Source organism: Eretmochelys imbricata, chromosome 16, assembly GCF_965152235.1.
Source record: "Eretmochelys imbricata isolate rEreImb1 chromosome 16, rEreImb1.hap1, whole genome shotgun sequence".
NCBI classification, from domain to species: Eukaryota; Metazoa; Chordata; order Testudines; family Cheloniidae; genus Eretmochelys; species Eretmochelys imbricata.
In genome coordinates this window covers 23,592,543-23,704,523 of record NC_135587.1, presented here as the reverse complement: position 1 = coordinate 23,704,523, position 111,981 = coordinate 23,592,543, and the positions used below count along the sequence as shown (strand labels likewise).

The 111,981-nt window shown below is 50.1% G+C and overlaps 3 protein-coding genes across 6 annotated transcripts; 2 read left to right on the top strand and 1 right to left on the bottom strand.

Annotated features, from left to right (window-relative positions):
- Positions 1 to 748: 748 nt before the first annotated feature.
- Positions 749 to 9,709, top strand: PDCL (phosducin like). Of its 4 annotated transcripts, none has more exons than XM_077836032.1 (5): positions 749 to 832; positions 1,929 to 1,992; positions 6,532 to 6,703; positions 7,264 to 7,445; positions 8,934 to 9,709. In XM_077836032.1, the coding sequence occupies exons 1-5, from the start codon at positions 771 to 773 to the stop codon at positions 9,483 to 9,485; spliced, it is 1,032 nt and encodes a 343-aa protein (XP_077692158.1). In that variant the 5' UTR covers positions 749 to 770; the 3' UTR covers positions 9,486 to 9,709. The 4 variants fall into 4 exon arrangements, with proteins under 4 accessions (XP_077692158.1, XP_077692161.1, XP_077692162.1 ...); XM_077836035.1 differs by lacking the exon at positions 749 to 832 and adding an exon at positions 844 to 895; XM_077836036.1 differs by lacking the exon at positions 749 to 832 and adding an exon at positions 1,748 to 1,846 and having other exon boundaries at positions 6,532 to 6,627.
- Positions 9,710 to 17,677: 7,968 nt separating this feature from the next.
- On the top strand, positions 17,678 to 29,092 carry LOC144276114 (uncharacterized). The gene is made up of 11 exons (XM_077835978.1): positions 17,678 to 17,729; positions 20,950 to 21,080; positions 22,063 to 22,189; positions 23,215 to 23,282; positions 23,769 to 23,898; positions 24,435 to 24,726; positions 24,872 to 25,029; positions 26,087 to 26,156; positions 26,559 to 26,736; positions 27,248 to 27,797; positions 28,476 to 29,092. Exons 3-11 carry the CDS (start codon positions 22,105 to 22,107, stop codon positions 28,493 to 28,495), a joined length of 1,551 nt encoding a protein of 516 aa, XP_077692104.1. The 5' UTR covers positions 17,678 to 17,729; positions 20,950 to 21,080; positions 22,063 to 22,104; the 3' UTR covers positions 28,496 to 29,092.
- Positions 29,093 to 29,285: 193 nt separating this feature from the next.
- PTGS1 (prostaglandin-endoperoxide synthase 1) lies at positions 29,286 to 65,651 on the bottom strand. Its single transcript, XM_077835977.1, has 11 exons — positions 65,612 to 65,651; positions 65,458 to 65,526; positions 43,196 to 43,312; positions 42,728 to 42,868; positions 41,160 to 41,303; positions 39,286 to 39,467; positions 38,580 to 38,663; positions 37,565 to 37,811; positions 36,213 to 36,499; positions 32,454 to 32,601; positions 29,286 to 32,016 (listed from the first exon to the last, which is right to left on the bottom strand). Exons 1-11 carry the CDS (start codon positions 65,616 to 65,618, stop codon positions 31,652 to 31,654), a joined length of 1,791 nt encoding a protein of 596 aa, XP_077692103.1. The 5' UTR covers positions 65,619 to 65,651; the 3' UTR covers positions 29,286 to 31,651.
- Between the last annotated feature and the right edge of the window lie 46,330 nt (positions 65,652 to 111,981).

Below are 111,981 nucleotides of genomic sequence, written 5' to 3'. Positions count from 1 at the left end.
CTTATTACACACTATTACTAATTCTTTATAACGTCAGTATTTCTATTACATTATGAAAACGGCAGCACTGCCAAACTCTCGCTTTTGTAGCTTGTATCGCTTTGAATAAGCCTGTTTGTAGGACAAGGCTGCTGTGTCTCACCCAGGCGTATCAGCTGTGAAACAGCATGACAGCCCTTCAAGACGCCAACTCCAAGAGTGCCCCTACCCAAGCGTTCGGGTCCCGAGCAGTCCGGGCCCCCAACGCCCCTTCCAACAAAGCTGAAGCTTGTTCTTCATCCCGACGTTAAAAACAGCAAAAACGCGCCACCTCCCTTTTCCGTTTCTTAGAGGGCGGCTTGAGGTTTAAATCTCCTCCGGCCGGGTCCCCGGGGAGAGCGCTGTCCCCACGCGGGGCCTTTTCCCGGGGCCCGTTCACAGCGCCCCGCGGGCCCCGCGGCTGCAGCAGCAGGAGGGGCTCTGGCTGCGGGACGAGTTTAAACCCGGCCCCCGGGCGATCCCAACTCTCTCTAGTCCCGGGGGGAGGGGGGGTCAGGACGCCTGGGTTCTATTCCCGGCGGAAGGGGGGCCGGTGGGTCAGAGCAGAGCAGCTGCTGGAGCTCCGCGTGCCGCTGAGCGCAGGCTGCCTATCCCGATTAGCGAGGCGAAAACACCCCCCCCCCCCTTTTGGGAGGTGGTTGCGCTCCCGTCCGCTCAACGTGCATGGCCGCCGGGTTGTACCATTGCCAGCAAGGGACCGTCTCTCTCTCCCCTTCCCCACCCCTCGCTGAATGGGGCCGCCCTGCTTTCCCGGCCTCCTTTGCGCTGCTGGTCCTCGGGGGGCGCCGGAGCGGTGGGTGCGGGCGGCGGCGCCAGGAGGCCGCGCGCGGGGGGCGAGGCGGGGGCCGGCCGGGAGGTGACAGAGAGGCGGGGCTGGGTTCTGGATAGCGGGGGCAGGGGATCTGCCTGGTGGTCTGGGAGGGGTCGGGGAGGAGCGGGGGGGTCGGAGGGGTGCTCTGGGAGGGAGGGGGTGCTGGTGGGTCGCGGGGAGGGGTGGTCTGCGAGGGAGGGGGGTGCTGGTGGGTCGGGGGGAGGGGTCGGAGGGGTGGTCTGGGAGGGGCGTGCTGATGGGTCGGGGGAGGGGTGGTCTGGGAGGGAAGGGGGTGCTGGTGGGTCGGGGGGAGGGGGTGGTCTGCATGGGAGGGGGTGCGGGTGGGGAGGGAGAGGAGGGTGGTCTGGAAGGGAGGGGTGCTGGGGGGTCTGGGAGGGAGGGGAGTGCTGGGGGGTCGGGGGAGGGGTCGGAGGGGTGGTCTGCGAGGGAGGGGGGTGCTGGTGGGTCGGGGGGAGGGGTCGGAGGGGTGGTCTGCGTGGGAGGGGTCGGAGGGGTGGTCTGGGAGGGGGGTGCTGGTGGGTCCGGGGAGGGGTCGGAGGGGTGGTCTGGGAGGGAAGGGGGTGCTGGTGGGTCGGGCGGAGGGGGGCTCTGGGGGGGAGGGGGTGCTGGTGGGTGGGGGGGAGGGGTGGTCTGCATGGGAGGGGGTGCGGGTGGGGAGGGAGAGGAGGGTGGTCTGGAAGGGAGGGGTGCTGGGGGGTCTGGGAGGGAGGGGAGTGCTGGGGGGTCGGGGGAGGGGTCGGAGGGGTGGTCTGCGAGGGAGGGGGGTGCTGGTGGGTCGGGGGGAGGGGTCGGAGGGGTGGTCTGCGAGGGAGGGGGTGCGGGTGGGTCTGGGGAGGGGTCGGAGCGGTGGTCTGCGAGGGAGGGGGGTGCTGGTGGGGGGGGGGGGTGGCCCAGGATCCCTTCTGGAGCTGCTGCGCCTACAGCTCCGTAGCCAGGCCTGGCACTTTCCAGAGCTGATGGGGTTGGAGGCTGAAGGTAAAACATGGTGAGAAATATCGGTTACACAGAGAGCTCTTCTCGGTCCCGTTGTGACATGTTCCTACATCTGCATTTATAGTCAGCGAGACCAGCACTGGTGGAGAGGTGGCCCAGAGGTCAGCCCTGCAAACGAGCCAGGAACTGTGAGTCTCCTGATTTGTTTTTAGTTTATGGGCCCAGCCCGTTTTCTTTCTTTCTTTCTTTCTTTCTTTTCTTTTCTTTTTCTTTAAAATGTTTGTACAAAACAAGGAGGGAAAAAATACTACATGTGCATTTATTCCGTTCAGGTTTTCTTATAGGTACAGGCTGTGTATACTGGTTTCCTGTTCCCTTTGCTCAGGTAACATTAATAAATATGGAAATTTATTTGAGCATAAGCTTTCGTGAAGTGATACTGTAGCTCACGAAAGCTTATGCTCAAATAAATTTGTTAGTCTCTAAGGTGCCACAAGTCCTCCTTTTCTTTTTACGGATACAGAGTAACACGGCTCCTACTCTGAAACCTATTAATAAATATGGTAATGTAGGAGGACATTGTTTCCTTTCTATGTTTGTCTTCAGAGCCACCTTTGTTCTTCCCTGGTACACATGACCACCCTCATTCTAAGGCCCAGATGTAGGCCATATATGGGGCAAACAGCCAGAAACAGTGCAGGCATAAACTTGGTTTGATTAGAGATTCATTTTTAATAACATTAATCTGAGTTTAGTAATTCTGCAATAAATCCATTGCATTTGAACAGCACAGACCAGGAGACTGGCTTCATCTACATTCATATCTGCAAAGTGTCAAAACCATTGTATGGTTTCCTGCTGATGGCAAAAACTTTAGGTGTGCTAAAATATTCTGTCTTGAAATTAATTTTTAAACAAAAAGAAAGTAAAAAGGAACAACAGGCCAGTTTGAGATAGAGATACCAAATATAGAAGTTGAGCACAAATTAGATCTCTGTGAAACATTATAGCTAAGTTTGGCAGAATTTGATTTTTATTTTTATTTTTTATTATTTTGGTAGATGATGTCAATGTTTGTTTTTAAGCATTTTTTTAATTTTTATCAGTTTAAATTTTCACAGTTGTGGAAACTTATGGGTGTTAATCTTTTTTTTTCTTTCAATTTTCAGAGTTGCGGGAAGTTATGGGGAGGGTCAGACATTATTATGTAATGATATTAGACACCGATTCAAAAAGTTAAAGCATTATAACCATTAAAACACAAATTGTCAAAATATGCCAAGTAAATATCCTTTAATAAAAGTTTTCAAGCAGTATTTTTCTGGCTTTGCCTATCCGTACATTTTTATTTTTGGTGGGAATATGTTTTTCAATTTGTGTTTGTACAATGAAATCAACACTTGCCAGCATTTATTGATAAGTAGGTTAACTATTAAATGTTGTCTTATGGTAGCACAGGAGTGATCTTCTAAAGTTTTCCCCTATGTACACAACAAAAGCACCATACTAGAGAGGGACTTGAGATGCTTTTTGTTATCAACTCAAAGAGAAATGAACCACTTACAGAATCACCAAAATGACTTTTTGCAGAACTAGGGTTGTACCGTGGTGGTCTTGCATCTGAGAACTGGTCTTGCATCTGAGAACTGACCCAATCCAACACTATTTAGCCTGCAAGAACTGAAGTGATCAGTTTGAAGACATATAGTTGCAGACTTGCTTTATCATGTGTGTAACTATCTCTGAGTCAATTTGAAATAAGCAGAATATCTGTTTTGTACATAAATCTGTCTGTTAGATGGTGCACTATAACTAGAAAATACCTGTAAATTAATCGTTGTTAATTTGAGTTCCATTTGATACACAGGAAAGAATTGGAATTTTGTGTCAGGATACAGGCCTCAGGCATACATGGTACCCACTTTTTTTTTTTTTCCTGGTTTCTTTTGCTCTACCTTTTCTCTGTATTGGAAAATAGTTTGCTTGGTGTGCAAGCAGACGAGAAGGTAAAAAGAAATCAGAATTCTCCCACAACCAAGCCCTTAAGCAAAACTAATTACCTCTTGCAGAACAGGGAATCGCCTCCAATCCCAGGTCTCCTGAATGTAATGAACACTTTAATTTCTTGAGCAGACATAATGCTAAGGATCTCTAAACACTTTCCAGTAGTACATGGAAATAAAATAGAATACCTAAATTCAGCATGACAGAGCAACTTTCTGGCTCAGTTTAAAGCTGGCAGGGGGTTTTAAGGGCGTTAACTTCTTTAATTCCTTGGTTTCCGTTCTCCATGAGCCCTGTTTCATATATGGATGAACACTTAGAAAAATACAGCTGTCTTTTGACTGTGTGCTGTGTTGTGCTATTAGTCAAATTTGACAATGTACCTTATCCAAAATGCTAGCTGGTTACCTCTCTGTTTCTCTAGGGTAGATACAGGCCATATCTTCTGTGTAATTTTTCTCTACTCTGAAAAATAATCTCAGTAATCATCACCTTTTAGCCTGAATCATCTGGCTATCTACTCATTAATCTGCATAATCCTACTTTCAACAGTTTGCAGATACTGCTAGTGGTTGATAGAAAACCTAAAAACACTACTTTCTCCTTACACTATAGATTGTGCCCTTGTCATAGAAATAAAGACAATTAGGTCCACCTCATCAACATATGATATCGAGTCAGTCACACACACTCATAACCCCACCCCACCCCCCAAAAAAAAAATTGGAAATAGGTTACTCAGTTTTATAGCAGGCGCTTCCAATCGCAGTTCACACCAGTGAAGGGTTTGCTTTTATTCCATCAGCCCTGGAGAATTGTTGTGGAAGCTGTTAGTGGAGCACTGAACTCTCTTTACAGCCCGAGGCAGTAATTCAGTTTATGGTCTCTTATGTTTGACGCTGTTTGCTCTTACACCCATTTGGTTTTAGAGGGTGTATGTAAATTACTAATACCCCAGGTAGCTTTTTCAGGGAATATCCTCCTCCTGCTGTCATCGGCTAATCTCTAGCCAACAGAAAGGTATTTAGATGGAGAAATGGTGTAACTCAGGTCAATTGATGGATGTAAGGGCAATTGTGATTAGTACATATTGGCTTGGCAAATTCAATTTTTAACTTTTTTAGTTTTGACTGATAATATTGATTATTTTTAAGCATTTTTAAAATATATTTATCTATTTAAATGTTCATAGTTGTGGGAAACTACCAGAGGGTCAGACAATAATGGTTTAATGATAGAAGTTAAAGCTTTATAACCATTAAAACACAAATTATCAACCTCATATACAAAATAAATATCCTTAAATCAAACTAATAAGTTTTCAAGCAGTATTTTTCTTATTTTGCCTATCTGTATGTTTCGATTATTATCGATGTAAATATTTTTTGCTGGTTTGTGTCTGTGTGGTGATTCAATATTTACCAGTAAAAATCTAATTCTTTCAAGCCTTGTTGTAGCACTTCTGTTAGTATCTGAGGTGCCAGCATTATCAATTTGCGTAATATGCTACAACTGAGTTTTATTAAAGTGAAAATGAGCTTTGTGAAATGTTAACTGCTTGCGAGTCCTGCATAGGCAGATTAACAAAAACAACTTATTTGCCAAATATAATGATTTATTTGCACACTGGTACTATATAAATTATAAATATAATTATATTTTGTAAAAATTGCAGACTTGCAACTACACAGACTAATGCCAAAAGCAGAGTTCCCCTCTTGCTACAGAGCTTATCCTTATTGTGAAATGACCTGTGAAACTGACAGTTGTTAGTACACAAAGCACCATTGGTTAAAATATATATCTTTCTTTTTCCACGCTTGCATTACATAAATTTGAGAAAAGAGATTTGCTGGAGGTTTGCTGAGATTCTGTTTGATTCTGGAAAGAGACCAGGTGCCAACTTTGAGCCTACATAGAATTTTTCATGTTTAGTAATAATCTCCTAGAGATAAGCTTCTAAAAGAAACCCTGAAGGATATTTCTTGAGATACAAGTTGATACTGTGCACTGTCTCCTTTTCTTTGTAAGGGAGGGTGGGGGTAAGGAATAAGGGTTAGAATTTAACTTTTAATATTTTTAAAAACTGTATTGTAACATTCCTGTTTTTTCTGTATTTTCACTGCAAGCTTTTAATTGCGTTAGTGGCTTTGATACTTTATCAAGAGTGCATACAACTGTTAGTCTCATTGATCATGTTCCGATCATCATTCGCCATTGCTAAAACATTAGTAATTGTGCGCACAATACTAGAAGTTGAAACTTAATAAATGTAAAAAATCCAGAAGGAAATGTAATTGGCGCAGGTTTTACGGTTGGGTATGTAGTGATCTTGAACCATTGTTAATGAACAGAACTATCGTCTCTGAATAAATATTTTGAATGCCTCATACTTTATCTATTGAAGAAAAAACTGTAATAAAGGGCTTTTTGTTGTTTGTTTTTGGTTTACTCATCATTTCAGATGTGTTTATTATCAATTCATTCACAAAGACGTTGGCTAGTTGCAGCATAGTCTTGTTGGTAGTGGTTTATAAACTGTTCTCATTTGAATAGCCAACCTTCATGCTTTTCTCTGGAGGAGTATGGGGCTAATGCTATACATTTGAGGTGATACTTGATAGTGTTTGTGGGTGCGGTTGTATAAAGCAGAGAGGCATTGATGCTGACCTACCCCTCTCTCTCTTTAGAATTGATGCTGACCTACCCCTCTCTCTCTTTAGAATACCATGACTACTTTAGATGATAAACTGCTTGGTGAGAGGCTCCAGTACTACTACAGCAGCAGTGAAGATGAGGACAGTGAGAAGGAAGATAAGGTCAGAGAGAGCGCCGGTCCCGACACGATTGGTGGGGAGGTGGAGCTGAGGAGCGAGGGCACTGCAGTTAACACAGGTACTGTGACATAAAATATTTTATCCTCCTGTGCATGCCTGTCCAGGACTGGGAGAGAGGAATCCGTACCCACACAATTGGGACATACATAAATAGGACATTCAAGAGTAGCACTTTTCATTAGGGCCCAGCAACAGGATAATAGCAAGGTGAAATTGATGAGGACACATTTCCATACTAACTGCTGGAGGATATCTCTAAACCTGGATGGTGGTAATGTGTCAAAGCTCAGTACAGATATTAATCTTCACAACATCCTTTTGAAATTAATAGGAAAGTAATATAGGTAGGTAAGCTTTATGCCTATTATACAGATAAGAAAACAGACACAGCGAAGTTGAGTGACTTGTTCAAGGACATAAGAGTCAACTGCAGAAATGGGGAGTTACTTGCTACCATTCCTATGCTTTATTATAGCGTATTGAGCAGTATACAATAAGCCTAAAACATGGTCTGTCCTTTAACTGCTATTTGTAAAGGACTCTGAGATCCTGAATGGAAAGTGCAGTAGACAAAGATTGTTTCTGTCTAAGCAAAATACCTGCATGTTTTACCTTCAGGTCCAAAGGGTGTCATAAATGATTGGCGAAGATTCAAGCAACTGGAGACGGAGCAGCGAGAGGAGCAGTGCAGAGAGATGGAACGACTTATAAAAAAGTTATCCATGACTTGCAGATCTCACTTGGATGAAGAGGAGGATAAACAGAAGCAGAAAGAACTTCAGGAAAAAATCAATGGAAAGGTAACCTAGGAGCACAGTAAGAGACTTCTGTGTTAATAAATTTTAGCAGTTTCTGTTTTTCAGCTGCTTTGCAAAAAATCATGAATGGTAATTGCATGGTAGTTATTTATCATTGCTTTTAACAGGTGGAAAAATTGAGACCGAGCACAATGATTACCTACCTCCCAGAAGTAGTGTCAAGATGATTTAATGTTTGTGCAGTACTTTGAAAATGTTATACACTTAAGTGTTAAGTAATAAGTGACTGGCCCAAGACCACTGACGGAGTCTGTATCAGACACAGTGTATTTGCCTTGCATGCATTCATCAAATTTATTTCCAAGTTTGTGAAACAGTTTAAAAAAGGGGGGGGACGGACAATGCAGCAACTGTGCCTGAAAAATATCTTCATCTTGTAAGTTAATGAGAGTTGTGTAAGACTGTCTGCTTTCCAGGAGGCCTGATTGATTATAATGTACGGTAAATGAATGTTAAGAGATCAGTTTAGTCTTCAAACTGACAGGAAAGCATTAGACATCAAAGGCAGAAAATGGCAGAGGTGGTAAATTATTTAAAAGGTAAGTGGGATGTTTTGGTCAATTGACTTGTATTACCAGTTCCTATGAATCTGATTGAACAGGTTGCTAAAGTTGATATGTGGTGCTATTTGACAATAAACCAGTATTATGTTCATGAGTTATTAGTTACATTTGGTCACTCATGCCCAACAATTTAAGATCATAAAGTGATAATGGGGGGAAATTGCTTGAATTTTAGGTATCTGTTTGTTTTTAATTTACATGAACTTCACATTTCCAAAGAGATTTTCTCTCTGCCTGAAATAATCACTGTTTTTCACTGATCTTTTGTGTTCCCCTGCTGACTGCAACAGCACTAAACTAACAAACCCTACACCTAGAGCATGATGACTAATTCTTAATGAAGCAAGATGTTGAAAGATGATAACCACAAAACCCAAGTTAATTCCAATGCCAGAGAAAACATGGGAACATTTATTTTTGCCAAAGAAATAAATCTGGTATGGAAATAAATGTTCAGTTTCTAATATAGATTTACTCTATTTACTGAGGGAAAAAAGATGAAAAAACAAACTAGGAATCTGACAATATTCACTCAAATTGGAAATAATGTCCAAGCTGCCCATCTAAGAGCAGTATTGGCAGCTTACTTGGAGCATGTGGCCATAGCTAATTTGAATAAAATAGGAGCACATTATAGTCACTCACTTTTAATCCAGCCTATGGAGGCTAGAAGTCCCCATGTAGGAAACTCTGTCTTTATCAGATGTGCTTTCCGGATGGACCAAAATGGAGTATCTTATGGTGGGAACTCTAGCCTCCATGGTCTGTACCTGGGTATTAACGATGAAGAATGATGCAGGTCAAACTCTGTCCATCCTTGATTTAAATACTAACTGCATGTAACATGTATGGAGTTCTAGATTTCTCTCTCTGGTGCATTTATGACGTTTCTTTGTGCACCTTATAGATGACTTTACAAGAATATAACATGATTCATGATGGCGAAGATGATGAAGCCTTTTTACAGCAGTACAGGAAGCAGCGAATGGAGGAGATGAGGCAGCAGCTGCATAGCGGGCAGCAGTTTAAGCAGGTTTTTGAGATCAGCAGTGGGGAAGGGTTTTTGGACACTGTTGATAAAGAACACAAGAACACGCTGATCATGATCCACATCTATGAAGATGACATCCCTGGCTCTGAATCTGTGAATGGCTGCATGATCTGTCTTGCTGCTGAATACCCTACAGTCAAATTTTGTCGAGTAAAGAGTTCCCTGATTGGTGCCAGCACTCGCTTTACGAATAATGCTCTACCTGCTTTGCTCATCTATAAGGGAGGGGAACTCATTGGCAACTTCGTCCGAATCACCGACCAGCTTGGAGAAGATTTTTTTGCCGTGGACCTGGAGGCTTTTTTACAGGAGTGTGGTCTGCTCCCAGAGAAGGATCTGCTGCTCCTGACTTCCATTTGTAACCCATCTGCATGTTATAGTGAAGACAGTGATTTGGAGATAGACTGAAAAAAGTGAACAAAGGGTTCAGTAAGCTGGGGTTGCCCTGTGGGGTCTCTTGTTGCTGTAGATTGTTCATTTGTTCTTTTCCGTATTTTTTGTATATTTTTTCTCTCCTTCCCATGCACTTTGGCTTTTAGCCCATTAGTACTTTAAGAGCCTTTATTGTATGTAATGTAAAGAATTCTTAACGTTTGGTTAAATTGCTTCAATAAAATGGAAACTAAAAGTGTCTTGCACCTAGTAAAGTGTTTTTGAAGTGTATAAATGTGAAGGAAATCTTAAATTGATTGCCAGTGGTTATTCAGCAGCTCCTCTTACATAGTCAGTCCTGTTCTACATATAATCTCATCCTTTGAATTATATAGACCAGAAGGTTCCCAAACTTGTTCCACTGCTTGTGCAGGGAAAGCCCCTGGCGGGCCGGGCCGGTTTGTTTACCTGTCGTGTCTGCAGGTTCACTGCTCCAGACCAATGGGAGCTACTGGAAGCGTCGGCCAGTACATCCCTCGGCCTGTGCCACTTGCCACTTCCAGCAGCTCCCATTGGCCTGGAGCAGCAAACCGCGGCCACTGGGAGCTGCGATCGGCCGAACCTGTGGACGTGGCAGGTAAACAAACCAGCTCGGCCCGCCCGGGGCTTTCACTACACAAGCGGTGGAACAAGTTTGGGAACCGCTGATATAGACGGTTAATTGGTGCTGGTAGAAAGTCCTGGCTTGGTGGCCTGGGAACTGACGTCCTCTGTTTAGGGAAGAGATGTGGCACAGGAAGCGTTATGTGAACCCTGACATGGGGGAATCTAATCCCTGTTTGTTCATTCAATCAGGCTTTTGCTTGTTTGCTTAGAGTCGGCAGGGCTACCAATGGAGAAGGTGATTTATTTATTTTTTTATTATTATTATTATTTATTATTATTTTTTTAAGTGGACACCTACACAAAAGGAATAGGATTGAGACCATGAGCTTCTAAGACGGTCCATTACAAGAACAGCTTTAATCATTACTAACCTGAAGCTGGATTCACACCAGTGAACCAAAAGTGAAAGGCCCCATATCCCATTCCCTGTCTCTTACATGTTCCACTCTTCAAAAGTCTTGTAGTTTTGACAGTGTAGAGTATTTCCCCCTCTCACTTGATAACTAGCGCAATTCACCACTCCGTCCTAAAAGTTATTCTTTAGTGGGACAGTGGTCTTCATTATTTAACCCTATATTGGATCTAAATGTGAGAATCTTTCTTCGTTCAGAACTCTCTAAATGATGCTCCCTATAGCCTTTTAAAATATTGATCCATGGGTTTGCTAATGGTTACTTGAGCAGAGGGAGGCCAGCGTCAAAAGCAACCCATCACAAGTAGCGAAAAGTGGGAGTGTTGTATGACATCCCAGTGACAAAATACAGGGTGAAGGGAGTTTTGCCATTAACTTTGATGACGCCAGGATTTCACTCACCATCTGTATAATTCCCTCAGAAATGTATGTTAAATCAGTACTAAATTCTGTTCCCGTCCCAGTTTATTCATATTACACCTTTCAGCTAGGTGCTTTGGAATATTATGGTTGAGAACTATTCCTGAATTTAAAGGACATACACATAAATAGAGAGACAAAGTGAGGGAGGTAATATCTTTTATTGGACCAGCTTCTGTTGGTTAAAGAGACAACCTTTCCAGCTTACATGGAGTTCTCAGTACCTTTCCCAGACCTGAAGAAGAGTTCTGTGTAAGCTGGAAAGCTTGTCTGTTTCACCAACGGAAGCTGGTCCAACAAAAGATACCTCACACACCATGTCTCTCTGATATCCTGGGACCAATATGGACACAACAACGCTGTAAACATACACACAAAAGAGACTGGAAAGGAATCTTCTGCATCTGGATCTCTTAGTGTCCCAGTAGATGATGTCTCAGACTTGGGAGAAATAGAGAAGCCATTTCTGTGGCTTCCCCACTTTCTGCAAAGCCCTGATTCATGCTGCCCATGTGGGGGCTAGTGGGGCCTGGGCTAAAATTTCACACCATCCCCTGTTGGCTTCTTTAACACTGGGACTCAGCCGAACTCGGTTGTCTTTATGACCTTAGTTCTTTGTGAGCAACCAGAACTGATCCACTATTTCTTCTCAGTAGAAGTCACTTAAATTAAAATTGCTTCCTTTTACTGCCATGGCTATGTCAGAGCGTTCTGTTACAAGAGCTTAGGGTATAGAGACCACAGCAACTTGACTGTACAAGGAGACTACAGGAAATGAGGACTCTTTGATGTGCATTATTTATTGAGCACAGTGTATGAAGGGAAGACTCGGTCTCTGCCCCACAAAACTTACAACAGAACTTCACAACCAACCACATTCTGTGCTGCATTTACACCCATTGTGATTCGATGTAACCTAGAGACACAGGGGCCACCCATGGCAGAAGTTAGGGCTGAATTTGGCCTTACATATGACTGAACAGCTATGTTGTGGAAAATCTTCTTTAAGCCAATAAATAAACTAAACCAACTCACTTCATACAAATATTAATGTGAGGTTTCAGAGGAGCAGCCGCGTTAGTCTGTATCCTCGAAAAGAAAAGGAGGACTTGTGGCACCTTAGAGACTAACCAGTTTATTTGAGCAAAAGCTTTCGTGAGCTACAGCTCACTTCATTATGCAGTGGAAAATACAGTGGGGAGATTTTATACACACAGAGAACATGAAACAATGGGTGTTATCATACACACTGTAACGAGAGTGATTAGGTAAGGTGAGCTATTTCCAGCGGGAGAGGGGGACCTTTTGTAGTGATAACCAAGGTGGGCCATTTCCAGCAGTTGACAAGAACGTCTGAGGAACAGTGGGGGTGGGGGCGGGGGGAATAAACATAGGGAAATAGTTTCACTTTGTGTAATGACCCATCCACTCCCAGTCTTTATTCAAGCCTATGTTAATTGTATCCAGTTTGCAAATTAATTCCAATTCAGCAGTCTCTCGTTGGAGTCTGTTTTTGAAGTTTTTTTGTTGAAGAATTGCCACTTTTAGGTCTGTAATTGAGTGACCAAAGAGATTGAAGTGTTATCCTGACTGGTTTTTGAATGTTATAATTCTTGACGTCTGATTTGTGATCCATTTATTCTTTTACGTAGAGACTGTCCAGTTTGGCCAATGTACATGGCAGAGGGGCATTGCTGGCACATGATGGCATATATCACATTGGTGGATGTGCAGGTGAACGAGCCTCTGATAGTGTGGCTGATGTGATTCGGCCCTGTGATGGTGTCCCCCGAATAGATATGTGGGCACAGTTGGCAACGGGCTTTGTTGCAAGGATAGGTTCCTGGGTTAGTGGTTCTGTTGTGTGGTGTGTGGTAGCTGGTGAGTATTTGCTTCAGGTTGGGGGGCTGTCTGTAAGCAAGGACTGGCCTGTCTCCCAAGATCTGTGAGAGTGATGGGTCGTCCTTCAGGACAAGCTGTAGATCCTTGATGAGGCATTGTGGGTACCTTCCCACCAATTTGAAGTGTGTTGCCTGGTTTCTACACTGAAAGTTCAGATAAAACAGAAGCTGCCTTCTTATGTCAGTCATTTTGGTTTTACTCTTGTAGCAGCTGTTGGGAGCACATCTTTGTACTCAGCATCATTAGAATGCACTCAAGCAGCAAAAAAATATATATATGGCGGGGGGTGTGTGACAAAAAACCCTCCACGCAGGCTTCACAATCATTTTTTCCATCTTTTGTTAAAAATGACAAAAGCCTTTTAAAAAACATCCCTGTGGCTGCCTCGGTTGCCCAGCAACATGGGCCTGAACGTTCCCATCGTCCCTAAAAAACACAGATCGGGTCCCACTTCATGCTACAGGAGAGAAACCTCCAGAACTGGCTGGCACCATTTGTTCATTAGTGATCATTATTGTTACTGAATGCTGCTGCTTTATGTTATGGGAACTGGTTTCCTCCTGCAGCAGCTTTTGACTCTTGAGTTTCTTTTCAACTGTGTGTTATGATGGTTTAATTTTTGCTGATGACCTTTTCGTGTTTTGTCTGTGCTGTGCTGAGCGCGCTTTATAAATTAGATCGCAGCATTATGATTTACAGAAAGCTATTCCCTCTCTCTCTCTCGCTCCTACAGCCTTTGTGGCTGGATTCATGGAAGTAAGGCAGCCTGCATTGACTAGCATAGGGATACAAAGAATAGTACCAATGCATTTAAAAGTCTCTAAAATATTTCTAAAACAGTCTGTAAAATGTCGTGTAAACCAATTCATTAAAAAAATACAAGATGCAGAGTGATGCAAAGGTTTTATTGGCATGATTTCAGCATGACTGCAGTAATCACAAGTAATATAGCCAACCCAAATGGGTTATATAGGAGTGTGTACTTTCTTTATATACTAAATGTTCTAATTATTGAGTTAAATATACCCCTTATGTAATGAATCTTTTTATTACAACACTCTGCCATTTCCTCATTCATTCACTCCCTGACTTGTTTTTGATCTTTGGTTACCGTTTTGTGGAAAAAGTGGATTAATTTGTAATGATACCCTGTAATTTGAATTATAAACACTTGACCTAGTGTAGTATATTTTAAGGTGGCTTGATTTGTACCATGTGTCTGTGCGGCGACACTCAGCCCTCAGCAGTGCCTTTCTATATTTCTGTTATAGTAGTAATACGCTTGTGGACATAAGGGGATTTAATATTTCTAATTTAGTTATGTTTAAAAGAGAGTTATAAACAGAAAAAGAAATGCAATTAAAATATGAACATGCTTGAATTGCAGCTAACTTAAGGAAAATTTATAAGCACAAAAGAGGCATTTAAGAGCTCCAAGCTAAGATTTTCTCTATCTCAGAAATGCAAGCAGAGAACATGAACATTATGTGACATGAAGCCATTGAGCATTAGTAACAGCATTTTTAAGGAAAAAAATCGAAGTGATTATAATTTATGTTCAGGTTGATATACTATGAAGTCTGCAATGCAGACAGCATGCACATTAGCATCATAATAAAACCCGGCTTCGGAGAGGGGATTGGCACTATTTGAATATCTTTGAAATTTTGCACATTCAGAAAGTGCTCTTTTCCGTATCGCAGTGAAATTGTAATAGGATCAAAACAATCTCCTGCTGCCCCGGATGACCTCTCAGTTATTAATTTATAGTCCTCAAGTGTGTGCTAGGTGCTTTATGGTGCCAATAGCAAGACAAGGTCCCAGCCTTGAAGAGTTTATGGTCCAATGTATCGTAATATGAAGAAGGTAATACATAGTAGGGTGGCGATGGGGTGAGAGAGGATGAATGTTATGCCACAGTGTCTCTGCTGTCTGAAAGCCAGCCCCGTGCAAACAGAGGAATGAAGGGTCTGGCCTACTACTGACCCCATTAGAGAAGTTTTAAGAGAGATTCTGTAGTAGCAGAATTTGTGCTGTATTGAACTGGATTTTCCAGATTGGCCACCTAGGAAATGAACATGTTAACTAACTTGTTAAAATATTAGTATTTGGGCAATTTGTGTTTTAACGTGTTAGTAGGAGGGGTCACCTTGACCAGCTAACGCATGTTAGAACCAAACGTTGCTTTGTCTACCTTAATATTTTACCCTGTGTTCATGTGTTAACTAACCTGTTACAGCACATCTCTTTCTTAGGTAGACATGGCCAGAAACTGCAGATGCAAAATCAGTGTATGCAAACATACACAAGAACAGAATCAGCATTGCATGTGCAAAAAGCACTCATGCATAAAGCTGGCTTGCAAATGACCATTTCATTTCACAACTTTTCAGGTTTCAAAGTTTTTCATTCCACACTGGAATGAAAATGGAATTGTGACGAAATGTCTGTTTTCAGATTTAAACCCTCAGGTTTTCAATTTGGGTCTTTCTTTCTAGAGAGTTCACCCTGGCACTCAGGGACCTTACAGTCAGCTGAAATTGGCATATTTCCGCAAAATGTTTGGTTTTGATAAAACAGCATTTTTTTATTAAAAACTTTTGTTGAAAATGTTCTGATCAGCTATACTTATGTGCACAGTTATCTGCCTTGCACGTAGTAATGCGTCTTTATAGAAACCTCATCGAACTGTTGTGAGATTCAGTGTTTGTGAGCGGCTCTGAGATAGCAGATGCTAAAGAGGTACAAATTAATAGTTGCAATTGTTAAATGCAGGTGGGTTTCCCACGTGCACCTTATCCCTAGCACCAGGGCTTTGTGCCACTGAAAGCGTACATCCACTGGAGTAAGGAAAGAGTTAATCTTCCAGCCCAATCTCCCTGGTGGTTAAGCAACAGCTCACTGTGCATCTCCTGAAGGGTTTTCTGTTTGCTGGGTTAACAGTGTAGACTCAGATTGATGATGCAACTATCCAGCAGCCCATAGCCCACCCATCTTCCTCCTGCAGATCAATCCAGCAGCTCAGCAACATGGATCCCAGTCTGCGAACAGCAAGAGGGAGCACACACAGGCAGCATGGGCTGTGAAATGGGACAGGTATCAGCCCGCAGCTTTGCATCCCTGAGCCTTTCACAACTGCCTTTGCTTCCCTACCAAGGCAGCAGAAGGACCAGGGATTCTGTTGCTTCTCAAAAGGGATCCAACCAAAGTTTATCTCCTGTGCTGTAAACTCTTTGTTGAAAGTCAGTGGTTTTGTTAATGTCTGTAAAGTGTGGTGTAAGTGTGTGTATTATTCTGAGTTGGGGGCGGTTTGATCATTCTAAGAAAGGGATTAGACTCTTAGTTAATTGCTTTGCAAAAGATTGGTCTATCATGTTAGAAGTGGAGTACCTTACTTTGAATGAGAACAGAATTTTTCACCTCGGCAAACTTGCCAACATCTGAAAGCTACAAACAAAGACAGGCTTTAACTCCACTGAGAGACAATGTGAGTGCAAGAGCTTTTGCAATGGAGAGCTGGAAAAGGTGGGGACGGTCCTTGCAAAATAGAGGTGATGGCAGTTGGCGTGTAATAGTTTTAAATGTTTTGAAGTGTCTATGCTGCTTTGTTTATCTGAAATGCAAGAGTAAGGAGATGCAGAAGAGTGTGTGGTCATAAGGATGGTGTATGGCATGAGCTTCTTCCCTAGTGAGATGCTAGCTACCAGTAGGAAACAGCTGTAGGAATGTGAAAATGTTAAGAATTTCATTGCTTCTCTGAGTCCCTGTGATCACAGCTCCCCTTCCCTGTGTTGTGCTTGCTGCTGCTCTATCCCCGAACCAAATGGCAGAATAAACATTCAGCTACAGACCATATGTATCTGGCTTCTCTAGTAGGTCCATGTAGTACAGAAAGACCTCTGCTCAGGTTAGTCCTGTATCTACCTGTGGATTTGTGAGAAATGCCAGGGGAGGTTCAAATTTAAATGTATTTGATGCAGACATATGTTGTGCTTTTGAATTCTGCGGTTTTTGTCATGTTGCTGGAGATGAGAAGAATTTTCAGACAGCAGGTGGCCAGGTGCGGTGGAACAGATCTTTTTGATTATAGAGCTCATCCCTGTGAATCAGAGCCAGCTGATAAGAGGTGTCAGATACTGAACCCAATCTTGGCCAGTTGCTGAGAAGAATTTATGGCAAATCCCTCAGTGGTGCTTAAGAAAAGGTTAGTTAAGGAACAGCGGGTCCAGAATGGTTTGTGTGGGCTACCTGCCCCTAGGTGGTCTCTTGTGGAGCAATCTGGCTTGTTTCACATTCCCATTGCTTTAATCTTTTAAAAATATGACATATTTTTCACCTCATTCATCTGTTGTGTTTTCATCTCGCACTCATCCCAGTACATGTGTTGTCTATGTCTATCTCCGTCTTCCTCTTCCAGTTTCGCTTCCCTTTTAGAGTGTTAGCTTTTCTTTTTCAAAGAGACACCAAACAAATGAATGGTCCTAGAGGGACGATTTCCTGATGTTTCATTTGAAAGAGGCATTCAGAGGAGTAACATGACAGAGATATAACTTGATGGCCCCTTCCCCACGACTGCTCCACTTCCGCATGTGTGTATTATTAGGAAATCCTTATGCCATTCTGAATGGTCAGATATCTCTCCTTTCTTCCAGGTGATAAAGCTATCCACTCATTCTAGTTTGTGGCTTGTGTTGGCCCCAGCTCTGTCTGTTTTGCTTCATGCATATTTCAGCTCATGAAGGCGCTGGCATTAAACCCAAGCCCTCTACTTGCACCTGATCTTTCATCTTCGGAAAAAGGAGATTAACAGGACTTTGAGAGATGCAATCAGCAGGTTTACCCATTGTAAACGCTTTCTTTGAGAAAGCAAAATAAACCAGGTGAGAGCAGCCAGAATCTATAATTTTTTCTGAAGGCCTAGTTCTGAACTCAGTTACACCAGGGTAAATCTGGAATAACTTGGTTGATGTTAGTAGAGTTACTGTACTCTGGGTTTACTGTAGTCTTGCAGAGTGGCCTATAGAATCCAAACACACAACAAAACCCAAAATGTCTGCTCAGTGAAAGGAAGACAGTGAGATCGCTGAATGTTCCTAAGAAGGTCTAATTCAGACATCTGTAAGTGTCACCAAGCCCTGCTCCAGGCACTAGGAACAAGACTGAAAAAGAAAGGATTAAAGTATTGTTAGGCCCTCTGTGTAAGTTTTCCTGGGGGAGGAGGTGGAAATTGGGAGAGCTGTTTATAAAAATCTTATATGGATAAAAATGGGTTGTTATTTATTGGTTTGGCTTTTCTTTTTAAAACACTGAATTCAGATTTTTGTTAACCTTCCGCTGGTTTGTTGGAAATCCAAGCAAAAGGCCCTGAGCTGGAGCCTGGGAACAGGCACATGAATCATAGAATATCAGGGTTGGAAGGGACCTCAGGAGATCATCTAGTCCAACCCCCTGCTCAAAGCAGGACCAATCCCCAATTTTTGCCCCAGATCCCTAAATGCCCCCCTCAAGGATTGAACTCACAACCCTGGGTTTAGCAGGCCAATGCTCAAACCACTGAGCTATCCCTTCCCCCAAAAACTCCCTAGAACTAGAGTCAAACTCACCAGACTAGTTTCACTGCCCTAAGTTGACTGAAGTGCAAAACTTAAACTTCACAAAAGTCAAAAAGAAAATTAGATTTGCAAAACCCATTTTGTTTTCCTGATCTTCAGTCGTGTTGTCAGTAACACAGGAATGGCCTTACTGCCCCCAGCATGTGATGGGGCATGGGCTGCTTCTACTCCTGTGGGCTGCCCTTCCATATTAGAGACAGAGCATAAAAAGCAGCCGAGTGCAGCGCCTGAATTCATAAGTCACCATAAGTCACCATCGGTGAGACAACGTTTTGGTGCTCCTGCGGTTGGCGAAAGAGAACTGCAAAGCATGGATTTTCTGCAGTTTATCCCATGAGAACAGATGTTAGAAACAGGTGAAGTCCAACTTTATTAGCAGATGAATGCCCCTTCAGCTTAACCTGATGGTCATTTGCATGGCAATAAGCCTCAGTCAACTGATCTTGTTCTTGTAAACTCCTACTCTCTTCCTAGGAAATGGGGAGTAATTGATCATCCACTAAATAATCCTCCTCCATTAGCCCCGTGTGCAGTGAGTCATCGCTCAGGAGGTCATTCAGCGATAAGCTAATGCTGCCTCTTTGTGCTCTTCCGTATTCATCTTCTTTAAAGACCATTCTGCCACAGTAGATGGGCGTGTGAGTCCAACCCACACCATCCCTGCAGCAAAGCCAGGGCCTGAGAAGAAGGCCTGGGACTTACAAGGAACAGACTGTGAACTGCCCTGGTATTCCAGAGACACAATTTGTGATGTTCCCTGCCACAGAGCGGGGTGATGTGTTTCTTTTAACCTTTCCCATTTTTCCTTATTCTTTTTAAAATTAATTGTTGATTAAATAACTTGCATTTGCTTTAACTTGTATGTAACGCTCAGTGGGTCAGAGAAGTGCCCAGTGCAGAGAGAGTAACCTGGAGTGGGGATACCCTAGCCCCTGTCCTAGGTGACCACAGCAGGGTTGGGGGTCAAGCCCCCCAGGAATCCTGGGCCCAGCCTTGTTGGGGTTGCGAGGACTCTGCCAGACAGGAGAGTGGAAGGGGAGTCCTCAAGGGCAGGGAGGCCACCGGGTAAAGGAAGTGGGAGCGAGGACTCAGATCCTTTCGCTAGCCCACTTCACCGGGGTAGTGCAGAAGCCAGGAAAGTTCCCCACAATAGCGGGACTATTCCCCTGCTTACACTTGCTGTAAATGGCTGTGTTTCATGAACCAGGAGTTCAGTGAAGTGCGGGTACGTCTGATAAGGGTAATCTCTAAAGCACCGCAGTAATCTAAAGCAGGTATCCCTAGTTCCAGAGGCTCTGGGTGTATGGGTGACATCTCAGTGCACACTGTAGTGAAGGTAATATGCAGTGTCACTACTGCTGCCATATTCTACCCCAGAGGTGGCTGCATTATTGTGATGGGTAAATTGATTCCAATTTAAATGGTCTGTGCAAACAGTTGGCAACATTAGCTCCACCTGGGTGAAAGGGCCTGGTCGTGGGAGTCGCTCAGATACCATGGTGAGGAGGGCTCATAGATGGATAGATACTAGAGGCTCTCTCAAGGCTAAAGCTGGTTAGTTATTTCCAGTTTCACCATTGTTGGGCCCTCCCCGTCATTGCCGGAGATGAGCTGGGGTCAGACAGCTGAGCAGAGGGTCTGTGCATGCCTGTGTGCTGAGCAGTTGTCTCCATGCTGGCCTCTGTGGGGCCCTGTGTGGAAGGTCAGTTCTGGAGGCTATCCAGGGGAAGGACCATGACTCTGTGGATCCAGTGGCCCATGCACCCCAGCATGGAGTGTCTGTGACAACTGTTCTAGCCTCACCCCTGGGCTGGGAGGTGGCCCTTGGTTGGCTCAGCCTCTCTGCACCTCACCCACCTAGATCCCAAGTGCCCTGGGCTGGTGCAGGGGGAACTGCCTCCACCCAGGCTGGTGCTGGGGTCAGCATGTTCCATGGATCACGTTTGGCATGGACTGAAAGGCTAGCTCAGGGAGCGGAGTGCCGTGTATCCAGCTGGGGAGCACGGCACTGCATGCGTTGTGAGACTTGTGCGTTCTTGTCTCGGTTACTTGTTCGAGGTTCTGGGGGTGTCTGGAAGGGAGCGTTATGGGGTCACACACACAGAACACTTTCTGTCATGCCAAAATGTAGCTAAATGTTTGTAACTTCCACCTGGGAATAAATAGCAAATGTCAACCTTTTGCAAAGGCGCTAACTCCAGTCTCCTGCGCAGCAAGGACTGTGCTCTGGGGGGCTATGAGAGAGACTGTGTCTATGGAGTTGTGTATCCATGGGAGGATTTCTGTGGTTCTGTAGACTCTGAAGACAACTCCCTTTGTAAACCCTGTGATACAGCAGGGCCAGGGAGTAGTGGGAGAGTGGTCTAGCGGAGATGTATAATCCCTCGGCGTGGCTCCCTGTAGACTACGGAGGGTTGCTACAGGTTAATTGGAGCACCTGTAGCCAATTAAGGCCCTGTCAGGAACCTAATAAAAACCCCTCCTTCAGGCAGACATGGTGGAGCAAGGAAGGAGAGAGGACTGGAGTTTGGAAGTGTGTTGCTGAGAATTGAAAGACCAGAGAACCGGAGGAAGGGAGGCATCAAGGACCAAGGGGATCCCTACCCAAGGGGGAAGAGGGTAAGAAACCCCCAGGGGTTGAGAGGGGCTGGGGCTCAGAGTGAGGAGCAAACCCAGATCCCTCCCCCTTCCTCTACCACCTTCCTGGGCCACTAGCGGGGCTCTCGGTGCCCCACGAGCAGGGGCAAGGGGTGACATCCTAGCGCTTCCTCCCCCGCCCCCCGGCCAAGAAAAGCGTAGGACCCGCCATACCAACATCAGCCATTTTGTCACAACCCACATTACTAAATGAAGGTGGATTCCTGATGAAAGTGACACTAGCTTCAGGTCCCCAGCTCGTGGGATACAGGCGCCATCTAGTGCCGAGCCGAGGGAAAGGCCAACCCACAAGGAAAACGAGAAGTCATGGACTGCAGCTAATAAGAGTGCTTGGCCCTTCCCGTGTTCAGAGGACTCTACAGACTCCACTAATGAATCTGCGCAGCCCCCGTGAGGCGTGAGGACTCTGGTCTTGTCTTAGATTGTAAGGTCATTGTGGCAGGGCCATCTTTTTGTTACAAGTTTGTGCAGTGCTTGGTGCAGCGGGGCAGGGGTCTCTATACCAATAAAGCATTGCAGTAAATACTACTCCAGCTATGCAGCTGGACAAACAGAGGGAGTGAGGTTATGTGACCTGCCCAAGGCCACACAGCGAGTCAGTGACACAGCTGGGACTAGATCTTGGGGACCTAGATTTCGGTGCAGGTCATTACACTGGGTTGCCTCCATGAATGAGAAGTGTTTTCTGGCAGGGACAAAGAATAAACCTGGTCAAGTATCTGTAATGTGCTTATTTGCCTAAGAACTATTGTTAACCCATGACAAGCACTGGAAGGGTGCCTATCAGCATGGCGTCTGGGCACACCACAAGACATCAACTTCTGCAAAGGGCAAGTGGGCTAAGGCTGGAATTAGGTGTTAGAGAAGAAGAGGACTGGGCTGGGATTGGGGTGGGAGCTTGTCATGCTGCTGTGCTCACATCCAGTATTTCTGTGTCTCTTAGGCACTCATCAGAGCCTCGAGCAGGGAGCACCGAGCTGGAGCCATGGGGACTGTGGCACTCTATATGCTTGTTTCTAGTGTGATACAGAACTGCTGCGTGAGGAGCAGCCAGTGCAGTGCGGAACCGGGTAAGTGTGATGTGGAAGCCCCTATCCCTTGGAGCAGGCTTTGGCCCTCGCAATGCTGGGCATCTCAGTCACTCAGCCGGGCTGCAGCTTTTAACAGTGCCACAGCCATAATAAAGTCCCTGGAGTTGTTCTGATGGGTCCAGGGAGACAGACACATACTCAGGAATCTCTTTGGCGTCCTAAAGCATCCAAAGCCCCAGGGCTCTATGAGCTCCGTCAGCTGGGACACAGAGTTCTGGATGCCCAAGGGCAGCAGGCATTGGCAGCAAGGAGGCCCTTTGATGGAGCTAGATTCTGGAGGCTAGTGCTATTGTAGCCATGGTGGCTAGTGGCACTTGGCCTGTTCTGATCCATCCCACTAGCCCCAAACACGAGCTGCTGCTCTGAATGGCCTGGGTTGTTTCAGATCCGTCCTTTTGCACGGTGTGCGGTTCTGCTGCATCTCTGTCTGTGGAAGGGTTAGAGCTGATGCTGGACTGTCCCTTGCAGTGTTTACCTCCTGCCCAGGGGATATTGTAGCTCAGCTGAACCAGCCACTGACTCTTTCTTGTGCTGCTTATGATGCATCTCTTCAGATTCCTGCTGCAATAGGTTGAGAGGCATTGCTGACCTTAGCTCTCAGCAACGTTCCTGGGCTGAGGGGGCTCCCTTTCTTTCTCTGTGTTGCTGAGAACGCGGCAGGGAGGGACAGCAGGATGGCAACGCTGACCGTGAATGGTGGGAGAGAGAGCACAGCTTCCCATGGTCTGTTGGGGTCACATGTGAGTCTGCTAACAGCCATTGCTAACTAGGGCCTGTCTGTCTGGGGCCCCCACTTTCCTGAAGGAGACAGATGGGTTTTCTGGCTAATGGGTTCAAGATCATCCTGACTGTTTCTTGCGCTTCCTTTTGCTTGAGAGGATGGAGACACCAGGCAGCGCCTGGAGGCTGTCTGTGAAGGATGCAAAGGGTTTGGCTGTACACAGGAGATCGGGGGTGATGGGTCTCCAGCACTGCAGCAGTGACACACACCTGATCTTTTATAGATGGAGAAGTGAACACCTGGGATGAGGGAGTTGGAAATACCCCAGCCTCCGTCACCAGCCTCCTGCAGGTAAATCTGGCATGTAAACTTTGTGGTTGAGGTCCTGACCTCAGCGGGAATTTGGCTACTGGCTTCAGTGGGGTCAGGATTTCACTCCTGTTTCCAGTTCCCCTTTGTGGGATAAAGCTGAACCTCCCATGAGGTGTCAAGTGGGGTGTTGTGCTCTCAGTATCAGGATGGGAGCAGCAACGGACAACCATTTCCTCACCTGGCTGCCCATGGCCTGGGGATAACAGAGCCTCGCTCTGTGGGAGGCCACCTGGCAACAGGAGGAAACTTGGCTCACGCTTGCATTATACCAGGTCATGCTCTGCCCCAGAGACTGGAGCATGGTGATTGGCAGGGCCCCACGCGAGGAGATGGGGCCATGATGAGGCTAACACAGGGCGTGCTCCAGGTGCAGAGCCCCAGGCGGCACCCCCAGCCACGGATCCACTCCTGGGCCTGCCTCTCAGCCAGACTGACAGTGTATCCAATGCACTTTGTGTTTTGCAGCTCAGACAGGCTGATGCCAGAGGAGAGGGGCTCCCTGCCAAGGTCCCCCTGGTAAAAGCAAGTGAGGCAGCTCACACAAGGGGAACCAGCTTCCCCTCACGTCCTGGGCCCAGCCCGGATTCAGGAACCTGTGAGTGTCAGGTGTGATGCGTGTGTCAAGGGAGGTGCCACGAGTGTTCTCCTGCATGACACCCTCCAGGCCACGCGTGCTGTCTACCTTGCCCCCCTGAGCTGGACTCCCACTGGCTCTGCTGCAGGCATCATCCCTTGGCTTCCTCTAGGGCTTCATGGCATGTGAGCCTCCTGCTGGCAGTGGCCTGAGCATGGCTGGGCCTTGCTTGCCTCTTGCCCACATAAACGCTCTGTCAGGAGTATCATGCCTTTCCGGTGCCCATGTTACTTCCCAGGGATTCCCTCAGCCCTGGCTGGCTGACAGCTCTCATTCCTCTGTGCATGTTATCACCACCCAGACATGCTGACATCATAACCCCTGATGGCTCGCTGGCCATCATCCACCTGCCTGGAGACGTCACCCCCCAAGGGCTGCTCCAGAACAGGCCCCAACTCTTGCCTCGGTCCCCATGAGTAAAGGTTTCTGGCTGGTGTTTCCCTGACCATCTTGCAGGGCCCCTAGCGTTAGGGCAGCACTTCTCTCTTTGTCTCCAGCCTTTAGTTCCTCCACCTCGGGGAGGGCCCTGCCTGCAGGAGAGGTTTCTGCCCTGGCGTTGCCCTTGGAACAGGAAGGTGAAGGACGTGGCACTGCAGCCCCAGCAGGGAGCACTGCCCAGCGGCCACCTGGAGATATCGAGCATCCCTCAGGGATGTGGGGCAAGGAAATCCCCGCTCGCTACAGGAGCAAAGTGTATTCTCAGCCTGCTGGAAACACTACAGGGATGGTACGATTGTCCGCCCAAAGGAAACAGGACAATGCCACCTGGCCTCCTGTCACGACAGCAAGGTAACGCACAGAGGCCAGTTGCTTCCGTTCATTACATTAGCCTGCTGGTGCATGTCATTGTTCTGATCTGAGGCCCAGACCCACAATGTAAGTTAGGCTCCCAAGTACCTTTGTGGATCTGGGCCTGACTGCACTACCTTTGCAGGCAGAAATCTCCACCTGCTTCCAACTGGCTCCCCGTCCTGGAGAAGCATGACATCCCGGTGGTTGTGGGGGTCTCTGTGTCTCTGGCTTTGATATTCATTTCCATGGGGGTGTATTCATTCCGCCAGAAAATAGAGCACACCAAAGGCAACAGTACCTGTGAGTATTTCAGCCCTGGCTTCCGAAAGGCAGCATGTTCTCCAGGGGCATAACGACCCTTGCACTCCTCAGAAGGAGTTTGGAGCAGTGTTGAAAGCTCTGGGTTTGTATTTGGCAGGTATCCATGCTGTCCCGCTCTCATTGAGGCTGGCAATATAGGGGTGACACTTCGGGATTTGTTTCCTTGGCCACCTGGAAACAGCAGGCTCAGGGTCAGAAGTGACTAGAGAGGTGAGAGCTCACTCCATTTCTCTGCACTTCACTCCAAGTTGTGCGTAGGTTTGGGGTTAGACGGAGGTGAAGGTTTAGGGTTTGTGGTAGAGGAGGGTTGCTGGTCCCTGGATTTATCTAAAGTAGAGATGGGCCCATAGCAGAACCCCAGTTCTGAGCAGCCTCAGCTGCTGTGGAGGTTCAGATCTGGATCTGTACATCACAGCTGGCTCATCTCTTCAACGGGCCAGAATCAAACCCTGATCCTTGAGTACATTTGGATCCAGATTTCAGGCCCATCTCTGCTCCAAACCTGAACATGAATGTTGTTGATGAAAGATGTGTGTGTGCACAGCTGGTATGCAGCCTGCCCCTGCTCTCTGTCTACCAAGGGGGCAAAGCCACAGGAGGAGGGACACAAGACTAAAAGCCGTGCTGGAAGGGGAAGGTGCAGGGAGTGACTTTAAAGCTACTCACACCCTCCCTGACGCCAGGCCCCTGATTCAGCGTTTCCCGTGTCTGTGATTTACAGCAGACACGTGCAGGAATGTGGAGAGTCTGGGTCTCATGAGGGACTGTCCCGTCGATGAGATGAACTCTGCCAATGTCTGCCATTCAGACACCGCATCTTGCTAGCGCTCAGAGGTGCTGCTGCATGGGTGTTTTGGTGTGTTCGTTGCAGTCTCTGGACATTGCCCCAGGAGTACTTAGTTGCTGGACTGTCAGGACTGATGCGCTGTCCCTACCAGATGGCCAGCTGCTCTGGCATGCCTGCCCTGCATGATAGCTGACTCTGCCTGTGCACTCTGCCATGTGGCTGAATAAACACATCTGTTTTTTCCCGCAGCTTCTCAAAAATCCTCTAATTCTCGGAGAAGGAGAAATTACTTGGACGTGGATGAGGCATACGAGAACAGGTGAGTTTGTCCCACTGTATACACAATGGGATTGTGAAGTGGTGAGGCTGGTTGTGGTTTCAAATCCTATGTCCCAGCAGCAAAACTCTGGAACTCAGAGGTGCTCGGGCACTAAGGAACAGTCCGTACCAGCTGCTTCAGGGGTCACCTAGGGATGGGCTGCGGGGATGGGCTCACTCAGGAATGTGTACGAGAGACTTTAGTTTTACCCTGCAATCGAATCTGCAACGTATTTCAGTGGGGGCTGGGGGAGATGGGTTATGACTGGCAGATAGAGGAGCTCTGCTACCTGGATTGAAAGGCTGTGAACATGGTGAGTCGCTGATGAAATGACCAAGACGTGGCTTTCACTTAAAATACCAGCCCGCTGTTCCCCATCCCTGACACCTCTCCAATCCACAGGGCATTCGAAGTTGAATGCACTGTCGACGCTATTGAGCAGAATCCGTACGACAGCAGCACGTCCCCCCACCTGCTGCATTCCGACCCCACGCTCCCTGCAGAGGCGGCTGGGCACCAAGAGGAACCTCCGGGTGTTGCTGCTGGCAAGGCTCTGCAGACAGCACAGGCCAGGGCAGCGGTAAGGTGCACCTGGTTCTGTTCTGGTAGCTGTTCCCCCCTCATTAAAACTCTCTGAACCCACCTCACCCCCGTACCGCAGCACTGCACCGCGATCCCTGCCTCTGTCCCCCACCCTGTGTCTCACATCACTGCCTGCCAGTGTCGTGTGTCCCTGTGAACTAGCCTCTCTCCCAGCCTCAACACAATAGAGCGTCCCATTCCTGTCAGTGACTCCAGTTCCAGTCAGGTGACGTTGTATTCAATCCTTGTGACTAATCGGTGGGTCAGCCCCTCCGCAGGGGTAGATCAGTGTAGCTACTTTGACGTCCGTGAAGCTAGGCCGCTCTACAGTGGTGAGGGTCCGGTGCAGTATCTTTAATCTGCCGTATTTACTGGGTGGATTGTTTTGATTCCATCCAGTCTCTCTCGTTTGTATTTCAAGCTGTCTAATGTCTCCTGCCCCTCACTGTGCTATCTGGGTTCGGGGCTGCATCCTGTGTCACTCACAGAGCTGTTCTCACATTACTTAGGAATTGCTGGGCGGGAGCACGGCTCCAGTTGTGTTCTCTGCTCCTTGCGACGTGCATGTTGCGTCATACCAGGACTCCCCAGTGTCCCTGCAGCATGAGTCTGCTCATCAGGAGAAACACCCAAGCCCTCACAAAGCTCCACCCTCTTCTGTGTCTGCGGAGTTGAAGAGTGCCAGGCCCGGGGAGCCTGGTGCAAGGGCCCCTGGCATGTGCTCTGTAACCTCTCCGTCTCTCCAGCACATTGGCACCACGCTGTATTTCCACGGGCCTGAGCCACTGCTCCGGAGCATCGTACCGCTTGGGAGGAACGCCAGTGGGAATCATGGCCAAGTTACTGCAGCCCCTTTGGTGGGGATGATGGAGTGTTCCCCTCCCAGAGCTCAGTCCAGCTCTGAAACAGTCAGGATGTCTGTTACAGTGGAAATACACCTGTATCCTTGCAGCCCAGAGATGTCATCATCCCCGGCAACCACTCAGACTGTCTCCGATTCATCTCCTCCAGAGGCAGCAGGGGCAGCATCCCAGCAGCCAGCTTCGCTGGTAGGCCCTGGTATGTAAGCACCATTGCTGCTGTTGCTGTGGCTGTATTTCTGACTGCAGGGTGCTAGGCCAAGGGCAGGGGACCAGCTGGGTCAGACTTTCTGCTCTGGAAACCCTGACTGGGAATTGCAGCAGAGTATCAGGTCTCGGCCTGAAGTGGATCATTGGGTAGACAAATTACTTTCCCCTCTAAAATTAGGTGCTGGCTCTGTATGTACCAGTACATTGGGCCAGACGGTGGGTCGAGCCTGTCTCATGGGCACTGAGCACATATTGGCTGCCAGGCCAGAGAGGGCATTTGAGCCTTACTGCATGGGTATGATTGGTCATTAAAGATACAGAGCAAAGCCAAGCACAAATTCCATTCTAGGTAATTTTCTTCATTCCTAACTTCCCGCTTCACTTTCTGTTCCAAACTGTTGTGTGGGGTTGGTGTGTATTGTTAAGCTGTTGCATGTTCCATCTCAGAGGTGGCTGCATTTCAGTGGGGGACAGAAGCAATCCCTGTACAGTTTGTATAAATAGTTAATAGGGTTTGGGGTTCCTCCTGGATAAAAACTCTGCATATCGTGCTCTTTACTGCACAGCTTCTAAGCCTGCTGCTGCTAAGGAGAATTCCATTTCTTGAGTCTTTTGTGAATTCTCATGCACAGAGGGTCCTGCTCATACACTCTTCTGACTTTCACAGGGCCCAGGAGTTTTTTGTGACTGGATTAAAACTGACCCAGTGAAGTCTTGAAGAGAACAAAATAACTCTTCTCTGGCAGAGTGAGGCCAGGAGCAGCCGCGTGCCCTGATGATTGGTGCTCCTAAGTGGGTCAGAATATTCTACTATGTATATGAATGTTTGTTCTTTGGTCCTCCTCATCTGCTCCTGTCTCTAGCTTTTTGAGTCGCTCTCCTCTGTGCTACATCAGCCACAAACCCCCCAGCTGCAGAATGTCTAGCCATAAAAGCGACAAGAAGGCGCTCCAAGTCATCAAATCCCTTGGCACTGTGTGTCGGTAGAGTCACAATTAGGGCTTGGGGCACTCTTGGCTTGGAGAATGAATTGAGGACAGTTACAAGACCATTGTTTTACTGTGCAGATTGCAAAGCCCTGTGTCCTGGGAGCATCCAGGGAAGGATACAGTGAGATCATGGGCAAACATTGCAGCACCATGTGCCTGTAGCAGAAGAAGTCCCGTTCTGACAGAACGGAAGACGTGCAATGAACCCTACAGGAAGCATTTCGTCTGTCTGGCATGGAGATGTGTGACATTGTGACTGACTGGATATCTCACTCTGTGATGTGGACGCAGAACCCTGCTGGGGGAGATTAACATCGGGGTAGATGTTATGCTAGAGAGACGCTGTGAAAGAATGTAAGCGCTGTGTTGTCAGCATCTGGAGCTTTAAAATAAACCCATGGTGACATGGATGAAATGTCAGTATGCGGTCAGTTCATCATCAGCAACGAACACAACAGCAGCTGTGGTGTGAGCAGGCTGCACGGCAGAGAGGGGGCTGTATGCAACTGGGAGATCAGCACTTCATCTGGGGGGGTCCTGCACCGGGTGGGAGGGGTCTATTGACCACACCACAAGAGAAGGGCTGGGTGGCTGGAGCAGAGCTGGAAGGTGGTGCCGGGGAATAAAGGGTGCTAAGATATGGCAGATGGGAAGAGAGAGTGGGAGCAGACTCCCTGTGCACACACCCCAGGGCTTCTCTTAAAGCAAAGGATATTTGCATGTATACCTTCTGAGATGTTCATCTGGCTAAGCTGCTATAATGCTACAGAGCATCACCAGGACCCACTCCCACACTGCTGCATGCTGTACCCTGGCCAGAGCATCTCTGGCAATGGGACTCTTCACCCGAACGCCAGTGATTTGCCAGCTCCTCTGTACACCTCATGTTCTTTTTAGTACTTGAGTCTGGTGAGTGGATGCCTGAAACGCTTCTGGAAGAACTCAGCTGGCCATTATTATTCTCCATCTGCCTGGAGGTGAAATCACTTTCTCTTTTATTGGGATCACAACTGACCACTCTGTCACAAGTGAACATTGGGGAGCGTTCAGACTCTCCAAACAAACATATCACTCAGAGAGCTGCATGTCTGCAATGCTAATTTGGGGATTAGAATGTCTCTGCTCATCACCAGTCTGTATTTACTGAGGCACAGACCAGTGGCTGTTGGAAACGGGGGGGACGGGGGTATAAGGCAGGAAAACAATGCTCCTAGGTCTGTATTGAGCTTTGGAGTGTGGAACCTCAGGAGGCCTGAAGCAGGGCATATATATCTTCTCGGAAGAGAGTTTTCTGAGCTATTTACACCAGGAAAGTGTAAGACCCATAGACTCAATGGGCCAGATTTTGACATCCTTGCATGCACTGAGTAGTACCTTCCTCTATGGGACCAGTGGAACCGCTTGTGGAGTGGGGTACTTCTCAGAGTGCGTTAGGGTGACAGAATCCGGACCCAATCCAATTAGAGGCAGAAAAGGCCTATTAAGAGATTGCCTAGTTGACACCTAAGCACTGCTCCCTGTGGTACAACGGTGTGGTTATTTGGCTGGTCTAGGTTTGGAGTTTCCATGAGCTCTGACGGATTTTACCCCAGCCCTTCACTCCTCAGCAATATCTACTTCCCAGCAGTATTTTAAACTCCACGTGATGCTGCAGAATGGAGCTCCCATGCCTCTGAAGAAGCATGAAACTCAACAGCTTTCCTGCTCTCTCAGAAGCACTTTGCTTTCCACCTTGCGCTGGCAAAGACTGAATCAGGTTGAACTCTCGATTTATTGCCAGAGCCCACTCAGCACATTAACGGGACCTGGTTCCCAAAGCTGGACAGCGGGCTCTTCCAGGCCCAGTTATCTGACGGTGCCGAATTGTACATGCAGTTCAGGTGATCACTTTTGCTAGCTTGCCCAGAGTGTTTGAAAACTGGCTGAGCTGGGTGTATGAGAAGTGATTGAGCTCCGATTGGTTTGTATAAGGAATAACCTAGGACAGGCATGTACAGTACATGTATGCTCCAGCCATATCATGCAGAGTAATGCACTGGGGTCTGCTCTCACCCCCCGTCCCCTCCCAGACATTCTTAAAGCCATGGAAGGGTTACTGACCTTGAATCTGTGTAGGACAAGGGGAAAAGCCCTGAGGCATTGAGCAGGCTATGGATGATTTTCTTTCCCTCTCTGTCCAAACCAGAGACCCTCTGAGAAAATCCTCATTGTTGTGATTTCTAAGGATGCTGTCTGGGGTGGTCGGTCCACAATATAAACACACAAACCATTTGGCCACAGCAGGAAAATAAGAGCAGCCCGAGAGATGAGCAAGTGTGACGGCCAGCTGGGGTAGACAAGTGGCTGTGTACTGCTCCACCCCTACTCAGCTGGTGGGCGTAGGTTGCCTTGCAGTCCCGGTGCAGGAAAAGTATGTGTGATAGCTGCCTTGTGCAGTCAAGGTGCGGGGGGAGATACTGAGAGCAAAGGTTCTGACAGCAGCGAGAGGCAGAGAGTCCACTGGAAAACAGAACTGGCTTAGAGCAGAGAATTTGCTAGCAGAAGAAGCAGCTTGCGTGGAGATAGACCATTATGGTGTCTGTAGCATTTAGATGACTCAGGCTCTCCCTGAGTTAGTACCAGCCTCCCTCTCCTTTCCCCTCTCCCAGCCCTGGGTGTGGATAACGCCCAGAACCAGGGGGCCTCCTATTCTATTGGTACATGGTGCAAGAAGCATACTGTCCTCCTCCTTTGTGCCTGTCTCTCTCTGCAAGGGAGGACTTTGTACCCAAGGCCGTGGGGTACAACAGGAATCGTTAGGACAATAATGAAGGAGGAAACTCATTGGCCCAGCCTCAGAGGAGCCACAGTAACATTAGAGCTCAGTGGATGGTTTGCCATCTTGATGGTCACCAGTTGCTGTTTCTGTGCTAGGATCTGGCACGTGGAATGCCACATACGGACACCGCCTGACGTTGAGACACACGAGCTTCTGGAGCGAAGCTGTCTTCACAATCTCAAAGCCAGTCGAGCCGCCAAAAGTGCTGGGCTTCCAGTATTCTGGAGAGCAGATGGGGTTTCCGAAAAGCCCTTTCAGGGAAAACGGGGCTCCAATCTCCACCATACTCTCCCCAAAAATAGAGTTTGGCTGGCATTTCTCAAGCAACAAACCAGGATAAAACTCCAAGGCATTAATGTCTCCGTATAGCTTTTCCAGCTCCGCCGCTTTCTCCTCTTCTCCTGCATCAACAGAGAGACAGAATGTCTTAGTGAAACAGTCACTCAGAAGGGAGGTTCCAAATCCGTACAAGACACAGGACTTTTCAGCTGCTCTATCTCTGTAATCCAGAGCACCAACTGAACGGTCTGACTGACTCTCGGGGCCATGTCCCACCCACTCGACCACTCATCTGCCCTGCAGTAGGTAACAACTCTTTCAAGTAGGCAGTACCTGGCAGTTTTCAGAGTGGGGTGAGTAGTAGTAAGCTGTGGCGGGATGTTTATACATCAATCAGTTTGAAAGCCTACAGTAGGGCCACTGATTGGATGAGCTGTGTGTCTGTGCTCCCACACTGTACGTGAGGGGTCTGGCTTGAGCCGAGGGAACCCCCAGGGCAGTGCTAGCCCCTTACCGGACACACACTGCCAGCAGCAGCATGTAGGTCATGAAATCTGACCTGTTAACTCCTGGAAGGATTTGTAGGGCTTCATGGAAAACCTCTTCCGGTACTCATTAAAGGGCTGCAGCCTCAGCAGGCGTGATTCCTCAATAACCCCAACAGCCACTTTCAAGAGGTTGGTATTGATGGTTTGTCCCCCACCGATCTGAAACACAGGAAGGATAAAAGAAGAGCAAACTTCTGTTACAGTCAAGCATTGTCACTCCACTCGGAACTGCAGAAACCTGACAAGTATGCCAGATTACTCGTCTCATTAGGTCTTTCTAATGCATCCATCACATAGGTGCCACATGACTGAAGATAGTCAAAATCACAGGTCACAGCAGGAGAGCGAGAGAACCACCAGAAATGCTAACACAGCAGCCAGGCCGGATCAGACAAATGGCCCATCTGGTGTGGTGCCCAGTCCCCAACAGTTGTTAATGCCAGCTGCTTCAGAGGAAAATGCTAGAAAACTAGATTTGGCAGAATTCCATTTTTATTGTTTATAATGTTGATAGATAATATTGATGTTTATTTAAGTGTTTTTTTATTTCTGTCTATTTAAATTTTCACAGTTGCAGGGAATTATTGGCTGATTAGACAATGGGGGGAACATATCAGACAATAATGATTTAATGACAGTAGACATTGAGATTCAAAGGTTAAACCATTAAAACACAAATTGTCAACATCACATCAAAACAAACCAAGGAAATATCCTTAAACCAAACTCTCAAAAGTTCTCAAGCAGCATTTTTCTTTCTTTGCCTATCTGTAAATTTCGATGGAAATATTTTTTCACTGGTTTGTGTACAGTGAAATCACCAGTTTACCAACAAAAATCTGATCCTTCCAAGGCTACAGAAAACCCTGTACTGAACAATTATGCAGTAACCTGTCAATGGAAGGGTGGCAATTATTTCTTTCCATTAAGGAAGCAAGCTGGGCATTCGGATAGCAGCAGATGGGAATATCTGACTCCCCATGTTGAATAAAAGTTTCCCAAGAAGAGAGGAGAGAAAGAGACGCCTCAAACGCTATCAATGTGAATTAGTGAAGGAAAACAGAAAAGGAGGACTTGTGGCACCTTAGAGACTAACAAATTTATTTGAGCATAAGCTCACTTCATTGGATGCTCACGAAAGGTTATGCTCAAATAAATTTGTTAGTCTCTAAGGTGCCACAAGTCCTCCTTTTCTTTTTGCGAATATAGACTAACATGGCTGCTACTCTGAAACCTGAAAGAAAACAGAGACACAGTGGCAGCAGAGAACAAAGGATGAGGCCAGGCTGTTGTCCTTTACCATGAGCTCCTGGGAGAGCTGTTTGACTCAGAGCCACTGGCCTTTAAAGAGGATTTGGGGGAAGGGGTAATAGAAAGTAATAATTAGAAAGACCAAAAAAGAATTGGAAGAACAGCTAGCCAGAGACTTCAAAAGTAATAGCAAAATTTTTTTTAAATATATCAGAAGCAGGAAGCCGGCTAAACAACCAGTGGGGCCACTGAATGATCGAGATGCTAAAGGAGCACTCAAGGATGATACGGCCATTGCGGAGAAACTAAATGAATTCTTTGCATTGGTCTTCACTGTTGGGGATGTGAGGGAGATTCCCAAACCGGAGCCATTTTTTTGGGGTGACAGATCTGAGGAACTGTCCCGAATTGAGGTGTCATTAGAGGAGGTTTTGGAACAAATTGATAAACTAAACAGTAATAAGTCTCCAGGACCTGATGGTATTCACCCAAGAGTTCTGAAGGAACTCAAATGTGATATTGCAGGACTACTAACTGTCATCTGTAATCTATCATTTAAATCAGCTTCTGGACCAAATGACTGGAGGATAGCTAATGTGATGCCAATTTTTAAAAAGGGCTCAAGAGGTGACCCTGGCAACTACAGGCCAGTAAGCCTCACTTCAGTACCGGGCAAATTGGTTAAAACTATCGTAAAAAACAAAATTGTCAGACACCTAGATGAACATAATTTGTTGGGAAATAGTCAGCATGGTTTTTGTAAAGAGAAATCATGCCTCACCAATCTACTAGAATTCTTTGAGGGGGTAAACAAGCATGCGGACAAAGGAGATCCAGTGGATATAGTGTATTTAGATTTTCACAAAGCCTTTGACAAAGTCCCTCACCAAAGGCTCTTAAGCAAAGTAAGCAGTCATGGGATAAGAGGGAAGGTTCTCTCATGGATTGGTAACTGGTTAAAAGATAGGAAACAAAGGGTAGGAATAAATGGTCAGTTTTCAGAATGGAGAGAGGTAAATAGTGGTGTCCCCCAGGAATCAGTACTGGGCCCAGTCCTATTTAACATATTCATAAATGATCTGGAAAAAGGGGTAAACAGTGAGGTGGCAAAATTTGCAGATGATACAAAACTAAGTTAAGACCCAGGCAGACTGCGAAGAGCTACAAAAGGATCTCACAAAACTGGATGACTGGGCAACAAAATGGCAGATGAAATTTAATGTTGATAAATGCAAAGTGATGCACCTTGGAAAACATAATCCTAATTGTACATATACAATGATGGGGGGTCTAAATTAGCTGTTACCACTCAAGAAAGAGATCTTGGAGTCACTGGATAGTTCTCTGAAAACATCCACTCGATGTGCAGCGGCAGTCAAAAAAGTGAACAGAATGTTGGGAATCAAGAAAGGGAGAGAGAATAAGACAGAAAATATCATATTGCCGCTATATAAATCCCTGGTACGCCCACACCTTGAATACCGCGTACAGATGGGGTCGCCCCATCTCAAAAGAGATATATTAGAATTGGAAAAGGTTCAGAAAAGGGCAACAAAAATCATTAGGGGTATAGAACAACTTCCATATGAGGAGAGATTAATAAGACTGGGACTTTTCAGCTTGGAAAAGAGGCAACTAAGGGGGGGATATGATAGAGGTCTATAAAATCATGACTGGTGTAGAGAAAGTAAATAAGGAAGTGTTATTTATTCCTTCTCATAATACAATAAAAAGGGGCCACCAAATGAAATTAAGAGGTAGCAGGTTTAAAACAAACACAATAAAGTATTTTTTCACGCAACACACTGTCAACCTCTGGAACTCCTCGCCAGAGGGTGTTGTGAAGGCCAATAGTATAACGGGGTTCAAAAGGGAGCTAGATAGATTCATGGAAGATAGGTCCATCAATGGCTATTAGCCAGGATGGGCGGGAATGGTGTCCCTAGCCTCTGTTTGCCAGAAGCTGGGATTGGGTGACAGGGCATGGATCACTTGATGATAACCTGTCTGTTCATTCCCTTTGGGACACCTGCCATTGGCCACTGTCAGAGGACATGATACTGGGCTTGATGGACCTTTGGTTTGACCCAGTGTGGCCGTTTTTATGAGAACAGGTGGAACGTGCCGCAGACATGTTGATTATTGCCTGTGTTATGGCAGCCCCCACGATGTGCCAGGGGCTACCTGCACCTCTGGAGTGGATTGTGCCAATGAGGCATCCCCTGCTGGGAGAGGCAGGGGGCAGCTGCATTGCCTTGGAGATGGTGGGGGAGCACTAGGAGTCATCCTGCTCCTTACATCCTCCCCACACCAGAATCTGGCCCCACCAGGAGATGTGGCTCCTTCCCCGAGCCACTTCCCGTGCCCCTTTAAAATCATACAGCCTGCTAGCACCATCGCTCTGCAGAGCAAGATGCACACCCGTGGGGCTGTGTAAGTAGCCCGCCTCCCCCAGCAGATTGCGCACAGGGAGCTGTTCCCTGCCTCTGGCCGACAGGTGCCCGTGTCCAGTGCCATACCTGTCCTGCCATTTGCTTGGAGAAAGACTCCACCAGGGCCTCCACCCCATAGTCCAGAAGCATGGAAGTGTTGTAAATAAACTGCTCGTAGCTGTATTCATCCTCCTGGATGGTGAACGAGTCCGGCATCAGCGCATGCCAGTGGTAGAGCTGGTTGAACTCCACGGCAATCCGGTTCTGGTACTGGAACTGCATGCCAAACAGCAGCTCCGGGTCAAACTTCAGGTGCAGGAAGTACCCGCTGAGATGCTGCACGTAGTCCTCAATGACGATCTTGATGGTCTCTCCTAGGAGGGGGAGGAGAGACGCGCAGGGAAGCGGAATGTCAGCCAGCAGCAGAGGCAAGCGGCTGCGGGCCAGTTAGTTCCTGGGCAACAGCCACAGGTCCTGGCTGTAAATGAGCCAGCGTCCTAACACCTGGAGCTCGGACCGTTTAACAGAGATTACAGAGTCGGCGCTAGGCATAAGCAGCTCGAGGGGTCCCCCTATTTGCTCATAATCATGTTTGGGAGGGGGGAATATTCCTGCTTCGGGCCCAGAGTGGGCTAGCACCACCTCTGGGGAGAGAACATCACCATGGGTGCTCTGGTGATTGGCATGGAAAGAGGTGTGCTGGATTAAACATCCAGTGTGTTGTACTAGATCTGCCTTCATATGTCCCATAAAACAGTCCCCAGGAGGTTCTTCTATCACGTGTGACCTCTTGGCTCGTCTGGCTCTTATTTGTCTCCTAGGAAGGCAGGTGTAAGCCAGGAATGTGTCACGCTGCCGTCAGAGCAGCCGCAGTGTGCACCTGGAATCTGTTAGCGGAGAATCAGCCCTTCTGTGGGTAACTCTCAGCCTAGGATGCTGTCTTGGTACTGACGCTCCAAGGGCTCCCCCTTTGGACCAATTCGTCTCCTGAGCCAGCGTCTGCCCAGCACGGCTGCTGTGTTACAAGGGCCGATAACTAGCGCGAGAACAGCTGGGGCGAACGATCACTAGGGCGGGTGAGACAGGAAAACAGCCAAAGGGTGCACCCAGCAACCCAGGAGAAGAGCTGTTTAAGGTGCCTCAGGGATATAATTTGGATAATGGATTGAAATTAATTAAAGGAAAACATAGGCTGAAAAACAAGGCAGTGCCCCAATAGTGAGATCTGTAGGGATCTGGGATGGTCTCGGGGATCAGAGAAACTCATAGGGCACTTAAAATTGGACAGTACAAAGCCCTGGAGCCCAGGGAATAATCATGCATTGGAAAAAGGACTGGATGGCATTTAATACGTGCTGTGTTAAATCATACTCAGTCACCTCCCCCAGCCCCGCAATGCCCTGCTCTCCCCAGGGCCCATGTCCAACCCCTGCTCTCACCGATGAGGATGAGGCGGGTTGTCTGGAAGAGCTGCTCGTCGCTCCACGTTGGATGCTCCTGCTTCAGCACGTCGCAGACTCGGTTGTGCTCACGAAGCCAGAGGGTCGCATACATCATGAGCCCCGGCAGCAGGCCGAACACCTCCTGGCCCACAGCCAGCTGCTTCTCTTTGGGCGTGCCGGCAGGGTAGATCATGTGAACTGGAGCATCGAGGACCGTGGGTGGATACATCTCTCCATCCACTACCTTGGGGAGACAAGAGCAGGCTGGCAGCAAGGAAAGGAATGGAGAGAACTGCCCTGGCCAGCCACTGGGTAGCCAGTAGATCCCCGTGCTCCAGCACCGCCAGCCGCAGCTGGCTCCCAGTCAATGTTAGCGCCACCTCCCTGTGTAAGCCCCTGGGCCCGCGCTCTGGTCTAAGGGGGACTCGCTTTACAGCAGGGGCAGTCGCTGCCAAAACCTTGGAGCCTTGCTTCCCTGCCCAGAGCTGAAAGGGCCTGAAGGTGGTGTCTAAGGCTTAGCTGTGCTTTGGAGATGAGCAGGAGGAAGCTCCTAGGGTCCATGCACTGGTCACACTCCTGGGTGTGCTGTCCCTGCTGGCTCAGAGATGGTGCAGGCAGGCCTACAGCTCAGTGGATGCTGCTAGGAGAGTGTCTCCCAATGAGTGTCTTACCGCGGAGAGCTCTCCGGGGCATGCTGCAGTAGCAGACCAATGGGGCTTCTCACACAGTGCTCAGCAAGAGGCTGTGGATGGGTAAGGTTTCCAAAAGCTCCTGTGTGACTGAGGAGCCTTCAGCCCTCTGGTTTCCAATGAGCCATGGTCTTGACATGCCTGCATCCCTATGGAGGATGGGACCAAGGCTCCTCAGTCTCTCAGACATGGTAGCAGGTTTCCCCTGCAGTGGCTGTGGGAGGGAGCCAGATGTGGGCAGTGACACAGTCAGATGTGGAGAGAGGTGTTGGCTGAGCACACCACACGGGTGGCTGGGGGCCCTGGGCTGAGAGCCGCAATACCTGATATTTGAGCTTCCCGTCTCTGAAGAGCCGCAGCTGGTGCTGACGCTCCAGGTTGTCCCCATACAGGTGCCCAAGGTCCACCTGCAGAGAGAGGCCAGCGTTACCCTGCTGTGCACACAGCTCGTGCAGACAAACTGGGCCAGTCAGCTGACCCCGTGCCCCACCGGCAGCAGGGCTAGACAGCAGGCCCCAGCCTTCGACAGGGACCCAGGCAGCTGGGAGCCCCGGCTGAGGGGGCAAGCAATTCACTCTGTAGCCATGGTGCAGCCATGCCACAAGCACCGGCAATCCCTGCCCGTGGCTGTCTGATGTTCCAAGCAGCCTTGGGCGCTGGGGACTATTTGATGGGTTGGGGAGGGTGAGCGCCCTGCAGCCTGGAGGTCTCTGCTTCTTCCAGGACAGGCTTCCCCATGTGGCCCTGTCCTGGAAGGCACCTCTGCCTTTGGTCCCCTCTCCTGCTCTTCCCCTTCTCTGTCTGAATGTGCACTTGCACTCCCCCCTCCCTCCGAAGGCGTCCTCTTCCCAGGATGTGAACCCCGACTGCTCTGAGCCTTGGATACAGGAGCTGAGTTGTGGGTAGCGCTGGGGATAACATCACACAGCTGCAAGTGTCTTTCTCCCGTTCAGACTGCTGGAGCAGCCAGCTCCACGGTGAGCCCCCTGTGAGGCGTGGGCCAGCTTCACGGGAGGCCCATCTCCTTACCCCGTGGCCCAGGGCCTTGGTGAAGCCATGCCCCATCTTCCCAGATGTCTTGAAGAACTGGTGAGTGAAGTGCTGTGCGAAGAAGGCAAACATCAGGTTGGTCCCCTGGGGGTCCCTTTGGAACCGCTGCCGGAGCAGAAACCTCTCCGCAAAGAGCTGAGGGTCAGGGAGCTGCTTCTTCCCTGCAAAAGAAGGAAACAAACCCAAGTTGGGAGCTGTCAGCGCATCCAGCCGGGGGGCTCCAGATACCTTACGCTTCAGAGCAACTCAGCCATAGCCCCTGTCACAGGGAGAAGAGGGATGTCTCTGCCCTTCACTTGGGGGGCCGGGAAGCCACCAGCAGCTCTGCCATCCCGTTACTTATTTGCAGAAGTCAGTGCAGGTCAGGAACAACTATCAGGGTGTCTCATGGGGACTGCTTCAGCTGTCGCCCATTAAAGTCAGTGGGAGACACTTGTCTAAATAATAATCTATCTCAGCAACTCCAGAGCACTACTGTCCACCCTCTGCACGAGGGTTATTCGGCTTGGAGGTTTTCACGTGTACCTTGTCTATCTGGACAGGAATTAGCGGTATCAAGCAGCCCCCTCCCAGTGGCGACCCAAAGATGTAACCTACCCAGGCATTCGCTCTGACTGCAGCCCGGCATGGTCACTCATCCCGCTGGCTGTGCGGAACTTGCTGGGCCCTGCTGGTCCATTAGCAAAGTAAATGCTCCGAGCTCCAGGTGTTCAAAGGCTGGGGTAGGGCCTCTGCTTTCCTCTGAAGGTTTCAACCCTGTCTGGGGTCCTTGGAGAGGATGAGCTTAACAGGACGGGAGGGAGGCTGGGGGCGGGGAGGGATGCAGCTATTAGCAGCATGCTGTCAATTTAGCTGACCATGAATAAGAACAGCTCTTCCCTAAGGGGCTGCATTCCAGCCAGGCCGGTGCCAGTTTAAACCCCCAGAGTGGCTGCCGTCACCTAGTGCTTCTGCCATGGCTCCCACGCGGAGGACGATCCCCCAGGCTCTGCTCCCCTGAAAGATGGCCCATTGACAGCGCTGGAGACTTGAGGGCCTCTGGGAATCCACAGAGCAGGCACAGCACAAGCAGCGACAGGACAGGGCAGACCCACGCAGTACCTCAGCTCGTGCCGTTTGAGGAGGGCGTTGGTCCTCCAGAGCCTGTCGCTGAGCTCCCAGGGGATGGGTCAGCCCGCGCCCACGGGAATGGAGCCTTTGCGCTCATTGCCTCAGAACCTCTCCCTGAGGGGGGTCCGTTTTGGAGAGTACTAGCCTGGCTGGATTTGAACCAGGGATGAAGGACTCTGCCGTCCCCTCCCTAGGGTGGGAGCCCTCAGGCCCCCCGGAGGTGAATTCTAATCACTCCTCTGGTAATCAGAGGAGCATTGACCCTCGTCCTCTCTTGCGTTCTGGGGCTGGGAGTAGGGGTTCGGCGCCAGGTTCCAGACTGCAGGGGTCATGCTAGTCAACTCCCCTGGGCATGCAGTGTGAGACTATGCTCCGAGGGGCTGCAGGGGGCAGGGATGCTTGGGGTGCTGGATTGACTTGTCCTGGGGACAGCACTTCCCCCAGACGGATGCCAGGAGTGGCCTTGATTTTTAGTAGCTGTTCTTCCGTTGCAGTGAAACTCCTGGAAAGAGTGGGAGCTAATGACCCCTTGAGGGGCCGGGGCCAGCAGCCTGTGCAATATGCGTAGCCAGAGCTCTGCCTCTACCGGAGCAGCTGGCAGGGGTGACTGTGGATTGGGATTGAGGCGGCATCACACAGGGGTGTTACTACGAAGCTGCCCCTGCAAAACCGAGTGCAAGGAGACTCCAGCACCCAGGCTTGCGGACATCCTGAACATGGTCTTTGCTGAGACAGGCACTTACCGCTGGTTCCCATAGGAGTCGGACAGTCATCGGGTACCGGCGGAAGGACCCGGGTGAAATAGCTCACGTTGGAATGGGCTTCCCAGCTGATATATCCGTACACTGAGTTATACGTGGGGGGGCTTGGGATCAGATTGGCCCGGACTGAAAGGAGAGGGAAGAAAGTCACCTGCAGCTGGGCAGTCCTAACACAGATGTGTTCATTCTGCTCTGGGTGGTTCCCATGTGTACCTGTTCCTGGAACAGCACCAGTATGACAGGGCCTGGCTGGCCGTGGCACTGCATACACACACAACAGGATGGAGGGATGGGAAAAAGTGGAACGGGGCAGGAGGGGGAGACACCGCTGGGAATGCAGGGATATGCATGGGTTTGTTTTCTTGTGAAGCCTTTGCAGGGCGAATGCAGGTTCCTGAACTCGGATCCAAGCAGGTAAGTAAAAGGGGAACTGATCTGTAAACATCTTCCTTTGAAAACGTAAATATAGTTTCTGTCCCTGATCTGGAGTCAAGCAATCTTCATGAAAGTTTTGCTGTTCTCCTTTAACTAGTGACTCAACGATTCCCAGAGACCTGTCCTGCTGCAGAGCTCCAAGGACCTGAACTAAAATATTTACGCAAGATAATAAGCTTTGCGGCATGAGTGAGTAGAGAGTTTATGGTTTGCTGGGACCATTCTCCCAGTGCTAGCCCTCCCTGCTGCCAGAACACCACAGGCAGTTGGCCGTGCTGACATTTAGGTACCTGTCTGAACACTGGAGAGCTGCATATTTTAAATTTTTTAATGTTGCTGGTTTTTTTTCTATTAACTTTTTAAAGTGCATTTACAGAAACAACAAACATACTATACAAAACTTCTATTAGAACTTAAAATTTAAATCAATTATTTGTATTGTACAGGTTACCAAGAAACTAAACTGGTTTATAAAAATCCAACTAAAATAAAATTATTAAGATAAGATAAGATAAAGAACAGAAGCCAGGTTCAAAGGAGGGGGATAGAAATGGGGGGACTGGGAAATGAAAAGAGAGGAAGAGGAGGCAAGTGGGGGGGCCGATGGATTTAATAGGATTATCCACATACTTTCAGGAAAGCATCCTGCTAACTTCCAGTGCCGATATTTGTCTGACAATTAATTTGGCCGTGAAACTTACCCATAGCCCCCCTGCTAAGCCAGGCTTGGGTTCTAACCCACACAGCTCTGCTGATGTCACAGTGAGTCATTGGCAGACCAGGGAACAGAACCGAGGAGTCCTGAGTCCCAGTCCCGTCTCCAGCCACTAGACTTCACTCCTCCCTCAGCCAGAGCTGTGGATGGAGCCCAGGAGTTCTGCCTCAGTTCCTGCTACTCCAACCACTGGACACACTACCTCATTCTGCAAGTGCAAATGGATTACATCTGCTTTACGAAAACATGAAGATAACAGGAAAAGCAGCACGACTGGGGCAGCAGGTACACGGAGAGATCTCAGCAGTGCCCCGAGAGTGAAGACACACTTTGAACTCCAGTGGCCAGAGCTGAGGGTGGACTTTAATTTAAACATTCCCACCCAAGAGCCTAGCCTCACCTGTTAGCACCAGTCTCATCAGCATGTCCCTAATGAAGGTGTTATTGAGGATGTTCCAAAGCCACTTGAAGTGAGTCAGGATGAAGTGATAGAAGGCCGGGCTTGGTTTTATCATAATGTGGAGTCGTGTCCAAAACTCAGCTGGGAGGAAACAGCAAATTTATTACTAAGTAAAGTAAGGCGAACACTTTCCTCTGTAGTGACAGCTGCCGAAGTCCCGCTGACACCAGCATGCGGTCAGCCAGTAAGAGCACATGCTTATGAAACAATGCTCCTAACTTGCGTTCCATTGGCTGAGTGCCTTGCCACTCATTGTGCCTCTGGGAGAGTCCTAGGGGCAGTGTTCTGAGCTGGGATTAGCTCCAACTCCTACTCGTGTAGTTGAATGAAGCCTTTTGCAGAAGCTGCTATTTTTCTACCTTGCCCCCGGGCCTCCACCCCAAAGGCAGAGAGGGAGGGTGAACTTACGCCAAGTGCAGTTAGTGCCGAAGTAACCTGTCCGGGTGCAGTCGCATTCATAGCTTTCCCTGCCGACCCTCATGCACACCCCTTTGTTCTGACATGGGTAATAGCAACATGGATTCACTAAGGGAAGAAAGAGAGAGAGGTTTCATTGTTAACCCATGGACATTACTTGATTTGGCAGCTCCTCGGTCCCCATGGAGTGACATTTGCCCTTGAGCAGAGAGCCAGCATGAGGTACCACTTAAGTCCCACTTCAGCCCAGTGGTACCTAGGCCTTGTGAGATGAACTCTACCCTATGTGCTTAGCTGCGAATACCAGTCACTGCAAAGATTCCAACTAGGACATTCCTGGAAAGCATTTGTGGAGTGAGGAATCCAATCAAAGGCCACCAGGCTGCAGAGTGAGGTAAGCAGCATTTGTCCTACAATAGTCAGTGCATGATCATGCATTCTTAGAATGATATATGGGGCGGAGGAAGAGAAATATACGTTGGCTGGTGCTGGAGAGTTACTTGATGAGTCAAGCAAGGCAGAGAGAAAAGGGGTTCCCCCACTCCCTACATATAATGTCCAGTACTTTGCTTTCAGCTATTTTTGTTAAGCCCCCAGAGGCTTTCAAGTTTTGTGCCTGTAAAGCAGATTGTATTATTATTTACTGTAGTAGCATGGCAGAAATATGTACAGGGAGGAGCAAAGCCCTGCACTAGCTGATATCAGCACCACATCCTTACAGGGGCATGCTAAGTACGTGTGCCCAGATTCCCCCCGCCTGCTTGAAAGGGGCACTCTGGGTGCAATGGCGCCTCCTCTCCTTTGCTGTTTGCCATGGGAATCACTCACCACTTGAAATAGGAGGCATTTATTAAAGGAAATGGTTACAGCCACAAACAGGCTTCCACACAGCTTGGTCCCAGTTTGGTTTCCTTTGTTTACCAGGGACCACACCCTGTCTGAAGCTCTATCCAGCACACCATGACCTCTAGTGGTTGAGTGATCTAGCTGCAAGGCCACATATTATGCTCCCAGGGTCTGCTCTGCTATGAGATCAGGTCAGCACTCTAGGTTATCGTGCCAGGGGAATTAATTAACCTAAAATAGCGTGTTAGCAGAAACACCAGAAGCTGCAGCTCCCCAACACCCTTTCCTTATTATGAATGGATGGAAATGGCTGCTTCCTGGGTTGTTTCTCGCAGGGTCACTTCCTCTGAAACAGGAGGCTTAGTCACATGCCATGATGTCTGGAGGCTGGAGATAAGTGAGCCAGCACTCCCCAGAGTATCCCACATCCCATGCAGAATCCACAACGCCTAAAGGATGTTCATTGAAAATTTACCATCAGCAAGTCACTCCAGGGGTGATGGGGGCTCATGTGACATGGCAGGGAATGAGGCCAGGGGAGACCCTTACCCTGCTGCAGTCTCCTGTGGTCTGGCAGATGGCCCCATGTTAGACCAGGGGCCATTTTTACATTTCCTGTTTTCTTGTTCTCTTTCATTCTTCCTAGCAAGATCAGTGGCTCGAACCAACATTCTGCATCAATGAACTCTCAGGTTTCTGCCTGCAAAGCTCTGCCTGAGAGTACAGCTCGGAGCTGGGAAGGAGGCACGATAAGTTTCCCATGTCTTCGCTGAATGCTCCATACAAAGAGTTTTGACTTAATCTGCCTGTGTGCTAACGAGCTCCCAGGAAACCAGGCTAAAGGGAATCAGAGACACACTACAGGGCCTATGCTCTGCTCCCAAAGATAAGATCTCCTGTAGGTCCCAGCTGGTGCCTGGGAGGCATTTTGGGCACTGCAGTATTCTTCATGTAAAGCTGGGAGGTGGCAGAGAAGCAGGGACTTGCTGTGCGTGCATAGACTCGGGCATGGTCAGGACTCAGAGCTCTGGGTTATTAACCAGATTTGCCCCAGGCTGAAGTAATGCCCTCGCCGCCCTGTAAAAGCAGATCACAGGGTAAGCATGAAAAGAATGTGAAATGCAGCCAGAGAAGCTGCTGAACTGTGGATGCTGTTACCATCCCCCCTCTGGGGCCAGGCACACCCAAGAACTTCAGGAGGCTGTTGCTTTCAAAAAAAGAAAAGGAGTACTTGTAGCAGGTGCCACAAGTACTCCTTTTCTTTTTGCGAATACAAACTAACACGGCTGCTACTCTGAAACCTGTTGCTTTCCAGGCATCTTGCATCCCCCCCACCCATTGCTTCCCTGGGGAGGTTTTGTATCAATTCTGACATCGACACTGAGCACATGCCCAACGCTGGAGGCTATTAAGGGCCCGGCGCACTTCATCAGGGGCTATTAAACCCGTAGTAGTGATCGGAGTCTTCCCGCATTGACTAATGGATCCTTGTAGCATTATCTCATTTCACAGAGGGGGAAACCGAGGCAAAGAGCTGGGAGGTGACTTGTCTACGGCTGCACAGGGACTCGGGGTCTGAGCTGGGATTAGTGCCAGGAAGATTTTCAGTTGCTCAGCATGTCTCAGGATCGGACTGTCATGTCAAAGCTGCATTCTGAAGCCCAAGGGGCTAGCAGTTAATCCTCCTTGTGACCCTCAGCACCATGGCGTGGCCAGCTTCTGAGCTGGGATGGGTGCAAGGGTGCCTGGGAAGCTACAAGCAGAAACTGGTTCCAGCTAGAGAGAGAGACTCCCCTAGGGATAGAATTGTTGCATAAATGAAAAGCTTCCTCCCCTGGAGGCAGAAACCCTCTTTAAGACAACGTGCCACGTCTTGCAACAGCAGGACCCTGCTTTGCATGGTCTTGTCTTCAGCTGCATAAGCCGGGCAGGGGGCTGCATGGCTGTGAGGGCAGGACCCTTACACTGCGAGGACACCTTGAGTCCTAGGTGTGAAGCCAGCCCATCTGATGTCTGTTGGGGGACCTTGGTGGAAGAAGTTGGTAAATCCCGGTTCATCTGCCAATTCACAGGGCTCTGCATGACAAAGAAACAGCATCACAGCTGTGGCTGCAAGATCCTTTATCAATCACTTTTGTAGCACTGTAAATTTGCAAACATAGATAGGCCACATTCCCTGCAATTTACGCTAGACAAACAAGGACATGGAAAGGGATAAAGATTTGAGAGGAAGTAGCCAGGGAGTGGATGGGTGATGGGGGACGAGAGAGGGGAGTTGGAAGGAGTTCTGCCAGGGTTGCTTAATCCAGTTAGCTCCGACTGTTGCGTGCAAGTGTGCTCTGCTGCAGCCTCCTCCTGAATGTGTCAATGTGTGGGTGGAATTACTACGGAGTCCCGAGGTACTGGAGAGCTTGCAGAACAGGGGTACTATTGTCGAAGGGGCGTTTGAAATGCTGTATCTGTCGTCCCATTCCTGGAGACACTTTGGCAGGCGATGGTTGCTTAGACACTAATAATGGAGAGAGGTGAGAACAGCTCACGGAAATTTGGTTAAGGATTTTCAATGCAAATTAGCTCTGCAAGCTCCTTGTCCTGCGAGGAAAGGCTAAGTGCAGATGGTCTTTTCCAGGAGACGGTAGTGGAGACTGGAGAGGAAGCAATTTGTGGAAGGTTTCCCTTTTTTTGAGTCCTTCAGCTCTAGACAAACCTGCTTCAGTTATGACCTCAACAAACAGAGTTGTGACGTGATACAAACGGCCTTTGGAATCGCAGGCCTCTTGCAATCATCCCTTTCCTTGAGGACAGGCCGTGATTGCGGTGATACTGGTAGAGGATGCCATGTTGACAATTGCTAGGACTCTCCTTGGTTGCAAGCACAGATCAGGTTTTCCCTTTCCCCAGTAACATTGGGTCAAGTGTTAGAATTATCTGAAGCCCCAAAGAAGAACCAATCCAAATCTCAGCTGTCCCTCAGCAGAAGTTCATCTCATTCACACACTCAATGGTAACGCGACAGTTCTTGATTGCCAGACTCAACGAGAAAACCATTTGGGGAACAGAGATGTGAGACACTCGGCCCCTGGAGTGCTTGTTAGGAATCACTGTCTCTCAGCTGCTAAACCTCCCTGGGGGTCCATTGAAGCTAACAGAATTCTGCCAATCTACACTTGCTGAGCAAGTGGCCTGGAAAGATCAGGGCTGTGAATGTCCACAACAAAAGCATCTGCTTCTCCTTCCATCCCTCTCGCTGAGAGCAAGATCTCCAAAGGCACAGGGGGCAGGTAGGCGCCCGTCCCCTACTGAAAGGCAGTGGGAGCTGGGAGCCCAACCCTCCTTTTGAAAATGACCTCTAAAGCCTGGCAGCAGCCACCTGGATGACAGTGGTTCGTCACACGTTCCCTGTGGATAGTGGTGATAACGCTGCAGTACAGTTCTCCTCTCTGATTGAGCACCCCAGCCCAGAACTGAGTCACCTTTATCCTGGGCTTCTACCTCATCCCAAGCAAAGCTCCTGAGAAGCAATAAAGTTGGGGTAAAGTAAACTCCCAAGGGCCAGGAAGTGTAGTGGTTGGATCAGAATAAAAGCAGCCAGAAAGAAGGGCTGTTCCAACTCTCCCAAATCTGGGAGGATGTTTTAACTGCAGACGTGGTGGAGTGACTCCAAGCCTATGTAAACAGTCTTTGTTCATAAACACTGGATGCCTTAAAAGGGCTCTCCACGGCAAAGGCTGAATATTTCTGCTACTCTCTAGATTATTCCACATCTGGTGGTAGACAATGAACTGGAAACAAATGTGATCCCTGTTTAAACACTAACCCCGCAGCCAAACAGTGATGTCACTGTGGGGCCTTTTCACAGCCCTGCAGCAGCTTGCGTAGAGAGCATCCACCATCCACCATCCCAAGGCAGGGCAGCATCTAAAACCCAGGAACAGCACTGTCCTTAGCCACTGAGGTTTCTCAAACCTTTCCACACTGCATGGTCACAGAGCAGTGTCACAGTTCGTGGAGTCAACACAGATTCAACCCTGTCTGAGTTGGCAGCCAAAGAAAGAATAGCTTATCATTGCCATGGAGAGCAATATCTGAGGAAATGTGGACCCTGTTTCTAGACACATTTGGATAAAAAGTGTTGAGTTGGTTCAAAGAATGCCAGATCTCCATTCCACCCAAAACTCCTCTTTTCCTTTCCCCTCCAAGCCCCAAGCCTCTCTTTCCCTATTCATCTACTTCTTTTCCTATTTTATCACTGTTTCACCTACCCTAACATGTTATGTCTATGCCGGTGCAGCTGGCTTAGTGTTGCCTGCTCTTGCAGCTTAAACACGTTGTAAAGCTGCGTGATCGTATAATTGGATTGGAGGGCCCGTGAAGCGTCCAGTATTGGGAAATATATACACGCTGTAAGTCAGTCACCTTTTTGTGCTGTTCACTGTTTCTCTATGAAAATCAGTTTAGAAAATAGAGACAGCATCAGTGACACGTGACTGCGTCAAATTACTGCAGACAAAGAGGGCCTGATTCACGTTTGCCCCGAGGCCCCTTTCTGCTGCTTCAGTGCCATAAGGAAGCCTTAAACTGTGTGGCAACAGACCCTGGCGAATAAGCACCCTTTCAGCAGGTTCCTGGCCAGCAGAGAGCTGCTGGAACAGCTCTGTACCCACCACACTCCCAGTCCTGGCGTAGGAGACATGTCTGGGATGGGGATGGAGGAAGAGGGAGTAGCCAAAGCACCATGCTTTCCCACAAGTCTTTTTTGCCTCTGGTCCATAGCCACAGGCAGCTCAAGTGTCCCTTGGAGCAGACCTGAGGCAGGACATTCCCACGCAACCCTGGCTACTCCAAGAACACAGGCCAGGAACTGAGAACTGGGGCCAGAGAGCCCGTGGTCTCTGAAATCAGCCGAGGGGACACGTGTCAACGAACTGTGACGCAAACTCAAAAGGCTCTGACAGACTGTTCACCGCGATCCATTCACCAGGCGTGTCAGGAGGAAGAAGAGTACAGGCAAGCTGAGCTCTCCCCCTGGAAAACAGTCTGTTACGTTCACCCCCTGGCACAAGATGAACGAACAGCCCGTGACTCTCCGTTCTCTTGTAGGACAATGATGGTTCGTTGCCATTCTATCATGACACTTGTCCCAGGCTCTCTGAGTGCTCAACAAATGCTTATTAGTCCTCACGATGTCCCAGTGTTGGGGCATTAGTCATGTTTTGTATACGGGGAAACTGGCACAGAGAGGTTCAGTGACTTGAGCACAGTCACACAAGGGAGGGAGCTCGGAGAAGACCCCGCATCCTGAGTCCTCATGCTGAGCATTAGACACCATGCTTCATATTCCACCTATAGGCACACACAACTTCTGTCCCTTGCTGCCCGCTGACCTTTTTTCAGTTCTAGCTTTCATCCAGTTTGTCTTTACTGGCTCTCAGCTGCCTGGAATTACTGAAAGGCAAACTGCACAAGCGTTGGTGGTAGAACAGTACCCACTGCTGTCAGTGGATCCTGATGCCAGTGTTGCCAACTCTTGCACTGTTTAGTGTTTTACTCAAACCCCCCCAGCTCTTGGAGTCATGTGAGAAGCTGGATATGAGTCAACAGTGTGCCCTTGTTGCCAAGAAGGCCAATGGCATTTTGGGATGTATAAGTAGGGGCATTGCCAGCAGATCGAGGGACGTGATCGTTCCCCTCTATTTGACATTGGTGAGGCCTCATCTGGAGTACTGTGTCCGGTTTTGGGCCCCACACTACAAGAAGGATGTGGAAAAATTGGAAAGAGTCCAGCAGAGGGCAACAAAAATGATTAGGGGACTGGAACACATGACTTATGAGGAGAGGCTGAGGGAACTGGGATTGTTTAGTCTGCGGAAGAGAAGAATGAGGGGGGATTTGATAGCTGCTTTCAACTACCTGAAAGGGGGTTCCAAAGAGGATGGCTCTAGACTGTTCTCAGTGGTAGCTGATGACAGAACAAGGAGTAATGGTCTCAAGTTGCAGTGGGGGAGGTTCAGGTTGGATATTAGGAAAAACTTTTTCACTAGGAGGATGGTGAAACACTGGAATGCGTTACCTAGGGAGGTGGTGGAATCTCCTTCCTTAGAAGTTTTTAAGGTCAGGCTTGACAAAGCCCTGGCTGGGATGATTTAATTGGGGATCGGTCCTGCTTTGAGCAGGGGGTTGGACTAGATGACCTCCCAAGGTCCCTTCCAACCCTGATATTCTATGATTCTGATATTCTATGACTACGAGAGAAACTTAGCTTCCATTTACAAAAGTGCTAAGTTTCTAGCCCTGATGGTTGTGGAGAAAATCTTGAAAACGTGACACCCCGCCCCACCTGCAAGGCTCAAAAACAACAAAAGGTAAATAAAAAAATAATAATTTTTAAAACCTTGTAAGTTTTAAGCCAATATCATGATTTTGGGGGGGCTGTCTTGTGACTTTTGAATCTCGGGGGTTGGTGATACTGTAACAGTAAAGATAAATGCAAAGTACTTCATTTCAGAAGGAAAAATCAAATGCATGACTGTAAGATGGGGAATAATGGGTAGGCAGCAGTATAGATGAGAAGGATCTGGGGGTTAGAGTGGATCACAAACTGAATATGAGTCAACAATGTGATGACCTTGAAAAATAGCTAAGATTCTGGGATGTGTTAACAGAAATATCGTATGTACGACTCGGGAGGTAACTGTCCCGCTCTGCTTGGCGCTGGTGAGGTCTCAGCTGGAGCACTGTGTCCAATTCTAGGTGCCACATTTTAGGAAAGATGTGGCCAAATAGGAGAGAGTCCAGAGAGCAACAAAAATTATAAAAGGTTTAGAAAACCTGACTTGTGGGGAAAGGTTAAAAAACTGGACATGTTTAGTCTTGAGAGAAGAAGACTGCGTGGGGACCTGATAACAGTCTCCCGATATGTTAAGAGCTGTTAGAGAGAAGATTGTGATCAATTGTTGTCCATGTCCACTGAAGGGAGGACAAGAAGTAATGAGCTTAATCTGCAGCAATGGAAATTTAGGTTCAGTGTTAGGAAAAACTTTCTAAGGCTAGTTAAGCTCTGGAACAGGCTTCCAAGGGAGGTTGTGGAATCCGCATCACTGGAGGTTTGAAGAACAGGTTGGACAAACCTGTTAAGGAAGGTCTAGGGTTCCTTGGTATTGCATCACGTCAACGAAGGGGGCTGCACTTGATGATTTCTCAAGCTCCCTTCCAGCCCTACAGGTCTATGATTCAATGACTCTCTTGCCATGTGGCAGGGGTATAACCTTTGTAACCCTGACCCAGGTCATGTGGCTGGGGCCAGGTAAGAGTGGGGCTGGGAGGAGTGGGTGTCCCACCTTCCTACAAGCACTGGGACAGGAAGCAGTGCCCTTGGTGTCTTATTTCAGTCTATAGGATAAATCTCGGCCAGAGCATGAGCTGCTTTTTCTGCAATGTGGCAACTTCTGAAAACCTGATTTAGGTCTATGTCTGTTCCAACACCCTTTGGGATGCTCCTAGATCTGTATTTTTGCACTTTAGAAGTGTATCTGTCAGTACACTTAAAAAAAACCCCAAACCACACAAACACCCTATTTCCGCCAGCAACACAGAGCCAGCTTGGGAACAAAGCTCCCCCTGCTGACCAGCTAGGTCTGCCTGGAAGAAGAGCCACTGGAGGAAAAGAAACATCTCTCACAAGTAACCAGGAGAACAGAAGAGTCTGGGGAGACAACAACCTGTCCACTCATGAGTGCCACAACGGGGCACGGGAATACAGAGAGAAAGCTTTCCACAGCTTTGCCAGGGGCAGGTTCAGTGCACAGTTCACCGTTTGGCAAAGTCGGACCCAGTATGTGATGGGTAAAGCATTTCGGGCCATGTTCTGCTCTCATTCTGCTCTCGAGTGTAAATCCGGAGTCCTTTGAAGTTATACAAGAACAGCGTCTGGGCATGGGCCACTCCCAATTCAGCTGGCCAGCAAGGAGAGGCATGTCAGTGAGCTGCATAGCTGTGGAATTTTGATGCAAGCAGGCTTCCAAGCCAGGTCAAACAGGTGGATTCTGCAGCATGCTCTGAATGGGGCCAGGTGCTGGCTTGGGCTTATGTCCATGGATGGCTCATTGAGTTACCTGGGCTGGGAATTCTCACAGATCGGCGCAGTCCATGAGGAGGCAGAGAGCAGCGCATGCCAGTGGAGTCGGGGAGAGAGTCTCACATACAGACAGTTTCCGGCAAGCAGAGAGGATCTGTTGCAGGAGTTCCGTCACTGCCGCCTCCATCCCGTTCCTGAGATTCTCCATAACTGGGGTCACGCTCTCACTTACGCCCCAAGTCACTCCCTGTCTGTAAGCCTGCGTTTAGAACATCCTCATCTCCAGCCCGCAATGGCCTCTCTCCAAACTGCATTGCTGATGCCACGTAAACCATTTAGCTGCACTGAGCCGTATCAGCGCCTCGGTGGGAGGACAGCTGGGTGGATACACAGGGGTCACCATTCAAAATTTCCATAAGGGGACAATATCCTGCCTGAGAGCCATGGCCAAACCAACACGAGGGTGAGTCAGGGAGCACAGCATGTAGGGCCCGGAGCAGGTTGCTCAGTGGAACATTCCTGGTTTATACAGTGGTTTGATGGTAAATAGAGACACAAACCAGAGCGAGTTATAATTAGCATGGTTCAGAGACTTCCTTGGATGCATATTAAAGGCAGCTGGTGTGATGCAATGACTTTTTGCCGTATACACGTTCCAATGCACAGTGAGCCTTTGGTCTCGTAGCCGCTAAACTCAATGAGATTCCCGGTCTCCCAACTGTTCCGCAGATGTTGAGTATTATGTTTCTTCAATGCTGTGAAACTAGGGATGCTTGGCAGGTTTGGGGCTTGAGGCTGCAATTTATAAGCTTTTAAAAATAAGGATGAAAGGGTTGAATTAATGGGAACCAGTGTGTGACATCCAAACCCAAAAAGAAACAATGGAAACAGGCAGCGGCTCAGCCCAAGGGCTCTTAGAACGTAAGGTGCTGTAGTAACAGGAACCAGCCTGCCCCAGGTGCGTGATACTGCCAGCCAACACCCCTGATGAGGGACTGGCAATTTCACAGTCCTCTCAGTTTCCCGCTTGGAGATCCAGATTGGAGGATCTAGGAGGCCTACAGCCATGGTGCCTGAGAAACATCTTTGAGCACCAGATTTGGTGAGGACAGACAGGCCCTGAAGGCGGGATTTCTCTCCTCCTATTGCTGGAGATTGAGCCCTTTGCTTTCACTCCAGTCTTGCTGGAGTGAGAGTAATGACAGTGGAGAGGGAGTGGCCCTGGAAGGCTATGCAAGGGCTCAGGAGCCAGTGTGTCAGTCAGCGCTCCTGGCCTGCCACGGTCCCGCTGGGATGAGTGTCAGCCAGCACGACTGGGCTCAGGACCCACGGACCCACATGCTGCTCTCTGGGGCAGCTTGCCACTCAGCTGAACACCAGCCGAACGGGCCTGCCCTCAGACCCTGCGGGATGGGCACAGGAGCAAAGCCTGGCTAGCCTGCCCCAAAATGTGTCTCCTTGAGGACTGGCTGAAGCACCCCCAAATTGCCAATCCAGAGCACAGCAACAGCCGGGGCTTGTCTCCCCTCCCCAGGGCCTGATCTGAAGACCAGTGGAGTCTTCGCTCTCTGTCCAGTGACTTCAATGAGCTTTGGACCTGGCCCTTATTGCTCACCGCTGCTCTCTCAGGGTCTGTCTTCCCTGCAGTTACCGCAGGCTCTCAGCCAGCTGTTGTCCCAGCCACCTCCCCTCCACACACACAAGCATCTCACTCGAGTTTACTAGTGCTTTCAGGCCTGGCTGGGGGGTTGGAGCCCGCATGCTGCTTCCGCTCGGGCTGCCAACCAGCCCACTTTGCACTGACAATGTAGGCTAAGCCACTGAAGCGCTGGTCGACCTTCCACGCCTCCCACGATTCAATCCCTGCAGGTGCCCAGGACAGATGGGTTCTCCCTCAGTTCCCTGGAAAAGGATCATGGAGTGGCTCAGCTCACTGCCGCACGAAGGACCATGAGATATGCCCCCACAAGTCCTAGTGACGCACCCGAGTGAGGGCAGCAGCAGTGGGGATGCAGTAACTCAGGGAGGACTTTGCAGCCGGCGGCTCACGCCCAGGCTAGGCTAAACACCGGTGCTCAGACCCCACGGCCGAGCACCCAAGTTAACGGCAGTGAAGACACATGCTCTGAGCGCTCCTCTCTCTCGACCAATGGAGACCAGGAGAAACGCGACAGGAGGGCACCACTACCGCCCCCTGCGCGCCAACGTCACGTCTAGCCAGCCTGAGGGTATCTCTGGGCAAACGGCTGCTGGCTAGCGCCGAGTTCTGTGCGTGGAAGGCAGGGCAGGCAGACACCTAAGAGCAGAGACCAGCACTCAGTGTTCCCGCGGGCTGCACGCCACGAGGGAAGCCTTTGTAAATATTAGTCTTACAGGCAGGTCCTGCAGAAACCATACATGACGAAGGAATGTGCAGCCTCTTCTCAGGACTCCTTACTGTTGCTGTAAAAATAGACAGCCCAGGGGCCCAGCAGCTCGGCATGGTCATGGACATGAAGACCAGGACACGAAAAGGCAGGCAGACATGGGGCCGTCCAGGCTGTCAGCTCCTAACTGTAGCAGCAGCTGTTCACAGCCAGAGGACCTGTCTGTGGAGAGGCAGAGGCCCAAAGGGCAGCCCCTCCCCACTTGCACTAAGCACATCACACAGCAGTTGCTGCCCAGGGCAATGAAGTAAAGGAGCCAAGTAGGAGAACTCTGCGAGCTACGGACGGGTGGGCAGGAGACCATGAGCTCGGACAATGTGCGTATTCCAGCAGTACGGTAACAGCAGGCAGGTTTCTTCCTGACCCCGTTTAGTGGTCACCTCACATCACCTTGAGGTTGAGAATTGAAACTTGCCACGTGTATCCCCACTCATGTAACTGCAGTTGCTGTTTTTTATCAGACTGTTTTGTATACCCCGGGGGAAGGTATTTGCTTCAATAATATCTGGCAGCAGCAAACACCACAGTTACTTGTATTCTGCATTAAGCATTATTCTGCTGGGTAGAGCTCGCTCTGGGTCTGTCTGGGCTGGCAGCTCTCTCACCTCTTTGCCGGAGGGCCTGAGTTTACATCCCGCACCAGCACTTGGCCTGGTGGCCGGTGCTTGACAGTACCGTGGTGTAGGGTTAGGTTGTGTTGCACTGTTGGAAGTGCTACCCGGCAGCCCTTCAGATGTGGCCCTGAGGAAGAATCCGATTTGCTGTGCCTGCCTGCCTGCCTGCCTCCTGCAGAGCAGACATGACATGGTGCCACTCCCCTGCCTGCATGGTGCTTTCCTTCAAAGAATGCTCGGAGACGGCAGCCAGAACAGCCCAATAAGCAGGGGGGCGAATTATTTAATGGTGAAGAAGGGGAAACGATGATGCGTAGTGCCCAGAAACATGCACCTATCGTCGTCCTGATCTCAGCAGAGCTGTAACAAGATCCTCATATTCCCAGCTGCCTAAGTGAGTGCTGCAGGCCAGAACAGTGGAGCTGGGACCGACATGTAGCTCTGGGCTTCAAAGCCCCTGAGCATTACAGAGGAAGGTGAGGAAACTGAACAGGAATGAAATTCTTGGCAAGAAAAAATGGCTCGGACACATCACTCTCGCTGAATGATTCTCCCCCCTCTCTAACCCTGGGGCACGTGAATAAACTGCTGGGGCAGAGTACAATACAGGCCAGTGGCACTGGCCAGCCAGCACAGCTCAGCAGAGGGCATGAGACCCATTTTGGGTGCATGCAGGTTCCCAGGGTTCAGGAGCGTTGGCTTCTTATCTGGCCAGTGACCCTTTCTCCTCTTCTGTAGACCAGCTGCAGTTTGTGCCTCATTGTTCCCAGGCATTGCAAATGAACCAATCCCACTGACCCACAGGGAGGAGACCCTGCCTGAGGAGCTGCCCCGATGCTCCTCCCTGCCGCCGCCGAACCTGCCGTTCCCCCCATACCAGCCGCACAGTGCCGGTATTATTGAATCTTATTTACAGATGAGTAAACAGTCCCTTGGCTTTACAGGGCAAATGCTTCCCTCAGTATCAAATACGCTGCGGATCAGCTCTTGCTATTCCTTGCGCAGGCTCTGAGAAATGTCTGCCAGGAGAGTTTGGCTTCACTCATCTACCCAGCCCCCTGGGCTCAGCCCCAGCTTCTCCTCTCTCCCTGCTATTTATCTCCTTCCCCTGTTCCTTACTTGGTAGCTTCTGCCCCAGGCCACCTCCCTGCATGTCTCCTAGTTCGGTTCACCATGCACATAGATTCATAGGTATTAAGGTCAGAAGGGACCATTATGATCATCTAGTCTGACCTCCTGCACAATGCAGGCCACAGAATCTCACCCACCCACTCCTGAAGTAAACCTCTCATCTATGTCTGAGCTATTGAAGTCCTCAAACTGTGGTTTAAAGATCTCAAGGTGCAGAGAATCCTCCAGCAAGAGACTCGTGCCCCACGCTACAGAGGAAGGCAAAAAACCTCCAGGGCCTCTTCCAATCTGTCCTGGAGGAAAATTCCTTCTCGACCCCAAATATGGCGATCAGCTAAACCCTGAGCATATGGGCAAGATTCACCAGCCAGATACCCAGGAAAGAATTCTCTGTAGTAACTCAGATCCCACCCCATCTAACATCCCATCACAGGCCATTGGGCCTATTTACCATGAATATTTAAAGATCAATTAAATGCCAAAATCATGTTATCCCATCATACCAGCTCCTCCATAAACTTATCAAGTTTAATCTTAAAGCCAGATAGGTCTTTTGCCCCCACGGCTTCCCTTGGAAGGCTATTCCAAAACTTTCCTTACCTCTCTGGTGTAGCAGCAGCCGGTAAATCCCCTCCCTGGCATGCCAGCTGGTGTCATAGAATCATCGAAGATTAGGGTTGGAATCCCATCCTCGAGGCTCCTAGGCTGCACCCACCCTTGCGCTTGCACCGGGGCTAGCTTTCCTGCCGAAGCTCAGGGCAGAGACAGATCTTCAGATACCCTGCTACAGTCGGAGCCAGCGCACTCCCTCGCAGACCCTGCTCTCTCTCGGAGGACAGCGTGCCCCACTACTTCCTGCCAAGTTGGCTCCAGCTCCCTTAGGCTCCACTTCCCACCTCGGAGTGCTCTTGTTGCCTCCCTGAATGTCCCCACTGCAGCGCCCTCCTGCCAGAGAAGTGCTCCTGGGCACTCTTTTCCCGGCGGAGTGACACACCCAGCCATTCTGCAAAGCTCCTGCCTCCCTGCTGTACCCAGTGAGTGGTTGTCAGGAAGCTGGAGGCAGGAGGTTCCTGTCTCCCAGTATATCCAGCCCACGTCCTAGTTACCCAGCACCATACACCCAGCTGCTGCCACTGCAAATTCAGACTCCAGCCCACCTCTCTCCTCCCGGCCCCTCCTCAGACCTTACTAGTGCTTGTGAGAGATGCTGGCAGGCAGTGCCACAGCCCAACGGCCTGTGTGCACAGGGCAGGGACACTTGGGTTCCCCTCAGTGTGTCCCACCCTCTGAAATGGAGGGACCCGCTGCAGGAGGCAGATGGCAAGTTGCTCGTCAGCGCCCTTTCAGCCCCTGGCCTGTCTGTTGAAATGACCAGTTGGTGGTTTTGTGACGTGGGTGACTGTCCAGAGGGGAAATAAACAGACTGTTTCCCCGACCCCAGGTCACCCCCGCTCCCCCCCCCCCGAGGCACAGAGGCCACCAAACAAGAGGGGGGTCCCATCCTCCTCCTTCCTCTGCCAGCTCCCCAGCTCTAGACAGGGGCAGTGAGGGGGGGAGAAGAAATTACTCAAATGCATCTCAACTATTTTAAAACTTTCTTCTATCGACTTTTAGGAAGTAAAAAGCCCCAGCCAAGCTGTCGCTTTCCCATGGGCTTTGAGGAAGTCTCTCTAGGGGGCTGGCTGTGAGGATGGGCCCCCTTTGTCTTCCTGCCTTGCAGGTTTGCGGAAGCTGCACTGAGCTGCTCCTAGGGAGGACAGAAATGTGACAGCTTATGGCACTGTCCAGCCCAGCGTGGTCTCTCCTGGAGAGGGATTAGAACATAAGAACAGCCCTACTGGGTCAGACCAGAGGTCCATCCAGCCCAGTATCCTGTCTGCCAACAGTGGCCAGAGCCAGGTGCCCAGGAGGGAATGAACAGAACAGCTGTAACCTACCCCAGCTTTGAACTGGTCTCTGGAGAAGAAACCTACAGTTCTTCCCCATTGTCTGTGCCCTGGCCTACTGCAGAAGCCATCCCACCTCTCTGCAAGAGAGCAGGTTCGCAGTAGCCAAATGTAGCCTGGGCTGATTCCTGTTAGATTTCTCCAGCCCAGCCTTTGGACCTGTGTCCTGGCAATCTGCTGCATGGCTCTTTGCTCTGCTCTCCTTGTGTGGATGGTAAGAGTCACCCCTCACCCATCTCAGAGCTTGGGCCCATTTTCAACCTCACACACTGCGTGAAAGCAGTACAAAGACAAAAGCTCTGGGGTGAGGGAGGGAATTGGCCCCTTCCCTCCATCGCCCACTTTGCTACCTTCCTTCTTTTCTTTGTTCTCTTGGGTGAAAGGAAGCAGACTTAAAGTGAGTGTGGCTACACTGCAGTGTAAACCCAGATTTACAATGGCTGGACCCGGGTCTTGCAACCATGCCAACGTGTCCACACTGCACTATGCAGCCCTTCTGACTCAGGTGTGCAGCTTGAGCTGCATCCACACCAGTGATGAGCTGCCAAAATATTAACAACCAGTTCCCTCCTCACCCCACGAGGGGGTCATGGCCCACCCCCACCCCCCGGGACCCCTGCTCCATCCAACCCCCCGCGTTCCTTGATGCCCCTGCCCCGGGACCCCTGCCCCACCCACCCCCCTCCCTGTCCCCTGACTGCCCCCAGAACCGGGCAAGAGGGTCTCATGGGCCACCGTAGTGGGTGCCCACCCCGCCTCTAAGAGCCAGAGGGACCTGCCGGGGGGCGAGGTGGGGAATCCCAGTGGTGCTTACCTGGGGCAGCTCCCAGGAAGCATCCGGCAGGTCCCTCTGGCTCCTAGGGGCAGGGGAGTATAGCTAAGGGGGGAGCAGGGGGAGTGGCCGCTTCCCACACTGATCATATCACAACACCAGTTCTAAAAGGGCTTCTAAATTTAACAACTGGCGAAAAATGGCGCCTTCGGCACCAACTCCGTGGGTGCTCCGGGGCTGGAGCACCCACGGGGAAAATTTGGTGGGTGCAGAGCACCCACCGGCAGCTCCCCACCCCGCGCCCGGCCCCAGCTCACCTCCGCTCCGCTCCACCTCCACCCCTGAACGCACCGTCCCGCTCTGCTTCTCCACGTCCCGTCCCCCCCCACCCCCGGCTTCCCGTGAACCAGCTGTTCGCGTGGGAAGTCTGGGAGGGCTGAGAAGCAGGCAGCAGCTTCAAACTCAGGCCCAGGGTGGCAGAGGTGAGCTGGGGCGGGAAGCGGTTCCCCTGCGTGCCCCCCCTACCCCGGGTTACCTGCTGCAGCACGGGGGGGCCTCCTCGCTCACCTCCACCTCCCTGGGCCCGAGCGCGAAGCCACCGCCTGCTTCTCAGCCCTCCCAGACTTCCTGCCGAACAGCTGATTCATGGAAAGCCGGGGGGGTGGAGAAGCAGAGCGGGGCGGCGCGTTCAGAGGCGGAGCGGAGGTGAGCTGGGGCTGGGCACGGGGCAGGGAGCTGTCAGTGGGTGCTCTGCACCCACCAAATTTTCCCTGTGGGTGCTCCAGTCCCAGAACACCCATGGAACACCTAAGGTGCCACTTTTGTCTCTCACGGGACAACCGGTTCTAAAAGAGCTTCTAAATTTAACAACCGGTTCCAGCGAACCTGTGTGAACTGGTCCAGCTCACCACTGATCCACACTGCAAAATGACAGGGCTTGGATGCAAGTCAGAGTGAGACTCGGGGTCTGACACCCCCCACCCCCAGCAGAGTCCTAAGACCAGGGTCCTGAGTGCTTGCTAACCCTGATTTGTGTGTGGACGGAAGGAGGATTGGGCTCAGAGTCGAGTCAGAGCCCAGGCTTAGTATGCAGTGTAGACAGTGTGACATTCTGTACCTTGGAGGAGCACCCTATAGCCCCCATATTCCTCATTTATATATGACTGTGATCTTACATATAACGCTTGTAAGGTATCAGGGGAAAGGTTATGATCTGCTGAAAGTCATTTCTCTATCCAGATATGTATATCATTAATACATATGAAGTTATGAGAATTGTGTGTATGGTTGTCACTAAAACATACTGTAAATTGGGGAATCAGCCAGATATTAGCTCCCCAGAGGCAAGAGCAAGGAAAGTAACCAACACCCAGGCTGAGTATCAATCAACCCATCAACAACCATTATCGAGCCAGGGAACTATGATGTAATGACTCACCTACATGAGGCCACACCAGGGGAATTGCTCAACCTTGCCTGGATACTCAGCAATGCACCCAGACATGCCTGGACTTGTATTCTCCAAGCACATGGACTGAGGGTATAAAACATACACAGTGGCCACATGCTTGGCCTTTTCTCCTTCACCCACCTACGTTGCAAACAACAAGGACACTCTGAAGACTCCAACTGAGGGGAATGGCACAGATTTCAAGGATGAAATCTGTATATTAAGGACTGTGATATCCAGTGGGGTGAGAAAAACTACTTTGACTAGTTGTTGCCCAGTCTAATAGGGCTGAGAGTTTAGATTGCGTGCTTATATTTTATTTCTTTTGGTAACTAACTCTGACTTTTTGCCTATCACTTAAAATCTATTTTTATATTCAATAAATTTGTTTTACTGTTTATCTTTACCAGTGAGTTTGTATGAAATGTGTGGCAAATCTGCGCAGGTTTTGCAAAGACTGGTGTATGTCCACTCCCATTGATGAAGTGGCGAACCAATTAATAAATCTGCATAGCCCATCTTGAGCAGTGCAAGACGCTATATTCCTGAGGTGCAGTGCTGGGAACTGGGGGGATTTCACTGCTGCCTTTCTCTGTGTGATTCATGAGTGGCTCTGGGAGCATTCATGCAATCTAGCTGGGTGTGGGGCACTGTTCCCTCTAAGCTGTGCGCATGTGTGCACACACACAGACCCTAAGCCCCGCGCACACGGCAAAACACCGCACGCACAACAGTTTGCACAGAAGAAATTTTTTCACACACGGCCTGTCAAAAATTAGAGGGAACGTTGGTGTGGGGCTCCACATGCTGTTGTGCTGAGTGATCACAGCGTCTGGAGGGGTTTGCTGCTGATCACTAGCAAGGCATTGTGAGAGACAGCCCAGGCTGGAGAGAGTTAAGGGGGCACAGCAGTCCCACAGTCCCAGGCTGCACAGACAGACCCTGTCACACTTTGCCCATCCCTGAACAGTCACAGCAGTGCAGCAGCAACGTAATTTTCCATCCCTGGTACGCCACACCCCTGCCTGGCAGGGATCACCCCGAGGGAAGTGCCATCTGCATGGCCCATGCACTCCCTGGCTTCTCCAGCAAAGACCCCAGCAAATTCCACATGGGCAAACAGTCACTGCATGATCATGGGCCTCATGGCCTGGTCTCTCCTGTCCTGAAGGCCCACGAGAACCCAAGACCTGGATCCCTTTGAGTGAACCAGTCCCCGGCCACCTGTCTTCTTTCTAGCACACACGGTGCCAGGACATTCCCACTTTGGGGGCTATTGTTTGTCACGACGGAGGAACACACCTTCCACGAGAGAGCAAGTCCCCTTCGGCCTCCCCGACCCCAGCACACGCAGACCGGCGCAGACAGAACCAGAATGGGGTCCTAAGCTAAGAGCTCCGGTGAGTGCTCAGTGATGGCTGGAAAGGAAATCAACCCTGCCATGGGGCTCAGGAAGCAAATTTTTCTTCAGCTTTGGGCAAACCCAGTTTGCGACAACATGCTCCCAGCCCAAACCTTCTCTTCAGCTGAATCCCACAGTGCAGCAGGCTCTGGCCAGCTTACTTCACAGTTTGTCCTGTTTCCCTCCCCCGGACAAACATCCCTCCCCCCTGGACAAACACCCCACCCACACACACATGCTCTAACACTTCCTTTTTCTGGCTGGGACAGAAGACAGCAATGTCGAAATACTACAGGAGTGAGTGAGCCTGTCCTGGGGATGCGGAGAGTCCCTGACACAGAAGGTTTGCCTGCTTCAGACGGGCGTCTGGGTCATATCTACATTAGGACGCTTTGCTGGCACAGGCATCCTGGGATACCATACCAGCAAAGCACACCTAGTACAGACACAACTATACCAGCAAAGCTGTGCTCTACACCGCTATAGTAAAACCACCTCTCACACGTGAAACAAGCTCTCTGTAAGAGCGTAGCTTTACCGGTGTAACTGTGTCTGCACTAGGGACTTCTGCTGGTGGAGCCATGGCGGTCAAGGATCACACCTCTTCACCCCCCCTGAGCCACACAGCTATGCAAGCAGAAGCCTGTAGCATAGACCGTAGACACTAGGGTGATAGTAGATGGGCAGGACTTCCCAGACCACCTCCTCTCTTGAGCTTTGGATATCCCTGCTTATAGCAACACTAGATGGAAGAAGGGAGAAGCATCAGGGCTTCTCTTTCACCTTGGAGGCACTCAGATACTATGGTACAAAGCCCTTTGACAGAGAAATGAACAGAGTTCAGCAGATACAAACTGGGAGCTGAACTCCCCGATAGTTGATGGGTGGATAGATCTGGCAGGTCAGGTTAGGGCCCCTGGCTGGAGAATATGACAGGGTTTGTTTGTATAAAACACACCTGAGCCCATAGGTCATTGTAGGAAAGAAAAATAATCTAAAGAACTTGGGTTCTCTGAGGGTTTTTTCCCCTCATACCTTTTTAAATGTAAACCCCTGGGTTTGGTAAAGGCCATTGTTTTCCAGCAGAAAATCAGTGCGTTCTGAAACGTTCCATGGCCTAAGCATTCTGGAATGGTGGTTTTGTTTGAGGAAGGATGGAAAATTACCCCCTTAAAAACGTGCTTGAATTGATTGTTCCCACCGAGGGAGGACCCAGAGGAAATTCAACTCTGAGATTCGCTCCAGGCCGAGACGGCTGGTTAAAACAGGGCTCCACGGTCCATTCTGGAGCAGCGCTTGCTGCTGCCCATGCCACCTCTGGCCTTCCAGAAGTGTCAGCCCGGCGTGCGGGGGGCGTGGGAGCTGGTGCCGACGCGGTGGGAAGTGGCTGTCTCTGTCTGAGATGGGCTGTTGCAAAGCAGAACAACACAGAGACTTTAGTAAGGAAACAGCCTGAGGCAGCACCCAGGGTGTTATCTGGGGCCGGAAGCAGGTAGCAGCCCATGTTACAAGCTGGCTTCCTCGCCTAGTGGGGCTAGCATTCCCTCTGAAGAAGGAGAGTCAGTGTGCGCTGTTGTCAGCACTAGGCTGACAGCTCTGACCTCAAGACCGAGGCCAGGACTCTGTTCATTTCAATGGCAGCTTGGCCTGAATAAAAACCAGGTCAGAGCTCAGTGAGGACTGTGGCCTGTAGCTCTTTGTGGGGATTTTTCTTTTGTGTGTTTTGGTTCCTTACCCTCATTTCCCTCTGAACTTAGCTGCATGATGCCCCCACTCCTGTCCCCTGCAGGATGTTACAGCTCAGCCTCCCTGCCGGACCCGGAGCTGGGATGAAGGCTGGATATTCCCGTCATGTGAAGAAAGGGTGAATGGACAGCCATATTTGCATCTGGCTGGGACAGCCGCAAGGTGAGCCCTAGGTATTTGCCAGAGGGGTGCAAGGCAGCCTCGAGTCTGGAAGCACCGTGCACAGCGGCCAAGTCTGGTGGGAGCAGACTGGGAGAAAAGCCTGTGGAGAGGGAGCTAGGACACATGTTGCTGTCCAGTTAAAGCCCCTTCTGGCAGCACAAACCCCCTCATCTTCCCCGGTCCCTGACTGGTGCATGGCAGGCGGCGATAGATAGGCTCTTCAGACTGAGGATGGCACTGGCTACAATTTGGTCTAGTTTATGCCCATTAGGTGCAGCCTCTGCATAGCAACGGTACATACTGACGCTGCTGCCCTGACAGCCCCACAGAGCCTGCTTGGCAGATACACACCTCCGCTTTGTGTGCTTTCCCTCCCTCTCCTCTGGATGGCCCTGCCTTTCCCTCCAGCCGCTGGGTCCTGCTTGTTATTTTTCCTATTGCATTCGCCTTGCTGATTCCAGGACCTGGTGGGAAACGCTGCCAAGATCTGCCAAGAAGGGAGCCCTAATCCAGCCAGAGCCGCACAGGCTCCAAGGGGCGTTTAGTGGGAATATGAGACTGGGCTGGAGACCTAACTCTCTCCTCGCAACAAGGAGCACAGTGGTGCCACTTTCAGTGGAAACATGGGGGAGACGCTGTCCCCTGGACTCGTCTGTCCTGGAGCAGAGGGAGCCCGTTGCTGCAGGGATTGCAAACCAGCCTGGACAAAGCACTCAGGAACATACTGAAGGGGAAACATCATCACTGGGTCATGCCAGGGCAAAGGAAACGCAGGACGGATCTGGTCACTGCCCCCCTCCTCTAGCTTCTAGCACCTGGTCTCTGTCTGCAGCCCTGAACCACCCTAGTGTGGACAGTTGCTTACAGCACGAGCCCCTAGGGAGCTATTTTTTCTGGCTCCTTTACTTAGGGCAAAGGAGAGATTTCCCCCAGGGCCATGGCTGACCAGTGAGGCCCTGAAACCCACGTTTGTGGGTCAATTAATAGAAAAATGCTGCCAAAAATGACAAGAAGGAACACGCACAAACCTGGAGTGATGTTCTGGCTTCTGCTACCCCCCAACCCTCCTCCCACACATTCTCCCTCCAGGGTCCGTGCCCCACGCCCGTGTCCTTCCCGCCCCTCCAGTGTCCGTGCCCCACACGTGTGTCCTACCCGCCCCTCCGGTGTCCATGCCGCCCCTCCGGTGTCTGTGCCCCACGCCCGTGTCCTTCCCGCCCCTCCGGTGTCCATGCCGCCCCTCCGGTGTCTGTGCCCCACGCCCGTGTCCTTCCCGCCCCTCCGGTGTCCATGCTGCCCCTCCGGTGTCTGTGCCCCACGCCCGTGTCCTTCCCGCCCCTCCGGTGTCCGTGCCCCACTCCGGTGCCCTCTGTAGCGTGCAGTAGGGCCCTGCCAGCTCTGGGTACTTGACTGTAGAATACTGCAGTGCTGTTTATTAGGGCCCCCACTTCATACTAATCCCCTCCCCAGCAACAAAGCCAGGAGCCCATCCAAGTGCAGCCCTTTGCACTGCCAGATGCTCCTCAGAAAACACTAACACCTGCAGAGCGAGCATCCTTCTCTTGTGCCTGGGGAGCCCCAAGGTGCTGGGCTCCAGCAGAGCTGGGGTGTCCCCAGGGCAGGGAGGGAAGGTCTGGTCCTAGCGCAGCCAGAGCTGATTCCTGTGCTAAGCAGGGTACAGTACCTGTGCGGGGGCTCGCCCGGCTCTCACACACACTCAGCAGTATCACCAGTGCGAAGGAGAGACGCAGCCCTGAAATGCAGAGAGGAAAAGCCTGGGTAGAGAATGCCTGGAAGGGAGAGGAGTGGGGGAGCCAGGCCAGAGCACCCCTACTTACGGGTCATAGCGAGAGAGTCGCTCCTGGCAAGTTCCAACAGCCCTTCTGTGGCTGCCTCTGGCTTCTCTCCTTGCTCAGCAGCGGTGTCCTGCCTCCTCCTCCTCTCCCCACTCCCACTTCTTCTTCCCCTCTTGCTCCTCCCCCACGCCCCAGCTCACTGCTAGGAGGGGTTTCTTCACAGCCGGGGCCAGATGCCTGCTGGACCCTTCATCGCTGGGGGCTGGCATTGTTGGGGCTATTGCTATGCCAGCAAAAGCCATGGTGTAGATGCAATTACACCAGCTTGTTGCAGCGAGGGAACCCATCTAAGTTATATTATTAGCAAAAGTCATTGCTTGCTAAGCTGCAGCTACGCAGAGGGGTTTGCCAGGCTGGCGACACCAGCAAATGTTTTCCAGTGCAGACTAGGCCTCTTCCGTCCTCTCTCTCCAGCTACGCCGTCCCCCCTTTCCTTCCCTCCCCCTCCCTCCTCTGCTGCTTTCCTAAGGCATCCTGTCCATCCTGACCTTCCCAGCTTGCCCCACTCATTAGGTTTAACCTGCCCCTCCCCAGCCCAGTCTCTGTGGCCCTTAGGACACCACTGTGTGTATGTTTCCTCCAGCTCCAGTGTTTGGAGCCCATGATATGTTTCAACCCTAGGAGCCTGGCTGCCTCCACCTGTTTGCAAGAAGCTCAGGACCAAGAGTGCACGTGTGCTGTGCAGAAGGGTCTCACTCGCTCTCCTAAAACTGCTTCCAAGTCTTGGCATGCAAGTCCCTGAGTCCCTGTATTTTCCACAGACCCAGGGCACCTCCTAGCAAGGGATGCCTGAGGGCCAGCCCATGGCACGAGCTTTGCTGGAGTTTCTTCCGTGAGGTGAACGTACTATAAATGTAGAGGGTTAAAGTGACTCAGGCTGGGACTGGGACCCTGCCAGGGGATTTTTCAGGGAGCAAAGGACATGGTGCGCACACTGAAACAGACCAATCTGCCCCTCCGTTCTGGCCTCCTTTCGTCAACCTCAGGCATTGTCATGTGCTTTAAGAGGGCATCAGCGGCTCTGCAGTGTACTGACCAGTGCTGGGATTTGGGGGAAGTGCATTGCTCATTGCAGTTGCTGAGTGGGGTAGGCTGATGGGTGGCGAAACTCTTATAATGTTACTGGGTATAAGCTGCACTCACTCCCACACCGCTCTCTGGGTGTCCTTGCCCCAGCATCAGTGGGCCAGGGTGGCATTCCCTTCTAAGACCTTGTTTCTTGGATGCTTCTAACCTTCTCCATAACATTCTCGCAGGACTGACATTTCCCACACTGCAAATCTCAAGGCTACTGTTGAGGGAAATCTTTCGGGCCACCTTGTAAGTTACACAGCTAGGAATAAAATATTGCAGCATATCTGCAGCCACCTTGGGGACGTCACTGTTGTCACTGTGCTGCATGCTGCGGCTGTGCAGAACTGCTCGGTGATGGCAGGCCTAGAACTCAGATACTCCTGCTCCGCAGGACTGGTCATTAGCTGTATAGGGCCCATGACACATAGTTAGGCAGTTCTGATTCCGCCCAATAGAGAGCAGTGTCTCTCTCTCTCTCTCTTACACACTTTACTTACAGTGCTATGCCCTGGATTTCAAGGGGTCTTTGCAGAGCAGCGGTCACTAGTGCAGCACATCAGGGTGCAGTCCTGTGGTGATGGTTTAGTCCATGCAAGAGCCCTGGAGGAGCTAGGAAATGACACACTAACAGCTCTGGTAATAAGTGGTGAAGATCAGGCCTGAAATCCTGGGCCTCATCCAAGGAGGCCTTGGTCCCAACAGGCCTCCCTTTGAACTGTTGTCATGGAGGCTCTTCGCTAACCCTGCCCAGGCCCCTGGGACTGACTCTCGAGGGAAGGGGCCCTCAAGGTGAGGGGTGGGGGCATCCTGGGTCACTTGAAGGCTCCGGAAAGGAGATGAGTTTAGCAGTAAAACCATAAAATTGTTGGCCCGGGGGCTTCTCATTGGACACAGGCCATCTTGACTTTCCTCTCCACATGCAGGTGTCCCTGCACTATACTCCTAGGCTCCTGGGGCTCTCAGCCCAGCTAAAGCAGCAGGAGGCCAGGGTGTTGAGAGGAAGGATGGTGTAGTGGTTAGAGTGCTAGCCTGAGACTTAAGAGAGCTGGGTTTAATTCCCTGCTCTGCCAAGGCTTCCTGTGTGCCCTTGGGCAAGTCACTTAGCCTCTGTGTATGTGTGTCAACTCCTTCTCTGTACAAATGGATAGTAGCCCTGCCCTGCCTCACAGGGGTGTTGTGATGAGAAAGACTGCGAGGATCTTAGCAACTCCAATGATAGGGGTCATGTTATTACCTAAGCAGCTTGTAATCTGTGGCCTACTGGCTCTTGATGCCTCCAGGCCAGGCTCTGAGAGGAGCAGCCCCTCTGGGGATGTCTCAGCGGCTGGTTGCATTCACCAGACCTGCTCATTGCTCTGTTGTGAAGCCAGGGCTTTAAAACTGGCAAGATGGGCCTTGCAAGCTACAGGCAGGGCTGGCCTAGGGTGAGAGCTGCCCACACCGTAGGCTGGGCTGGAGCCACTCCTGCTGGGCTGGAGCCTGACCTCTGAGCTGCTGTCTGAGTTTTGTGTGCTTTGCCCAGATGGTTCCTGTTGGGGCTCTGCAGAAGTGCACTGTTAAGACTATCTCGTGCTGCACCCTCCCTCCGCTGGGCTTTATCAAGCCTTTGCCTATTCTTCTCACCCTGGCAGGAAGCTCTGCATGGGGCTGGATCCAGGCAGAGAATTTCCTTTGCTTTGTACAACAGGAGCCTCTCAAGTGCTTATTCCTCCCGGGGCTGGGGGCCAAGAAGTCACCTGTCTCTGCTTTGTCGGCGTGGTGACAGCGGCACTTTCGCTGGGGTCACTCACTGGCCCAGTGTTGCTAACTGTTGTGATTTTGTAGAGAGTCTCATGTTATGTGATGTCTTTCATTCACAGCCCCTGGTTCTGGCATCAAGAGATTGTGGGAGAATCTCAGCTTCCATTTTTTTTTTAAAAAGTCCATTTCTAGCCCTCCGGTTTGCAGGGTAAAGCTTGAAAAGGTGCAGTGAATGTGACCCCTCAGAGCTCCAAGAGGAGACGGCCACAGCAGAATCCCAACGTTATTATTTAATGATGGGTTTTGGGGACTCACACACTTGAAACAGTGGGGGTTGGGGCTATTGCCGATGTTGTGCTCCAGCATGGGCCCACCATAGTGCTGCCAGCTCTCATGAGTTTATGAGTCTTGTGATAATTGGTGTTTTTCTTCAAGCTCCAGCTCCTGGAGTCAGGTGATTTCATGAGACTCCCAGCTTTCGTTTAAAAGATCAGTTAGCTTGTAGCCTTCATGATTGGAGAGAAAAACTCAAAAACATGACTTGAGTGCACCTCAAGGGTGCAAAAGCTAGAAGGCAAGTGAAATGTATTGCAACATGCAAACGATCTATTTTTTAAAAAAAATTGCATGATTTGAGAGCTAATCTCATGCGTTCTGGAGGCTGACTCATGAATTTGAGAAGCTCGAAGTTAGCAATACCGTAAATGGGTCAGGGGATGTGGGGAGAGCAGAGCTCCACTCAGGGGCCAATCATTAGTTAGAATGAGTTTGAATGTGCTGGCTCATGAATTTGAGAAGCTTGAGGTTAGCTATACTATAAATGGGTCAGGGGATGTGGGGAGGGCAGAGCTCCACTCAGGGATTTCTCCCAGGCCTATCGTTCATTAGAATGAGTTTGAATGTGATGCTATAATTGTGCAGGGCACGTTACAGGGACTCCCTTTACAGTATAAGGAATTTGTAGCCCAGAGGGCTGGCCTGCTTCCTTGCTGATATCCTCTCTTATGGGTTTGATTATTTGTTTTATTATAATAGATTTATAGATTTGTAGATTTACACTAGAATATTTTTGGCAGTAATGCAAAGAATCTACAGTGTCATCTCTGTGAGGAGCTAAAGCAAGTTGCCATACCTATGTTTGTGACCTTTAGCCTAGATAAGTGAGTTATTTCACTTAGGAGTTAAAGCAAGTTAGACCTTTGGCACTGATCGATGGCCTACCCGAGTTAATACCCTCTCTAAATATAACAGAGATCCCACAAAGAACATGGAAATAACCGGTCTTCCTTCAGAGACACCCCAAGTGTTCTAGCCACATCACGGAAAACAAAGCATTGTAGGTGATTAGGAAAGGCAAAGCAATGTGTTTGAAGGCTGCCCCAAGAAGGGAAGATGGGGTAGAAAATAAAAATGCAATGGGAGCACAGCACTGGACTGGCAGACATCATAAATAATAATTGGATTCCAGAAATAACAACTGTGAGAACGAGCTAATTGTTATTAATACATAGGAACATGCCAGCCTAGAGAGTAAGGACATCCCGATAGTATGTGGGTGAGGAAAGTAAGTTTGGACAGGGAAGGTGGGCACATGGTGCTCAGGCTCTGGAAGAGGGATAACCCCCCGTGGTTAGTTTTTAGTCAGGTTTTAAGTTAGTTTCTCTTGAGTCCCTGGATAGCTTTCTAGCTCTGTAGCTTCTCCTAAGTTCTTCACCTCCCACTCGAGAACTGAGGAACCTGGCCCATCGGACTCTTGGCATGCCAGAGACAAGGCTGGTCCTTTGTCGCTCACCGCCAGGTTACCAAGGAAGGGTTTGAGTGTGTTCAGCTGGGAAATTTTATAGTAAATAATACCGCAAGGGCCGCTAGAACAACATTATGTCCTTTGTCATTCTGAGTGATTACTTTTCTATTTAGCTCAATAAAAGTCTTTAAGGCTGTATTTTGTTCTCAGTGTCAGCATCCTTGTCGTATGCCCTGAGGGTCCTTTCAAAACTCTATGTAGTCTGATTCTGGGACAAGACCCTTATTACCTTCTGATCAGATTAACTGGTGAGCCTAAAACCATAGCATATAAACAGTTATCTTATTCATGGGCGGCACGTGAACTGCTGGCTGGGGGAGGATAGCCTCTGCCAGAGGATCTGTTCCTTTTCCCCTGCCAGAGCCCCCCCCCTCCCCACGGCCGCCAGTCCATGCCCCCTGTCCCAGCCCCAGAGCACCAGGTGGATGGGGAAATCATGGCCCCCTCCCTGGCCCCTGAGCCCAGGGCGGGCAGGCAGGCTGTGCGTGCCCCCCTCCCCGGCCCTCAAGCACAGGGCAGGCGGGCAGCACTTGGCCTCCAAAGCCCCTAAGCACAGGGCAGGCGGGTGGTGCATGGCCCCCCAGCCCCAGTGCCCCATTCCCCTCAAGTCCCAGCCTCCCTAGCCCCAGCCCGCTTCCCTGAAGAGGAGCAGCCTGCCTGGGCTGGAGCCAAGGGGGAAGGGCAAGCAGGAGGGGGCTTTGGGGAGAAGCATGGGTGGGGCCAGGCAGTGCTGTTTGGGAAGGCACAGCCTTCCCCAGCCTATGTGATGTGCCACCCATCATCTTATTCCCTTCAAATCAGGTAGGACATTCCACAACAATACAGGCTTTGCTGCAGAAAGCCCTAACAATCCCACTTCTCCGGTAGAAACCTACTGGATCAGAACCAGAGGGGCCTTTGCCAGGTTCTTCAGACAGCCGAACCTCTCTGCTTTCCCCTCAAGACCTGTTTTTATTAAGCTCTGTGGCTTTCACTAGTTCCACAGCTGCTTTGCATTTCCACATATTCTCCAGGGAATTTATACAAAGGAAAATTGCTTTTCCAGTCTGCAACTTCCTTCAGAGACACCCCAAATGTTCCAGCAAAATCACAGAACACAAAGCATTGTAGGTGATTGGGAAAGGCAAAGCAATGTGTTTGGAGGCTGGACCAGGAGGGGACGATACTGGGTAGAAAATAAAAAATGAATGGGAGCTTAGCACTGGACTGGTAGCATGGGCTGAGAAGGGACACGCTTCTGCCCACACGCTGCGAACATGACTCAGGCCTGTCGTGGAAGGACCCTCCCTGAAGCCTGGCCCTGGGGCTGTTCAGTCCTTGTCCTCTCTGCTGTGACTCCCAGCAGGGCTGATGATTTGTGCTAGTTGCAGGGGGGAGTAGTGTGATGGGGGGACTGGGAGCTGAACTGAGACCCACCAAACTCCTCTCACAAGGGCCACCCAGCAGCCTCAAGCTGGTAATGACTTTCAGTCTCTGCTACCCGGTGGATTTCCAACCTAGATGCGAAAGGCCCTCGTTTCTATGTGGTGGGATAGGCTGCTCATTTGGGTCCCACCGGGACTCTAGGCAGTTGTGCCAGGGGTGCTGTGGCAATGTGGGGAGTTTGTCTATGTACAACTTATTAATTCCGTTTGCTGTTATGAACTTTATCTGTGTCCCGATCAAACAACAACCTTGGTTTGTTTTCTGAGCACCATTTCCATTGCAAGACCCTTCACCTTGGTGCCTTCACCTTGGTTCTGTAGCCTCCATATGGCGCATGAACACAGGAGATGTCAGGAGAAACTCTTGAGCCTTGCAGAGGAGTAACAACGGAGGGTTGTTAAACCTTGGTGGGCAGCTATTCAGATGGCAGCACTGCTGGACACAGCTGGCCACAGAAAGGAAACTGGTTTGGTAGAGTGGGCTGGTAACCAGGCAACTGATCACCTGTTGGAATTGGAGGTTGACAAGAGGCCACCTGACAACAGGGTTGCCAACCCTCCTGGAATCGGGCTGTATCCCCCCGGAGGCTACTGAGCCAAACTGGGAGATTTTAGGCTGCTAAAAGGGAGCCTGCCTTAGCCCCACTGTGCTGTCGACCTGGAGCCACTCAAGATAAGTGCTGCCTGGCCAGACCCTGCACCCCGAACCCCCTCCTGCACCCCAACCCCCTGCCCCTGCCTCACCCCTGATGCTCCCGCCCAAAGCCAGCACTTCAAACCCCCTCCTGCACCCCAATCCTCTGCCCCAGCCCTGAGCCCCGTCCTGGACCCAAACTCCCTCCCACAGCCCGCACCCCCTCCTGCACCCCAACCCCCTGCCCCAGCCCAGAGCCCCCTCCTGCACCCAAACTCCCACCGAGAGCCCGCACCCCGCACCCCTCCCACACCTCAATCCCCTGCCCCAGCCCTGAGCCCCCTCCCAGAGCCCGCACCACCTCCCACACCAACTCCAACCCCCTGCCCCAGCCTGGTGAAAGTGAATCAGAGTGGGGGAGAGTGAGTGATGGAGGGAGTGGGGATGGAGTGAGTGGGGCAGGACCTTGGGGCAGGGGTGGGACCTCGGGTGGGGCAGGGGGCAGGGCAAGGGTGTTTGAGTTTGCGTGGTTAGACATAAGAATGGCCCTACTGGGTCAGATCAAAGGTCCATCTAGCCCAGTGTCCTGACTTCTGACAGAGGCCTGTGCCAGGTGCCCCAGAGGGAATGAACAGAACAGGGAATCATCAAGTGATCTGTCCCCTGTCGCTCATTCCTAGCTGCTGGAAAACAGAGGCTAGGGCCACCATCCCTAGTCCATCCTGGCTAATAGCCATTGATGGACCGAGACAGTTGGCAACCCTACCTGAGAAAGGGGACTGGAAGTTATAAAAGGAAGGGAGGGCCTCTCACTGGCCATCTTAGAGAGGGCAGAAGGAAACTGGGTGCTGGGATCAGATAGCCATGAGCTGCAGGTGGAAGATCCTGAGAATGCTGAAAGGAAACTGACCCAAATCCCAAAGAACACTTGAGTGGTGAGGAAACTGAGGCAGGGAATGATGTACCGGTGTTTTGTTGGTTTTTTTTTTATGTAAGCGGTGTCAGGATGAGCTCCACCCTGACATCTGGTGGTGAGGTATGGCAAGTTGTGGAAAAGAACTTCAGGGGCCGATCTCATTTGCATAGGCACACCTACCCCACCTAGAATGAGGCCATAGCTGCCCAAATGGTCACTTTGGCTGCTGTGGGATCCCCAGTGTCTCTGTTATTGGGGCAGGAAGAATAAATTTTTATTACCCTGATTATGGGAACTGTGCTTGGAACTGTACTTGGCCTTTTGTTATGATGGAGGGACTCACCATCAACTAAGTAGCACTCGCTAGGCAAGGGTCATGGGTTCCAAAACTGTGTGAATTGAGAGAGGTTGGGGACAAGTATTAATATTTGGTGGCATGGGCCCCTGGGTGTGGGCCTTACATGCTAATTGCACTTCCTCCTCTCTCCACTGTGGAATATTGGAGCTAATTTTGATTCCATTAGGAGTCTAATCACAGGCTGCTGAGCTCACTTTGAGCTAATGGTGCACCAGCACTGAGGCTCCCCTACTACAAGCTGAATTCACCAAAGAGCTGAACTGACTAAGAGCTGAAATCACTGAGTGTTGTGTTAAGTAGTGGGGGAGCCTGAAGATATATTGTGGAGCAGTTTGTGGTGGGGGAGCCTGAAGATATATTGTGGAGCAGTTTGTGGGACGGCTGGAGTGCCTTGTGGACAGGCTGGTGGAACAGTTCATTGGACGGCGGGAGCTGCTTGTGGGACGTGGAGCAGAGCAGTTCGTGGACCGGCTGGTAGAGCAGCGGAGTGGAACCGAGCGAAGCAGTTCGTGGGGCGGCTAGCGGAGCGAAGGCCTATGGAGTTGTGGGGCGGTCAGCTTCAGATCATGTAAGGTGCCCCTTACCTCTCTGCCCGCCCCCCCCATCTCCACCCAGGTTGGGAGGTAACCCTCTGCAGATAAACTTTCGAACTCTGGGGCTGCCCTGACCAGGGTCAGAGACTTTTGGGTCATTGGACTTTTGGGACTTTGGGTGATTTGGGGTTGCTGGACTCAAGAACCAAAGGGAAAGGACATGCCCCAATTTGCTTGGGGTGGTTTTTTTTTGCTCATGGGTTGTGTTACGAATTCTGTTGGTGGTGTTTCCCCCACATAATGCCACATTGTTTCTCTCTGTTATTAAAAGGCTTTTTGCTACACTCAGACTATGTGCTTGCAAGAGGGGAAGTATTGCCTCTTGGATATAAGTATTGCCTCGTGGGGGCTCGAGCCGGTTTGCATTGTGTTATTGGAATGAATCCCCTAGATATTGAACCCGGCCCTTGTTGCTGCCAACTCTGACGGGCAGAAGGGTTACATTTTTGGGGGCTCGTCCGGGATCCCTGGGTCAGTACCCCTCGCAAGCACCTGTTGAGTGATCCACTACATTGGGAAACAATTTATATTTTGTTTGTGCTTATATTTTGTGCTTAAAGGAGGAAATTACTGTTTGTATAATGGCTAATATGTCAGATTTGTTGGGCCCTGGCTCAGCAGCTTCTAGCTCAGAGGCTGCAGCCTTAGCTGATGATTGGACAAAAGCTCTGGGCAAACATTGGAAAAGGTTGTGCTGTCCCATGCTGCGTCAAACTCTTGTCGTAAGTTAAGATTATTTGCTGGGCAGGAGGAGTTTGAACCCTGGTTAGAGCATACCACTGAAATGCTGCAAGAGTGGGCCGTACCAGATGCAGAAAAGCGAAGATGCCTCATAGAGAGCCTTGGCGGCCCAGCATTAGATGTGATTCGCACCCTGAAGCTCATTGACCCTGGGGTCAGTGTGAAGGACTGCCTAGAGGCCCTTGAACACACCTTTGGGAGCGTAGAGGGCCCTGAAGACAGCTACTGTAAGTTCCTTAATTCCCGAAAGCAAAAGGGCGAGAAGTCTTCAGCCTACATACAGAGACTGGAGAGACTGCTTCAGAGAGCTGTCATGAGGGGAGCAGTGACTGCTGAGCAGATGGATCAGACCAGACTGGCTCAAATTGTAAGAGGAACTCAGTATCAGAACCCGATTCTACTTCATCTCCAGCTTAGAGAACGACGGGAACATCCCCCAAGCTACTCCCAGCTGATAAAAGAGGTCAGAGAGGAGGAAGAAAGGCAGGCTGCCAGTGAGTTTTGGGAAGCCCAAACTTCGGATCCAGCCAGCACAACACCACTGCAAACGGCCAGACTACTGATGGTGAGCACCAGAGAGGAACTTGCCCAACAAATGCAGGTCCTGATGGAACAGATAGCTGAGCTGCAAAGTACCATTGACCGAGTTAAGACTTCCAGGGTAAGAAGCGTCAAACTGTGGCGACTGAGAAGCCCGCACTTAGAGCCACCATCCCACCCAGGTGAAGGGGGAAAGGTCAATTCTTCTGCTACCGATGTGGTCAGGATGGACACAGTGCTGCCAAGTGCCGTAATGAAGAAAACCCCTCCTTAGTGTATGGAAAGCTGAGGATCAGTTGGGAGAGATCCGGTAGCTGCCAGAGGGTCTGGGGATGGGGACCCCCCAGGTCTGCAGGATTTGAAGATTCCCCCAGAAAAGACTGTCCAGCTGGGATCCCCACAGGACTGATAGGGCCTCGAGCAGAGGTCACGGTGAGGATTGAAGGGGTGGAGTGTAAAGCAGGGCTTGACACTGGATCTCAAGTGACTATTATATTTCAGTCATTCTACCAACAGATGCTTAGGCACCTGCCTGTACAGCCACTGACTGGCCTTGGCCTGTGTGGCCTCAGCATGGATGAATACCCCTACCAAGGGTATGTCATCGTGCACCTGGAATTCCCAGAGGAGGTTGCTGGGGTAAGAGAAGAGGTAGACACAGCTGCCTTAATATGCCCTGACCCTAAAGGGACTTCTGATGTGTCTGTGCTGATAGGGACCAACTCCAGTCTCTTCAAGGTACTCGCGGATTACTGCAGAAGGCGGGCTGGGGACCAATACCTGAATACCCTGATGATCCATACGCTTTGTGCTGAAGCCTATAGGAAAATTGAGAGCGCTAAAAGGGACACATCTGAGCTACCGCTTGGGGCACTGAAATACGCTAGCACGACCCCCTTAGTAGTGCCTGCAAGGATGGAGCAAGAAGTGCTTGTCATGAGCACCTGTCTGAAAGGCAGTAAAGGGACGTTAGCAATGATAGAGCAGCCGATGGGAGGAGAGCTCCCTGAAGGAGTGCTGGTCCCCAGTAGAGTCATAACCCTACCTGCTGACGCCCAGGAAAGGGTGACTATACTGATTGCTAATGAGACGAGTCGTGATGTTGTGAAGCAAGGACAAAAGATAGCAGACCTCTTTGAGCCTGAGTCGATTGTAAAACCCCAGTGTGAAATGCAAGTTCTGACAATAGACCCAGCAAAGTTTGACTTTGGAGATTCACCAGTGTCCGAGGACTGGAAAGATCGCCTGAGGAAGAAACTTTGTGAAAGATCCAAGGTGTTCTCACTGCATGAGTGGGATGTGCAAAAGGAGTAGAGCACAATATCAGACTACATGACTCTCGACCTTTCAGGGAGAGATCTAGGAAGATTGCTCTCTCTGAGATGGAAGATGTGCGACATCATCTTCAGGAGCTGGCTGCAAATGGCATCATTACAGAGTCCCGCAGCCCATACGCCTCACCCATTGTGGTAGTCCGTAAAAAGAATGGGAAAATCCGGATGTGTATTGACTACTGCACCCTAAACAGCCGTACTGTGGTCGACCAGTACACTATGCCTTGAGTGCAAGATGCCTTAGACTGTTTGCTGGGAAGCCAGTGGCTCTCTGTGTTGGATCTTCGAAGTGGATACTACCAGATCCCTCTGGGAGAAGAAGATAAGGAGAAGACAGCCTTCATCTGCCCATTAGGGTTTTATCAGTTTGAACGCATGCCCCAAGGGATTTCTGGAGCACCTGCCACCTTTCTATGTCTTATGGAGAAAGTTGTGGGAGACATGAATTTACTGCAAGTGTTAGTTTATTTGGATGACCTGATTGTGTTTTGGAAGAACCTTAGAGGAGCATGAAGAAAGACTTCTTAAAGTGCTTGATAGGTTGGAGGATTATGGTCTGAAGCTTTCAATTGACAAATGCCAGTTCTGCAGAACCTCAGTGAAGTATGTGGGTCACATCGTGTCCCAAGAGGGTGTGAGTACTGATCCTGATAAAATAGAAGCACTCACTACATGGCCACGTCCAAGTAACTACAGAGAACTCAAGACCTTTCTTGGATTTAGTGGCTACTACCGCAGATTTGTGAAAAACTATGCTATGATTGTAAAGCCTCTGAACGATCTTAGCAGGGGACATCAGTCCAGCAAGAACAAATCTAAGACCAAGAATAAGAGAAGGTCCCCAAAGCCTCCTGTGCAAAGACACTATGGCCCCTTTGAACCATTTGGGCCATGGTGGGATGAGAGATGTGAAAGGGCTTTTCGAGAAATCATTACTTGCCTAACTCATGCTCCAGTCCTAGTTTTTGCTGACCCAAGCAAACCATTTATCCTGCATACTGATGCCAGTTTGGAGGGTCTGGGAGCAGTCTTGTACCAGGAAGTGGAAGGCAAACGTAAACCTGTAGCCTTTGCCAGCCGAGGATTGTCTGATAGTGAAACTCGCTATCCCACCCACAAGCTGGAATTCTTGGCCTTGAAATGGGCCATCACTGAGAAATTTCGAGACTACTTGTATGGTGCTCAGTTCCAGGTGTGGACAGACAACAATCCACTGACTTATGTGTTAACAAGTGCTAAGCTGTATGCTACAGGGCAGAGATGGGTGGCCACCTTGGCTAGCTATGAGTTCAGCATTCAGTACCGATCAGGGAGAAGCAATGTACCGGTGTTTTGTTGGTTTTTTTTTATGTAAGCAGTGTCAGGATGAGCTCCACCCTGACATCTGGTGGTGAGGTATGGCAAGTTGTGGAAAAGAACTTCAGGGGCCGATCTCATTTGCATAGGCACACCCACCCCACCTAGAATGAGGCCATAGCTGCCCAAATGGTCACTTTGGCTGCTGTGGGATCCCCAGTGTCTCTGTTATTGGGGCAGGAAGAATAAATTTTTATTACCCTGATTATGGGAACTGTGCTTGGAACTGTACTTGGCCTTTTGTTATGATGGAGGGACTCACCATCAACTAAGTAGCACTCGCTAGGCAAGGGTCATGGGTTCCAAAACTGTGTGAATTGAGAGAGGTTGGGGACAAGTATTAATATTTGGTGGCATGGGCCCCTGGGTGTGGGCCTTACATGCTAATTGCACTTCCTCCTCTCTCCACTGTGGAATATCGGAGCTAATTTTGATTCCATTAGGAGTCTAATCACAGGCTGCTGAGCTCACTTTGAGCTAATGGTGCACCAGCACTGAGGCTCCCCTACTACAAGCTGAATTCACCAAAGAGCTGAACTGACTAAGAGCTGAAATCACTGAGCGTTGTGTTAAGTAGTGGGGGAGCCTGAAGATATATTGTGGAGCAGTTTGTGGTGGGGGAGCCTGAAGATATATTGTGGAGCAGTTTGTGGGACGGCTGGAGTGCCTTGTGGACAGGCTGGTGGAACAGTTCATTGGACGGCGGGAGCTGCTTGTGGGACGTGGAGCAGAGCAGTTCGTGGACCGGCTGGTGGAACAGCGGAGTGGAACCGAGCGAAGCAGTTCATGGGGCGGCTAGCGGAGCGAAGGCCTATGGAGCTGTGGGACGGTCAGCTTCAGATCATGTAAGGTGCCCCTTACCTCTCTCCCCACCCCGCCATCTCCACCCAGGTTGGGAGGTAACCCTCTGCAGATAAACTTTCGAACTCTGGGGCTGCCCTGACCAGGGACAGAGACTTTTGGGTCATTGGACTTTTGGGACTTTGGGTTATTTGGGGTTGCTGGACTCAAGAACCAAAGGGAAAGGACACGCCCCAATTTGCTTGGGGTGGGGTTTTTTTTGCTCATGGGTTGTGTTACGAATCCTGTTGGTGGTGTTTCCCCCACATAATGCCACATTGTTTCTCTCTGTTATTAAAAGGCTTTTTGCTACACTCAGACTATGTGCTTGCGAGAGGGGAAGTATTGCCTCTTGGAGGCGCCCAGCGAGGGTGGTATATATTTGTCCCAGGTCACTGGGTGGGGGCTCGAGCCGGTTTGCATTGTGTTATTGGAATGAATCCTCTAGATATTGAACCCGGCCCTTGTTGCTGCCAACTCTGATGGGCAGAAGGGTTACATTTACATCTGTATCTCTCTTCTGCGGTCTAAAGTAAAGCGTAATTGTGTTTAGAAACCCCTTTTGCAAAGCCTGTGTGTTATGTGCTCAGCTGTCATGTGTCCTAGACGAGATAAGCTGTAAGCCAGTGCGCCCACATATTTGCAGTTCTGGGAAGGTGTGCTGAAGCAACCAGGGGAAGAGGGCTTGGCAAGCTGGTATTTGTCTGAGGAGCTAGGCAGTTGGCCTGGGGGCTCTCCAAAATGGGTTCTAGGAGAATCTGCACCCCAAGAGTCTCCCTAGAAACCCAAAGCCAGAGGCAGAGCCTGGACTCTGTTCAGAATCAGGAAAGCAGAGAAGCACCTGGGTCCAGCCTGTGGGACCCAAACAGCAGTGGGGGCTTTACCAGGGCCATGACAGCTGCCAGACAGAGCCAGCCTCAAACCTCCATGCTCTCCGGTCAGACCTGCTAACTGGAAAGCATCCAAGATTAAGGAGTGGCTCTAGCTGGGTGTGCAAGACCTTCTCTGGCCCCCCACCACAGGAGTCCCTGAGCACCTCCCGGGTGTAATAGAGGTGAAATAGACCTCCCAGTGCTCCCTCTGCCTCTCTTGCCAGCCGGTAGGACAGAGAGCCTGGCTAGGGGAGAGGGTTTGTGTCGTATGTTTATGCAAGGGTGTGTCTTGGAATGAGCCCAGAACTAGGCTTAGCCTAGTGGCCACTGGCAAGGACACCATGTGTTTTCTGCTCAAGTGATGAATGGCTGTGGCCCATGGACACCCAAACATGGGAAGATGCACGGTCTCAACTTTCCAGCTCTAAGCAATGAGGGGCAACTGGGAGGGAGCGTGACGGCAGCGGATGGAGAATGGGGATGACAGACGCTGGGACAAGAGCAAAACCCAGGAAGGTAGCTTAGCAACAGTCTGCCCTGTTGCAGGAAGATGGAGGGTGAAGGGTGCTCCAGGAAGAGTGGCCGTTAATGTCTGGGAAGAGGAGTGTGTGCACCAAGCTGAGTTGGGGGTTCTCATCAAATCTAGGTCAACAGACCTGCTCCCCAGCTAGGATCATCAGAGCTGCTGACTTCAGGGACAGGACTGTATCTTGTATTGTAACTTGACTTTAGCAAAGCTTTTGACATGGTCTCCCACAGTATTCTTGTCAGCAAGTTAAAGAAGTATGGGCTGGATGAATGCACTATAAGGTGGGTAGAAAGTTGGCTAGATTGTCGGGCTCAATGGGTAGTGATCAATGGCTCCATGTCTAGTTGGCAGCCGGTGTCAAGTGGAGTGCCCCAGGGGTCGGTCCTGGGGCCGGTTTTGTTCAATATCTTCATAAATGATCTGGAGGATGGTGTGGATTGCACTCTCAGCAAATTTGCGGATGATACTAAACTGGGAGGAGTGGTAGATACACTGGAGGGCAGGGATAGGATACAGAGGGACCTAGACAAATTGGAGGATTGGGCCAAAAGAAATCTGATGAGGTTCAATAAGGATAAGTGCAGGGTCCTGCACTTAGGATGGAAGAACCCAATGCACAGCTACAGACTAGGGACCGAGTGGCTAGGCAGCAGTTCTGTGGAAAAGGACCTAAGGGTGACAGTGGACAAGAAGCTGGATATGAGTCAGCAGTGTGCCCTTGTTGCCAAGAAGGCCAATGGCATTTTGGGATGTATAAGTAGGGGCATAGCGAGCAGATCAAGGGACGTGATCGTCCCCCTCTATTCGACATTGGTGAGGCCTCATCTGGAGTACTGTGTCCAGTTTTGGGCCCCACACTACAAGAAGGATGTGGATAAATTGGAGAGTCCAGCGAAGGGCAACAAAAATGATTAGGGGTCTGGAACACATGACTTATGAGGAGAGGCTGAGGGAACTGGGATTGTTTAGCCTGCGGAAGAGAAGAATGAGGGGGGATTTGATAGCTGCTTTCAACTACCTGAGAGGTGGTTCCAGAGAGGATGATTCTAGACTATTCTCAGTGGTGGAAGAGGACAGGACAAGGAGTGATGGTCTCAAGTTGCAGTGGGGGAGGTTTAGGTTGGATATTAGGAAAAACTTTTTCACTAGGAGGGTGGTAAAACACTGGAATGCGTTTCCTAGGTGGAATCTCCTTCCTTTAGAAGTTTTTAAGGTCAGGCTTGACAAAGCCCTGGCTGGGATGATTTAATTGGGGATGGGTCCTGCTTTTGAGCAGGGGGTTGGACTAGATGACCTCCTGAGGTCCCTTCCAACCCTGATATTCTATGATTCTATGACTCTCTTTGCACCACTTTTCCTTCCAGTGTAACTGAAGAGTCTAGAAGAGGGAGCTGGCTTCAGTGTAGCTAGTGCATCAAAATGAACTGCATTCCAGCTGGAGGCACACAGGCGGGAAAACACATTCTTATCAGCCACTCCACACCTGGCAATCTCGTACCAGCGTCAGGCCGTTTAGGGCATTGCTTTTCGCTGCCTTTTTGGTCACAGGCTCACAGCAGCGTTGCCAAAGGTGCAGTTTTGGCCGGCTACACCAGACTCGCATTTGACAGAAGGAAAAAGGAGGGGGATAGGAAAGAGAAGAACTAAGGCGAGGAAGGAGAAAGAACACATGGGAGCGGGAACAAAGTTTCACATTCCAGGTGGTGTTTAGGATTTAGCCAAGGCCAGTGGAGCTGGTGATGTCATCTGGGCCCCTGTTTCTGGCCCAGTCTGTTCTAGACATCTCTCAGGATCTGGCCAACAAAGGCCCACTGGGGTTTGGTAGATCCTGGTGGGGGTGGCAGGCATAATGGTGAAGCTCTCTCTTTCTGGTCCATCCATCTCCCAGCCAGCAGTTGTGTTTGCTTCTTCTTCTGCTTGATTTTTTCCTTCAAAGTCTTTTCATTTCAGACCCCAAAGAGAGGGATGAGTGGAATAGCCCATCCCCTCGTTACTGTTTACCAATTAGGCCTAATTTCCAACACACCAATTCTGGTTCATTAATTTTTAGTCCCACACTTTTCTTGTTTACGAGGCATGAGCGTAACACAGTCCTAGAGCTGTATTAGGAAGGCTTTTTGTTTTCACCAGTTTAGTCTGTTTGTCTCTCTTGTGCATGTTTCCCCATTAACATGGGCTGGTGTATGAACATTTTACAAACTTTCACTCACTTTTCACAGTTGAGCTCATAGTTAGGGTAAGTTTGCAGGTCCAGTTCTGATAACAGCCCCTAGGACCCCACAATGCTTTTTTACAGCCTCCCTTTCCAGAGCAGAACTGCAATCTCACGGCATTCCTCCCTTCTGTGGCTTGCAGCCAGATCCAGCATTCTTAGCCTGGAGGGTTTGTCTGGGAAACACCTTGGTTTCTCCCTTAAGGGGGTGGTTTTTCCTCTGAATTAGCTGTGTTTACAATAGAATTTGTAGTGCTTCAGCCAGAGGTGAAAGTAAGCCGGTACGCCCCGGTATGGCGTACCGGTAAGAGCTGGTGCGCCGTACCAGGACCGGCTTTCCGAGAGGGCAATTTAAAGCCCTGGGGTAGCAGCGGTAGGGCAGCAGTGGGGATTTAAAGGGCCCAGGAGCTCCAGCCGCCGCTACTGCCTCGGGGCCCTTTAAATCCTGACCTGAGCCCTGCTGCCTGAGCCCTGGGGTAGCAGCGGCGGGGCTCTGGCGGGGATTTAAAGGGCCCCGGAGCTCCAGGCCGCGCTACCCTCCCAGGGCTCTTTAAATCCCTGCCTGAGCCCTGCTGCCGAAGCCCTGGGGTAGCAGCGGTGGGGCTCTGGAGGGGATATAAAGGGCCGGGGCAATGGTGGCGGCCGGAGCCCTGGGCCCTTTAAATCGCCCCTTAGCCCTGGGGCTCCCAGCCGCCTCTGCAGCTGGTAGCTCGGGGGTGATTTAAAGGGCCCCGGGCTCCCAGCCGCCACTACCGCAGCTGGAGGCCTGGCCCTTTAAATCAAGATTTAAAGGGCCCCGGGGATTTAAGGCCCTGCATCTTCCGGTTGAGGCCACGCCCCCTGCTCAGGACTCTGGCGTACCAGTAAGTCCTCTAACTTACTTTCACCCCTGGCTTCAGCCCCTATACAGGTGTGTGTGTGTGTGTGTGTGTGTGTGTGTATATATATATATATAGTGTGTGCATATTCAAAAGGTTTGCATGCTGCAATGCACTCTCCTATTGTTATTAATATTTGTATTACCATAGCGCTAGGGGCACTGTGATGTCTTGTTTTGTTGGAACTGGAGGGACACCTGTGGGACTGCTCCAATCCTCCTTAGAGGTGTAGGGCTCTGTGCAGCAGTAGACAGCTCCCTGGAGAAAGTTCAGCAGCAGTGGGCGAGACCTCAGCTTCCGCAGCAACCTGCAGGTTTCTCGGCGCCTAGAGCTGACAGGTTCCAGAGCAGCAGCCGTGTTAGTCTGTGTCTGCAAAAAGAAAAGGAGGACGTGTGGCACCTTAGAGACTAACCAATTTATTTGAGCATAAGCTTCCGTGAGGTTCCACAGGTGGTACTCTTTTTAGAGCTAACAAGGGTCTCTCCATTTTCCAACCAGGGGTGAAATCCTGGTCTATCAATGTCAATGTGAGGTGAATGGGCCAGGACTTCACCTCAACCCTATTAGGAGCCTTCCCTTGCAATTAGGGCTGGGAAAACACGGCCGATATTAAGATGTGCATGAATTTAGGTCCAGATCCTCCAATTAGACCATTGTGCCTGCACTAATCCAGTTGCAGGATCAGGGGTTTTAATGAACAAGCCGAGCCAAGGCTACAACTGTGGGTTTACTTAGCAACTTATTTCAAGTGAGCAGGGGGAATAAATCTGATCACTTGTCCATGGGCAGCTACGATTGTGTGTCCAACAAAATGAAACATGGTTGTTCCCATTTTCAGGCTGCAGTTTCATTCTTTCTAGGAAAAATTAAAATTGAATTTTTGTGGTTGGTGGACTGCCGTGTCAGGGCTTTCAGTTTTAGTCTCTTGGTTTTAGTGTGTCTGTCTTTCTTTTGGTTTCATAGAATCGTAGAAATGTAGCACTAGAAGGGACCTCGAGAGGTCATCTTGTCCAGTCCCCTGCCCTGAGGCAGGACTAAGTATTATCTAGACTATCCCTGATAGGTGTTTGTCTAACCTACTCTTAAAAATCTCCATTGAGATTGCCCTAGGCAATTTATTCCAGTGCTGAACCACCCTGACAGTTAGGAAGTTTTTCCTAATGTCCAACCTAAACCGCCCTTGCTGCAATTTAAACCCATCACTTCTTGTCCTGTTCTCGGTGGATAAGGAGGTCATATATCACCCTTCTCTTTATAACCACCTTTTATATACTTGAAGACAGCTATGTCCCCGCTCAGTCTCCTCTTCTCCAGACTAAATAAACTCAATTTTTTCAATCTTCCCTTGCAGGTCGTATTTCCTAGACATTTAAGGTCTGTCTACACAGCAAAGAAAAATCCCTGGCTGGCTTGTGCCAGCTGACTCAGGCACACGGGGCTCAGGCTCGGGGCTGTTTCATTGCTGTGTGGACTTCTGGGCTCAGGCTGGAGCCCAGGCTCCAGGACCCTCCCACCCTGCAGGGGCCTAGAGCCCAGGCTTCCATCCGAGCCTGAAAGTCTACAGAGCAACGAAACAGCACCACAGACCAAGCCCTGTGAGCCTGAGTTGACTGGCATGGGCCAGCTGTGGGTTTTTCTTTGTTGTGTAGACATACTCTTAATCACTTCTGTTGCTGTCCTCTGGACTTTCTTCAATTCATCCACATCTTTCCTGAAGTGCGGTGCCCAGAACTGGACACAATACTCCAGCTGAAGCCTTATCAGTGCTGAGTAGGGTGGGAAGCATTATTTCGCATGTCGATAAGCACCTAACGAAACAAAACATCTATAAATACATGCCCGGGATAGAGGGGGCTGCTCCTACTCCCATTGTACATGCTGGGAAATGATTGGTACGAGGGTCGTTCCTGAGGCCAATGTGATCGGGGCCTATCGTGCTAGCAGCTCCACTAATATAGAGGGCTTGTGTTCACAGCCATGGTAACCTGAGTTATAATCTGAGTGTTGCCCCTAGCTTGAGGCCTGTCCACACAGACAAATCCCTTTACCTGAGCATGCTGGTGCACGGAAGCTTTTCATCTGAGTTGGTTGGGCAGTCAGGGGGTACAGGCCCCTCCTTGGTCCTGCACAGGCTCGCCAGGCCCGAGTGGCCCAAACCCCACACTCCTTGCAGAGTGGAAGGAAACACACTATCAGATTTTATGCCCTCAGTAATGGGACGTATGTGCATGTAAATCAGAGCCCAGGTTCCCAGCCCTGTCCTTCCAGCAGCCTCAGGGCCCAGTTCTTCTGGGAGGAGGGAATTTGAGTGACATTGTGTCAATTTGAACTCTTTTGCCATGATATGTTGTTTTTTTTTTTAAAGGAGGAAATCGTTTGGAAACCAGTATTCTGGGGACTGTAAGAAGACGCGCCTGGCAGGCGTAAGGCCGGGTACAACCTTGTTCAAACGGCAAGGTGTTGTGGGGATTGGAGTTCTTAGAGAGGCCTGTGCCAGTAAGGAACGCTGGGAAAGAGGGCAGGACTATCAATAAGCTCCCAGTCCTCCTCACAGAGAGAGATTAGCGTTTGGGTCTTCAGAGGTGCCAGCTGAGGGAGTGTGGGCATGGACAAACAGAGCTAGAGCGCCCAGGTTTGAGGGTGTGTGTGGTGCAGCAGCATCTGGGAGGAGGCTGAAGAGGAAGGCTAAGGATTCCCAGGATGATGCTGGTACAGAGCCCCGCTGTGGATAGAGCTGGGGGCTGGTCACCGAGGGGCTTTTCCTTGACAGTTCTTATGGAGGGAGATGAGGAAGGTAGCTCTGGGGAAGGTCAAAGAGACAATGTGAGGCTGGAGAAGATGTCTAGGCTCCAGAGTGCAGCCCCTGATAGGAGGTGGAAATGAATTCCCTTGTGTCTCAGAGGAGTCAGCTCGAGGTGGTGTGATTATACCCTATACAGCAAGAGGGGAGGGCGTCACGCAGACCCTGGGGAGGGGAATGGGCTGCTTTTTGTCTTGCTCAGACCTTGGGTTAGTCCAGGGAGGTGGAGTACTTAATTTGGCTGGACAACTTAACTACCCAACCACTTGGAGGGAAACTGAGGCAGCACAGCTGTACCTGCCTAAAAAGAAGCTGGAAGGGAAAAAAAAAGTTGGTATTTTTCTAGTAGTTGCAAGGCTTGTGCCAACACAGGGCTGATTAATGGGCCAGCTCCACCTGCATCAGGAGAGGGCCCAGCTGATAGCAAGGTAGAAGCAAATTAGGCACTAAGTGACTAATTGTATCAACAAGCTGAGCTCCCGCTCCAGCTGGGTGGTCCACCAGAGGCTTCTCTGCCTGATCCCTCCTTACAAGGAGGAGAAACAGGACTCTCTCCCTGCGAGGCTAGGAGAGCCGGGGGGGCGGGGGCTGGGGGGGGGAGCAGCGGGGACTTTGTGGGGCATGTTGGGGGGGGGGGGAAGAATGTGAGAGGTGAATGGCATTGGTGAGCCTGTCTCTAAATGTGTCAACACAAGAGCATGTGTTTTGTAGTGGCCCTGATTATTTGTCTGTCACTAACTCAGCAGCCTGCAATGTACAGGCCCCAGAATGTGTAAACACTCTGAGAGGCTCCTGGTTTGCACTGGAAAAAACACCCACCCCTCTCCCTGGAAGCATCGCATCGCACGAGCAGGGCAGGGGAGCTGCCAGGCAGTGATGATGATGAGGGCTGAAAGGAGTCATGGAGCCCCATGGTGGGGAAGTTTTTAACCATCAATTCCCTGGCACCTCTCCGGTCCTGCGCGCTGTACTGCTCGAGTTCTCGTATCTTCAAGCAGCACTGGGCACTGCACCTCAGTAACTAGTGTGACGGGGCAAGGCCAGATGACTATAGAAAAGTAGTGGGAGATAGATCTATTAGCTCCAGGCTAAACAAATCCCTGGTACCAGGTTAAGTGAAATGGAAGCTGCTCCAGGTCAACTAAGACACCTGGGGCCAATTAAGAACTTTCCAGAAGGCAGGGAGAAGGCTAGGTTGATTGGGACACCTGAAGCCCATCAGGGGCTGACTGAAACTAGTGAAAAGCCTCCCAGCCAGTCAGGCGGGGGTGCATGTCAGGAGCTGTGGGAGGAAGTTGCGCTGTTGGAGAGGCTGAGTAGTACACACCATATCAGGCACAAGGAAGGAGGCCCTGAGGTAAGGGTGAAGTGGAGCTTGAGGAAGTGAGGGCTGCTGTGGGGAAAGTAGCCCAGGGAATTGTAAATGTCATGTTTCTAAAAGGTCAGCTACCATAGCTGATACTATTCGGGTCCCTGGGCTGGAGCCCGGAGTAGAGGGTAGGCCTGGGCTCCCCCCCCCCCACACCTTTGCCCCCTGATTAATCACTGAGATTGGGAGACAACAGAGACCGTGCAAGGAAGGATAACTTCTCCTCCCCTCCCTTGCTGGCTTATGATGGAAATGGCTCAGTAGACTGTGACCCTTGTCTCTAGAGAGAGAAGGTTACGTGGAGGGTCACAGTGAGCCTCTGAGGCTAGTGAAATCCGCCAGGAAACGCGGGACCCACGGAGGCAAGGACAGAGCTTTTTTCACACTAGCTGATGCTGGCTGTCCTAGGCCCTCGGATGAAGGGAGAGCGAAGGAAATGCTGGGCTAACAGACCCTCCTGTAGGCCAAGCCCACCCACGCTTTGCAGCGCTAGGGGAGGGGTTTAGTGTGGAGGACTGGCCGGTTCTGTCCCAGCTGCATGGCCCTGTACAGCTGGGGTGTTTGAGTCTAAGCTGAGCAGATGTTCCTGGCAAACGCACGTAAGGTCCCAGCTACTCTGCGAGAAGCTGCTAAAGCGGGACCCAGTTGTTCCACACAGCGCTGTCTGGTCTTGACGAGCAGCTGGGACCGGGTGGCATATTTAGCTGTGTTTGCAGGGCTGAAGCACACTTCAAGCCCTGCACTATGTTGCAAACAGGGTTAGGTGGTAGCTAGTTCCCATGGTGTGGGAGCTCTGAGCTGCAAAGCACAAGGCTCCTGAGCTGGGTGGCGTAGAAGGGTAAGCCGCTCTCCTTCAGGGCAGATCCCAGCTCCTGACTTTCCTCCAGAGATACGTGCTGAGGCACTGCCGGCATTGCTTACGTGCTGTCCCCAAAAAGAACATTCAAAAACCAGTCGAGATGAGCTGCTGATTCACTGACTCCTGGCCCAGCAGAGCGTCTGTGAGTGCTGACGGCTTGAATTGTTTATACGCTTCCATGGCCTGTCCAAGCTGCTAGGGATTCTAATGGTGCTGAGGGTGGCTGAGGTTTGGAGTTTAGGACCTTAACTCAGTGGGGGGCAAGAATTATGGGCAATATCCCTCCCCCCATTTTGTTCTAGGTGGTGAAGTGGTTGCTTCCACTGAGTCAAGCTGCTGGCTGCAAGCACAGCTGGTCCAGCAGTGCCCAGCACTGCACACACAGCACAGGAAAGACACTCACATCACTATGCTGTGCAGTTGATTATTAAAGTGAAACGGCAGAGGCCAAGTTCCCCGCTCAGTTATGCCTGTGTCTGTTCCCTCTTTTTCGTGTGGTGAAGGCTGCACGGATGAAAGGGAGGCAGAGTCTGAGCCAAGGCTAGTTGTGACGTTCCCCTGGTGGTATCTGGACCAGAGGTCTGCTAGGTTACTCCAATCCTCAACTCTGGGAGCCAGCCTGACCCTGCTCTGAGAACCCCCCTCCTGGGCTGTTCACACACAGCCTCTAGCATGTCAGCTGCTTCCAGCTACGTGAGTGAGCACTTTTGGCTAGCCACAGCTTGGATTGTGCAACCGAATGACACTAGCCAATATCTCCAGTCCCAGACACAACCCTAGGAACCTCCATCTTGCAGTATCCAGTTATGCCCACTGGACGCTGCAAGCTTCTATGAGTTCATCAACTTAACAAAGAAATTGATATGTACCGGGCTTGTTATCCCAAGGGGAGTCTCTGACATCCTTCTAACCAAACGCGCTGCTTCAGGTCGAATAAACAAACAAATTTATTAACTACAAAAGATAGTTTAAGATTTTAAGTGATTAGAAGTCAAAGCACAAGTAGTCAGATTTGGTCAAATGAAATAAAAGCAAAATGCATTCTGGGCTGATCTTAACCCTTTCAGTGCCCTTATAGACTTAGACGCTTCTCACCACAGGCTGGCTGGTTGTCCTTTAGCCAGGCTCTCTCCTTTGATCAGTGCTTCAGTTGTTTGGTGGTGGTGTCTGTAGATGGAGGTGGAAGAGAGAGAGCATGGCAAATGTCTCTCCCTTTTATCATGTCCTTTCTTCCCTCTTGGCTTTGCGCCCCCCCCCCCCCCAGAGTCAGGTGAGCATTACCTCATTGTAGTCCCAAACTAACCAAGGGAAGGGGCGTGACTCACTAGAGAGTCCAACAGATCCTTTTGTTGCTGCCTAGGCCAGTGTCCTTTGTTTCTGTGAGGCTGGGCTGGGTTTGTCCCAAACATGCCCTCATGAGGTGTGAACTGCCCCTGTGCTCCTGGAGTGTTTTGCCTCGGCTTGTTTTAAGCCATGAGGACACTTTTTCAGCCTCAGAACTATATACATTAAATTACAACCTGTAACATTACTATAACAACAATGCTCAGTGTATCACGAGCCTTTCGAAGACACCTGACATGACAAACTTTGCATTGGATACAAACAATCATATTATAAGGATGAACATGGGGGTGCAGGGTGTCCCCCGAGATACAGAGTGTCACACTAGGAGATTATTCAACCACCAATTCAAGCAGTTTAGAAAAAGCAAAAGCAACAATGCAGCGATTTGCTGATGTTGGGGATTGGAGGCTGGACAACGATGAGGAGTAGATGTCTTGGCTAGGAAAGCCAAAGAGAGAAATGCATCATACTTATAAAATGCTTTAGGAACGTTAACTAGAGCAGTGGTTCTCAAAGTCGGTCCGCCGCTTGTTCAGGGAAAGCCCCTGGCGCGCCGGACCGGTTTGTTTACCTGCTGCGTCCGCAGGTTTGGTCGATCGCGGCTCCCACTGGCCGTGGTTCGCTGCTCCAGGCCAATGGCGGCTGCGGGAAGGGTGGCCAACACGTCCCTTGGCCCATGCCGCTTCCTGTAGCCCCCATTGGCCTGGAGCGGTGAACCGCGACCACTGGGAGCCGCGATCAGCCGAACCTGCGGATGTGGCAGGTAAACAAACTGGTCTGGCGCTCCAGGGGCTTTCCCTGAACAAGCGGCGGACTGGTTTTGAGAACCACTGCACTAGAGAATCCCTAGGAGACAAGTACAGCTGCTGCCTTAATTCATGCCATGAAATCACTCCTATCACATGAGGATGATTAACTACTTCCCAGTCCATTAGTAATATCTGCCAGGGATAAAAGCATTTAAACCAGCAAGGCCTGGATAACTTGCGCCCCAGGGTCCTAAAAGAGCTGGCTGAGGAGATCTCTGGCCTGCTGATAATTTTGACTAAGTCTCAGAATATTGACAAAATTGCAGAAGACTGGAAGAGTGCTAATATTGTGCCACTCTTCAAAAAGGGCAAGTGGGATGATCTGAGTAACTTTAGGCCTGATAGCCTGACATTCATCCTAGACAAAATAATGGAAAATTGATATGGGATTCAATTGATAAAGACTGAAAAGATAGGCATATAATAAATGCCAGTCAATATAGGTTTTATGGAAAATTAGACCTTGTCAAATAAAGCTGATTTCATTTTTTGAGATGATACATTTGGTTGATAAAGGTAACTGAGTAGATGTAATACACTTAGACTTGATTTAGGGTTTGTCCACATGGAGATTCACACCCCAGCTTTTCAGGCACTAAATCTGCAGCTCTCTAGCGTGTCACATGCTAACTGGCCATGTGGGCCCTGCTACCATGCACTTAAAGCTCCGTAGTGTGCTTTGACCTAAACAGGCAGAAGCAGGGTCCACTTGGCGAGTTAGCATGTGACACGCTCGAGCACGGTAGATTTACACCCCAGCTTGCACTCACTAATTCCCCATATAGACATGTCCTTAGTACCACATGACATGCTGATTACAAAGTTAGCAATATAGACTATAAATAGAGCACACATTAATTGGCTTAAGAGCTGGCTAACCAAGCGATCTGAACAAGAGGTTGTCAATGGGGAATCATCACCAAATGGGTTTCGTGTGGTTCTGCAGGGATCATACTAGGCCTGAGCTATGGACCCTTTTCATCGGTGGTCTGGAAGTAAATATAAACCCACCGCAAGTCCGATTTGTGGGTGACACAAAGATTGGCGGAATGGTGAAGAATGATGAGGACAGGACAGTCATACAGAGCAGTCTGGAGCGCTTGGTAATCTGGGCCCATTCACACACAATATCTTAATGCAGCCAAATATCAAATTCTATGTCTGGGAACAAGGCGTGTAAGCCACACCTACAGAATGGAACCAGTGACTCTGAAAAGGATTTAGGGGTCACGGTGGACAAGCAACTCAACATGTGCTTACTGGGGCAAAAAGGGCTAATGCCATCCTTGGATGTATGAATGGGGGACAAGGGAAGTGACTTATTGTCCGTCTATGGCATTGGTGAGACCGACACTGGAATACTGCATCCGCTCCTGGTGTCCGTATTTTAAAAAGCATGTTGACAAATTGGAGAAGGGTCAGAAAAGACCCACAAAAATGATTTGAAGGTGGGAGGAAAATGCCTCACAAGGAGAGATTTAAAGAGCTCAGTCTGTTTAGTCTATGAAAAAGATCGAGGGGTGACTTGAGTACAGTACATCTGGACCTGGAGAAAATACAGGGTACGAACGGGCTATTTAGTCCAGTGGACAAAGGCAGAACAAGAACCAGTGGCTGAAAGCTGAAGCTAGACAAATTGTGCCTAGTTTCTACTCTGCATGTTTCAACCATGGTAGAGATTAACGACTGGAACAAGCTCCCAAGGGCAGCAGTGGATTTGCTGTCTCTTGATGTCTTCAGGCTTTCTGGAAGACGTGCTTTAGTCAAATGCTATTGAGATCAAAGTGGTAGCAGGGTGAAATTTAAGGGGCTGTGATATGCAGGAGGTCAGATCAGATGATCTGATGGTCCCATCTGGCTTTAAACTCTACGGAGCTATGAAAATCATTCAGATGGCTGCTCTTCTACTTGAAAATCACATAATTCTTGAAAAGCAGCAACTGTCTTGCCAGTTACTCATTCTTGTAAAAACATGACCCTGACAAGTGAGTGTGGATAGACACCGGTCAAATGCAGGAGTGAGTAGACGGCAGCATTTAGGGCTGGGGGAAACTTGGGGACAGCCTTATTTCTATGTGGCTGGTCCAAGGAGAGCTGCACGGTTGCTGTAGATGCCAGGATGGGAGGATGTACTTGGGCAGCATCATTTATAGACACACCAGTGTGGACAGTCCTGTTACTATCCGCACTTGCTGAGGGCCTTGGCACCATGCTGTTCCACACCCCAATTCACAAGCAGTTCATGGTGCACCTTTGTACCCCGTTAGATCCCTGCGTATTCAAGGTCCCATCCTGACTGTGATCCTTGTCTGCAGGATCACAGACCCAGCCCCTGGTCTGCACCTTGGCGTCACTGGGAGCTGCTCTCCTGGCTCTGCAGGGAGCTGGTTTCCAGGGGGCACATAGAATCTCACAGCCCTCTCCCTGCCCATCTCCTGAGCTGCCCTCTGGTCACCTTGTATCTGGATTCCCCGTTCTTCCTCCTTTCATCTGCCAGGGGACGGCAGGCTTTGCAGGGGCGGAGAGGGGGGATGAGTTGGCACCCTTTCCTCATTCGACCTGGATTTTTCACACCATCTCCTGGTTTTCACTTCCTTGTTGTTCCCCCTTTGCACAGAGTGAGCAAGTGACGCCCGGATCTCTTTCTCTCGGCTCTTTGCAGAGTGCACATGAGTGCTTGTGGGGGAGGGGGCAGCGGTAGGAGGGGGCTTTGCTGCCTCCCCAGTGATTGTTTAACTCAGAGTTTTTCTCTACTTTTCCCTGCCTAGGCACAGCTAGCAAAGGTGTACTCGGGAGGCCACCTGGTGGCGGCGGCTGTGCATTATATGTTAGTGGTCCTAGGGTATGTGGTCAGTCTTTCTTCTGGGACCATATTTCAGATCTCCCCAGACACTGGCATTTCCCAGACTTGCCCTCTGAATACATTGCTACCTAGCTGGAGTGGACATTTTGTGTCTCGCTTCTGATCTCATTTACATCACAGTAAACCAGGAGTAACGCCATTTAAATCCGGGGAGTAACCCCATTGTAAAACCTTTTCCAGGGGGACTTTTTCCAGGGGGCTTCCACACATGCATTTCTTTCAATAAAGGAAATAAGCTCTGGCTGCAAAATCCACTTTTTTTCATCGCTCACATCATCATCCTCACCGGGAGGAGGAATTGGTGGGAAATGAAGCACAGATGAAAATCCTGCTGATCCCCATTCTCCCACAGGGTGGCAGCAACGCACCACCTTTCTGTAAAGCAAGACCTTAAAAGAAGAAGGTGCAGGGCAGGGCAGAAGGGGGACAAGCCAGCCAGCTCCAATCTGGGCCAGGGCTAGCCCAGTGCATCCTGGGCTCCCCCAGCTGTTTTCAGTCTGGACAGATGACTTATGTTTTTCCTCTTTGCTCTTTTCAGATGTTAATTCATCAGAATATTGGCTGATGGAGCTGTTGTCCAGAACCTTCGCTCTCTGCCGATGTCACCAGCATGGGAAGATGCTGGCTTCCGGACAGGTCAGTGGCCCCTTTCGTAGCTGTGCTCCCCAGCGTGAACTGTGCTGACGAGGCGATTTGCACCAGATGCTCTTGTGCGATGGGGGCCAGTGGAGGCCACGGAGATGAAAAGTCCCGGAGGCAGAGTTCAGGGAAGCTGTTTCCAGGGCAGGGCTGCAGGGGAGAAGGCTCTCTGCCCAGTGGGGAGAGTCCCACTGTGTGTTTGCAAATGAGTTTCTCTCTCCCCGGTTTTTTTGAAGGTGTTGTCCAGTTTCCTCTCTTGACCCAGGCAGCTAGCCAAGAACTCAGGGTCATTGTTCCAGTTTGGAGGAGAAACTGGAGACAGGCAGGTACTCCTTTGGGGCAGTGTTTACAAAGAATGTGCAAGGTCCTGTTTCCCTGGATGTAGAAGGAACCAAACAACAGGAGACCGTGTCCTCGCTTGCAGGGCCAAGCCTTTATCAGCCAGCACCCCTAACCCTAGCCTTTCTCTAGGCTTCTCCCAGGGCCACACACCAAGCTTCCACATGGCCTGCTTCTGTCCCTGTGTCAGCATGTGTCTTTCCCCTCTGCGTGTCTCTTGCACATACACACCCAAACAGGTTCACCCGTCCCAGCATCTGAAACCCCGCGGGCCACATGGTTCGGCTTCTGCTCCTATGTCCCTGTGCTGTGTGCATCCCTGCTCGTGTTTTACTGGTGGAAGGTGAGCTCCTGTGAGTCCTGAGAAGGGGCGTCTGTTTCTCCTGACCACGTGGGGGTCAGTTCAGCTCCTCGGAGCCAGAGTTTGGATCCAGCCTCACAACCAAACTTCCCCAAAGCTTGGTTCACGCCAATCTCGATTAGCAGCGATGGCACTTTCGACCCCTATGGCCATCTGGCCAGCCAGAGCCTGGGGGCAGCCTCCCTGCCCAGAGCGGGGATGCTATGGCGTGGGGCCAGCTGCTTACGCCCTGGGATTGTAACGAAAAATCAATGATGTACGTTAGGAATTTTTCCCAGGAATCGGAGATAGAGAAGACCTGATTGATCATGTCAACTCTAGTGCCAGGAAGGGCCTGAGCACAGGACTGGGAGCCAGGAAGTTGTAGGTTCTAATCCCGGCTCCTACACTGACTCCCTCTGTGGCCTTGGCCAAGTCACTTTACCTCTCTGAGTAAATGGGGCCCTGATGGCTGGTCATTTGGGCCGTTCGAGACCCTTCTTCCAGCTGCACAGAAGCCTTCTCCCTGGAAATCCTCTCTAGACACAGGCTCATCCCAGCCATTATCGTTGGCCCGCCCAGTGCACCGAGCTGGGGCAAGCGGCTGCCAGGGTGGGGCCTCCCTGCCAGAGGGTAGGGGAGGAGGAAGGGGATTTGCTCCCTGAGCTCTCCCTGTTGCCTTGACCTGGTCTTGGCCTTTTCTTGCTGGTCAGTATTCAGGCAAATCTCCCATTGGCTTTAGCAAAGCCTTTAGCTGGGTGGCACCAGCAGCTGGGCTGGTTTGATGCCAGCAGCTGCCTGTGGCCGGAGGGGGGGTCTCATGCTCACTGTGTCTGGGAGTCTGTAGGCAGGATGACTTGGTGGGGGGGTCCTCTCTGGCTGAATAACCCTCTGCTCCCCCTTGCCCCATCATCCCTCCTCTTCACACACCTCTCCCCCCCCCCCCCCCCCGCGGTATCTGGCACAGCTCTCAGATGTGCTGTTCAGACCCCACCCTCCCAGGCTTTCTCCAGCGCTTGCAGCCTGCCCTCCCCACCCCTGCACTGCCCCCATCCTTCCCTCCTCCTCTCCTACCAGGCTCTCACCTTCCTCTGCTGCATCTCCCCTGTCCTGCCCTGCGCTCCTCCTCCCTCTCTCTGACCCAGCTCTCGCTCCAGCAGCCACCTGCTTATGCCAAATGCCCTGGGTCCTGGCCCCAGGAGCAGCTCTCATTTCCTGCCTTGCAGACGTGGCTCCCTGCCCCAGCACCTGACGGTCTAGCGCGCCCTGCCCTCCCAGGAACACACACGGCGGGAGTTTCAGGCAGGACGAGGCTCTGGGGTGGGATTCCCTCAAACCCAGGACAAGCCGGGGGATTCCTGCAGGGCGAACTTGTGTGAGCCCTGCCTGGCTGTAGGTCTGGGGCTGGATTCCGGGCCTCAGAACCCTGGGGCTGATGAGTCCTGGCTGAGGGAGGCAGAGGCTGAAATCCCCTTGAGCATCCCTCTATTAATAGCACCAAACTGCCTCCAAGTGACCTCCCCGCTCGGATTCTAACTGCGGGGAACTGGGTGGGTTCCCCCGGCACCCCTTCCCACGTGTGTGCACACAGCTCCAGGCGCAGCTAATTGCTCACTACGATGGGCTGTTTTTCCTACGTGGTTATCAAGTAACCCAGAGGTGGACCTGACCCCAAGGCAACTTGGTGCGGCCTGGAAGTCAGCTCCATGGACCCAGATGCCAGCAACTGGTGGCCTGTGCCAGGGCTGACTTTGCTCCCACCCCTGTGCTAATGCAGCAGCTAATCCTGAGGCCCCTTTGTCTGCAGTGGGAATCACCCATGGAGGCCGCAGTGGTGGGTGGAGGCTGGTGGGGTCCGGCCCAGAGGATGTATTTTGTGGTCTATCGAATCTCACTCAGCCCTGTGTGCATCTGAATTCTTGAGCCTTAAAGACAGCTGAGCAGATCCGCCTCAGGTTTTCAGGGGGGAAATGGGGGCCCCCTCCTCAATGGCTCCACACACAAAGGCCCTGGGGTGGCCTGGGGAAGCAGCAACCACCCCCAAGTGTCTAACGCACAGCGCTGGGAAACAGGGAGCTGGAGTCTATTCCCAGCTCCGCTGTTAGGTTGCTTACCCACCCTGTGGCTCAGTTTCCCCGTGGGAAATGGATGAGGGAGGTAACATCTAACCTCTCTCCCTGCTCCCGCTGTGCAGCACCCACAAGGGATGGAAAGCTCTCCGGGGGTGGGCTTAATTCTCCTTGGGCCCCCTTAGTCCATTTGGTGCATCTGCCTTTGCACGATGCTTTAGACGCCTGATCGAAGGGTGTAACACCTCTGACTCGGATGGTGGTTATCTGCTGCTGGATTCTGGCAGGGCTGTAGTCCCGGGATCCATTTGGAGGAGCTGGGAGGATGGGGACTTGCTGCTGAGTCAGTGTCTGTCTTGGTGGGGAGGTGTGACCCCAGAGCTAGGAACAGTGGGAGAGGTTTACGAAAGGAGAATGCTGTGCAGAGGTACCCCAGTGAGTAGGGGTGGATAAAAGCCACCGAGGGGGAAATCAGGCCAAAGAAAAGAGTCGGTAAGGGAAGAGCAGGTAAAGGAGGGAGGCTGCAATGGGCAGCCCTGGCTAGGCTGGACTAGAAATGCTTTACGCTGACCTCTGGCAAACCTATAGATAGTAGGAGCAAGTGCCCTAGGCAAGGCAGCTTGAAACAAGACCCTGGTCTGGCTCAGCTGGTGTTTGGGACATTAATTCCTTGCTCTTGTACCGTGGGTGCTTTTCATCCATGGATCTCAAAGCACTTCACAAAGTGGCTCATAGGGAAGATGGGGAAGCCAGAGATGTGGAGAGGGGAAATGAATTTCCCAAAGTTATCCAGCAGGCCAGTGGCAGAAGCAGGACCAGACTCCAGGTCTCCTGTGTCCCTGGCCCACTGCCCTTCCACCGGAACCTGCAGGTTACTTTGTGGCTCTGTATTTAAATATTTCTGCACTTGCTGGGAAAGCAACGCGCCAGTTTGGAAGCACCAGTAAAGCAGAACTTGCCCAACTTCTACATGGTGGAAATGACAGAAATGTGCTAAAGATAAAACCAAATCCCTCTGGGGCTTCTTGGCCCAATTTCAGTCTGTAGCCTTGGTAGGTGGCCGAGTTTTAATCTCCGACCCCACCCCAGCCTGGAGTTGGTAACAGCTGCTGGGCTGGGGTTCTTGGGCTCTCCTATTGTGGTGGGTAGGGAAATGATAGAGCCCTTTCCGCCGACTCTGGGAGTTGACAGACAGTGTTTAGAAGGCTACAAATAAGAAATGAAAAGCATGGGCTGGACAGGAAGTCTGGTAACTTGTAACTCGATACCCAGGAAAGAAGAACTCAGGAAAATGCTTTCAGCAATCATATTCATCATGGGCTTGCAGCTCAGACTCATTAGCCTCACGGAGTCCAGCTCCAAGCCTTCCTACAGAGGGAGATATATTTATATTTTCAGACAAATAAATGCTTCCAGGTTCTCTGGTAGATATTGTAGGTCAAAGAAGCATCTGATGTCAATTATTCCCGCGGTGTAGGATTCCCCAGGCTTGTTGTTGCCAAGGACAGCGCGGTAACAAACAGGATATGGCGAGGTCTCTGCCATGGCAGAGCTCAGGGGCCAGTTCTCAACCGCCTTGCTCCACACTGATCTTTGTTGCAGCTGCCTCGGCGCAGCTGATCTGACCTGGCTTCCATATTTATTCTCTAGTCCTCTCTGGAAACAGCACAGCACATATGGAGAGGTGGTTCCCCTGGGGTCTGTGGCTGGGATGGGAAGCTTCAGTGCCAGGAGTACCATACAGACTCCTGTGGTGAAATGCAAGAAAGGGGAATGTTTTGAGGTGACTATCCTGCTGCTGGTGAGATCTGTTACACCATGGCAGACCTACCGAACTTCTTCCATCTCTAAGTCCTGCAAGCCAGGAAGTCAGCCCTGGGAATGTCCCAGAAAATGTCCGGGCAGAGCAGCAGCCTAAGAGATTCAGATATGCTCTGGAGAAGCCACTGAAGTTCTGGGTGCTTATCTGAACTGAACCTGACCTCCGACACCATGGCTGGTTTTTCTGTGTGGCTACCTATAAATACCCCATGGTCCTAACCAATGTTTGGGCTCCCTTCCCTGTCTGTTGGAGAGGGAGAGCAGCCGGGGTGGGAAGAGGGATCAGGGTGGGGAATGATGCTACTAGCTGGAAGTGTTAGCAGTGTCATTCGCCGAGGCAGTGAACACCCCAGTGCCAGGGAGCTGGGATTTGGAAACCCAGATTCCCATGTTCCAGAGCTCTCTGGACCTCTCCAACCTTGGTAAAAACTCTCCATGCTCCGTGCAAGCCCAAGGGGAGCAGGGGATTCCTTACCTGTCTCCACCTGTACAAATACCGTGAAGGGTTGAGCTTGAAGCAGAGGGTGACTGTTATTTTTGGAGGAAGTTATGATGCTGCAGAAAGAGAGAGGGAGAGAGCACCTCCATCCTGGTCTGATCCTGTCTGGCACTGAGTGCCCTGAATTCCCACTGAAGTCAATGGCAGTGCAGGGTGCACAGCACCTTACCCAAGGACCTAATTATCATGATGCCCATTGCCACAGCACCACTATAACACACAAACCCGTACAGCGTGAACCCTGGCGTGTGTAAGCGTCCGAGGTTCTATCCAGCCCCTCTTGGACCAGTAACTACAGGTGATCTGGGCCTTGGGGCTTTGAGTCTAAAGCCAGAGGGCTAGAACCACAGTGCGGTGGGATGGTATCCATCCCCGCACTAATACCGTCGTAGGTGGGTAAGTTGTTGCTGCATGGAAGAGGCAGGGCTGCTCCCTTCCTGCCCTTGCACTATGCACAGGGACATGGGAGCATTGTAGAACAGGGTTTTCATCAAATCTAGGAGAGGGGTTATTGCTAAGAGGCTCCTGCTGGATGAAAATAAAAACTGCACTCCAGTGTCAATCCCCACAGCTCCACTGAAGTCCATATCTATGAGCACCACTGAGGGGCTGGCCCTTTGCAGTCTGTCCCTGTGGGTCCATCTCTGATCTCTGGGTGATTCTTGGTCTCTGTGTGTGTCCCAGGTGAAATAAGGAAATCCCCAGCAAAGTGCAGCCTTGTCTCCTAGGGAACAGCACAGACTCCTACAACTGTGGGGTTGGACGGGAACCTGAAGAAGTCAGCTAGTCCAGACCCCTGTGCTGAGGCAGGATCAAATAAGCCTAGACCATCCTTGCCAGGGGTTTGTCCAGCCTGTTCTTAAAAACCTCCAGCGATGGGGATTCCACAGCTCCACTTGGAAGCCTGTTCCACAGCTTAACTACCCTTAGAGTTAGAAAGTTTTTTCCTAATACCAAACCTAATCTCCCTTGCTGCAGATTAAACCCGCTGCTTCTTGTCCTACCCCCAGGGGACATGGAGAACTCCTGTCTATAACAGCCCTCAACATATCTGAAGAGTTACCAGGTCCCACCTCACTCTTCTTTGTTCAAGGCGAAACATGACCAATTTTTTTACCCTTTCCTCATTGGTCAGGTTTCTAAACCTTTGATAATTTTTGTTGCTCTTCTCTGGACTCTCTCCAATTTGTCCACATCTTCCCTATAGTGCGTATGGTGCCTGGAACTGGACACAGCCCTTCAGCTGAGGCCTCACCAGTGCTGAGTAAAACAGGACAATTACTTCCTGTGTCTTACCTAGGACACTTCTGTTAATACACCCAAGAATATTAGCCTTTTTTTGCAACTGCGTCAGATTATTGCCCATATTCAGTCTGTCATCCACTATAACCCCAGCTCCTTTTCAGCCACATGACCGCCTAACCAGTTGTTCTCCATTTTGTAATTGTGCATTTGATTTTTTCCTTCCTAAGTGAAGTACTTTGTACTTGGCTTTATTGAATTTCATCTTGTTGATTTCAGACCAATTCTCCAATTTGTCAAGGTCGTTTTCCATTCTAATGCTGTCCTCCAAAGTGCTTGCAACCCCTCCCAGCTTGGTGTCATCTGCACATTTTGTAAACATACTCTCCACTCCATTAGCCAAGTCATCAATGAAAACATGGAATAGTACTGGACCCAGGACTGACCCCTGTGAGACCCTGCTAGCTGTGTCCCCCCAGTTTGACAGTGAACCACTGACAATTACTCCTTGAGTTTTGTATTTCAATCAGTTGTGCACCCACCCTTACAGTAATTTCTCCTGCCTTTCTAAAAAACCATTTCTGTTCAGTTTTTATAATAACCAGGCAAAAAGTGGCATCGTGTTACGTGTACTGGGCTTTCAGCCACAGGAATTGCTCTGAGTGAGCATGTTTCTAGTTGTTGTAGGGCCTGAATTGACCAAGGCTCCCTGCCACATGGGTTTTTACCCTGTGCACGCTGACACTCAGCGAGAGCAGGAGGAATTGCCTGCAGGGTCGGATTGGTGTTTATATTTAATATATTTATACCACTCACCCCTTTGGGATGGTATTAATTGACCTAGGCCTTGGCAAGCACCATTCCAAACACAAGTCGCATTCTTAAAGGGCCTCCGGAAACGTGTTTGCAGGATTTGTAATGCACCCAGCTGTACGTGTGGCACAAGTGCAGTGCACAAGTCCATTGGTGGCTGCAGCTGGGAGCAGTCCCAGGCGGTGGGCACGCTTCTGGAGGTCTCTGGGACACTTGTCGCTATGTGTGGAGTGTCCCACCTCCGTTTGCAGGGGAAGGAGAAGAGGGCAGGAGAGTGGAACAGGCTGCACTGGCCCCTGGGAGTGGGTTTGAGGCATAGTGCAAAGACGTGATGGGAAATCTTGTCTGCTGGACAAGAATGGCCCATGAGGCTAATTACAGCTCTGGCTCTGCTCCGAAGATCTCTTGGAGCAGGAACATTACAAATGGCTCCAATATACAGAGTGGGGTTTGTTTGAGAGGATGATTAGAAAGTATGAGCAAGCTTCTTGCATGTGACAGACTAAACTCGGCCTGTTTGAGCGGATCTGGAACCTCTTGCAGAGATGAATGCTGAGCCATTTATAGTCCAGCAGAGCGAGTGGGAGGATGTCTGTAAACCTTTCTGTGATCCTCATTCTCCCAGGACAGCCCCCGAGCGGTGCTGTGATTTGTGTTTGAGTATCTGGCTCCCACAGGCGATATGTGGTTCATCTCCCTGCTGTTTTTCCTGGCCTGTGAGCAGTTTGGCAGCATGCGCTATGGCAGAGCAGAGCGTTTGTTGCGATAGCACATTGCTGCTCCGATGCGGACGCTGACGCACTGTAACTTATACCATGGCTCGGCTAGATCGTGCTTTGAACATGGAGCACCAAGAGAGCTGGAGCCCCAGGCATAATTCATTACACTGTACCCTTTAGGAGCAGTGCAATCTCTTCTCCCCCCCGCCCTTCCTCCTCCCAGCATGGCCAACTCTGGTGGCCAGCAAGTGAGGGCAGCAAAGCCAGGGCTTTCCCTGTCCTTTGCCCCCACCCCACCCCTGTCTGTGCAGTTGCCCCATGGAAAAGCCCCTTGGATACATCCCCAGTGCTCCCCCCAGGCACCAGGGCTGCGACTGTGGCTGGCCCTCATGTGTGCCATGCAAAGAGCCAGCCACTTGTACTCCCTCTTATGCCCCAGCACAGCTGTGTAAGGGCAGGGCCCAGTCCAGCCCCTAGAAATCTGCAGTCCATGCATGTACTATCTCCACACCCACTGCAAGCAAAACCAGTGACATTTTTCCCAGCTTTGCAAGTGCTGGGCTCGAGCCATCCTGTGAGCATGGCAGGAGGTGCAAGGGGAGTACCATGCACCCATGGGGGCACTTGTGCTGGAGATGGCATTCACACACACCCAGCCCAAATTTAGGTAATTCCTGCTGCTGGGGGTTCTCTGGTGGTCCAGAGGGATCAGCCCCATGCACCGTCTGGCAGAGTAAGGCTTGCAGATAGCCTGCACTGATCTGATGCATGCCCCCAGCTCTGAGGGACCTGCTGTCACTGCAGGCAGTAGCCTAGCCCAGTGATGGAGCCCATAACAAGCGTAACACACAGGAGTGCTGGTAAGAAACCAGCCTTTACCTCATGGCCCCAGTCACAGGACATGGGCCGGAGTCAGAAGGCCATTACCTGAATAAGGGTCCATAGATGGGAAAACTGAGGCCCAGCAGAGCTTACCATGTGACGTGCTCAAGTTCCCAAAGTGAGTCAGTGACAGAGTCAGGAATGGAACCCAGGAGTCCAGGCACACAGCCGTCTGCTTCAACCACAAGACAACGATCCCCTCTTCTTAAAACATCAGCGAATGCTGCGCTGGACCAGAACATACGTGGTTAGCAGTCGAGAGTCGTCTACCCCAGGTAACTGCACGTTTCCACTTCTCCAGGTTCATTACACTCTGGACATCCTTAATGGCCCAAAGGTTAGTATCAGTGAGACCAGAGCCCACGTGTCTGAGGGACCCTGTGCAGAAACCTGACATAAGCACAAGTCATTCAGGATCAATGCAGGGGGCCAGGAAATTGCAACAGACACAAACCTAAATACACTATATTTCCACCCTAGGTAATCAGGGGTTCTCTCATATTCCGACTGACAGCTTAAATGCTTTAATTCTTGCGATGCTGCGTTTCAAGGGGTCCTCTGTGCTGCAGGCTTCTCCCAAACTGGTTTTCAAGTCTGAGATTTGCCTGTAATTTGAAGCACGTTTCATTCCCCTGAAACTAGACAGGTTCCCAGCGGGGGAGGGGAGCTGTGGGAAGGGAGCAATTTACCTTATGGAATTATTTACCTGATTAGAGAGTTTATTTTATAAAAATTGCTTCAGAATGGGGCTGCTCGGCATGTCCAGTGAGGGGAGCTCCCGGGGGGGCCGGGAAGCCTGGAGACAAGTGATTTGTGTGTATAATGGAACTAATCCACCAGTCAATTATACCAATATAGTTCACTGTGGCAAAGTGCTCTGTTCCCATTAATTAAAAATCTGTTAAGACGATTAGCGTGTAAAAGCATCAAAAGAAACCCAAGAGTTTCTTTCCCCTTCTGCCCCCACCCCCAAGCATGAGCGTAGGCATGCCAGATCACACGCATTATTACTGAAATTATTCCACTAAAGGTAAGGGCTTTATAGCCAAAGTAACTACCCACTGCGAACATGCTGACAAGTCCCTCACACCCATACCAATAGGTCCTTTGAGTTTAATTATAGTTTGTTTAAATTAGCCCTGATTGTTCATGTGGAGTGTCAGTTTAAAATATAGTTTAGCTGTCTTGTTCCCATGTGCCTCTCCTGAGCTGAAAGGGAGGAATGTTACCATCCCAAACAGGCTTTGTGGCCTTCGTAAAGGTGCTTCTTCCTGCGGTTGATTCATTCTGTGTTTGGGGCTGGATGGCTTGAGAGCCTTGGTGGGCCACGTGGGGCCTTTCCCCACTCAGTCACCGGTTCAAAACCAGCCGCCATCAGGAGCTCCCGAAAGCTGTTATTGCCGCCGATGCCATGAGGCCTCCTGGACAATGGTCAGGCAAGATGCCCATGGGCCGAGCCCACTGTCCATCATGCTGCTTCTTGTTTGCTTGGACTCCCTCGTCTTGTACCTAGATTGCAAGCTCTTGGGCAGGCACCATCTTGTTGCTGTGTCTGTACAGCGCCTAGCACAAAAGGCTCCTGGGCCCTGTGAGATTACACACAATACCCGCTGCCTGTGCGGTGAACTTTGGGTGGATTCAGTCTGGCTGAAAACCCACCACAGCTGGGAGTAACAGCCAAGGAGACGAGGCATGAACAGGTCAGAGCCTGAACGGTTCTCTGAGCCCCGGCAGAGGCAGGACAGTGTGGGGAAAGCCAGTGCTGTACCCCCAGTGGAGAGGCCGGGACAAGCCTGCTGCCCGGGTGTCTTTCTCTCAGCTCTAAGTTAGTGCAACAGTGATTGTGAATTGGCTGCAGCCCCACAGCGATTCCCTCCCTGGACAAAGCAATGGTTACTCTGACTTTCTGGAAGATGTCTTTCATGTTGCAAATCACTGCATGGTGGCTGACACACTGGGGACTGAACCAGGGCCCTCCAGATCTAAAAGCGTGAGCTAAAGAACCAGGCTGTTTAGCTATGGCTGTACCAATCTGATATCCCGTGTGGATGGGGACTTATGGCACACACTCCTTTAGTGCACTATAACTACATAAGAACATAAGAACGGCCCTACTGGGTCAGACCAAAGGTCCATCTAGCCCAGTATCCTGTCTGCCTATAGTGGCCAGTGCCAGGTGCCCCAGAGGGAATGAACAGAATAGGGAATCATCAAGTGATCCATCCCCCGTCGCTCCTTCCCAGCTTCTGGCAAACACAGACTAGGGACACTATCCCTGTCCATCCTGGCTAATAGCCAAGGATGGACTTATCCTCCATGAATTTACCTAGTTCTTTTTTGAACCCTGTTATGGTCTGGCAAGGAGTTCCACAGGTTGACTGTGCGTTGTTGGAAGTAATACTTCCTTTTGTTTGTTTTAAACCTGCTGCCTATTAATTTCATTTGGTGACCCCTAGATCTTGTGTTATGAAAAGGAGTAAACACTTCCTTATTTACTTTCTCCACACCCGTCATGATTTTATAGACCTCAATCATATCTTCCCTTAGCTGTCTCTTTTCCAAGCTGAAAAGTCCAAGTCCTATTAATCTCTCCTCATATGGAAGCTGTTCCAGACCCCTCATCTTTTTTGTTGCCCTTTTCTGAACCTTTTCCAATTCCAATATATCTTTTTTTAGATGGGGTGACCACATCTGCACGCAGTATTCAAGATGTGGGTGTATCATGGATTTATATAGAGGCAACATGATATTTTCTGTCCTATTCTCTATCCCTTTCCTAATGATTCCCAACATTCTGTTTGCTTTTTTGACTGCCACTGCACATTGAGTGGATGTTTTCAGAGAACTCTCCACAATGACTCCAAGGTCTCTTTCTTGAGTGGTAACAGCTAATTTAGACCCCATCATTTTATATGTATAGTTGGGATTATGCTTTCCAATGTGCATTTCTTTGCATTTATCAACATTAAATTTCATCTGCCATTTTGTTGCCCAGTCACCCAGTTTTGAGAGATCCTTTTGTAACTCTTCGCAGTCTGCCTTGGTCTTAACTAGGGTGACCAGCTGTCCCGATTTTATAGGGACAGTCCCGATATTCAGGGCTTTGTCTTAAATAGGTGCCAATTACTCCCCACTCATTGTCCCAATTTTTCACACTTGCTGTCTGGTCACCCTAGCCTTAACTATCTTTAGTAATTTTGTATCATCTGCAAATTTTGCCACCTCATTTACCCCCTTTTCCAGATCATCTATGAATATGTTGAATAGGACTGGTCCCAAAACAGACCCCGGGCTGACACCACTATTTACCTCTCTCCATTCTTAAAAATGACCATTTATACCTACCCTTTGTTTCCTGTCTTTTAACCAGTCACCAATCCATGACAGCACCTTCCTTCTTATCCCCTGGCAGCTTACTTTTTGTAAGAGCCTTTGGTGAGGGACCCTGTCAAAGTTTTTCATTTAAAAAAAAATTGGCACAGAATTTTGATTAAAAGCGGGGGGGTGGGGGGGAGAGGTCAAAATTCTGGTCTTCTGGTTGCCACCACGGCCAACAGACAAGCTCTATCGGGGCCAACTGCAAAACTGTTCAGTTGAGTCAAAGGGTAAAGTTCCCATGGGAAGTTCAGGTTAGAGGAGGAATTTTTCACCCTGATCTTCTGTAAACAGCTCACTTTCCGAAGTTAGGTGCTGCTGAAGTGGAGTAAGGACTCAACGCACGGGGAAGGATTTTTGTCCTGAATTTGAGCAGGGTCAATGGGATCTGAGTTGTGTAACACAATAGAAGGGCTGGCTTGGGTTAATGTGATCCACATCAGTAAAGAACTCAGCCTTCAAAACTGCTTTGCTGTCCAGGAGGAAGTGGGGGCTTCTGGGAAATTAACTGGGGTCCCCAGTCAGAGCAGGGCAGCCAGACCAACCTCTACAGGACTCTAGGACGCTCCAGTGAAGGAAGTTCATTTGTGGCTCTCCCTGGAAGAGGCGTCTCCACTTTCCCCTGGTGGCTCAGATTTATTGTAGGCCCATTGTCCCGAGCAATAATGAGGATCTGTGCCAAGGAAGAGTGATGGTTTGTGTGAATCTGATCCTTCTGCTGACCTATGGGAATAACAGACTTGCATTTCTGGGAGTAGTATGGCCGGGGGGCTCTTCCTAAATGGAACTGAGATCACTAATGTCTGGAGACAGCCTGGGAGTTCTGCTTGAAATCAGGCACCCCCCCCCACCCCCGCACCAAAGGGTGACACTTCCCAAGCAATCCAACCTCTCTCCCCAGTGCAAAGTCACAAGCTTACAGAAGTGGAATGTTGATAGTTTCCTTCTCCAGGAGGAATATATATCTTTGGCCATGGAGCCAGCGTCCGAGTTTGACCATGAACGTAGCTGGATCCTGCTGGCTGGGCATGCACTGGGAACTGCATAAAAAATCCACTAGAGGAGCAAGAACTGCAAAAGTTTCCTGCCCATTCCCCTACCCCAGCCAGCCCCACTGTCAAACTTGCAAGGGCTTCATGTTTCAATCCCCTGCCCCCCACAATCTGTTCCTGCCTCCTAAATTACAAGTGATAATTTCCTCCTCGGCTCTCGCCAGATTGCGCCGTCCTTCCCTGTTTTCCCAGTCTCACTGGCCTCTCTCTTTCTCATGACTAATCTCTGTGATTTGTGCTCCATGGCGCGTTCTGGGACCCAGCTAACATGGAAGAATGAACAACACTATCCAAAGAGAAGCCATGTTTTCTCTAGGCACCAGTTGTCACATTAAGGGAGCTGACAGCCTGCCTTTCCTGGCAGGGAGGATTCTGTAAGCATCTGTGCACTAGATTACCACCTTTGAAATGCAAAAAAACCACCCAGCACTCAAGGCAAGCTGGCGACAATCCCCCCCCCACAGCCCCACATCAGCCACTTATAGTATCTAGAGAGAGAACACCTATAAATAAGATTCAGATCAGTAAGAATTGTGCAGTCTTGCTTGAGGAACATGATATCTTTGTCCCAGAGGAGGAGGAGGAGGAGGATGAGTAAAGGGTTGTAATGGAAGAACAGAAAGGAGAAAGCCATAGACAAAGAACTGCTTCTGACATCACTGTCTCCTCATGCCCCTCCCTCATTTTAAAGAGGAAAGGAGGCGCAGTTGGACCTCCCTCTGTACCAATGAATGTTTTCTTCATGTCTATGTGGCAGTTGGGAAGGGATGTATATACAGTAGGTCCAGCAACCCTTGACTGCTATACCTTTCACCTCCTGAGACCACTTGGGTTTCTGTAATAATGAGCATGGGCAGTATAAATGATTAGATTATGAATAAAGAATGGCAGACTTAAGCATAAAAAACCCAAAACCCATCACTGATTACAAACCGGTGTTTGTTTCATTAGCACATTTTGCCAGCCAGTCTTAGTAGTCTGTTTCCTTTCACCAGTTGTCATTGAATGTGAAGTTTCTGGCATGAGCTTTTTTTTCTGTAGGTGTAGTAGGATCACTTGCACCATTGCCCCGATCTTCCATTATTTAATTTGCCTCACGTCTCCTCCCTCTCGTGTGACTCAAGCCCTCTTTCGCACCCGTGCGGTGCGCTTGCGTGTTGGTGGGCAGACCGCTGCTGTATTTTCAAGGTTTTGATCTGTTGTTGCTTAAGCTGCAGAAGTGGGAACACTGCAGCATCTTTAGCTGGGCAAAGAAACTTTTAACATTCGATATTCCAGTGTAGTGTGAGAATAATGCAAATCTTTAGACTCAGGTAAAAAACCTGCAGATTACATTATTTTTCCAGCAACTGGCAAATCCATAAAAAATGGGCCAGGCCGGTCAAATCCTAGCCAGGTGGTAATTCCACCGTGCACACATTAGGCTTATTGATGACTTGTATCCTCGTAGCATCTGGAGGCCCCAGCCAGCCCCACTGTGCTAGGCACTGTACAAGCTTGTAACAAAAAGACAGTCCCTGCCTTCGGGCGACTATAATCCACCCCGGCAGTAGTTGCCAGCAGCCCCCATGGGGTACCTGCAGCATGAGAAACATTGCTCCAAACACCGGCCTCCTGCCCAGAGGGCTGCGGTGCTTTAGTGATCAGGAGGAAGAGAGGTTACATTTTCTTTCCAGGCCTCAGCCATTAGAGGGGTGACGTTGGGACAGATCCACGCCAGCCCTTGAGCTGGCCTCGTTCCCTCCAGCAGAGATCAGCATGCTCAGCCACACGCTAGCCAGCGCAGCTGCACACTGGAGGCTGGAGAGCAGCTGTGAATCCTGGGAAAGGTGCAAAGGAACGAGAGTACGTTGCTAGTTCAGTCACCTGCGTTTTTATTGCTGTCCCTCTTTATAGAAGTCCAGGTTTTTGACAGTCCTTCCCCTTCTTGTTCCCAACGCCTGGTGAAATTGGCATCTCCAAGATGGCCATGCCTATAGCACACTGGACAGGTAGCAGGACCGAATCACCTTCCAGAAGAGTAAGATCCTAACCTAGGGTTCTGTAAGAATTCCATAAAGCAACCAGAGATCAGTCTGCTCCCGAGAAAAACACTCACGTTATTTTGTTTCCATTGCTCAGATCTACGCCTGCTGACCCCCTGCTTACATGCCATTGTAGTTATGAAAGGTGGTTTTCTTATGAAACTAACCCCCCACCCATGTTATGCCAATTCACCCAAACTGTCTTTTAGTTGGACTCTTCCTACTTCATCCTTTAGCTCCAGGAGTTGGGTATTTCCCTCTCCTGGACCTTTGTCCATAGCCAGAAACTAAACCCAGCAGACCCTAACTCCTAGTCAGCTAAAGATGACATTTTTCTGGGTTGGACAAGTAGGAAGTATTCTGGTCTCTCTTAAAAGCTCAAATATTATCCCAGAATTGATTTTGTTTCTTTGCATCCCAGGCTTTGCAGCAACTCCTGCTCATTTACATGTGTATTGTGCCGGCCTCCCTGGGTGCTGAGGTCAATTGAAACTCAAGAAAAGAGGAGAAATTTATGCAAAACTGTTGATTGCATTTGTATGTAATGAAATCATCCAATATTCATCTGACTATAGACTCTAATCTGAAAGGAGAACTGAAGGACATAAGAGTCACTGGAAAGCAGTAATGAGCTTCTGTAGTGATTAAAAAAGCACTTGAGCTTTCTGAAAATCCACCCAGAAATCGTGTCTAATCAACACTGAATATAGGTGGCAGAGATTACACAGATACATTTTGCAAAGCTCACTGTCGAAAATGTATGCAAGTTGTAAACTCTGACATGCCATCCATGTTCTGTTTTATACAAATCCAGGAAGCACACAATCAGAGCCCAGGCTCGTCCTCGGTGCGAAGCAATCTCAGTGGCTCTGCTCGATGACTCATAAGGAGTGCAATCACATCTATTTTGAAGAGCAGTGTTGGTTTTTAACTATGTTGAGAGCTTGCAGATTCCTCAGAGTTTTTCCTTCCTTTTGTTTCCAGTTGCAGTTTGTCTCCGCTGTGGGTTTTTCTTTTAAAAGGGGGTTGGAATTTCCCCTGGTCCTCGCTCCAAAACCCATGGCTGTCCTGCCACAATTACGTATTCAATAGCACAGACCTAACCAAGGGATCCTCGATAAGCAAGACCGCCGATGTCCCTCTGTGGGGTGAAATCCCCTCACGCGTGGACACAACATGAGGCCTCTGCTTCACTCATATGTCCCCCCTCAGTCCTTGTTCTCTTGTGAGGTTCTGAATGGAGGGCACTCCTGTCCTTCTAGTGAGGATCTTATATTGCACCCATTGCTGAGCTATGTGAACCCCAGGCCCCGTGCTGGCCCTCTTTAGGGGGGTGAATTTTACCTTTAGTCTTTTCTTTATTAACTTGAATCAGAAAGCTCCCTCCCAGGTTATTTAAAATCAGTGCCCCAGCTTTCCTTTCTGCAGCCAAGCCAAGCCGGAGCAGGTCCCATCTCACAGTGCTGGGCAGCCTCTGCACAATGGCATTCAAGTGATCTCGGAGCTGTTTCTGGAGGAGCCCAATATTGGTGCTTTCCAAGCAGAAAGGAAGGCACAACCTTGCCTCTGAGTTTATGCCCTAAAAGTCAGACAGGCAGATAAGGGAAAGGGATCAGACAGGTCAGTGGCCAGGATGGGAACACAACAAAATAGGGTTTGAATAGTGCAACGTTGGGCTGTTGGCGTTTTTGGGCTTTCTAAGATAAACAGGAAGCTCCTTTCTTCTTTTACATGCTATTTTCTATTGCAATCTCGTAGCTAGCTGGCTGCCCACTGTCATTTGTGACTAAATGACAAATCAGACCCTGGAGACAGCCATGGCAGCCCAATGCAGTCAACATTGTCATGTTCTCTTACACTCAGTCCCAGTTTGGCCCTACGACTCTCATGGCATTGCTGATTTCCCAGTTCTCCTACCGTGGCTGGGATGATCTTTTCCCAAAATTTATCTGCTGGCATTTGCATGTTCTCAGTTGCCTTTTGTTTATTGCCTGACTGGGGGTGAAATCCTAGCTCCAGGGAAGTCAATGGGAGACTTCCCATTAACTTTAATGGAGCCAGGATTTCCCCCTGTATTTCCAGCACCCTCTATTATTTCTGTCTTTGCTGCTACTTGCAGCAAGTCACTAAGAGCCTAATCCTGAGGAGGAACTGAATTAAAAGCTGGGGGCCAGACCGGGTATTGCCCTGTGCCTTGTGCAGTCATTCCCACAGAAATGGGCATAGAACGCTGCCATATCACAAGGGTAGCATCTCACGTTCACTTTGCACTAATGCAAATGACCACATAACATGTAGGGCCATGGAAGATCAGGCCCTGAGGATCTGACTGTGATCTCCATTCTCCCCTGGAGTTACTCTGGATTTACACCCGGGAAAGGGAAAAGCAGATCCAGCCCAACTGAGGCCCTCACAGTTCTGCCCAAATTCCGTATTGCAGCGCGTGTAATTAACTTGCTCTTTATTGCCTCTGCCACATGATTAATATGGTTCGGAAAACCAGCCAGAACAGTGATTTCTGTGGCACCTCCAAGGCTTTCTCTTCACAAGTTGACAGCTTGCCACTGATCTTTTCCACTCATTTACCCCCTTCAGCCAGTTCTCCACACCAGTGCCTGTGAGAATCCACGTTTCCAGGGCTGCCTG

Excerpts from the sequence above, each read along its gene's own strand:
- PDCL (XM_077836032.1), top strand. The coding sequence starts at position 771 with ATGGGGCCGCCCTGCTTTCCCGGCCTCCTTTGCGCTGCTGGTCCTCGG. Across the intron at positions 833-1,928 it reads CCTCGGGGGGCGCCGGAGCG|TCAGCGAGACCAGCACTGGT; the intron begins GTGGGTGCGGGC and ends CTGCATTTATAG. Across the intron at positions 6,704-7,263 it reads GGGCACTGCAGTTAACACAG|GTCCAAAGGGTGTCATAAAT; the intron begins GTACTGTGACAT and ends TTTTACCTTCAG.
- LOC144276114 (XM_077835978.1), top strand. The coding sequence starts at position 22,105 with ATGGGGACTGTGGCACTCTATATGCTTGTTTCTAGTGTGATACAGAAC. Across the intron at positions 22,190-23,214 it reads CCAGTGCAGTGCGGAACCGG|ATGGAGAAGTGAACACCTGG; the intron begins GTAAGTGTGATG and ends GATCTTTTATAG. Across the intron at positions 26,157-26,558 it reads GATGAGGCATACGAGAACAG|GGCATTCGAAGTTGAATGCA; the intron begins GTGAGTTTGTCC and ends TCCAATCCACAG.
- PTGS1 (XM_077835977.1), bottom strand. Across the intron at positions 39,468-41,159 it reads GACTCCTATGGGAACCAGCG|GGAAGAAGCAGCTCCCTGAC; the intron begins GTAAGTGCCTGT and ends CTTCTTTTGCAG. Across the intron at positions 37,812-38,579 it reads ACGGGAAGCTCAAATATCAG|GTAGTGGATGGAGAGATGTA; the intron begins GTATTGCGGCTC and ends TGTCTCCCCAAG.